We start from the raw sequence: 144,179 nt of genomic DNA, 5'->3' as shown, positions 1-144,179 counted from the left end.
GGATTTAAAGGATGAACCCTTCTTGAAAATGTTTTTATTTTTAACTCTTAAGGGTTTATTATGATTATTCTTTTCATTTTTAATTTCAAGTGAAGCTTTGGAATAATCATCCATTTCTTCTTCTAAGCAGATAATTTTCAATATCTTCTTAATCTTTCTCTTTTCTAAGATGGCATAATAATCTTTTATTTTTCTTAATTGCTTAGCCATGCTTTTGTTTTTATTTTTCAAAATGGATTTCTACTTAGATAACTTTGCTAGAAATTTATTCATTTTCAATAAAGTTTTATCTAGCTTTTCATACAAAGGCATGCTTTGATTTATCAATTCAGCACATGATTCATCATAAGATATGTCATAGTTATTATATGAATCATTGCATGCAATTTCAATAGTATTATCATAGGGAATATTAGATGATTCATCATATGACACAACATAGCATTCAACATAAGAATCATCACACACATCATCAACAAAATTATCATGGTATTCAACAAATGATTCAGCACATGTAGCAACACAACATTCAACACATGAATCCTCAAACAAGCTAGAGTGAGAATCATATACCTCATGTTCTGTTGATGCACTATCCCTATCACTTACCACTCCCTGATCATCTAAACATGACAACTCTAGAGTGATGGTTTCCTTTTCCTGCGTCTCTCCATATCTCTTTTCTAGTTCATCCCATATTTCTTGTGTACTACTACATGCCATAATCTCGTGAAGAATATCAGTATCTAAAGCACAGTACAATAAATCCATGGAATTAGAATTAATCACGTTGAAATCATTTTCATTTATTTGTGCACATCTTCCTGTAGCAGTCACAAGCCAGATCCTCCAGTCCATAGATTTTAAAAATATGGTCATTCTATTTTTCCAAGTGGTGTAATCGACACCACAAAATAATGGAGGACTAGTATGTGTCCGTCCCTCTCCAAATGGGGATACACCAATATGAGCCATTGTGATCTTTTGCAAAAATGCTTAAGTCTAGTGCAATAAGTCTCTGATACCAATTATTAGAATTGGTGTATTCCCAAGAGGGGGAGGGGGTTGATTCCAAACTTTTCTCCTAGGTTAAGCTAGAAGTCAATATGATTTCGTAACCTAGGGTCTTTCTATACTATTCCAAATGTGCCTATAAAAAAAATATGTAGAAATTTAAATCATGCACATCATTCGTACCATAACATACATGTGCGGTAAATATAAAGTGCGGAAATGTAAATAGACACACGATATGTTATTAGGGTTTGGCAAACTGTGCCTACGTCTTCGCCTCTAGCTCACAAGCCTGAGGATTCCACTAAAGGCTTACTTAATGGGTGGAGCGGCACCGATTACAATTAGGTCAATTAGCACAGGGCTGACCTCAACCTTTACAACCAGGTCAATTAGCGGGGCTGACCTCAACCTACACCTTAATAGGATGGTGCACCTAGCTTTCCTAACTGAGTCTAAGCCAATCTGAGACTATTCTAAAGGGCTAGTCTCTCTCTTCAGGCCCGTGCCTAAAAATACAGCAGTATGTTCACAATCAGTGAAATGGTGTAGTGATTATGCTTTCATGTAAAGCAGATATGTTCCCAGTTACGCGCAATCACATACACCACCAATAAGATATAATAAGTAAGCTCAGTGTAGTCTAATATTTCAACTCTTAAAAATATTTGCTATAAGTGTAATGAGTGTGTGAGAGTATCAACAAACAATCTTTGTATGTCAAGATACTCAATCAATCGTGTTCACACAAAGATGTCAAGCAAGCCTTAAGAATATCAACCAGAGGATATTTCAATCACGTGAATATTAGATAATGAATATGCTTGCTTTGGAAAAGATGTATAATCTTTGTATTTAGCAAATGATATGTAAATAAATATTGCAACAAAGATTAGTATCACATAAACAAATATCCTTTCAAAAGTATGTCAAAATAAATCACCCAAGATATTTGAAAATATTTTGAAAAAGTTTTTGCAATCCAAAAACAAATACAAACTTCCCAAGATGTTGCAACGAATATGCAATACTCAGAAATTTAATATAAGTCTTCTTAGGAGAGACTTATTAACAAAGTCCCCTAAGAACACTTAGGTTTGGCTCTTAAGAAAATCATATCAACCAACAAAACAAGGAGAGCAAACCTTCCTAATAATCACTCAAAGCAACTTACGAAGAGTTTAGGCAATAGTAGAAGGTAAGTGTGAGTGAATGGAGTGTGAAAATGAGTAGTATGAGTTTTGGGAATTTCAGAGAATTTCCCTTAATCAAGATGGCTAATCCCCTGCTAATTATTCCAAATGAGGGTGTATTTATAGACTTCACCAAAAATATAACCGTTAGGGACATATATGAAATAATTATGAAAGATTTAATGATATTTAATTATTTTAACCCTATTTAAAAATTGTTAACCACGATAAAAAATAGGTCCAACTCAAGAGCCCTGGTCGACCGAAATTCTTAGGGTTCGGTCGACCGGGCCAAAAATAAACTGCCAGTTCAGTCGATCGGACATGTATGTCTGAGGCGATTTTTTCATATTTGCGAGGTTCGGTTGACCAGGGTAATTTTGAACCAAACTGGTCGGTTGACCAGACTGCTGGGTTCGCACACGTGGGAACTTGGTCGACCAGGAGGTCAAAATGTTGACTTCCTAGGAGGTTCGGTCGACCGGGGTCAATTGAACTATAGAAGTTCGGTCGACCAAGCTGTGATCAACCGCTCAACCTAGGCCAGGTTCGGTCAACCAGAGGCAAGATATGCATGAAAGGTTGGTAAACCGAAGGCACACATTTCATGCATTTCAGTCCATTTTAAACATGCAATTGCCATACTTAAATGACCAACATATATATGTGCAATAATGAGTGTCCTAGGGTCATTTTAGGTCCTTTAAAGATACAAAAAAAATTCGGCATCGGCCAATTGAATTCCTAAGGTCTTTCGAAGGTCATTTTCATTTTGAGCTTACCTATTAAATCATGTAGGTGATGCATGCAATTATTACAAGCCATAGAACCTAATTACTATTACAGACCCTTTGCATAAGAACGAAATATAATACAATAGAAATTGGGTCTTCAACTTCAATATTCTCTTTGTGCATTATGATATGTCAATTTAAGTTCCTGCACATAACCTCAAACACCTATTAAATATAACAGGTATTTGTCATTATCAAAATCGAGTGTGACCTATAAGGTCAACAGAGTATATATCGATGGATTTCGTCACAGGATTACAGCCGGTGTTGCATGGACAGAACACTATTTGGGTAGTTTTGGATCGACTAATGAAGACTGCCCGCTTTTTACCGATCAGAGTTAACTACTTCATGGATAGTTTGGCTAAGTTATATATCCAGGAGATAGTTAGACTCCATGGCATCCTAGTGTCCATAGTTTCATATAGAGACCCATGGTTCACATCTCATTTTTGGAGGAGTTTGCAAGGGAAGGGGCCATGGGTTCTCAATTGTCATTTAGCACAACTTTTCATCCTCAGAAAGATGGGCAGACAGAGAGGATGATACAAATTCTAGAGGATATGCTGTGAGCATGTGTGCTGGAATTTGGGGGACTTTGGATGCAGTATTTGTCACTGGTCGAGTTTGCATATAACAACAGCTACTAGGCCAGCATTGGGATGACACCATATGTGACATTATATGGCAGGAGGTTCCGATCCCCATTATACTAGGAGGAGATTAGGGAAAGATAGATTTTGGGGCCAGAGCTAATATAGTAGAGTCAGGATAAAGTCAGACTCATAAGAGACAGGATCAGAATGGCACAGAGCCGGCAAAAGAGTTATACGGATACTTACCAGCAGGAGTTGGAGTTTGACGCAGGAGATCATGTATTTCTGAAAGCGCCATTGAAGGGTGTTATGAGCTTCGGGAGGAAGGGTAAGTTGAGCCCTACGTATATTGGACCATTCGAGATTCTTGAACAGATGGGTCCAGTTGCCTATAGGTTGGCATTGCCATCGGCCTTATCTAGGATCCATGATGTATTCCACATTTTTATGCTGAAGAAATACATCCTAGACCCCTCCCATATGATTAGCTATGAAGTACTGGAGATGGGTGATACCTTAGCTTATGAAGAGGTGCTAGTGCAGATTTTAGATTGGAAGGAACAAGAGTTACGCACGAAGAAGATTCCACTAGTAAAGGTACTATGGCACAATCATGTAGCAGAAGAAGTATCATGGGAATTAGAAGAATAGATGCACCAGAGGTACCCACATCTATTCAGTGGAGCTTAGTGTTGAGCCAGTCAGAATAAGAGTGAATAATAATGTTGTATTTGGATTTGTATAGTGTAACGTAGGATACATAGAGTTTTTAGTTTTGGGATGTAAATGGCTTTAAGAGAATTTTGAATAGTTGTAATCTCTCAGAACCCTCTATGTAATCATGGTGTTCCTCTGCCATAAGTGAGGGTAATTAATAAAATAGAAAATATTTTCTCTAAGGATGGGAAATAGATTAATAACAATTTTGAGGAAGAAATTTTTATAAAGAGGGGAGAATGTAATAACCCCTAAAATTAAATTTAAATTTAAATTTTATTTTTATTAAATAAATAAATAAATATTATTAATTAAATATAATAATAATAATAATATTATTATTATATTTAATTAATAATATTTATTATTATTATTATTATTATTTTTTTATATTTATATATATATGTATATATATATAAATATATATGCATATGTTATATCCTAAATGATGATTCCTTTAGGATTAAGTCTGCGAATAGAGCCTCCTTGAATCTCTCTCTCTCTCTCTCTCTCCTTCGTTCTCTCTCCTACTCTCCAAATTTCTCGACTAATATTCGCCCGATCGAAAATCAGAAAATACCGCTGAACTCTATTCTTCGCCACTAACATTTTTACAGGAGCGGATTTGTCGTAGGAGTGGCATAGACATATCCCCTCGGGTAAGGTTAATTCTCACTCTTACCTCCCTTTTTCTTAAATATTAAGTTTAATTAATGATGAAACACCACCACGATAATCTAGGGATGATTCTCTACAAGTCTAGTGGAACGTATTTCTCGTGGGGTTGTCGTAGGCATAGCCCCAAAATTAGGATAAGGAGGTTATTTAGGGATTAATTGTTATTTAATTAATGTAGATTTGGAATGTTAAAATATTGGGCATTCTGAGGTTGAACTTAGGTTATTGAATTCAGGGTTCGGGTGAGCGCTGCAGGTATAATTTTGGGATCCCCATAGGCGTAGTTCAAGAAAATCAGGGTAAGTGGAGTATTTAGAATTTTAATGTTAATTTGGAGTATACGAAATCAAGGAAGTGATAAACGGAAGTTATTTTTGGAGTTGAGTTGAATAATTTGGGATAAATGTGAATTTCAGGTTTTTGGGCTGCAAATGCCGAAGGGTGTAGGAATTAGGTATTTTTAGTGAGATCTCAGTAAGTTAGGTAAGGGGAATAAATTATTACAGTTATTTTTTAGAATTACTGATTTAGTTAATACGTAAAAATGAGACTATGTTATTTTGCCTGAAATTATTATGATATGAATATCAGATAAAATTGTGTGGCAAATGACTTATAGTGAATTGTGGTGTTTTGGTATTTGAAATATAAAAGGTGATGAAAAGTAATAAATACTAATGAGTATTTTCTGAGAAATGTTGAAATACGTGAAACATGGTCTATACTATTATGGGATGATGGAATGTGTACAGAAAATGATGAGAATATTTTTATTGAGATGAATTAAATATACTGATATGAGAATTGTTTTATTAAGAATGTTGAAACGAGGATATATCAATATATTGAAGAGTATTTTCCGAAAATGATGAAATATGCAGTATAGAAACGTTTCACTGGGAAATGTTGAATAATGTGAAATGAGATATATAAGTATTATTATGAAATGAATTTTGAAGTGTGAATATTAAAAATGGGAATATTGTAATGTAAACTCTGCAATATAAATATTGAAATGTGGAAATTGAAATGTGAACATTGTAAAGTACGAAAGCTGCAATGGGATCATTAAATACTGGGAAATGTGAACATTGCAAAGTGGGAAAGTTGCAATGGGATCATTGAAATATGATTGATAAAATTCCAATATCACATAATGATTGCGGATATGTGGTAATGATAACCTTGAGGGATGGATATGGAAACCCTAATGATGGGTTGTGATATTGAGCACGGTACCGTTGCTAGTGGTGTTTGTGCAACCACACAAACTTGTGGAGTGTGTGGCATGACAGTCGATTGAGCTTTCTAATAGAGTTGTTGTGCCCCCTGAGTCTAGATTAGGGCTATAGGCAGGCCAGTCATACTACAGATATAGGATATATGATATGATATTTTAATCTAACTAGGTTGGCCAATCGCGGTTAGATTCAGTCTTTGGGCCGCATAACCCTGATCATGGGGGGAAGCATGGCGTGGAATATTGAATAAGTCCTCAACCATGGGGTGAAGCATGGTGTAGCGAATATCCTTAGGGCAGCCATAAGTTACAAACATGGGTATATTGGTTATCAAGCACACTTATGAGCTAGATGAAAGTGGAAAGGAAATGAAAATGGAAATGAAATGAAATAAAAATGGGAATAAGAAAGAAAATGTGAAATGAAATTGTGTGAGCTATCATTATAAATAATTAAAGTGAAGTAAAACTCACCGCTTGAGGGCTTACTAAGTAAGGTAAGTGCCCTGATAAGTATCAGTTGTGACCAAACCCGAGTTATTCGGGTAAGAATACAAACGATAACAGGGTAGAGTGAAGCTGATTGTGTAGGTGGGTAAGCTTCCCTATTCTGATGAAGTTCGTTGGTAAACATGAGTTGTGTACTAATGATTTTGGAAACGAAATTAAAAGCTTTTGAAAGCTTGTGTTATATATCTATATGACTGTATGGAATGATATATTTTGTCAAAAGATACAATCACTGATATGTTTATATATTATGATATAATGAAACTCATACTGCCATGCATTGTAAATAATTTATTCCGTCTTACTGATATGTGTCTCACCCAAATTATCTAAACATTTTGGGGAACAGAGATAGGCTAGGTGATAAAGTTCCGAGACAGTAAGGAGCTGAGATCCTGATATACAGGGTGAGTTTTTGGACCAGGGAGGTGTAATTTCCTTAGGGTTGTGTTGTTTTTGGGTATGATAGAATGGGTGTATATATATATATTGATACTCTGGATATTGTATTATGGATGGTATGTACATTATGTCTTTTGTTGTTAGGTTGTGTATGTGAAATGCTAGTTAACCTGGTACCCAATGCGGGTTGGGTTATGTGTATGGTATTAGATTTGTTGATGTGCTCGATATATGATTGTTTAATATTGTTTTTTTTTTAAAAAAAAATTGGTACAAAAATCGGGGTGTCACAATTAATGTATAAAACTAGGTTAAGAGGCATTAATATATTTTGAAATTTAAAAAATTTCAAAAATCTCTTATGAAATTTAACAAAAAATACACGAACCTCTCAACTAACTTTTCAAAAATCCTATAAACTTCCCTAGACCTTTGATTTTTAACTATCCATTTTTCATTAATTTACCATCAAGCCTAATAGTAGGTTTAAGTGTTTTAGAAATCAATTATCCAAGAAGGTCTATAAAATTTTTGAAATCTTAGAGGAGGTATGTGTTGGTTTATTAAATATCAGGAAAAGTTACTCTCTTTTAATCATTAAATTATGATTTAACTTTGATGTAATTTAGAGATATATGACACCATCAAAAGATATAGATGTTATGCTCTCTTAACCTCAAAATGTCTTCTTCCCTTTTTCAAATTTTCTTTTGTAACTTTATAAAGTTATGAGAATAATACATCTCACCAAGCTCATAAATAGCTTTAATTTTGAAAGATTCCTATCTATCTCTAGGATCCATTGCATAACTAATAAAAGTAAGTAGTTCGTGTGCATCTTCATTAAATCTACTGTTGCAACGTCCTGCAAAAGGATCTGGAATGGCAAGAAATAATAATAATATTGCAAATTGAATGAAGTCACCACTAACCTGATATTTTAACAAGGTATGGTTAGAACACCTAATTACTACTCATTATTAGTTTCTAGACTATTCCTAAGCCAAGGAACCGGTTGTCTTAGTTTGCTTTCACTAGAATTGGGATCGAGAGTTCGTTTATGTTAGGGGAAGGTACTAGAACCCCCTACACACCCATTCTACAAATTGTACCTTAACTAATTATGAATTATTCCTAAATTGAATCTAATGGTATTTAATTAACTCATTTGAAATAAAAAATTAAATAAATAATAAAAAATTAATAAAATAAATAAAGAAATGAAAATAAAATTAAAAATGAATATAAAAATCAAAGTGCGATTAAGAATGTCTGATAAGACCTCCAAACGAGGGGATCTGTTAGATTTATCCCCTTAAAACTAATACAAGTGAGATTTGAAATACCTCTTTACCCTTTTTAAAATTATTGGGATAAACACACACAAAAATCAAGAAAAATCATAAAATTTAAAGAAAAAGTATCTTTAAAAACATTCCCAAATTTTTGTAAATTTTTTTTTGAAAATTTCCAACATTTTTCTAAAGTTTTATAGGATTTTTAAAGATTTTTGTTGACTCTATAAGTCAAATCCTATTTTGATAATGACAAATCACTTGGTATCTGACCTGTGTAATTGAGTTTTTGAACAAGATCATGATTTAGAATGCACGAATGGTAAGCATGATATGGAAGCCACGAGGAACCCAAAGTACAGTTCACTTGGCTCAATCCATAGAACTAGAAGAGTAAAAGGATGAAGAAGCAAGCTTCAAGTTCAAGATCTTCAATTGGAATGGGTATTTAGAATTGAATGCATTTACATATGTCATATGATATAATTTGAAACTCAAATATACCCTAGACTGACCTTAGGAATCATGCATTTCATGAAAAATACATTTACACTAGTACTAGGTTGAATGAATTTTTAGAGACAAATTTTAGAGGCCCCATTGACGAACACCATGGCCTCGTCGACGAACGCATGAAGGCCACTCGACAATGAACGACCTGTTCTCGTCGATGAAAAAATAGCTAGAGCTCAAAAATATCAGATAGTGCTTTCGTTGACGAACTTTATGTTCACGTTGATGAATGAGTGGAGCACTCATCGACGAACGCTTTTCTCTCGTCGACGAGCTCTTGGCGCAGAACAACATTTCAGTGAAAATATGGGCAGATTAACATTTAATCTCCATGATCCAACGACTAGAAATTAATTTAACGGTGAGAACATTATTTAAGCATTCCCAAAACCGTAAAAACACAAGAAGCAAGAGTTCTAGAGACCTATTTTCACATCTTGTGCTAAGTGTGCCTCCATTCAAAGATTTTGCCAATACTCTACTGCATTCATACTCTTTGGGCAAATCATCTAAGCTTTTCAAAGGGATTTCATCAACACATCTTGCAAGCAATCCTTGGTGATTAAGTTCAGTCGTCTGAATAATTTTTGGTGAAACTTAGAACTTGGCAGAAGCACCTTAGAAGACTGAACTCACACTTCAGTCATCTGAGCCCCAACCTCAATCGTCTGACCCTGTGTCTAGACTATTTTTCAAAGCTTAAAAATAACTTCAGTCGTATGGGCCGTTGACCTTAGTCGTTTGAACTTGCGGGAAAACTTAAAAATTTAATTTTTATTAAGAGAATTCGTGAGATAATTTTTGATCCAACGGTTGAGATCATTTCTATGGGTAAGACACTATATATACTGAATATTCAAACCCTAGTAAAAAAAAAAGCCAAGTTCAACAAGAAGAAAAGAGAGCACTTTTTGAAAGACGATTGAGAACTTTGAGCACTTTGATATACGATTGCCTGCACTCTAGCTCATGCTCATCAAGCTTAGGCAAATCTACTTCGGAAATCAAAGGGGATTCATTTACACAACTTTATTTCAACTTGGTATTGAGGTTTGGTTAATTCATTTAGCTTTTCCAAGAGTTTCTCATATCAACAATTGTTATTGAATATCTTTAGAGAAGTTCAATATAAAGTTTTCATATTCATATTAAGATTGTTTTTGATAAGTTTAATACTTGAGAAAGTTTTTATTTGGCCATTGTTTAAGGAGTTATCATTCAAGTGTGTTTCAAAGTTAAAGACTTGATATTTTGGATACATTGAAACTAGGTGATTAGATATCCTAAGAAGTACGTAACTATATCTACATATATTGAAGGATATTTTTCTAAAAATCTTATATTAAATTTTTGATCTTTGGTAGTCTCATCATATAGATACATATATATACACATCAAGTCAAATATTACCAAGATCACATTGGGATTGAAATCTTGAGAGAAATATTATTTTTGACAAAGTGTGTGTCATATCTTTGCAATCTTCAAAGCTGTTTTTGTATTCAAAGATTTAACCTAAGTTCTCCAAAGTATTGATTTATATGAATATTTTTTGGGAGATTTGATAAAAAGGATTTTGTGTGTGGAAGCATATCATACATAAACGATTATATCGTTTCATGCATTATGAGCTTCAAGTTTAATCATATGTTAATATATTAGGAATTTGAATTGTACTCATGAGCTTTGTTTGGAAGCAATTTTGAGTGTTTTACAGATTTGATTGTAATCACTGTTCAGGCTGTGAACCGGGTGTGAGGAGAGAGCTGCATCTCTTGTAAGCAGCGGAATAGGAGGGAGCTGTACCTCTTGTAAGCATTGGATTGTAAGGGAAGCTCTGTCCCAATTTAAGGAGTAGGGATTATAATGAAATTTTTGAGTGGTTGCTCAAGGCGAGGATGTAGGCCGAGTTGGCTGAATCTCGTAAAAATTGCGTTTGTCTTCTCTTTTCCCTTTACTCTTTACTTTCTACACTACATTTTATCATTCGTATTGCATGTGTATATTGAATAACTTTACACACACTTAATTGGGTAAAAAGAACTCATTGATAAAATAAATTTGTCTTTGTCATAAATCCCTGAAATTGATTTGCTAAATATACAAATAGGGATTAAGTGGTAAATAGATTCAAAGAATTTTAAAATACCCAATTCACCCCCCTCTTGGGATTACACCTAAATCAACATGTCTATCATATTTGTTACTGTATATTGACGATATGTGATTGCTGCTAAAGATATGACCAAGGTGAATCAGCTGAAAACTCTGATAGGAAAAGAGTTCGACATGAAAGATTTAGGTGCAGCCAAAAGGATACATGGCATGGTGATTTGTAAGGGCAAAGCTGCAGGGAGACTATGGTTATCTCAGGGCAGCTATGTGGAGAAGGTTCTGGAGAGGTTTAGCATGACTAATGCTAAGCCAGTGAGCGCACCGTTGGCGAGTCATCTAGCTTTCTACCGCTCAATGCCCAAAGATGGATGATGAGGTTCATGATATGTCAAAGGTCGCCTATGCTAGTCCAGTGGGGTGTTTGATGTATGCCATGGTGTGTACAAGGCCGAACCTGGTACATTGAATCTAGGTCAACATCATTAGGATGCTGTCAAGGGGATTCTTAAGTGCTTGAGGGGCATAATCGGATATGGCATCAGTTTAGTGTACAATAGAGTGATTCGTTAGTGGTAGGGTCTATGGATGCTGACTATGTAAGAGACTCGGATGATAGGAGGTCTACCATAGGGTACGTATTTACTCTTGTGGGAGGACCTATTTGTTAGAGGTCTATGGTGCACTCACACATAGCTTTATCTACTACTGAGTCGGAGTACATAACAGTGACTAAGGTTGCCAAGGAAGCGTTGTGACTTATGGGACTAGTCAGGAAGTTGGGTGTGCTACAGTGTGATAGTCAGAGTGCTATCTACTTGGTGAAGAATCAGGAGTACCATTAGAGGACAAATCACATTGATGTGCGATTTCATAGGGTCAGGGAACTGATTGCTTCTAGAGAACTTCTACTTAATAAGGTTCATACGTCTGACAATGTGGATGACATAATGATGAAGTCGGTTACAATAGACAAGTTCAAGCATTGCTTGGACTTGATCAATGTCTCCAGGTGCTAGACGGGAGACGGTCCCAATCTACTATCCTGGGTGGAGCAACGGTTATGCTTTCAGATTTCCTAGGTGGTCAATATTCACCAAGGTGGAAATTTTTGGGGATGTGGTTCATATTTGTGTAGCAGGCATGCACCAGGAAAATATCGTGAAGCAAGGAACAAGGGAGAGGTTTGCAGGATGGCAATCGTCACTGATTTACTCAAGGTTTGAGGGATGACCGTCAATGGTTTGAGTGTAATCATCAATGGTTTTAGGCTAAATTTAGGGAACTCCTATCGACTTCAAACAGTTAACGATTTGCCCTAAACCATCGACGGTTTTGATTGACGTACATCACGTAATTCGAATCGGGAGATCACTGGATTGGGTAGGTTGGAGGATTTTCCTCTAGGGATTGCTACAAGGTTGATTTAGGTAGGATCTAAGGTTCCTGTACACTTAGGGTTCATATATAATCATAATTTGTAACCCTAATTGTAAGTTGACATTATTGGTAGTGAAAATCAGAGTTGTTGCTTTTGTGGACGTAGGCAAATTTCCAAACCGCATAAATCTTGTGTCTTTGATTATTGCTTTCATTTTTCTCATTGTTGAGTAATTGCTTCTTTCGTATTGTTCATCATTGAGTTATTGAATTGCTTTTTTGTTAATTGATTCGTGAGTTTGTGTGAGGTCTTCCAATGAACATCCGCGAACAACACAATTCCACTCTCTTGTCTCACATTCTCTTCCTCTTGTTCTTCTTCTTCTTCGGCCTCCATCTCTCATTTTTTTTTTCTTTTCTACTTTCTTCTTCTTCTTTTCTGCTTTCTTCTCCTTTCTTTTTGCCTGTGCTTTCTTCCTCATCCTCTTGATTTCTTTTCTTGTCCTCTATTTTCTTCCTCTTAGAAGTTTAGAAAGTGGGCTCTTGAAAGTTGACTACGACTTTTGAAATCATGGTATTTTGAAAGTTAGGCCTTGGCATCTAAAGTACACTTGGGTTCAACCTTGGATTTGAACATGTCGGCTTAACCCATGTTTTTATTAAAAGAATTTGGGTTTTGGGTTTATTGAGAATAAAATTGGGCTAAGGTATTAATGGACCTAGATCCAATTTGGATCTAGGTCTTGGACCTACGGGTCCTTAACTCAAGTGGGTTAGGTCAATCCAACCGAGTGGATTGGATCATTGGATCTGGTTTGATCGGTTTAGATCCTTCAATTGGATATGGCTCTTTGGTTATTTTTCAATGCATTTTCTATACCAAATTAAATATAGCAAAAAAAATTAAAATTGTCACCTACCTTTTAATTTCAACTCCTTCAATCTCTAAGTTCCCTTTCTTGATTTTAGTTGCAGTTCTAAATCCCTAATTCTGACTTTTCCAAACTTTTGAATTCAACAATTTTCCCCTAGTAGTTCCTTTGAGTTATCAATCAGAATTTGCTCTGATTGAAAACTACTTGAAAGACCTCTTCCCACTAACTCATTGTGTGGATTACTCACCGAGTGCCTCTGTCTATCACATTGTGTATCTCTCTCTCTCTCTGAATGCTTCTATCTATATGAATTTCCCTGTACGAATATCTCTGTTAATAGGCTTTTGAGAGATGATTTAATTAAAATGTGATCTCTTTGATTAATTTTGATTGCTTAATTACCTTAACAAAAGATTAGTTTTACAACAACAATTCAATTTAAATTATCCCATTTATTTCTGAATTCCCTCACATGTTTCACCTCTTCTTTTTTCTTGGTAGGTTGCAAATTTGTTGCAGATTGAAGACTGTTGGTCCACCTCCCATTTTTTAATTTTTTAAATATTTTTTTCAATGTATAAAATTTATTTTTTTCTTTTTCTATATCTCTTTTTTTTTGTATTTTTTAATAAAATAAATTTTTATCTTGGTTATATAAGATCCCGAACAATTTGGGGTGTCTACAACTACCCCTCTTTTAGGTTTGTTTTCTTAAGATGACAAAAGAAACTTGTTCCTTGGAATTTTTTAGTAACAAGTTTATAAAGGTAAAAGACACAAATTTGGGATCAGGTTTTATATAACAAAACCCTCTGTAACTGAAAAAATATTTGGATTTACAAAGATGTATGGAATCCCTTGGCTAACTCACAGACTTTTAAGTAAGGTGTAGAGTATCCTAGTTGATGGAAAAGATTGCTACCACGAGTTTGGAAACCATGCTATGAACCACAAGAGTAGCTTATAGATTTGGATGAAAACGATTGCTCAGATTTAGGGACAAATGCCACGTGCCTCTGAAACAATCAAAACAACTTGGATGGAACCTCAGATTCGGGAACGAAAAATGCCAAAACCCTTTGAGATAGTCAAAGAAATTTTAAGTATTAGTGGTTAGTACAACTTGAAGATGACTACTTGAATTTGGGAACTCCAATTGCTGCAAACTTTTGAGATGGCCAGAGCATTTTAAATGGGACCATTCGGACTTTGGAAACTATAATTTCTGCAAACATCTAACATGGCCAGAATAACTTTGAAGATGACTACTTGCATTAATGAGATAACCAAAGTATTTTGGATGGGACCATTTAGACTTTTGGACATATAACTGATGCAAACGTCTGAAATGACGAGAACAACTTTGAAGATGTCTACTTGAATTAACGAGATAGCTAGAGCATTTTGAATGGGATCATTCATATTTTGGGAAATATAATTTCCACAAACGTATGAAATGGAGAGAAAAACTTTGACGATGATTGCTCGAATTAATGAGATAGCAAGAGCATTTTAAATAGGACCATTCAAACTTTGGGAACTATAATCGCCGCAAACATCTGAAATCACCAGAACAACTTTGAAGATGAGTACTCAAATTAACAAGATAGCCAAAACATTTTGAATGGGACCATTCAAAAACTTTGGGAACTATAATCGCCGAAAACATCTAACATAGACAAAACAACTTTGAAGATGACTACTTGAGTTAACGAGATAGGTAGAGAATTTTGAATGGGACCATTTAGAGTTTGGGAACTATAATCGTACAAACGTTTAAAATGGCCAGAATAACTTTGAAGAAGGCTAATTGAATTAATGAGATAGAAAAAGTATTTTGAATGGGACCATTTATACTTTGGGAACTGTGATCACCACAAACATCTTAAATAACTAGAACAACTTTGAAGATGACTACTCGAATTTGAGAACTCTAATCACCACAAACCTCCGAGATAGCCAAAGTATTTTGAATGGGACCATTCAGAATTTGATAACTATAGTTGCCACAAACATTTGAAATGACCAGAACAACTTCAAAGATGACTACTTGAATTAACAAGATAGATAGAGCATTTTGAATGAGAGCATTCAGACTTTGGGAACTATATCGTCGCAAACGTCTGAAATGGCTAGAACAACTTTGGAGATGACTATTCGAATAAACGAGATAGCTATAGCATTCTTAATGGGACCATTCAAACTTTGGGAACTATAGTCATTATAAATGTTTGAAATGGCTAGAAAAAAATTGAAGATGACTACTTAAATTAACAAGATAGTTAGAGCATTATGAATGGGATCATTTGGACTTTGGGAACTATAATCACCGCAAACTTCTGAAAAGGCCAGAACAACTTTGAAGATGACAACACAAATTAACGAGATAACCAGGGTAACTTGAAAATGATTACTTGGATTTGGAGACTAATTCCCCAAATATCTTGGGATGGAAAGAACAATTTGGAGGCGACTACCTAGATCTGGGATGCCCCATGCGCTAAGTAGAACATAAATTGTTCAGATTTATGAAAGAAAAATGAATTGGATGGGTGGGAATCAGAATTAACAAATTCTATACAAGAAAACATGTATGATATAATCATGATGATGCATGATATCAGGAAACCTCCTAAATCTACCCATACCATGATTTTAAAAAAATGCAAATGAATAGACGCAATGCATGTAATGCATGAACCTCTCTATTCAAATATGCCAATGCCCTATCCAATCAACAGACAAGACTCTAAACTTTAGCCTAAGCGTGTCTCTATTTCATTAATCAATTTTCAATCTGGAAAGAAACTCATGCTTTGTCAATGATGCCCCAATACTCCTAAGTAGAAAATATCAATCACACTATCTGATGTGAATGCCCATGAGTTTTACTCATAACTTGACATATCATCTGTCTTATGCTACTCATGACTGAGCTTGTTCATCTTGAGATTGTTGAAATGCTTCACCGAATCTCTTTAGCAAGGACTCTTTAGAGACTATACTCTTAATGTTTAAAGTCATTTTGAAATTTAAATTTTTAAGTATGCAATTGAATAATACACTCTTATTAAGGATGTGAATGGAATACTCAAATGTGTCTACTTTTACCTAATTTATGTGCTTGTCCAACAGGAAATAACTTAGCAAGTACCTTAAATTTTTTCCTTTTTTTTTTTCCCTCTGACTGTCATCCTATGGTAATAAACATACTTCTTCCATTGATACCTTCTTGATTTGTATTCCATGACTTATTTCAAACTTTCTCTATCGAATTATAACTAGTGTTTCACTAGGTATCCTGATCAATATTCCAATCTCAAGGTGGAATTTTAGACGTGGGACGAAACGTAGGCTAAAGATTAAGATTTCCAAAAGAATAGGGGAGCTTAAGCTAAAAAACTCTTCCCTAAAGTGACATTCATGCCCCAAGTGGAGACAAAGGTTGACCGAACTTGTTCTTTGAAAAAAATGCCTATATACCTTATTAGGATTAGGTCATAACGTAGTTCAAACAAATTAACGAGATTGACAATTCATTTGAAGCATTGGCACATACCAATCTGGTCAGGACTTTCATTTTGGACTGTAATGTAGGCTAAGGGTATTGGCTAAAGAAGAAAAGGATTTAATAAGACTTAAAAGCATCAATTTTATTAAGGAAACATTGACCAAGGATCATATATGAGGCATGTCCCCTCTTTTCTTTTTTATTTCATTTGTTTTACCACATCTTTTACTCTTCCATTTGTGAAGGGATTTTTGTTTCCTTTTTTTTTTTTTTGGATACCATCGGGGTTCTACGCTACTCCTCTCGAAATTGCCCCAGTGTGGGGGATAATCCTTGGACATGTTATTTCAAGAAATAGATATTTTAGGTTCAAAGGAACTAGTAAGGGTCCTTGTGAATCATCAATATCCCCTTCTAGATTAATTAATTTTTTTTTTAAAACTATCGATGACACATTGCCCCACTTGGCACCAATCAGGATGTTTTTTCATTTTTCCTTATATTTCCATTTTTTCCATTATTCTTATTTTCATTTTTTCATTTTTTTAAAAAATTTTTTGTTTGTTTTTTTTTTTGCCCCATTGAATGGATTCTCAAAATTATTAGCTCCAGATCTTCCATACTAGCAATACCATTTCCTGTATCCTTGCACGAAACACAAGAAAAATCATACGAAATTTGGCAAAAAGGTGATCGTGAGATGTGACTGAAATGCATTTTTATTTCATTTAAAATTCAAAATAATATGAACAAAGAGAATTTATGGGAAATTTTCCTTTTTAAGAATGAAGAATTTGGCTGATTCTATCACCACTAGGTATTCAAACATGTTTAGTTTTCAACCATCACTTTTGTATCTTATTGACTTACCCTTAAAGTTGACAACCAGCCAATCCTCCAACCTAGCATGGAGCCCTTTTTAAATGAACATCCTTTTCTTCCTAGCATTACCTCTTCCATCCTGTATTGCTTGAACCTCTTTATATTATTTTTGTTCATTTCTTTTTTCACAATTCCCTACCAAAAACTAGAATTGCTTATTCTTCCCAACTTGAATGCCCCTTCAATTTGCTCTCCAGTGATTACCAAATCTGTAAAATTTGGGGGAGCTTTTCATAATATGGCCAAAATATGGATCCTCGAGGGTGTTAACAAATAAATAAATTACTTCCCGATACTCTACTGAAGGATGAACCTATGCTACCATTTCCCTCCATCGGTAAGTATATTCTTTAAATGATTCACTCGTCCTCTTCCCCATATTCTGAAAAGTCAACCTATCTAAAGCTATATCAATCACATGCTTATATTGGGTAATGAAAGCATAAGCAAGATCCTTCCAAGTGCAGATCTTTGCTCAGTCTAGTTGGACGTATCATCTTATGGCTGCCCCAATCGAGTTTTCTTGGAAGCAATGGATAAGTAGTTGGTCATTATTAGAATATGCTGCCATTTTTTGGCAATACATCCTTAAATGAGTCAAGGGACACCTATAGCCATTTAACTTCTCAAAATTTGTGACTTTGAATTTTGGGGGTAAAATCACATTGGGCACCATGTGTAACGACCTGCCTATTTTATTGTAATCATTTTTTATAACATTTAATATAATAATCCTAATATCCTAGGCATTGAATAACAAAATCAACCTGGACCCATGGGTACCAGGGATATACCCAAAACATAACTTTGATACCTAAGTAGTAGGAAATGTAATTTACATCATGCCATACAACCAACCATAATACCAGAGTCTTACTAAAACTATTGTATACATACAATCATTCACTTAAAAGACTAAAAGTAGCCTAGGGTCACCTCCCAAAAATAAATCCAGCCCTAGCTCTACAACTCACCCTTCTGACAGGGTAGCTCGGTCAGACTCTACTACCGTGGAGCTTTATTTGCTCCTCTACCTTGATTCCCTGAAATGTTTATATATAGCTGGGGTGAGACACCTCTCAGTAAGGAAAATAAACTAATATTAGTGTGTAGCGTTATAAACATTTTTGTGTTATACATACAAATAGTATGATAAGCATATTTGGTAAAATCTATCTGTAGCAGAACTGAGTAAAATATGATTTCTCATATCATAATAAAGCATACTAGATTGCTATACATGAAAATCATCTTATGTAACTGTACAATACTGAAATAACTCCCAGGATGGATTGCTAGCTGATGTCATGTCTTACCCCCACATGATTAGGTTGTGTAGCCCAAAGGTGGGACCTAGCAATGGTTGGCTGACCATGCTAGATCAATCATAAGTCTGTAAGTACGATAAGCCTATCCCTCCAGGTCCCGAACTGCCAGGGGGACTACTCCACTCTACACTAAAGCCACATCGACTGCCATCTCTCACACTACTGGTCGTGTGGTAGCATTATCATAATTCTGAACATATAACTACAGTACCGTGCTCCTGAAACTGAACTAAACCATACCATTGGGGTTTTCATAACATATAATATGTTTCATATACTGAACGTAACTATTTCATATTTCATAAATTTTGTCTTATCACATGTGATTATGGCATCTGCACCAACATGAATCTTGGCATCTGTGTCGGAATAACATAACATGAATCACGACATCCACGTTAGTATAACATAACATGAATCACGACATCTGCACCGGCATATCTTAATATACTGAACATAGATTTTCTATACTGTTTAATATGTAAAATCATGATTCCTGCATTGTTTTATAATTGCCTTGAAAACTATCATATCATGCTTGATCTGGGAAAAACATATTATTCTGACATACATAATTATATGGAAATTTAAACTCATGCCACATAGAAATGAGTATTCTACTGAATGTAAAATCTGTTCCTAAAATCATATTTTCTGATAAAACACTTTTAAAACATATCCCTGTTCATAACAGTATTTCCCAAATATAATTATATAATATACGTATTTTCCTAAAATTTAATGCTGTAAAATAATAAATAATTTCATAAAAATTTCTGACTTAGTTTATCCCCTTGATTTACTAGGAAGCCCACAAAGCACCCAATCCTACACCTGCAGTGCTCCCAACACAACACCTTGAAATTAACATTTTTCCCAACAAAACTTCAGTATTATATTCCCTAACATATTCCCCTCAGTCTAGAAATACCAAATACCCAATAAAACTGAATTTAACTAACTTATCAAAATTTTTGGAATGGTTTCCAAGTTAGCTTGACCTACAAATCACTCTAGCAGATGTGAAGAGAATCTTCCCAGGAGTGACATGGCAGCTTCGGATCATCAAATCGGTGAAGAACTAACCCAAAATCCTAGAGAGAAGGTAGGGAGACCGAAGTGTGAGAGAGAAGAGAGATTTGCATGAGATTTTCTCGCTGAAAATCCGAGTTATAGCTATTTATACACCTGCCTTGGTCAACGAGACATGTCACTTCGTTGACGAGGCCAAGTAGAGTGTTCATCGATGAACATTTATTCATTGCCAACGAACTTTAGGCCTTGCAAAACAGCGCTCTTGGTAGTTTCTTATCGACTTCCCTCTTTTATTATTTAAATACTATAATTCTTCGGGTTTCTACATTCTCCCCTCATTGTAAAAATTTCTTCCTCAAAATTTACTATTTGAGTGATTCACCATCCCTTAATGAAAATTGGCTACTTATTTTATTACTTACCCTCACTTATGGTAGAGGAATACCGTGGTTACATTTAGGGTGTTGGGAGATTACAAATACCCATAAAATAAAATTCTCCCATAACCAAAATACTATCTACTACCAAAATGACTATTACATGCACTAACTAACCTGCAAAAGAAACATTACATATCTACATGTATCTGTTCCTGATTACTGCTATTCCCCACTTAACAGATGTGGGTATTTTTGTTGTATCTTTTCCTTAAGCTCCCAAGAAGCTTCTTCCACCACATGATTTCTCCATAGGACTTTTACTAGTGGTATGTTCTTACTGTGCAATTCTCATTCTTGTCCAGTATCTGCACTGGTATCTCTTCATAAGCCAGTGAATCTCTGAACTCTAATTCTGCATAATTGACAACGTGGGAAGGATATAGGACATACTTTTTTAACATAGCAACATAAAATGCATCATGTATTTTGAACAAAGATGGTGGTAAAGCAAGCCGATAGGCAACTAACCCAACCTTCTCAAGTATCTCAAATGGGCCAATAAACCTAGGGCTCAACTTACCCTTCCTCCCAAACCTTATGACTCCTTTCAGTGGCGCTATTTTGAAAAATACATGGTCATCCACTTCAAATTATAATTCCCAGCAGTGATTATCTGCATAACTTTTTTGCCAGCTTTGAGCTGCACTGATTCTTTCTCTAATAAGTTGAACTTTATCGTACGACTGCTACATAATTTCTGGTCCCAAAACTTGCCTCTCACCAATCTTATCCTAGTAAAGAGGAGAATGATATCTCCTACCATAGAGTGCCTTATAAGGTGTCATGCTAATGTTGGCCTGATAGCTGTTATTGTATGCGAACTCTACCAGCGGCATATACTGGGTCAAACTGCCCCCAAAATCTAGCACGTATGCTTGAAGCATATCCTCTAATATTTGAATCATCCTCTCAGTTTTCCTGTCTGTCAGAGGATGAAATGTCATACTGAAAGATAGCTAAGACCCCAAAGCCTCCTGCAAGCTCCTCAAAACCATGACGTGAAACATGGGTCTTGGTATGATATTATATACACTGGCATAGCATGTGAGCATAATTTCTCCTAAATATATAATTCAACCAGTCTATCCATGGAGCAGTTGATTTTAATAGGGATAAAGTGAGCGGTTTTCGTCAGTCGATCAATGACCACCTAAATAGTATTCTGCCCCTACCGCGTCGACGGTAAACCCATTACAAAATCCATCGAAATATGATCCCACTTCCACTCTAGGATATAAAGTGGCTGTAACTGACTTGCCGGTTTCTGGTGCTTAGCCTTAATATGCTAGCATGTTAGGCACTGCTACACAAACTCGACAATCTCCCTTTTTATGCCGCTCCGCCAAAAAGACTCCCATAGATCCCTATACATTTTAGTACTACCTGGATGAACCATGTACAAGGATCTGTGAGCCTCCTCTAAAGTCGTCCTCCTGATAAAAGCATCTGTAGGCACACATAATATGGTGCGGAACCACAGAGCTCCGTTATATGAAATACTGAACTCTTCCCTATGTCCATCCTGCACCTTCTCCATCAACTCCACCAACTCCGCATCATTCTTCTAGGCCATCTTAATCCTTTCCTGTAGAGTAGGCTACACTACCAGGCTGGCAATAACTGCCTAAGGATCACTCTCTACCAACTCTACATCGAGTCTCTCTAGATCCATCCGGATCGGATGCTGAACCTCCATAGCTGCCAGTATTAGTCTTACTAATTTCCTGCTCACAACATTAGCTACCATGTTTGCTTTCCCTAGGTGGTAACTAATAGTGCAATCCTAATCTTTAATAAGTTCTAACCACCTTCTCTGTCTCATGTTCAGCTCCTTTTGAGTGAAGAAGTACTTTAAACTTTTGTGATAGGAGAATATCTCACATCTCTCACAGTACAAGTAATACCTCCAAATCTTTAATGCATGCACCATTGTAGCCAATTCCAGATTGAGGGTAGGGTAGTTCTTTTCATACTCTTTCTACTGTTGGGTGGCATAAGCTACAACCTTACCATGCTGCATCAATACACAGCCAAGCTCATTCAAAGACGCGTCAATGTAAATGACATAACCATCACCCCTTGATGGAATAATTAGCACTAGTGCAGTGACAAGCCTTTGTTTTAGTTCTTGGAAGCTCTTCTCGCAATCATCATCCCATTCAAACTCGACAGTCTTTTGGGTCAGATGTGTGAGAGACCCTGATAAAGCTGAAAATCCCTCAACAAACTAACGATAATATCCCGCCAGTCCCAAGAACTCCTAATTTCTTAAACGTTCTTCAACCTTTCCTAATTCAACACTGTCTCAATTTTGCTGGGATCCATTGAAATACCATCCCATGAAATAACATGACCCAGAAATTCCACTTTCTCCAACCAAAAATCACATTTACCGAACTTGGCATACAATCTCTTTTCTCTGAGCATCTGAAGTACTAGCCATAAGCGTGCCTCATGCTCCTCAAAACTTATCAAATAGACTAGTATATCATCAATGAAAACCACAACAAACCGGTTTAAATACTGATGAAAGATTATATTCATCAAATCCATGAATACTATAGGAGCATTCATCAAAACAAAAGGCACAACAAGGAATTTATAATGCCCATACCTGGTTTTGAAGGCTGTCTTCGAGACATCTTTTGCTTTTACTTTCACCTGGTGGTAGCCTAATCTGAGGTCAACCTTGGAATAGACCAGCGTACCATGAAGCTGGTCAAATAGATCATTTAAACAGGGTAGAGGATACATGTTCTTGATTGTCACCTTATTAATTTCCCTATAATCTATACACATCCTCATAGACCCATACTTATTCTTTACAAATGACACTGGAGCTCCCCACGGTGATACACTTAGTCAAATAAAATCCTTATGTAGAAAGTCTTGCAATTAATCCTTTAGCTCTCCCAAATCTGCTGGAACCATTCTGTAAGGAACTTTAGAGATCGGTGCCGTACCAGGAAGTAGATCAATAGGGAAATCTACCTCGCGGCAATCCTGGAAATTCTTTTGGAAAAACATATGGAAACTTCTTAACCACTGGTGTTTTGCTAATCTTCAACCCATTTCTTGACACCTCATTTACAAAAGCCATAAATCCCTGACAACCATTCAAAAGTAGCCTTCTTGCTTGCATAGTTGATACTAATTGAGGCAAGGAACACACCTGCGACCCCACAAACCTGAATTCTTGCTTGCTTGGTGGTTTGAAGATCACCTCTGTCAAATGGTAGTCGATATTAGCATTGTTTGCTACCAGCCAATCCATACCCAGTATTACATCAAACCCATGCATGTCCAATACAATTAAATCACTAAGTAGTACTCTTCCCTGAATTTCTACGGGATAACCTCTGAGCACCCTATGACACCTTACCAATGAACCAGTCAGTGAAGCTACTGACATTTCTACATCTAATAACTGGGTCCCACCTCTAGAAAATTTAATGAAATTTGCGAACACAAAATAATGAGTAGCACTCGAATAAAATAAAACAATAGCATGGCATGACAAAATAGTAAGGGTACCTGTCACGATGTCTGCGACCATCTCAGCATCTCTTGGCGTTGGAGCATAAACTCTCGCTAGGGCTACATTCCTCTGTTGACCTCCACAAGGTGCCTGGTAACCTCCCCTGAACTGCCTAGGAGCAGAAGTAGTACCAATAGGTGTGAGACAATCTTGTGCCAGATGCCCTAATCCTCCACAGCAATAACATATACCTCTCCCTAATCGGCACTCCCCTAGATGCCTCTTCCCACAAATCTGACATACAGGGTAGGTTTGAGCACCCTGAACCTCATGGCCCCCAGTCTCCTGCCTTTGGCCCTTGTCGTAGTTTCCTCTCCTCCATTGACCATGACCAAAGCCCTGCTGAAAGCCTGAAGGTGCCTGTATTTTCAACACTATAACTTGCATGTAGATATCACGCCTCAAACCCCTTTCAAACTGTCTTGCTTTCTTTGCTTCATTAGGTATGATAAACGGGGCGAAGTAAGACAACTCAATAAACCTTGCCACATACTGTTGGACCGTTAGCTATCCCTGCTTCAAATTTAGGAACTCTTCCACTTTAACTTCCCTAACAGTAGTTGGGAAATATCTGTAAAAGAATAATTCTTTAAATCGGTCCTATGTCATAACTATCGACGTTGTCCTTTACTGCTCCAGAAGTTTCACCATAGTCCACCACCTCTCGGCCTCCCTTGTTAGTTTATAGGTGGTGAAGAGGACCCTCTTCTCCTCTTTGCACTGTAATACTGCCAAAACCTTCATGATCTCCAGCATCCAATTCTTAGCAGCTACAGGATCAACTCCTCCTAAAAATGTCGAAGGATTCATCTTGGTAAATTTCTCTATCATGCACCTATGGCCTATAGATGAGCCATCTTGCTCTCTGGAGCTCCTAGCAATCTTAACCATAACTTGTTGAGCCACACTACGTAATACTACATCAGAATTAGCCTTGCCGGGACTCAAGGGCCCTGCATCGTCATTATCGCATGCATGGGTGATCCCTCCTCGAAGGTATATCCTAAAAGGACAATAAACATGGCTTAGAGACCCTATCAATATAACTTACGCATCTAACACAAATCCCCTATCTTTACATCCTTATCTTATTTCAAGATCCAGTCCTATACTCTAGAAACACAACCCTGTAATAGTTTACTATGACTTTGCTGAAATCATCATCCCAGGAAAAAAAAAAATAGAAACCACCTCGAAAGTCCTATCTTTAAACTACAAAACAAAATCTCATATCCTCTTCCTATACTCTGGTATAGTTCTGCAGCACTCTAGAGTTTATAGAACCTAACAACCTAGGCTCCGATACCCAACTGTAATGACTTGCCTATTTTACTGCAATCATTTTTTTTATTACATTTAATATAATAATCCTGATATCCTATGCACTGAATAAGAAAATCAACCTGGACCCATTGGCACCAGGGATATACCCAAAACACAACCCTAATACCTAAGCAGTAGGAAACGTAATTTACATCGTGCCATACAACCAACCACAATACCAGAATCTTACTAAAACTATTATATACATGCAATCATCCACTAAAAAGACCAAAAGTTGCCTAGGGTCACTTCCCAAAAATAAATCCAACCGTGGCTCTACAACTCACCTTCTGACTAGGTAGCTCAATCGAAATCTATTGCCGCGGAGCTCTATCAGCTCCTCTACCTGAATTCCCTAAAATGTTTATATATAGTTAGGGTGAGACACCTCTCAGTAAGGGAAATAAACTAATATAAGTGTATGGCATTATGAGCATTTTCGTGTTATACATATAAACAATATGATAAGCATATTTGGTAAAATCTATCTGTAGCAGAACTGGGTAAAAATATGATTTCTCATATCATAATAAAGCGTAGTAGATTGCTATACATGAAAATCATCTTATATAACTATACAATACTAAAATAGAACCCAGGATGGATAGCTAGCTGATGTTATGTCTTACCCCCACACGACTAGGTTATGCAGCTCGAAGGCGGGACTTAGCAATGGCTGGCCGACCATGCTAGATCAATCATAAGTCTGTAAATACGATAGGTCTGTCCCTCCTGGTCCCGGACTGCCAGAGGGACTACTCCACTCTACACTAAAGCTACATCGACTGCCATCTCCCACACTACTGGTCATGTGGTAGCATTATTATAATTCTGAATATATAGCTGCGGTATCGTGCTCCTGAAACTAAACTAAACCATACCATCTGGGTTCTCATAACATATAATATGTTTCATATACTGAAAATAACTATTTCGTATTTCATAAATTCAGTCTTATCATACATAGCATATGATCCTATCAACCATGCGGTGCATTATTACAGACCAAAACTTGAATTTGCAATTATAATAAAGAAAGTTTGTCTTCATCCCCTTTTACTCTTTAGGTGCCAAACATATGACATGATGTTTGTGTTCCTTATGGAATCCTTGCGTTCTTACCAATCGTGTGTGCTAAGAAATGACCCTGTTCATAAGCTCAGTGCACAAGTGAGGGATAACATAATTTGTCATTATCAAACAAGATTGGACTCATAGAGTTAACAGTATACTTATAACTCTAATAACTAGTGTAAAGTTGATCGACCATTGGCACTGGTCGATTAGTCTCACTATAAGATAGATTATAATGAGCAAAAATGATTAATTTGACTCAAACACGATATATGTCCTTTAAAGACCAGCAAACAAAATTGATGTTTTCTATAATGAATTATCAAAGCTCATAAATTCTCTTCTCATTAAATCTCTTTGTGCTTGAACTTGCTTATTTTGAGAGATCTTATTAAAAATCTTGTGACATATTTTTATGTATTCTTTGAGAGTTATATTCTTTTACTTTCATTTGTATATCTTTTCTTCTAAGAAACTCTTTTTTCTTATATTCAAAATCTTGTAGTGACCTTGCCTCTATTAAATCAAAGAGTGTAAATTGGTGCCTTACCTCTGTTATTACAAAGAGATTAATGGAAGTTCAATGTAGTCTATCCTTAAGAGAGGGGACATAGACTTCAGATAATTGAATCATTATAAAAAGGAGTTTGTATTTTCCTTCCCTTACTCTCTTTATTTTAATTGCTTTAATATTTGTGTGATTTGTTGTTGCATTTTTTGATTTAGTTTCAAATTTTATTATGAGTTATCAAATTAATTAAATTATAAATACACTTTTAAGAAAATATGTATTTTTGTACAGATGTTTTGTGTCTATATAGAAGTAGCCAAACAAACCCTATCCCCCCCCCCCCCCAAAAAATCAATCCTTGCAAAAGTAGAACCATGGACCTATCAACTCAATCCAAAGGGAGGCAAAGTGATGAACACTAAGGCACAATTTGGAAAAAAGAAAAGGAAGTTTCGTGTTGACCTTATAGGTTATATCCCGTTTTGATATTGACAAATATCTTCGTATCTTATATGTGCCTTGAGTTTGTAAATCAGACTACACTTTGCACGCAAGGGTAACGATACAATGGTCTATAATAATGAAGGCCAATCTTTCATTCTTGTAATTGCAATTTTAATTTTGTTGGTCTATAATAATGGTATGTAATAATTTGCATATCATGCATAATAAGTATTTATGCTCAAGAGGCCTGACCATAGGTACCATCACCCCTCTAACTTAAATGCCATACACTTATTCACACTGGGTTGATGAAGCATAGAGGCCAAAATGGACTTAAATGCACACTTTTGAGTGGTCTCGCTCGACCAAACCCTTGGCAGTATAAATGCCTCGGTTGACCGAATAGGTTAAAAGTCAACATGTTAACTTGGCCTTAGTTGACCGAACATATTTTGAACATACTATCCATGGTCGTCCGAACCTTGGATGTGACCCTTTTCACCTTCCTCAGCTGACCGAATTGGTAGTTCAAATTGAACTCAGTCGACCGAGTTCAAGACTCAGCAAACTGAACCACTCACTGGGCGACCAAAACCACGTAGCTTTGGAAAATTGCCTAGCCTCAGCCGACCGAGTATGCCCACGGTAACCTGAACCTAAAAAGTGGCTGTGAATTTATATGAGTGTTTAGGTAAGCAACCTAGGCGTTGGGCGACCAAAACTCTCGGGTTGAAATTTTTTACCTCCGATAAATGAGGTTAGTTTTTAATTAAATATCATTAACCTCTTCCCAAAAGGACCTCTGTGTCCCCAAAGGTTAATTTTTTATGGATGTCTATATATACTCCCTCATTTGTCTTAATTAGAATAGAATTAGGAAATATCATTAGCAAAAAATCCTCTAAACTCTTTATACTCATTTTTCTCATATTCTTCCATTCTTTAAAACAGATTTCATATTCTCATTTCACTTTGATTTGAAAAATCCTTTTTAACGAGAATCATTTGTTATTACCCTTTGGTTGCAAACTAATTGCAACTTGTAAGGGAGTGTGATTTCATATTATTGTACTCATTTCCTATATTTTTTTGAGCTTATAACTCTCATTTTTCCTCATTTGAAATTGATTTTTAGAGAGTAAGCTAAAGTTTTTCCCATTCTATTTTATTAATAAATACTATTCGAAAAGAATTGTAACGACCTGCTTAATTCACCATATATTTTGTTTTTACCCAAAATAAATACTAATAGAGACTCTAACACCTACTAAATTGATATAATCGTGATCAACCTGATCCCGGGGCTACTAGGGATAAACCTGTCATATAACTTTGATACCTAAGCAGCAGGAAAAGTAATTTACAAACATGTCATCCAATCAACCATAATACTAGAGTACTACTAAATCTGTTATATATACAATCATCCAACAAAAGACCAAAAAGTAACCTAGGGTCACTTACCAGAAATAAATATAACCCTAACTCAACAACTCACCCTTCTGACAGGGTAGCTTAGTCGGACTCTACTGTTGCGGAGCTCTATCTGCTCCTCTACCCGGATTTCCAAAAATGTTTGAAATGCTGGGGTGAGACACCTCTCATTAAGGGAAGTAAACTAATATCAGTGTGTGACATCGTGAGTATTTTCATGTTATACATATAAACAGTATAATAAGCATACTTGGTAAAACCCGTCTGTAGTAAAACTGAGTAAAACATGATTTGTCATATCATAATAAAGCATACTAGATTACTATACATAAATATAATCTTATATAACTGTACAATACTGAAATAACACTCAGGATGGATAACTAACTAATGTCATGTCTTACCCCCACATGACTAGGTTGTGTAGCCCGAAGGCGGGACCTAGCAATAGCTAGCCGACCATGCTAGATCAAACATAAGTTTGTAAGTACGATGGGCTTGCCCCTCCTGGTCCCGGATTTCTAGGGGAACAACTCCACTCTACCCTCATGCCACATTGACCGCCATCTCCCACACTACTGGTCGTGTGGTAGTACTATCATAATTCTAAAGATCTGGCTATGGTACCGTGCTCCTAAAACTAAACAAAACCATACCATTTGGGTTTTGATAACATATAATATTTTTCATATACTGAATATAACTATTTTGTATTTCGTAATAATATCTGACATGATAATATTTCATGAATTCTATCTCATACGTGATTATGGCATCTGCGCAGCATTAATCACGACATCTGCGCTGGCATAATATAATATACTGAACATGATTTCTTTGTACTGTTAAACATTATATTCATAAAATCATGGTTCCTGTTTTGTTTTATAATTGCCCTGAAAACTATCATATTATGCTTGATCTGAAAAACATATTATTCTAGTATACATAATTACATGGAAATTTAACTCATGCCACACAGAAATGGGTAATATCCTGAACGTAAAATCTATTTTAAAATCATAATTTCTTATAAAACATGTTTAAATCATATACCTAATCATAGCAGTATTTCCCAAACATAATTCTATAATTTACATATTTTCCTAAATTTAATGTTGTAGAATAATAAATAATTTCATGAAAAATTCTGACTTACTTTATCTCCTTACCTGGCTTATTGAAAAGCTCACAAATTACTCCAAAATTATACCCGTGGTATTCCTAGCTCAACACGCTGAAATTTACATTTCCCCCAACAAAATTTTAGTTTAAACCCATCTAATACCTTTCCTCAGCCCAGAAATACCAAATACCTTAGTAATTATTAAAATAATCAACTTAGCCAAATTTTGGGATGGTGCCCAAGTTGGCCTAACCAATGATCTACTCTTGCAGATATGAAGAGAAACTTCCCAAGAGTAGGGTGGCAACTTTGGATAGTCGAACCGACGTGAAATGAGGCTGAATTTCTAGAGAGAAGGGGGAGGGGATGAAGTTAGAGAAAGAGAGAGAGAGAGAGAGAAAATTCTTGCATGATTCTCTTGCCAAAAATGAGTTCTAGGCCTTTTATAGAATTGCTTGTCCATGTGACCTCGTTGACAAGTCACATTTCCTCGTCGACGAGTCCAAGAGATAGTCTCGTCGGTGAACGCCTACTCTACATCAATGAGATTCAGGCCCTAAAAACTACCCTCTTAGTAACTTCTCATTCGTAAGACATTCATCCCTATCGATGAGTCTAATAGCCCTGCTCGTCGATGAGCACTTCTACACTTGTCGATGAGACCTTGCTAAAATCTCTTTTTCAAAAGTTCATTTTCTCTCATTTCTTTTATTATTTAATTACTATAATTCTTTGGATCTCTACATTCTCCCCTCCTTATAAAAATTTCATCCTCGAAATTTACTATCTACATTGACACCATCCTTTAAAAATACTAGGCTACTTATTTTATTACTTACCCTCACTTTTGGCAGAGGAATATCGTGGTTACATTCAAGGTTCTGGAAGATTACAAATACTTAAAATAAAATTCTCCCAAAACCAAAATACTACCTACCAACTAAAAATTATTACATGTACTGACAAACTTGCATAAATGAAACATTACACATCTACTTGTATCTCTTCTTGATTACTGCTATTCACTGCTTAACAGATACAGGTATTTTTGTTGTATCTGTTCCTCAAGCTCCTAAGAAGCTTCTTTTACTATGTGATTTCTCCATAGGACTTTTACTAATGGAATCCTCTAAATACGCAATTCGTGTTCCTTCCTGTCCAGAAGCTGCATTGGAGTTTCCTTATAAGCCAAAGTATCACTGAGTTCTAACTTGGCATAATTGATGACATAGGAGGGATCTGGGACGTATTTCCATAACATGGAAACATGAAATACATCATGAATTCTCAATAAATCTGGTGCTAAAGCCAGCCGGTAGGCAACTGACCCTACTCTTTCAAGAATCTCAAAAGGGCCAATAAACCTAGGGCTGAACTTACCTTTCCTCCCAAATGTCATAACCCCCTTCAACGGAACTATCTTCAAAAACACATGGTCACTTACTTCAAATTCCAATTCCCGGCGGCACATATCGGCATAACTTTTCTGATGACTCTGAACTGCACTGATTCTTTCTTTGATAAGTCAAACTTTATCGTAAGTTTGCTGCACTATTTCTAGTCCTAACACTCGCCTCTCACCTATCTCATCCTATTATAGAGGAGAATGACACCTCCTACCATAGAGCGCCTTATAAGGTGTCATGCCGATGCTGGCCTGATAATCATTATTATATGCAAACTCTATTAGCAGCATATACTGGGTCCAACTACCCCCAAAATTGAGCACACACGCCCGTAACATATCTTCTAATATCTGAATCACCCTCTCAGTCTGGCCGTCCGTCTAAGGATGAAATGTCATGCTGAAAGATAATTGAGACCCCAGAGCCTCCTACAAGCTTCTCCAAAATTGTGAAGTGAAATGTGGGTCTCGATCTGACATTATAGACATTGGCATACCATGTCATCGTACTATCTCCTAAATATATAATTTTTCCAGTCTATCTATGGTCTTGTTGACTTTAATGGGAATGAAGTAAGCGATCTTCGTCAATCTATCAACGACCAGCCAAATAGCATTCTAACCATGCAGTACCGACGGTAAACCCGTGATAAAGTCCATAAACACATGATCCCACTTCCATTATGGGATATAAAGCAGCTGCAACTGACCCGTCGGCCTCTGGTGCTCAGCCTTTACCTATTGGCACGTCAGACATTGCTACACGAACTTGGTAATTTCCCTCTTCATTCCGCACCATTAGTAAGACTCTCACTGATCCCTATACATTTTAGTACTACCTAGATAAATCGTGTACAAAGACCTATGAGCCTCCTCTAAGATCATCCTCCTAATGTCCATATCCGCAGGCACACACAACCTGGTATGTAACCTTAAGGCCCCATCATCATAAATACTAAATTCCTCCTCCTGTTCGTTCTACACCTTCTCGATCAACTCCACCAACTCCGCACCATTCTTTTGGGCCACTTTAATCTTTTCATATAGTGTAGACTGCACCACCATGTTGACAATAAAATTCTGGTGATCACTTTCCACTAATTCCAAACCGAGTCTCTCCAAGTCCATCATGGTCAGATGCCGAACCTCTATAGCTGCCAGTGCTTGTCCCACTGATTTCCTGCTCAAAGCATCAACTACCATGTTTGCTTTCCCTGGGCAGTAACTAATAGTGTAGTTATAATCTTTAATAAATTCCAACCATCTCCTCTGTCTCATGTTCAGCTCATTTTGAGTGAAAAAGTACTTCAAACTTTTGTGATCGGAGAATATCTCGCATCTTTTACTATACAAATAATGCCTCCAAGTCTTTAATGCATGTACCAATACAGCCAATTCTAGACCGTGGGTAAGGTAGTTATTTTCATACTCTTTCAACTCTAGGGAGGCATAAGCTACAACCTTACCATGTCACATCAATACACAACCGAGCCCTTTCAAAGACGCGTCAGTGTAAATTACATAACCATCATCCCCTGATGGGATGATCAACACTGGTGCAGTGATAAGCCTCTGTTTCAGTTTCTAGAAGCTCTGTTCTCAACTGTCATCCCATTCAAACTTGACATTCTTCCTGGTCAGACGCGTCAGAGACCTTGATAATGCTAAGAATCCCTCAACAAACTGACGGTAATAACCTACCAGCCCCAAGAAACTCTTGATTTCCTGAGTGTTCTTCGGCCTGGCTCAATTTACTACTGCTTCAATCTTACTAGGATCCACTGAAATTCCATCCCCTAGTATAACATGCCCCAGAAATGCCACTTTCTCCAACCAAAATTCACATTTACTAAACTTGGCATACAATCTCTTTTCCTTAAGCGTCTGAAGTACCAGTTGTAAGTGTGCCTCATGCTCCTCAAAACTCCTCGAATAGACCAGTATATCATCAATGAAAACCATAACAAACTGGTCTAAATACCAGTGAAAGATTCTATTCATCAAATTCATGAATACTGCAAAAGCATTCCTCAAACCAAAAGATATAACAAGGAATTCATAATGCATATACTTGGTTCTGAAAGATGTTTTCAAGATGTCTTTTTCTTTGACTTTCACCTAGTGATAACCTGATCTGAGGTCGATGTTAGAATAAACCTATGTACCCTTGAGCTTATCAAATAAATCATCTATATGGGGTAGAGGATATCTGTTCTTAATTATCACTTTGTTTATTTTCCTATAATCTATGCATATCCTCATAGACCCGTCTTTATTTTTCACGAATAACACAGGAGCTCCCCAAGGCGATACACTAGGTCTAATAAACCCTTTATTCAATAGATCTTCCAACTGGTCCTTTAATTCCCCCAATTATACTAGAGCCAGCTGGTAAAGAGCTTTAGGGATTGGTGTTGTCCCAGGAAATAAATCAATAGTGAAATCTACCTCGTGGTCGGGAGGCAAACCAGGTAGCTCATCTAGGAAGACAATTGAAAATTCCTTCACCACTGGTGTACTAGCAAGTTTTAATTCATTTTATGACATCTCCTTTATAAAGGCCATAAACCCCTGATAACTGTCTAGGAGCAGTCTTCTCGCCTACATGGCTGACACTAGCTGAGGTGGGGAACACACCTGCGACCCCACAAACTTGAATTCTTGCTTTCCTGGTGGTTTGAAAATCACCTCTTTCAGATGATAGTCAATATTAGCATAGTTAGTTGCCAACCAATCCATACCCAATATTACATCGAACCCATGCATGTTAAGTATAATTAAATCCGTAGGTAGTACTCTTCCCTGAATTTCTACTGGATAACCTTTGAGCACCCTACATCACTTTACCATTGAACTAGCTGGCGAAGCTACTGAGAATTCTACATCTAATGATTGGGTCTTGCCTCTAAACAATTTAATGAAATTCGCAAACAAAAAAGAATGAGTAGCACCCAAATCAAATAAAACAATAGCATGGCATGATAAAATAGTAAGGGTACCTGTCACGACGTCTGCGGAAGTTTTAGCATCTTTTGACATGAGAGCATAAATCCTTGCTGGGGCTACATTCCTCTGCTAACCTCCACGAGGCACTTGGTAACCTCCCCTGAACTACTTGGGAGCAGGAATGGTACCAATTGGTGTAGGGCAATCTTTTTTCCAGATGCCCCGATCCTCCACAATGATAACATACACCTTTCCCTGCTCGACACTCCCCCAGATGCCTCTTTCCACATTGTTAGCATTACCGTGATCCCAAGAGGGGGGGGGGTGAATTGGTATTTTGAAAATTTAATCCCTAGGTATTCCTCCTAACAACAGTATGTTCAAGACCCTATGGTCAATCTAGTGCACGTAATATAAATATATCAGAAATTAAATGAAGTGATTTAATTAACAACACATGCACCAAAAAAATAATAAAGTAAGAGTGACCCACATAAATGTTATTGAGGTTCGGCCAATTGCTTACGTCCCCGCTTTAGCTAACAAGCACAAGGATTACCACTATAGTTGCTCACTTAAACGGGTGGAGCGGCACCTATACAAACCAGGTCAATTAGTGCAGGGCTGACCTTAACCTTTACAACAATCCTTACGAGGTTGGATTACCACCCCCTTAGGCCACTCCTGGAATCACTCAGATTTACAATCAAATGGTACAATAGAAAAGTGCTTTCATGTAAAGTAGATTTGTACCCAAATGCGTTTAATCACATACACTACAAATGATTTAATATGTAAACTCAGTGTGGTCTAGTATTTCAACTCTCAGATATATTTTCTATCAGTGTAATGCGTACATGAGAGTGTCAACAACAATCTGTATATCTCAGAATGTTCAATCAAACATGTTCACACAGAATATCAAGTGAGTTTCAAGTATGTCAATCAGTAGGATGTCTCAATCACGAATATAGTGTATATGCTTGGTTTGCAAAAGCTATGCAATCTTTGTATTCAGCAAATGATATATACTTGAATAAATGTTGCCACAAAGATTAATACCACAAACACAAATGTCTTTTCACAAATATATTAATATAGATTCCACAAGATATTTGAGTAAGTTTGAAAATATTTTTGCAAGCCAAAAACAAGTACAAGCTTCCTAAGATATTGCAATATAAATGCAATACTCAGAAGTTTAGGAAAGTCTTCTTAGGATAGGCTTATGAGAAAAGCCCCCTAAGAGAACTTAAGTTTTGCTCTCGTAAAATCAAATCACTCAAACACGAATGGGAGAGCAAACCTTTTTGCACTAAACACTCAGTACACTTACAAAGGATTTGGAGAGATGTAGAAAGTAAGATTGAGTGGTTTTAGAGAAAATATGAGCAGCATGAAACTTTTGGCTTGAGAGAAAATTTTTTACTTTGATTTACTAATCATCTTTTTAATTTTCCCAAATGAAGGGGTATATATAGACACCCCAAGAATTATAACCGTTGGGGACATGGCATTATTAGAAAAGTTTAATGATCTTTTAGCAAATTTAACCCTATTTAAAACATTTTAACCACGGTAAAAAATCAGGGCAACCCAAGAGGTTCGGTCGACCAGAAACCTTTTCGGTCGATTGAAGTTTATATGGTTTGGTCGGCCGGGCCATTTTTTGAACTATTCGGTCGGTCGACCAGGGGAAGGCAAAATTTTCATTTAGCACGGTTCGGTCGACCAGGGGAAAATGAACTAAGCCTCTTGGTCGACCAGACCGTTGGGATTTCTCCCGAGGACCCTTGGTCGACCAGGTTGGTGTAATACAAAATTTACTTGGTCAACCGGGAGGTCAAAATGTTGACTCCCAGGTGGTTCGGTCGACCGGGGTCAAATGAACTGTGGTGACTCGGTCGACCGTACTGTGGTCAACCGGTTGATCCAGATCGATTTCGGTCGATCGTGAACTGCCTTGGTTGGTCGACCGAAAGTGCACAATGTCTGCATTTCGGTCCTATTTTGATTCACACAAACCCTATTCAAGTGCCTAACATTTATAAATGCAATGGTGAGTGTCCTAGGGTCGTTTGTGGGTCCTTTTGAAGACACCAAAAAAGTTTGGTGTCGGTCGACCGAAGGGTAACCCTTAAGGTCTTTCTAAGGTCATTTTAGTTATACTTGGTTTGAGCTTACGTATTATACTGACCGGTGCAAACTGCAAGTGCACAGTATCGTAATTTTATAATATAATGATGTGTAGAGTATCGTCCTCAGGGATTGATGTCTTAATTTTACCAAGTACCGAAATTTTACTAACCTTGATTTTATTTCAAAAAATTAATAATTTTAGACTGCAAAATTTAAACAAAGCTACTTTAAATAAACTATTCAGGAGAATTTAAAACTGGATACCGCGTGTCAAATTGATGATGGTGAAAACTTCTAGGAAACCGATTTCACCTAGTTTCTCACTATGATTTACTCATTTAGCTAATTTAACTTCGTTTTATCTGTTTGTTAACAAATCGCCAATTTTTCTAAAAGCCTTTTTCGATAGTCAATCAGAACCTATTCTTGTTTATTATTTAACATAAGAGTATGCAAATTAATAACGCAAGAACGCAGTAAGACCCTCGATTTTTAATGCTACGTAGGTTCATACAAGTCTTTCGATCTCTATATTTACCTACGCTGAATTATCCAAGATCTATCCTATAATCCCCCTTTCGGTAGCAAATCACAAGACTAAAATCATTCAATTAAGGGCTAGTTAATTAAAAGCATTAGGCACAGAATAACTCAAACAAACATTAATGAAAACTACTTCAGATTACCATCAAAGAGCAAGCATAGTTCAAAACTGGCTACATCGTTTTCCTAGAATTCAAAAATTTATTTTATTCCAAAAATTAAATCCAACATAACAGATTTCGCCATATTTTCTTCAATTTGGAGCATACGGGAAAGATGAACACTCGCCGCACCACCGTCGCGCGTCACGAACACCCCGAACACCGCCGTTGTTCGCCGCCTTCCGATTCTAAAAAGATATTATTTTTGCGTGCTTCCAGCTCTCCTTTGCTGGCTGTGTATCTTCGCAGCACCCCCAAAAGAAAACCACAAGAAAGCTCCTAAAAAATAATTTTTCCAAGAAACTTTCTGTCGTTTGGCCTCCCTTGTGTGTCTCACCAAAAAAAATAATTTCTTTTTTTCTCCTATGGTGTGGCCTTTCTCCCCAGCACAGCACATGCTGCCCCCCTCTTCTCCTCTTGCACACGGCTCTCTCCCAAGGAAACCCTCCTCTTTTACTTTTTCATTACTTTCCTTTTGTCTTTTCTTTCTTTGCTTTTCTTTCCTTTCTTTTTTTCTTTCCATTATTTTGTCTTTCCTTTCTACGTACCCAGTGCCTCACCCTTCTGAGATGACCCGGCTACATGGCCGGGTCACATCTCATTTTTTATTTTTTTATTTTCTTTTTTTCTTTTTTTCAAAGGTACACGAACTGCTCTCCTCTTTCAAGTCCACTTTCGAACCTCTTACAGATCATAAATCTCAAAGATTAAAAGACAAAAGATGTAGAGCTTTTTTTCAGATTTTCCCAGAATTTTGAATCGTCTCGATTGGAGCTTGGATGAGAAAGTTACGCCAAGATTACGAAGAATTGTTGAAATAATCCATAAAATGGCGTATGCTAACTTCACATCTGATTTTGATCTTGATGCATCCATTATTTCGCAAAATGAAAAACATGAAAATTGTACAAAATTTTCTTATCTTTCTATAGCATCCTGAATAATCTGAATTGAAGGTTGGATGAGAGAGTTTCACATAGATTAAAAAGTGTCGTCGGTTTTTGGCTTCCGATAGTTGCGCTACAAGAAAAAATACCAAAATTTCATAAATTACTTAATAAAACTCAAATATTATAAATAGAACATAATGTTAAAATATTGAGAGTAATTAGGCATTTAAATACAAAATAGGATTCCTAATACATGATTTAAAGCACCTAATTACGCAATTTAAGCGCATAATCACACCCCCCAACTAAAGTTTTACTAGTCCCTAGCAAATAACGTGAATGCAATTCAGGGTGGTGTCATACCAATTTCAATGAATGAATACACAGGCAACACAACCATACCCTTTCACATACAGGAATATTTCCAAATTACACACAAACTCATTCATACCCAATTCACGCAACTCCAAAGTAAGTCATTCATGCAAATTTCATCATTATATAGCCATTAAGAACAGTAAACTCACGTAAAATTAACCAGCGAGCACAATTCAGAGTTAATGTAGCCATATAAATTCAAGTATAAATAGGCAAAATCTTGAAGCACGTGTAATGTGTGTGACTCGTTACACCCAGGATATCCGTGGATACCTAAAGAACTGTCGCTTTGACTCGGCCTAACTGGTATACCCTCAAAAACACTCAAAAAGGATGGGTTCACTCATCGTATGTGAGGAGGAGTGTTATGATCAAACATCCCACAGACTGCAAGGAACAAACGCTAAATGTATGGAGTGGACTAGTTTGAAAAGGATCAAGCCTATTTAGGAGGTGTCGGGTCCTTCACCCTAACATTTTCTCACCTACTCGCCATGTCCAACCGAGATCACCCTAGATCAACTTATTCACAAACTAGGTGTGAATACATCTGAGGCAATAGGCGGGTGAAGAGTCTTCATATGTGGATAACACGCGTCTTGTCCTTAACTTTTGTTGTAGTTGTGTGGAGTAGGTATTAATCTTTCACCTCTTCTAGGGTATTTCTTTCTCTTTTTCTTTCTTCTGCTTATTTTTCAATTTCTTTCTTTTCATGGTCAATTAGGACAATCATAACACTTCTTTTATTGTTTTCATACCACCTATGTGCATTAAGCTTGAACAAGAGTCCATGAAATAAGTCTATTTCTAGGGGTGGTTCGGCCTTCACATCTTGAGTAGGCTACAAGACCTAATTTTTTATCTCCCCACTAGATGTCACTACTAGGCTAGCAATTCAAAAACCAAGACTAGTGTACAAAGAGTGTCCAGAAAAAATAGGAAACGTTGAGTTTCATGAACTCTGAGTTGACGTCAAAACTCAAAAGAGCGATAAATGGCTTAATAGTACCTTACAAGGTGTTAAAGTCTCCCGGACGCTCTCTCAGTGTTCACAAGGAACCCTAAGTGCTACAAGTCACGTGAACGTGTATTTTTTTTTTAGCCTCAAGAGATACCATGTAGATACAAGAGTTTATATAGCCAGATTAACACAATTGCACTACCAATCAACTTTCAATGAGTTACGATTCCTAGTTTAGCCATATAAATAGAAACTACACATAAATGACCTAGTGTGTACTCCTAGGTTATATGCAAGTATATAAAGGGCATTAGTAGTGTCACGCATGGCCTAATCATCCATATTCACAATTTTTTTTTTCAATTTTATTCAAAAATGAGAAAGATTGAAGAAAAGAAAGAAACTTCCCTGACTTATTGGTGAATCCATAGAGGAATTAAGTTTTCAGCTCTGTACTCGTGCCAAATAAAGTTGCATCAAAAATATAATTTATTCAAAAGTGAATAGATAAATTAATAAAGTAATAAAGATAAAAGAAATAAACCTTTGGGTTGCCTCCTATAAGCGCTTGTTTTAACGTCTCCAGCCAGACGTTTCAATCTTCATCAACCAAGATCTCTAAGAGGAATAAATGCACAGTTCCTCTCCATTTGTTCTCCATAATAGTGCTTCAATCTCTGACCATTAACTCTGAATATATTCCCTGGGAAGAGTCTTAATCTTGAGTTGAATAGTAGAACTTGTTGTCCTAGACCAAACTCACGCCTGATAATATGTTTTTCATGCCACTTCTTCATCTACTCTTTGTAGATTTTTGCATTTTCATACGCATCACCCAAGAATGCATAGCGAAGATGCTTAGGGAATTGTTTCAACTTTAGAGATATAGGTTGCTGCATCTTTTCTTTAGAGATTACAGAATCCATCTTTGCTACCATAGGTTCTAGCCTCCCCACACGCTGCTGTGTTGTAATTTGCTGCAAGGATCGTTCTAGGTGATCAGCTTGTACATCTTTTTGAAAGACTTTTTCTACACCTTGTTGAATGACATCTACTCGAAAACAAGTGCTTGGATCTTCTGAGAATCTCATGTCTTGGTAGATGTTGAACATAACCTCTTCCTTATCCACTCTCAATGTTAACTCACCCTTTTGAACATCAATTAAAGCCCTTCCAGTGGCCAAGAATTAGCGGGACTTCTTGGTCTTCCTCCATATCTAACACCACAAAATCAGTAGGAAAAATAAATTTATCCACTTTTACCAATACATCTTCTATGATTCCATGTGGATACTTGATGGATCAGTCTTCTAGTTGCAATGAAATGGTTGTTTGTTTCATCTCTCCAAGTCCCAATTTCCTGCAAATAGAAAGTGGCATAAGATTAATACTAGCACCATGATCACATAAAACTTTATCAAAAAATAAATTTCCAATAGTGCAAGGCAAAGTAAAACTCCCTGGATCTTTTATTTTTTAAGGCAATTTCTTTTGAAGAATAGCACTACACTCCTCGGTAAGCTTTGCTGTTTCGAACTCCTCCAACCTTCTTTTCTTTGAAATGATCTCCTTCAGGAATTTGACATAGTTTGGCGTTTGTTCCAAGGCATCTGCAAAAGGAATATTTATGTGAATTTTCTTAAAAATATCCAAAAATTTAGAAAATTGCTTATCTAATTTTTGCTTTTGAAAGCATTGAGGATAAGGAAGTGGAGTAGAGAGAATAGGAGGATTGTCAGGAAATGAAATTGCTAGAAGCGTGTCTATCTATCTTGGTGTGTCATCCACAATCTCCTCTTCTTCCCCTTTATTCTTGCTTCGGCCATTCCTTTCAGGTGTAGGTGTGGACATGGTTTCCTTTGCTGGTGATTTCTCAATTTCTCTTCCACTCCTAAGTGTGATGACATTGCATTGTTCCTTAGGATTCACTTCTGTGTTGCTAGGAATTCCTCTTTGTTGGGTATTTATAGTCGTGGCCAGTTGCCCAATTTGCATTTCAAGGTTCTTCATAGTGGCTCCCATATTGTTGCAATGAGTCTCAATGTCGTCTAGTCGTGCATCTGTCTTTTTAAACCTTGCTTTTGTCTCCTCAACAAAAGATATCATGGCATCCTCAAGTGACATCTTCTTCTCACCTTGATGACTCTCAAATCCTGCAGGAGGTTGCAGCACATTCCTTGTATTTCCATAAGACAAATTCTCATGATGTCGAAGCCTTGAATGGTAATATTGTGGCAAAGGATCACCATGATAATTGTAATTCCGATTATTGATGTATTGAACCTGTTCTTGACTTGCTCCAATACTCGAATCTGTCCTACTTGTAGCTGCCACATATTCTGCACCTTGTGGTATCCTCTGGGTTGTCAAAGCTGAAATCTGATGGGATAGAGAAGTGACTTGAGTTGAAAGTGCAGTAAACGGCTCCAATTCATGAATTCTAGCAACTTTCTTAGCCATAGTTCTTTCAGTTGGCCATTGATAGTTTTTTGAGGCCATTTCTTCCAAAAGAGCAGTAGCACCCTCAGGTGTCTTTGACATCAAAGTTCCCCCAGATGCAGCATCAACTAAAGTCTGTGTTTGCCCATTTAACCCATTATAGAACATTTGAATTTGCAACCAATCCGGCAATCCATGTTGTGGGCAGTGTCGAATCAAATCTTTATACCTTTCCCATGCTTCATAGAGTGATTCAAAATCATGCTTTGAATTGACCAATCTCACTCTTGAGTTGAGCTGTTTTTGCAGGTGGAAAGAATTTAGCTAGAAATTTTTCTACCATGTCCTGCCAACTAGTAATACTCCCAGGTTGTAGCGACTGTAGCCAACCTCTTGTTTTGTCCCTCAAAGAGAAAGGGAATAGTCTCAGTCTAATGGTGTCTTCAGTAACACCATTGATCTTCACAGTATCACAAATCTCCAAAAACATCGCCAGATGGATATTGGGATCATCAAGTGGCGATCCACTGAATTGGGCTTGCTGCACCATGCTGATTAATGTGGGTTTGAGCTTAAAATTGTTGGCATTAATGGGCCGGCGTCTGATACCCAAATAATTTTCATTCACAACTGGTCGCACATAATCCTTCAAGGCGCGTGGCTACGCATTATCTTGTCCATTCTCCATGGCTAATACCCTTTTTTTCCTTAGTGCTACGAGCGTTCATTCAATCTCCGGATCAAAAGGAATAATGTCACGTGTTCTAGCCCTGCGCATCCAATATAAAAAAAAACACACCAGAAATACAAAAAAATAATAATAAAATAAAATAAAGAAAATAAATAAATAAAAATATAAAAAGAGAATTCTAAATTTAAACCAAGATTACTTTGTATCGATATTGGCAAAAATAAGATAAACTCAATCCCTGGCAACGGTGCCAAAAACTTGACCGGTGCAAACTGCAAGTGCACAGTATCGTAGTTTTATAATATAATGATGTGTAGAGTATCGTCCTCAGGGATTGATGTCTTGATTTTACCAAGTATTGAATTTTTACTAACCTTGATTTTATTTAGAAAAATTAATAATTTTAGACTGCAAAATTTAAACAAAGTTACTTTAAATAAACTATTCAGGAGAATTAAAAACTGGATACCGTGTGTCAAATTGATGATGGTGAAAACTTCTAGGAAACCGATTGCACCTAGTTTCTCACTATGCTTTACTCATTTAGCTAATTTAACTTTGTTTTCTTTGTTTGTTAACAGATCACCAATTTTTCCAAAAGCCTCTTTCGATAGTCAATCAGAACCTGTTCTTGTTTATTATTTAACATAAGAGTATGCAAATTAGTAACGCAAGAACGCAGTAAGACCCTCGATTTTTAATGCTACGTAGGTTCATACAAGTCTTTCGATCTCTATATTTACCTATGCTGAATTGTCCAAGATCTATCCTATAATCCCCCATTTCGGTAGCAAATCACAAGACTAAAATCATTTAATTAATGACTAGTTAATTAAAAGCATTAGGCACAGAATAACTCAAACAAAAATTAATGAAAACTACTTCAGATTAGCATCAAAGAGCAAGCATAGTTCGAAACTGGCTATATCATTTTCCTAGAATTGAAAATTTTAGTTCATTCCGAAAATTAAATCCAACATAACAGATTTCACCATATTTTCTTCAATTTGGAGCGTACGGGAAAGATGAACACTCGCCGCATCACCGTCGCGCGTCACGAACACCCTGAACACCGCCGTTGTTTGCTGCCTTCCGATTCTAAAAAGATATTATTTTTGCGTGCTTCCAACTCTCCTTTGCTGGCTGTGTATCTTCGCAGCACCCCCAAAAGAAAACCACAAGAAAGCTCCTAAAAAATAATTTTTCCAAGAAACTTTCTGTCGTTTGGCCTCCCTTGTGTGTCTCACTAAAAAAAATAAATTCTTTTTTTCTCCTAAGGTGCCGCCTTTCTCCCCAGCACAGCACACGCTGCCCCCCTCTTCTCCTCTTGCACACGGCTCTCTCCCAAGGAAACCCTCCTCTTTTACTTTTTCATTCCTTTCCTTTTGTCTTTTCTTTCTTTGCTTTTCTTTCCTTTCTTTTTTTCTTTCCATTCTTTTGTCTTTCCTTTCTATGTACCCAGCGCCTCACCCTTCTCAGATGACCCGGCTGCATGGCCGGGTCACATCTCATTTTTTATTTTTTTATTTTCTTTTTCTCTTTTTTCAAAGGTACATGAATTGCCCTCCTATTTCAAGCCCACTTTCGACCCTCTTATAGCTCGTAACTCTCAAATATTAAAACATAAAAGATGTTGAGCTCTTTTTTATCTTTTCCTAAAATTTTGAATTGTCTCAATCAGAGCTCAGATGAGAACGTTACGCCAAGATTACGAAGAATTGTCGAAATAATCCATAAAACGGCATATGCTAACTTCACGTCTGATTTCGATCTTGATGCATCCATTATTTCGCAAAATACAAAACATGAAAATTGTAGAAAATTTTCTTATCTTTCTATGGCATCACGAATAATCTGAATCGAAGGTTGGATGAGAGAGTTATGCACAGATTAAAAAGTGTCATCGGTTTTTGGCTTCCGATAGTTGCGCTACAAGAAAAAATTCCAAAATTTCATAAATTACTTAATAAAACTCAAATATTATAAACAGAACATAATGTTAAAATATTGAGAGTAATTAGGCATTTAAATACAAAATAGGATTCCCAATGCATGATTTAAAGCACCTAATTACGCAATTTAAGCGCGTAATCACAATGCATGTGATGTGTGTGTGCTTATTACAAACCAAAGACCCTAATTACTATTACAGACCAACTACATGAATGAATTATATATTACAACACAAAGTAGTTAGGTCTTCAATCTTCACTTGCTCTATGTGCGTCTTGATCTAGACAATTTTGGTTCTTGCGCATAATCTCATATACTCATTAGATTTTATGAGTATTTGTCATAATCAAAATTGGGCGTGACCTATAAGGTCGACACACATATCTGACATACAAGGTAGGTTTGAGAACCTTGAACCTCATAGACCTCTACTGTAATTTCCTCTATTCAATTGACCTCGACCAAAGCCTAGCTGAAAGCCTGAAGGTATGGGCATCTTCTTCTGTCCCTGCTCCTCTGCACCCATCCACTCACCAACCTCAGCCAAAGCTGCTCTATCGACCAACTCAGCAAAATCCTATATTTTCAACACCATAACTTGCCTGTAGATCTCATGTCTCAAACCCCTTTCAAACTGTCTTGCCTTTTTTGATTCTTTGGGTATGATAAATGGGGCGAAGTGGGACAACTTGATATATTTCACCGCATACTTCTAGACTTACTGTTGTCCCTGTTTCATATTTAGGAACTCCTTCACTTTGGCCTCCCTAATAGTGGCTGGGAAGTATTTGTCGAAGAACAAATCCTTAAAACGACACCAAGTCCTTTCTATAGGCACCGCCCTCTGATTCTCTAGTAATTTTACCACAGTCCATCATCTCTCAGCCTCCCCTGTCAGTTTATGGGTGGTGTATAAGACCCTCTGCTCTTTAGTGCACTGTAGCATCGCCAAAACCTTCTCTATATCCTACATCCAGTTTTTGGCAACTACAGGATCAATTCCTCCTGAAAATGTCGGAGGATTCATCTTGGTGAACTTCTCTATCATGCACCTATGGACTGTAGGCGAGCCTCCCTATTCTTTAGAGCTTTGTGCAATCTCAGCCATGACCTGCTAAGCTATACTACATAATACGACATCTAGATCACCTCTGCCTACACCCGAACGTCCAGTTCCATCACTGCAACTCGCATGAGCACTACTACCTCCATGATCCATCTTGAAAAGACAAGAACATGGCTTAGAAACCCTGTCGTTAAAATTTATGTATCTAATCCAAAACTCATATTATTCCACTATCTTGACATCCCTATCTTAATTCAAGATTTAGTCCTACACTTTAGAAACACAACTCGACAATAGTTTACTATGAATTTCCTAAAAACATCACCCTAGGAAAGGCACAGAAACCATCACGAAAACCCTGCCTCCAAACTGCAGAATAAAACCTCAAATCCTTTTCCTATACTTTGGTATTGTTTCTATTGCTCTCTAAAGTTTACAAAATTTAGCAACCTAGGCTCTGATACCAAACTATAACAACCTGCCTAATTCACCATATATATATATATATATATATATATATATATATTTATATATATATATACCCAAAATAAATACTAATAGAAACTTTAACACCTACTAAATTGATATAATCATGATCAACCTGGTCCCGGGGGTACCAGGGCTAAACCTGTTATATAACTTTGATACTTAAGCTGTAGGAAACGTAATTTACAAACATGTCATCCAATCAACCACAATTCCAGAGTACTACTAAATCTATTATATATACAATCATCTATCAAAAGACCAAAAAGTAACCTAGGGTCACTTCCCAAAAATAAATCTAACCCAAACTCAACAACTCACCCTTCTGATAGGGTAGCTTGGTCGGACTCTACCGTCGTGGTACTCTATCTACTCCTCTGCTGAGATTTCCTAAAATGTTTGAAATGTTGGGGTGAGACACCTCTCAATAAGGGAAATAAACTAATATCAGTGTGTGGCATTGTAAGTATTTTCCTGTTATACATATAAATAGTATAATAAGCATATTTGGTAAAACCTTCCTATAGTAAAACTGAGTAAAACATGATTTGTCATATCATAATAAGACATATTATATTACTATACCTAAAAATCATCTTATATAACTGTACAATATTGAAATAACACTCAGGATGGATAGTTAGCTGATGTCATGTCTTACCCCCACATGACTAGGCTGTGCAGCTAGAAGGTGGGACCTAGCAATGGTTGGCCGACCATGCTAGATCCAACATAAGTCTATAAGTATGATGTGCCTGCCCCTCCTGGTCTCGGACTGCCAGGGGAAAAACTTAACTCTACATTGAAGCCACATCGACTGCCATCTCCCACACTACTGGTTGTGTGGTAGAACTATCATAATTCTGAACATATAGCTATGGTACCATGCTCCTGAAATTGAACTAAACCATACCATCCGGGATCTGATGACAAATAATATGTTTCATATGCTGAACATAACTATTTTGTATTTTATAATAATATTTGACATGATAATATTTCATGAATTCTATCTTATCATACATGATTATGGCATCTGCATCAGCATGAATTACTGCATCTGCGTCGGTATAACATAATATACTGAACATGATTTCTCTGTACTGCTAAACATTATATTCATAAAATTATGGTTCCTGTATTGTTTTATAATTGCCCTGAAAACTATTATATCATGTTTGATTTGAAAAACATATTATTCTAGTACACATAAGTACATGGAAATTTAAACTCATGCCACATAGAAATGGGTAATATCTTGAACGTAAAATATGTTCTAAAATCATAATTTCTTAAAAACATGTTTAAATCATATCCCTGTTCATAGTAGTATTTTCCAAACATAATTCTATAATATACATATTTTCCTAAAATTTAATGCTCTAGAATAATAAATAATTTCATGAAAAATTCTGATTTAGTTTATCCTCTTACTTGACTTATTGAAAATGCCACAAATTACTCCAAAATTATACTCATGGCGTTCCCAGCTCAACACCCTGAAATTTACATTTCCCCCAACAAAACTTCTGTATAGACCCATCTAATACCTTTCCTTAGCCTAGAAATACCAAATACCTTAGTAAATATTAAAATAATAAACTTACCCATATATTGGGATGGTGCCCAAGTTGGCCTAACCAACAATCTACTCCTTTATATATGAAGAGAAACTTCCCAAGAGTAGCGTGGCGACTTGGGATCGTCAAATCGACGTGAAATGTGGTCGTATTTCTAGAGAGAAGGGGGAGGGGATGAAGTTAGAGAGAGAGAGGGAGAAAATTCCTCCCTGAATCTCCTCCCTGAATCTCTCGCCAAATATGAGTTCCAGGCCTTTTATAGATTTGCTTATCCACGTGACCTCGTAGACGAGTCACATTTCCTCGTCGATGAGTCCAAGAAATAGTCTCGTTGACAAACGCCTACTCTTTGCGATGAGATTTAGGCCCTAAAAATTGCCCTCTCAGTAGCTTCTCATAAACAAGACACACATCCCTGTCGACGAGTCCAACAGCCCTGCTTGTCGACGAGCACTTCTACACTCATCGACGAGACCCTGTTGAAATCCCTTTTTCAAAAATTCATTTTCTATCCTTCCTTTTATTATTTAATTACTATAATTCTTTAGGTCTCTACAAGAACTCTTATTTAGCTTTTGAGTCTCAACATTCTTATTGCGAGATTCAAAGGCTTGTCTATGCTATTTGATAAAATATTGTTTGCAAGCTTGAAACCTTAATCTTGGTCGTGCTTAACATTGGAAATATATTTGTTGAGATATTTTCTTAAAAGTTTAAATTCTTTTGATTATTTATTTGTTCAATATATTATCTCTAATCAAAGGCATTACTCTCTCTCTCTCTCTCTCTCTCTATATATATATATATATGTATGTATGTATATTTACAATATATATACACATTGGTTAAGAGTTGACACATAGCTTGACCCTATCTCAATTGAGAATAAATTACTATTATTAGTGAGTGCATTATTTATGTGCATTGGTATATACTAGCTTAATGGAGAAGCATTGATATTGTATTGAAAAATCATTTGATTATCTATTGTATTCCAGGCATAGCCTAAGGGGGTGTTGATCTAGCCCGTAAGGATCGGTTGTAAAGGTTGGGGTCAGCCCTGTTAATCTGACCCGGGGTTTACCTCACCCAATAAAAGGAGACTCTATAATTGGTGTTGCTCCACTTGCAAGTGAGCAAAGGTTTTAGTGGAAATCCTCCTACTTGTTAGCTCGAGGCAGGGACGTAGACATTGTTGTCGAACCCCGATAACATGTGTTATCTCATATTCCATTTGATTTAATTTCTGGTATTTAGTTCTTGATATATATCTACCGAATTTGTCTTTGAATACATATTTGTAATTGATTGAAAATATCTGAAGTAAATATTTATGCACATTAATTACTAATTTATTTATCTACTTTAAATACGAGTTTTAGACAGACCTTAGGTTGTGAACATACTGATTGCGGATGATTTGACCTAGAAATTTTTAATTTTCCTATTCACCCCCCTCTTGGGATTATATAAAGTTCAACAATTGGTATCAGAGCCTAGTTTCTTAGACTTAATTGTATTTCTGCAAAAAGATCACAATAACTCATGTTAGTGTAACCCCTTTTGGTGAGGGACACTCGTCCACACGTCCTCTTGTTTTCAGTGGTGTGAACTACACTTTCTAGAAATAGAGGATGCGTATTTACCTTCAAAACATTGATTGGAAGCTGTGGAGAGTGGTATTTAGAGGAATTTATGTTCCAGTTAAAATCATAGAAGGTACTAGCGTCCCTAAAGTGGAAGAAGAATATATTGATGATGACATGAAAGGAGTAAATGTTAATGCAACTACTATGAATAATTTATATTGTGCACTTGACACTAATGAATTTGATAGGGTTATGGCATGCACAACCTCTAACGAAATATAGGATAAATTAGAGGTTACTAGTGAGTACGAGGCATTAAGGATGAATACTAGTGAATCCATATAGAGCATGTACACTCATTTCACACACATCACTAACTCATTGCATGCACTAGGGAAAACATATCCCACATACAAATGATTAAGAAAATTCTTAGGGGATTGCCAATAATTTGGGAAGCAAAGGTTGCTGCTATAGCGGAGGGTAGAGACTTAAAGGCAATGACTCTAGATGAACTAATAGGGTCACTCATCACATACGAGATGGCTATTAATGAGAGATTGATTGATTAAACTAGAGTAAATAAGGTAACTACCTTAAAAACTTCTACTAACACCTTTAGTGAATGTAGTGAACCAGAGTTAGGAGAAGATATGACTATGCTAACCCAAAAATTCAATAGGTTTTTTAGAAAGAATAGTAGACCATCTAGAAGGTTCTGAGACTCAGCATCTGAAAAGGGAGAGTCAAGAAAAAGGAAAGAAAAATCAAATGCACCCATATACTACAGCTATAACAAAGTCGGGCATATCAAAGTAGAATGCCCATTGTTGAAAAAGGAATCAAAGAAAAAGAAGAAAGCAATGAAAGTCGGCACATCATGGGACAAAAAAAACAACAGTGATTTAGACACAGACTCTAGTGACATTGAGGCTGCCAACTTATGCTTGATGGCACACAATGATGAGGTACACTCATCTTGCTTTTTATCGTCTTACTATTCTGATGATAATTCTGATTCTGACAGCATGCCTACATATAAAGAACTACAGCATGAATATATTTGTGTCTTTAAATTGCTAAATAAGATGACCAAGGAAAATGATGTTTTGAAAAGAAAATTGAAAATTGGTCAAAACTTTTTGAAATTGGAAAGAAATCCCATACTGCTTCTCTAATAAAAAAGGACTTGAAAATTGCTGAACTTGAAAGCAAATTGGTAGAAATGTCCAAAATTCTATCTAAATTCACCATGGGCCAAAACACTTTCGAAAAAATCCTTGGAGTCCAAAAAATTTTCCTTGATAAAGAAGGTATAGTCTTTAACTGTATTGAAAACAAAACACGGGATGATCTTTATTTGGGATACTTTGCTCGTGAACCAAAAGTGCACATTCTATCTAAAGTTTCATCTATGCAAATGACATTTTTTAAATGCAAAAAAAGGGGTTATATTCAATTTGACTACCCATTTAGAAATAGAAATGTGAAAGTTAAGAAAGTATGGAAAGTCAAAGGTGAACCAAGCACTAACCCCTTTGCACGCAACCTAATTTGGTTACCAGCATTAGTTATTTAAATATTTTTGCAGGTGTGTTTGAGATCATCCTCCTCTAAGGACAAGTGGTATATGGATAGCGGTTGTTCATGACATATGACTAGCGACAAGGCTACGTTTGTGTCCATTGTACCCAAGGAAGAAGGGTTTGTGACCTTTAGGGACAACACAAAGGGCAGAATCATCGGAGTAGGTAAGGTGGGTAAGGCACCTTCCGTTGTTATTGATGATTTCTTATTAGTTGATGGTTTAAAACATAACCTGCTAAGCATAAGTCAATTGTGCGATAAAGGTTATAGAGTGTCATTTGAAAACGACAAATGCATTGTTGAGAATAAATCTGATAACAAAATTTTATTCACTGCTAATCATCATAAAAATGTTTATACCACTAGATTTGATAACTTTTCTTTACAGCATGTAACATGTTTCTCTGCTATAAACGAAGCAAGTTGGTTGTGGCACAGAAGACTAGAGCATGCTAGCATGGATTTAGTATCAAAACTGGTAAAAAACGATTAAGTCAAAGGTTTGCTAAAAAATCAATTTGTAAAAGATAAAATTTGTGATGCATGTTAGTTTGGTAAGCAATCTAGATCCGGTTTTAAGAAAAAGAAAACTATTTCTACTACTAGGCCACTTCAAATGCTGCATTAAGACTTATTTGGTCATAATCAAGTTCAGAGTCTAGGACGAAAATTGTATGCATTTGTAATTGTAGATGACTATTGCAGGTTCACATGGGTATTGTTTATTACATATAAAGACGAATCTTGTGAACAATTTACTAGCCTTTGTAGAAAGATCCAAAATGAAAAGGGGTACAAAATAACACACATCAAACGTGATAGGGGAATAAAATTTAAAAATGAAGTGAAAACTAAGGTGTAGTCCAAAGAGGGAGGGGGTGAATTGGGTTATTAATTTTTTTTTTTTAAACCTTTAATGAATTCTTAACCTATTTTAATTTTTTTTAAAGATTTCCTGACTTCTTATTGATTTAGCAATCACACAAAAATTCAATGTTCTTTTATTCAATCCATAACAAAACAATCATTCAATCAATCAACCAAACCAATTAACCATTATATATTTAATCAAGACATAAGATTCAACTTTCAGCTTTTTCAGCCCTGTGTTTAATTCAAGCCCTGTAGTAATGAAATTTGTTTCTTCAATGCAAACCACAACTCAAATTCCCAACAACTCAGAATTTAAATAAACTCTTAGTTAATTTGTCTCTGGGTGTTAACCAATCAACGTACTCCCTTTGAGGTTTCCGCAAAGTATTGATCAACCAACGTACTCCCTTTCGATTTCCGCAATTCCAAAACCAAATTAAACTTAAGTTTATTTAAAATCCCAATTATGTAGCATATATGATTATGAAATTAAATCATCCGTGCAGTTTATATGTTTGCTAGATTTTTTAAGAGAGTAAGGGAAAGAGAGTGACACCAGTTTTTTTACAAGGTTCGGCCTATCCCCAGCCTACGTCCTCACCTTAGGCAAACCACCTAAGGATTCACTTAACCAGTTCTTTTCCAGGCAAAACAAAACCATTACACACTCCTTCAATAGGCTAAAGCACCGCCTCTCCAAGTAATACCCCACACTTGGTCACTCTTTCAATAGGCTAGAGCTGCACCTCTCCAAGTGATACCCCATACTTGGCTAACGATCCAACAAAGGAACAAGAAACAAGAGCTGCGTACAATAATGCTTTCACACAAAGGAGATTAGTACAATTTCAAAACTATATACTTCAAAGTAAATCAATATGAAATTGAAATTGAAGGTCAAGGGAATTTATCACTGATTAATTCTTTCAATGAATGAAAGATTCAAAGTTGAAGCACAAACGAAGTGATTAAAAGTTAGCAATACTCGGTGGAATTTGTGAGCAATATGCAAGCAAGAGAGCCTTTGAAGGATGAGAGTAATTGAGAGAGTATGAGAGCTGAAATTGATGCTTGGTGAATAAAATCAATGGCCTTGGGAGCTATTTATAGATTTAGAAAAGCATTTAACTTGATCCCCAAGTTTACTTGGAGTAGTGCCCAAATTTTAGATAAGTTTGAGCCCCAAGCAATCAAATTTTAAAAACTTTTCCGTTAGAAAAATTTGAATTTTACCTCGTGGCAGCAGCCTGTCACTTTAGGTTAGGCGCCTGTCAGCTTAAAACTCATTTTAATTTCACAGACAGAAAGGTGGCATTCGTTTGGAAAAACACAGTCAGGCTTCTCAATTTACCTCGTCAGGCTTCTTTCAAGGTTTGGTCTGTCGCCTGAAGACCTTCTGTCTATCCATCTTAAAAACCATTAAATATGTCAGCCTACTGAGGGTGTTTAGTCAGGCTTCTATCTAGTTCAAAATTCAATTTGTAAGATTTCCTTTCAAAAACTCTTTTTGCTTCTCAAATCTTGAAATTTTGTTTTGTTTACTTAAAAATATTTTCCAAGATCAAAAGTTTAGGCCTTTAGGTCTCTTATATCTAATGAGCTTCAACGAATTTCTTATCAATGTATACTTGAAATACTTACATCATATGTCCCATGAACTCTTTCAACTTTTCGTTTTTTGAACTCCTTGAAGTCTTCACGTATGAAGATGTTTGCTCTGAGTCCTTTAGGTCCTGAACTTCATCTTTCTTTGAGCATTCATTTTAGATCAATTGAATTGATGTAAGCTTTCAAACTTTGATAAATCATCCTTGAATCCATGATTTAAGCTTCATATGATCATCATTCTTTGAAATATAAGCTTTCATGAATCCTTCTAAACACTTGACCTTGTTTTCTCATAGTTGAGTCTTGAAATGTCATTGCTCAATGAAATATGTTAAGTTCCACTTGTTTGTTAGCATCAAAACAGGATATTAAGTCTTGTAAGGAAAACAATCTCCCCATTTTTTATGATGACAAGTAAGGAGCAAAAATTTGACTAAGCCTTAAAAAGGCTACCCCTTACAATAAGCATTATCTTAACAAACTTAACAATTTTAAGATCAATTTCAAAAACTCTTTTACTATCATGCTCATTACATCATTCAAGTTCAAGATCATTCATTATCAAATACTTCTCCCCCTTTTGAGATATATATATATATATATATATATATATATATATATATTCAACTTTTTCAAAAATTTTCAAATCATGCTCAATTTTTGCTCAAAACTTCTCCCCGTTTTGACATCAATAAAAAAGAGTAAGATATCAAAATGATTGAGTTCAAATAAAATCATATTTTGAGCATATGCATATCAAACATGCATATCAAGTATATGTACACACTCAATTCATTATTTTTCAATATGGCATGTGTAGTGTGCTTCAATAGTCAAATAGTCATGTATATTTCATATTTGTAATTCATATATGTGTTGTAACATCTTTACTAACAGTATTATCCCTCTTTGAAAATTTCATTAATTCATGATAACAATTGAAAATTTTATTAATTCATGATACCAATTGAACTTTTGAATTTGTGATACCAATTAAAACATTAAAGAATAATACTAATTGAACATTTCATTAATTCATGATATCAATTGAAAAATTAGGTATAAAGAAAACATAGTACAAGCAATAAGTCATATAACTCCCCCTTAATTTAATACATTCAGATTTGATACCAATTATGTTTTTAAATTTATCATCCCATGTTTCAAACATTGATTCATATCATGTATGTGCTCATGGATACTAATATCAAATACCAATATCATATCAATGTCATAACATGCTCATGGATATAATTATGCTTGTTATGCTCAAATATTAATTTATATATTCATGGATACCAATATACTTTATAGATACCAATGCTAATGTCACATACTCCTCATGGATACTAAATTATTTACATGCAAATCTTTCAATTTATCCATGTGATCCATCATTAGCATGTATGGTCAAGAATTAATTTCATATTCATATATCAAATCATATCAAAATTCATGCTTCTAAATTATGCTTAATAACTCCATGCTTAGATTTTCAATATATAGTGAGGCACAAATCATCAATCATTTTCATGTCTTTGGAGATTTGAAGATATACACATGTAGGATATAGCATATCAGCATAACATTTAAGGATGGAGCATATCATTATCATGTGCATTGTACTACAATATTGCTCAATTTGTTCTCATTCTCAAATATCTTTTCTTAATTAAAAAACTCAAGCAGTAAGCTCATATTTTCTTTGATTTCATATGACTTCCCAAGCATCATATATCTTAATACTTTCTAATTAAAGACTTGTATGAATTATAGTATGATTTTGGCCAACAAATTTATTTTTGTTTTTATTTGTTTCAATAAGCTCTTAAACTCTTCTTTGAGATTTTCCATTGATTTGAACAAGACTTTTTATCTAGGTACCCATACTTTTGTGGGTCGTGATTGTTTAACGAAGGATGTTTCTTTTATTCTCCATATACTTGTTTAGTTTTCACATCCTTTCTGTTTAATGGACATTCAAACTTTATATGTCCCTTCTTCTTACATAGGTAGCATGTGGTGTGAGTGTAAGCATTTGAAGAGGTGCTAGCATAATTTTTAGATGCTTTTGTAAAGTATCCTATGTAGAGATTCTTTTTCTTTGTATTCTTAACCCCATTAAATCATATGCCTTCTTTATTTAAGGACATTCTTTTTGAGCCAATCATTTTGTCAAAATTTTCTTTTCCTTTTGTGAAATTGTAAATGATTTTGTCTTGATCCTCAATTTCTTTCTCAAGATCATAAATTTTTGATTTTTGTATATTTTTACCATTTTCTTGTTTTTGAGACATTTTTACGATTTTATTCTCTAATTTAGAAATATATTGATCTTTCTCATTTTCCATAGAGTATTGGGATCTTAGGTCTTCTAATTCTTTCATCAACTTTTCATTCTTGCTTTCTAATTTCTTGATTTTCAAATCTTTTTCCTTTTCAACAAGATTAATGAATTCCAACTCCTTTATCATACCTTCATTCTTATTTTTCAATGAAATATATTGTTTAGTTACTTTGACTAGGATTTTATGAACTTTGAATAATTCATTTTGTAACTCATCATAACATGACATGCTCTCATCATTATAGCTAGGAACCTCTTGGTCACTTGATTCACTTTCTGAACTACTTGTACTCATGTTGTCCCAAGTAGTGGTTTTCATTGCCTCTCTTCTTTCTTTTTGGAATCCTTCTTAAGTAGTGGACATTCCGATTTCATGTGTCCATTCTTCTTGCAATTATAACATGTAGGGATTTTATTTCTTGATTTCTTTGTATTGGATTCTTCTTCATCTGATTCGGATTTTAAGTTCCTAATTTTTCATGTGAATTTGTTCTTCCTTCTAAGAATTCTTGCTAGCTTCTTGGATTTGTAGGCTAATTCATTTTCATCCATCTTTTCTTCATCTTTATCACTAGAGTTTTCTTTTGATGTTTTAAAAGCAATAGATTCTTGGGCTTTAGATTTTCAACTTCTTTCATTCATTGCCATTTCATATGTGAGGAGAAAACCTATTAATTCATCTAGGGATGTATTTTTGAGATTTCTTCCTTCCGTAATTGCTGTAGCTTTAGGTTCCCATATTGGTGGTAGCCCTCTAAGAATTTCCTAGATCATTTCATAGGTGGTGTATGTTATTCCTAAGGCATTGAGGGAGTTAATAATATAGGTGATCCTAGTGTACATACTAGTGATGGCTTTATCCGGGTTCATTTTAAAAGCTTCATACTCCCTAGTGAGCATATCGATTCAATTGTCCCTTACATCAATAGTACCTTCATAGGTTACTTCTAATTTTTTCCCAAATCTCTTTTGTTGTTTTACGTTCCATGACCCTATTAAATTTATTAATATCAAGAGCACAATATAAATTTATAGCACTTGAATTTACTTGAAGCATCTTATGGTCATTGTTGGTCAACTCTTTTTCTTCTTTGGGAATTTCCTTGCCATCTATGGTTTTAGTAGGAATTAAGTCACCATGTGTGACAACCTTACAAGCCTTCCAATCCATTGTTAGAAGATAAATTCTCATGCATTGTTTTCGAAATGTGTAGTTCAAACCACAAAAGATAGGAGGTCTAGTTTAGGATTGAACCTCTCCAAAGGGAGCTACACCTAAGTATGCCATCTAGATCTTTATGTAGCAACTAGTTAGAATTTACTACAACCACGCTTTGATAACAATTGAAAACTAAGGTGTTGTCCCAAGAGTGGGGGTGAATTGGGTTATTAATTTTTTTTTTAAAACTTATATAAATTCTTAACCTCTTTTATTTTTTTTAATGATTTCTTGACTTCTTATTAATTTAGCAATCACACAAATATTCAATGTTATTTTATTCAATCCACAACCACACAATCATTCAGTCAATCAACCAAACTAATTAACCACGATATATTTAATCAAGATATAAGATTCAGCTTTAAGCTTTTTCAACCCTTTGTATTTGATTCAAGCCCAGTAGCAATGGAATTTGATTCTTCAATTCAAACCACAACTCAAATTCTCAACAATTCAGAATTTAAATAAATTCTTAGTTAATTTGTCTTTGGATGTTAACCAATCAATGTACTCCCTTTGAAGTTTCCACAAAGTATTGATCAACCAACATACTCCCTTTCGGTTTCCGTAATCCCGAAACAAATCCAAATTATGTAGTATATATGATTATGAAATTAAATCATCCATGCAGTTTATATGTTTGCTAGATTTTTTAAGAGAGAGACACCTTCTTTTTTACAAGGTTCGGCTTATCCTCAGCCTACATCCTTGCCTTAGGCAAACCACCTAAGGATTCACTAGACCAGTTCCTTTACGGGCGGAACAAAACTATTACAAACTCCTTCAATAGGTTAGAGCACCGCCTCTCTAAGTAATACCCCACACTTGGTCACTCTTTCAATAGGCCAGAGCTATACCTCTCCAAGTGATACCCCATACTTGGCCAACGATCCAACAACCTGGGATTGTCAAAGGAATAAGAAAGAAGAGCTGCGTACAATAATGCTTTCACACAAAGGAGATTAGTACAATTTCAAAACTATATACTTCAAATTAAATCAATATGAAATTGAAATTGAAGGTCAAGGGAATTAATCACCAATTAATTCTTTCAATGAATGAAAGATTCAAAGTTGAAGCACAAACTCAGTGATTGAAAGTCAGCAATACTCAGTTGAATTCCTGAGCAATATGTGAGCAAGAGAGCCTTCGAAAGATGAGAGTAATTAAGAGAGTTTGAGGGCTGAAATTGATGTTTGGTGAATAAAATCAATGGTCTTGGGGCTATTTATAGATTTAGAAAAGCATTTTACTTGATCCCCAAGTTTACTTGGAGTAGTGTCCAAGTTTTAGATAAGTTTGAGCCCCAAGCAATAAAATTTTAATAATTTGCCCATTAGAAAATTTTGAATTTTACTGCGTGGCAGCAGCTTGTCACTTTAGGTTAGGCGCCTATCAACTTAAAACTCATTTTAATTTCACAGGTAGAAAGGTAGCAGTCGCCTAGAAAAACACAGTCAGGCTTCTCAGTTTACCTTGTCAGGCTTCTTTTAAGGTCTGGTTTGTTGCCTAACGACCTTCTATTTGTCCATCTTAAAAACCATTAAATACGTCAGCCTACTGAGTGTGTTCAGTCAGGCTTCTGTCTAGTTCAAAATGTTGTTTTTAAGATTTCTTTTCCAAAACTCTTTTTGCTTCTCAAATCTTGAAATTTTATTTTTTTTTACTTAAAAAATATTTTCCAAGATTAAAAGTTTAGGTCTCTAGGTCTCTTATATCTAATGAGCTTCAATGAATTTCATATCAATGTATACTTGAAATGCTTACATAATATGTCCTATGAACTCTTTCAACTTTTCATGTCTTGAACTCCTTGTAGTCTTCATGTATGAGCATGCTTGCTTTGAGTCCTTTAGGTCCTGAACTTCATCTTTCTTTGAGCTTTCACTCTGTATCACTTGAATTGATGTAAGCTTTCAAACTTTGATAAATCATCCTTGAATCCGTGCTTTAAGCTTCATATTATCATCCTCCTTTGAAATATAAATTTTCATGAATCCTTCTGAACACTTGACCTTACTTTCTTATAGTTGAGTCCTGAAATGTCATTGCTCAACCAAATATATTAAGTTCCACTTGTTTGTTAGCATCAAAATAGGATGTTAAGCCTTCTAAGGCCAACATGAAGGCGTCGAGAACTACTGTGACTCAAAGGGTATATCTCATAATTTCTCTGCACCTAGGACTCCTAGCAAAATGATGTTGTTGAAAGAAAGAGTAGGTCCTTGTAAGAAATGAGTAGAACAATGCTTAATGAACATAAATTACCCAAGTATTTTTGGGCCAAAGTAGTGAGCACTGCTTGCTACTCAATGAACAGAGTCTTAATTAGGCCCTATCTGAATAAAACTCCCTATGAATTATGGAATGGCCATAGACCAAACATCTCCTATTTTCATGTCTTTGGCTGTAAATGCTTTGTGCTTAGGGATAATAAGCACCTAGGAAAGTTTGACTCAAAATCTGATAAGGGAATTTGTCTAGGTTATTCACTTGACAGCAAGGCTTACAAAGTATTTAATAAAAGAACATCGATTGTTGTTGAATGCATCCATGTAGTATTTGATGTGTCAAATCCTTTCTCTAAAATAGCTAATGAAGACGATATTGACATTAGAACAGGATTAGAGAAGCTTTCCATTGAAAATAATGTAGATAAGAAATCAGAGATTAAAGATAAATCAATTGAAGATAACAAAGTGTAAAATGAGGTTCAGGAACTACCTAGAGACTAGAAATTTGTTAGGAACCATCCCATTGAACAAATTATAAGAGAACCCTCACATGGAGTTGCCACACATTCTTCCTTAAGAAACCTAGTTAGTCATTTGGCATTCTTATCCTAGGAAGAACCTAAAAATATTAATGAAATCATAGAGAATGAATTATGGGTACTATCTATGTAGGAAGAGCTAAATCAATTTGAAAGAAGTAAAGTCTGGGCCTTAGTTCCTAGACTTGACGATCACACAATTATTGGAACCAAATGGGTTTATAGAAACAAAAAGGATGAAAATGGAGTAGTGATTAGAAACAAGGCTAGGTTAGTAGACCAAGGGTATAATTAGGAGGAAGGAATAGAATTTGAGGAAACATATGCTCTCATGGCTAGGATGGAAGCCATTCGCATGTTACACGCATATACCGCTTTTAAGGACTTTAAATTATATCAAATGGGTGTTAAAAGCTCCTTCTTAATGGCTATATCAATCAAGAGGTCTATGTAGAACAACCGCCAGGATTTGAAAACCATAAATATCCTAATCATGTATATTGATTTTCTTAAGCCTTGTATGGATTGAAATAGACTCCTAGAGCTTGGTATGTGAAGCTTAGTGGTTTTCTTCTAGAAAAGGGATTTACTAGAGGCAAGGTTGACACTACACTTTTCATTAAATGTAAAAATGATCACATGCTCCTTGTACAAATATATGTTAATGATATTACCTTTGGAGCTACAAATGATGAATTATGTAATGAGTTTTCCAAATGCATGTAAAACGAATTTGAAATAAGCATGATGAGTGAACTAAGTGAAAACAAAGGTGTAGTCCCAAGAGGGGGGGGGGGGGGGGCGGTGAATTGGGTTTTAAAATTTTCTTTTAATTCCTTTAAGGAAAACTTAACCTTTTTTTGATAATGCACAACAACTTAATTCTTTTTATTCAGTCCACAACCATACAAACATTTAGTCAAACCAATTAACCAAGCCAATCAATCATAAAACATTCAATCAAGATATACGTTGCAACTTAATGGAAATTCTCAGCTTCTTCAACTTGTGTGCAGCCCTATTTACATAAATTTGAATCAAGCCCTGTATAAATGAAAATTTTCTCTTAATGCAAACCACAACTCAATTCCTAAACAACTCAGAATTTAAATAAATTCTTTAGTTAATTTGTCTTTGGGTGTTAACCAAATAACGTACTTCCTTTTGAGGTTTCCACAAAGCTTTGATCAACTAATGTACTCCCTTTTGGTTTCTGCAATCCCAAATCAAAATTAAACTTTAAGTTTATTTAACTTCCAAATTACGTAGTTTGTATAATTAAGAAAATTAAATCATCTACGCAATTTTTATGTGCTGAATGTAAAGAGAGTAAGGGAAAGAGAGAGTGAGACCACATTTTTTACGAGGTTCGGCTTAGCCCTAACCTACATCCTCACCTTTGGCAAAACACCAAAGGATTCACTAAAACTAGTTCCTTTACCGAGCAGAAAAACACCGTTTACACATTCCTTCAGTAGGCTAGAGCCCATATCTCTAAGTGATATCCCCTCACTTGGTCACTACTTCAATTAGGCTAGAGCCCGCCTCTCTAAGCGATACCCCATGCTTAGCCAATGATCCAAACAATCCTCGGAGTTGTCAATCTACAAGAAAATCAAAATGATTTTTTGTGTACAAGAAACCGCCTCTAAAAAGAGCAGGTTAGTAAAAGTTCAGCACTATATATTTCAATGTAAAAATATCAATATGAAATAGAATGAAGCTTAAGTGTATAATTCACCAAATTCTTTCTTAGATGAAGACTGGTAGTAGAAATTCAGGGTAGTAAGGATCAGTACTTCAGAAACTTTCAGCAAATCAAAATTGCAAAGAGTTGAGCAAGAGAGAGTTTGAGAGAACAACAATGCTTTCAGTAGATTTTTCAATTTCCTTGGTTCTTAGTTGTAATTTGATTTGAAAAACCATGTATTTATAGGCTTTAAAAAAATATTGTCATGTTGCCCAAGATTACTTGGAGTATCTTCCAAGTTTTTACAAATTTTGGAGCACAAGCAACCTTTGTTTCGAATTTAAAACATTTTAAAAAATTTCTCGTTGACAGTGTTCATATGTCTGAGGTATTGGGTTCAGACGACTAAAGTTCTTTAATGCTTTGAAGATAGTGAACTAGACACAGGGTCAGACGTCTCATCTTGGGGTTCAGACTTCTGAAGTTGCAGGTTTAGACGTCTGAAGTCAGGGTTCAGTCTTCTGATGTGCTTCTGCTTGTTTTTGTGTTTCACCAATAAATCTTCAAACAATTGAACTTAATCTTTAGACTTCTGAAGTAATTATTTAGATGACTAAGCTCAAACCTCAGTCTTCCAAAGTTAAATCTTCAGACTTTGAAACAATAATTTCAGTCTTTTGAGTAGTACACTTTCTGGTTTTTTCATTTTAGTTTCAAAAATATGTTTTACTCTCTTTCTTTACTCTTTTATAAAACATTTTTGGGGGTTTTAAAATAGGTCTCTAAGTCCATGTATTTCTATTAAAAAAGCTTCAAAATATTTCAAATGATATTTAAACATTAAAGTACTTACACAAAGACTTCTAAGACTTTTCACATTCTAGGTACTTGAGTCTTCATGCTTTGTCTTTCTTTGAGCTCTTTGCTTTGAAGCTTCAATGTTCTTTGAGCTTTCTCTTTAACATGATGCTCTCATATTCTTCAAGCTTTATTTGATCATTTTAAAACCATGCTTTTGATTCTTTAAGCTTCAATTGATCCTTGTGAGCACTTTAACCTTGCTTTCATCATTGAATCCTGAATTACATTACTAATACAAATATGTTAAATTTCACTTGTTTGTTAGCATCAAAACAGGATTTTAAACCTTCTAAGGCCAACAATCTCTCCTTTTTTGATGGTGACAAATGAGGAGCAAAAAATTGAGTAAGCCTTAAAAAGACTCCCCCTTTCAATAAGCATCATCTTAACAATATTTGTAATCTCTAGGTCATTTGCAAAAATATTTTCACGTATCATGCTCATATATCAAAATCACATTATTCAATATCAATATCAATTAATATCAAGTACTCTCCTCCTTTTGATATATCATTTCAATAAGCTTTCAAATTTTAATATCATGCTCAATTTTCGCCCAAAACTTCTCCCCTTTTGACATCAATCAAAAAGAGTAAGATATCATGTAAAACATTAAATACTATAATTATAGAACTTAAAAATTCATCATGCATATGAATTCATGATATTAATTGATTATTTCATGATACCAATTGATGGTATAAAATGTGACACCAATTAATAATTATGAAAAAAAATCATAGTATAGGTAATAAGTCATAATACTCCCCCTAAATTTAGTACATTCAGATTTGATACCAATTATGCTTTTAAGTTTATTATCCATGCTTCAAATATTGAGTCATATCCTATATGTTCTCATGGATACTATTATCAAATACCAATATCATGTTAATCATCATTAATGTCATATCATGCATATGCATATAATTATGTTTGCCAATTGACCTTTTTAAATGTTGATACCAATTACAATATTCATGGATACCAAAATTAGTTTATAGATACCAAAGCATCACATTATGCATAGCTTATGGATACCAATATGAAGAACAGCACAAGACAAACAATTTTATCCACTTGATTCATCATTAGCATACATGGTTTAACTTCGTATCAAAATTCATGCATATGCTCAAAATTCGTACTTCTTACGATCTAGCTTCAAAATCATGCTCAAATTTACAATATAGTGAACCATACATTATCAATATGAGTCAAGTCATGATCATACACATGTAGTATATAGCAAGTTAGCACATGTATTTCATTTTCATTTGCTTTGTAATATTGCTCAAGTTGTCTTCAAGTATCTCTTATTCTTAAATGTTTCTTATTTTGTTCAAGAACTTTTCCTTAATCAGAATGTTCATGTAATAAGCTTTGATTTTGCTATCTTTTAATTCCTTATGAATTTCAATACATATATTTTTTAATTTAAGCTTGTATGAATCATCTTATGATTTTGGCTAACAATGTTATTTATTTGTCTCATACAAGGCTTTTTATCTAAGTACTTATATCTTTTTAGGTCTGGTAGGTTTCATAAGTAATGTTTCTTTTATTCTCCATACTTGTTTAATTCTTACATCCTTTCTTTTTAATGGACATTCAAACTTTATATGACCCTTTTTCTTGTATAGGTAGCATATGGTGTTAGTGTAGGCGTTAGAAGATGTGTTAGCATAATCTTGGGATGCTTTTGAAAAATATCCTATGTAAAAATTCTTTTTCTTTTTATTTTCAACCCCATTAAATCCAATGCCTTCTTTGTTTAAGGACATCCTTTGTGAGCCTATTATTTTGTCAAAATTTTCCTTTCCTTTTGTGAAGTTGTAAATGATCTTTTCTTTATCTTTAATTTGATTTTTGAGATCATTTATTTCAATATCTTTCTTGTCGTCAACCTTCTTTTTCTGATTTTATCCTCTAATTCAGAAATATATATGTCTTTCTCATATTCCACAGAGGATAGGGATAGAAGATCTTCTATCATCTTTTCATTCTTGCTTTCTAATTTTTTTATTACTACTTTATACTTATTTTCTATTTTCTTGAGTTTTGAATCTTTATCACTTTCAGTAATCTTAATTGAATCTAGCTCTTTCATCACTCCATCATTCTTGTTTTTCAATGGTGTGTATTGTTTAGTTACTTTGATTAGCATCTTATGTACTTTGAATAAATCATTTTGAAGTTCTTCATAAGATGGCATGCTCTCATCATTGAATTCATCGCTACTATAACCGTTAACCAATTTGGATGAGGAGCTTCGCTCATCGTCCCATGCCATGAAGCAAGTATAAGCAATCTCTCGGTCACTTTATTCACATTCTGAACTACTTGTACTCATGTTATCCCAAGTAGTGGCTTTCATGGCCTTTTTCTTTTTCTTCTTAGAATCTTTTTTAAGTACTAGACATTCTGGTTTTATATGTCCAGTTGTGTAACAATTATAACATGTGGGGATTTTATTTCTTGATTTCTTTGTATTAGTATCTTCTTCATCTGATTTAGAGTTTGGATTCTTCTTTTGAATTTATTCTTCCTTCTTAGTATCTTTTCAAGTTTCTTAGATATGAAGGCTAGTTCATCTTTATCCATCTCTTCTTCACTACTAAAGTTTTCTTTTGAAGTTTTGAAGGCTATAGATTCTTGGGCTTTGGTTTTTCCATTCCTTTCATTGATTGTCATTTTGTATGCTAGTAGAGAACCTATAAGTTCATATAAGGAGGTGTTTTTCAAATTTCTTCCTTCCGTTATGGCAGTGACTTTTTGTTCCCATATAAGTGGCAGTCCTCTAAGAATTTTTCTTATCATCTCATAAGTAGAGTAGATTTTTCCTAAGGCGTTTAGGGAATTTATTATATGAGTGAACCTAATGTATATATTAGTTATGGATTCATCCAAGTTCAACCTAAAAGCTTCATATTCGCTTGTAAGCATATCAATCCTATTATCCCTAACATCTATAGTGCCTTTGTAGGTTACTTATAGCTTGTCCCATATTTCCTTGGCCGATTTGCAAGCCATTACTCTATTAATTTCATTCATATCAAGGGCACAATATAAAGCATTCATAGCACTAGAATTAACTTGCAACATTTTATGATCTAAGTCGGTCATATCCTTTTTCTCCTTAGGAAGTTGTTTTCCATCTACTAGTTTAAGGGGAATGAGGTCACCATCCGTGACAATCTCCCAAGCTTTCCAATCAATGGTTTGAAGGTAAATTGTCATATACTATTTCCAAAAAGTATAGTTCAAACCACAAAAAATGGGTGGCCGGGTTGAGGATTGACCCTCTCCAAAGGGAGCTACTCCTATGTGTGCCATATAGATCTTTATATAACTACTTGTTAGGATTTGTTATAACCCTACTCTGATACGAATTGAAAACAAAGGTGTTGTCCCAAGAGGGGTTAAATTGAGTTTTAAAATTTTCTTTTAATTCCTTTAGTGAAAACTTAACCTTTTGTTGATAATGCACAATAGCTTAATTCCTTTTATTCAGTCCACAACCATACAAAATTCAATCAAGTGGATTAACCAAGTCAATCAATCATAAAACATTCAATCAAGATATACTTTGCAACTTAATGGAAATTCTTAGCCTTTTCAACTTGTGTGCAGCCCTGTTTATATAAATTTGAATCAAGCTCTGTATATATGAAAATTTTCTCTTAATGCAAACCACAACTAAATTACCAAACAACTTAGAATTTAAATAAACTCTTTAGTTAATTTGTCTTTGGGTGTTAACCAAATAACGTACTTCCTTTTGAGGTTTTCGTAAAGCTTTGATCAACCAACGTACTCCCTTTCGGTTTCCTCAATCCCAAATCAAAGTTAAACTTTAAGTTTATTTAACTTCCAAATTACGTAATTTGTATAATTAAGAAAATTAAATCATCCGCGCAGTTTATATGTGCTGAATGTAAAGAGAGTAAGGGAAAGAAAGAGTAAGACCACAATTTTTAGGAGGTTTAACTTATCCCTAGCCTATGTCCTTACCTTTGGCAAACCACCAAATGATTCACTAAAACCAATTCCTTTGTCAGGTAGAACAACACTGTTTACACACTCCTTCAGTAGGCTAGAGCCCGCCTCTCCAAGTGATATCCCCTCACTTGGTTACTCCTTCAATTAGGCTAGATCCCGGCTCTCCAAGTGATACCCCACGCTTAGCCAACGATCCAAACAACCCTTGGAGTCGTCAATCTACAAGAAAATCAAAAATAATTTCTATGTACAAGAAACACTTTGTAAAAAGAGCAAGTTTGTACAAGTTCAACACTATATACTTCGACATAAAGATATCAATATGAAATAGAATGAAGCTCAAGTGTAGAATTCACCAAATTCTTTCTTAGACGAAGATTGGCAGTAGAAATTCAAAGTAGTAACGATCAGTACTTCAAAAACATTCAACAAATCAGAGTTGCAAAGAGTTGAGCAAGAGAGAGCTTGGGAGAATAGTAATGTTGTTAGTAGATTTTTTAATTTCTTTGGCTTTTAGTTGTAATTTGATTTGAAAAAACCATGTATTTATAGGCTTTAAAAAAATATTTTCATGTTGCCTAAGATTACTTGGAGTATCTTCCAAGTTTTTAGAAATTTTGGAGCACAAGCAACCTTTATTTTGAATTTAAAACATTTAAAAAATTTTCCCGTTAATAGTGTTCAGATGTCTAAGGTATTGGGTTCAGACGACTGAAGTTTCTTAATGCTTTGAAAATATCGAACTGGACACAGGGTCAGATGTCTTATCTTGGGGTTCAGACTTCTAAAGTTGTGGGTTCAAGCGACTAAAGTCAGGGTTTAGTCTTTTGATGCGCTTTTGCCTGTTTCTGTGTTTCACCAATAAATCTTTAGACGACTGAAATTAATCTTTAGACTTCTGAAGTAATTCTTTAGACGACTGAGCTCAAACCTCAGTCTTCTAAAGTTAAATCTTTGGACTTCTGAGTAATAATTTTAGTCTTCTAATCAGTACACTTTTTGGTTTTTTCAGTTTAGTTTCAAAAATCTATTTTGCTCTCTTTCTTTGCTCTTTTATAAAATATTTTCTGGGGTTTTAAAATAGGTCACTAACTCCATGCATTTCTCCTAAAGAAGCTTCAAAATATTTCAAATGATATTTAAACATTAAAGTACTTACATAAAGACTTCTAAGACTTTTCACATTCTAGGTACTTGAGTCTTCATGCTTTGTCTTTCTTTGAGCTCTCTTTTGCTTTGCTTTCAAGCTTCAATGTTCTTTGACCTTTCTCTTTAACATCATGCTCTCATATTCTTCAAGCTTTCTTTGATTCATCTTTAAACTATGCTTTTGATTCTTTAAGCTTCATTTAATCCTTGTGAGCACTTTGACCTTGCTTTCATCATTGAATCCTGAAATGACATTACTCATCCAAATATGTTAAGTTCCACTTGTTTGTTAGCATCAAAACAGTATTTTAAGCCTTGTAAGGCCATCCCTAAGCTTCTTCCTAGGACCCTAGATAGAACAAGCCAAGCATGGAACTTTCATATGCCAATCAAAATATGTTAGGGACCTGCTCAAGAAATTTAACATGGAAGATGGAAAAGTTTTAGGTACTCCTATGAGCTCTTGCACTAAACTTGGCAAAGATGAGCAAGGTATTCCTGTCGATGTCAAACTTTATCATGGTATGATTTGTAGTCTCTTGTATCTTATAGCTAGCATACCTAATATTATGTTTAGCATTTGTATGTGTGCTAGATTTCAAGCTGCACCTAAAGAGTCTCACTTGTTAGCAATTAAGAGGATACTTAGGTACCTTATAGGGACTATTGAATTAGGATTGTTGTACCCTAAGCATACTTCATATGAGATTGTTAATTATAGCGATGCTGACTTTTCTGCTAGTAAAGTAGATTGAAAGAGCACTAGCGGCACTTCTCATTACTTAGGACAATCTCTGGTTTCTTGGTTCTCCAAGAAACATAACTTAGTTGTACTATCCACAGCCAAAGATGAATATATTGTGGCTGAAGGTTTTTGTGCTCAAACATTTTATATGAAGCAACAACTTATGGATTTTGGATTGCACTATGACACGATTCCAATCAAATGTGATAATATTAGTGCAATTAATATTTCAAAGAACCCCATATCACATTCATGAACTAAGCACATTGAAATTAGACATCATTTTATTTGTGATCATGTGCAAAAGGTGGATGTAGTACTTGAGTTCGTGTGAACTAATGAACAGTGGGCTAACATATTCACAAAACTTCTTCAGGAGGATAGATTTATATAGATTAGACGTGAATTAGGCCTAATGTATAATAGAGATGCCACCTAGAAGTATGATTGAGTGCATAAACTGAGGGGGAGCTACTTAACTTAGAAACTACGACTCTAAAAATTTAAACATTCTCTCACATCTATTATTAATATACTTCATACTTTGTGAGATCACTTTTGTTATCAATTTTGCACTGCATGACTGCACTATCTTTTGGATGTTGAAAGTAATGTACTTATTATATGAATTGCTTTGATCCATACTAGACTGTTTGAGTTGATTAATGTGGAATATTGTAAACTATTTGTTGAAATCAATGAGGTCTTCGATATACAATTTTTTTGGGAAATGCTCTACTTTCAAACGGCATGCTACCAAAATTCTAAAATCTTCCCAAAACTAAATCTTGTATTTGAATGACTATTATTCACTGCATGCTTATAAGCCTCTATCTAAGGTTTTTTTTTTTTTTCAAGACTTATCTACCTTAGCCCTTTTTTTTATGCCAAAAGGGGGAGAAGTATGAAAAACTGGGTAAATCAAATTGGGAGTGATATATTTTACATAATAATATTTATTATCCTATATATTTGAGCTATACTACCAACAATTTGATTGTATGCATGATTTATTTTTTGGTGTCTTTCTTCCACATATGATTGAGCTTTATTTTACATTCCTATTATTGCACATTCTTAGGGGAAGCCTTTTAAGATTATACCCATTTTTGCTTAAAGTATTTGTCATCATCAAAAAGGGGGAGAATGTTGACTTTATAGGTCAAATCTCGTGTTGATAATGACAAATATCTTGGTATCTTACCCGTGCCTTGAGTTCGTAAACAAGACCACACTTTGCACGCAAGAGTAAGGATACAATGGAAGCTGTAAAAATCTTAATGTTTATATCACAAGATGGCAATTGAAAGAAGAAAGGAAATGAAGACCAATCTTTCATTCTTGTAATTGCAATTTAAATTTGTTGGTTTGTAACAAAGGTCGGTAATAATTTGCATATCATGCTTAATAAGTATTTATGCTCAAGAAGCCTTAGAATTACCATAGGAATCATCACCCCTCTAACTTAATTGCCATATGCTTATTCACACTAGGTTGATGAAGCACAAAGGCCAAAATGGACTTAAATGCACACTTTTGAGTGGCCTCGGTTGACCGAGCCCTTGGTAGTATAAATGCCTTGGTCGACCGAACAAGTTAGAAGTCAACATGTTAACTTGGCCTCAACCGACCGAACATATTTTGAACATACTGCCCACTGTCGCCCAAACCTTGGATGTGACCACTTTCACCTTCCTTAGCCAACCGAATTGTTAGTTCAAATTGAATTCAGCCGATCGAGTTCAAGACTCAGCAAATCGAACCACTCACCGGGCGACCGAAACCACGTAGCTTTGGAAAATTGCCTAGGCTCAGCCGACCAAGTATGCCCACTATCAACTGAACCTAAAAAGTGGCTGTGAATTTATGTGAGTGTTCAGGCGACCTACCCTAGGCATCGGGTGACCGAAACTCTAGGGTTGAAATTTTTTACCTCCAATAAATGAGGTTAACGTTTAATTAAACATCATTAACCTTTTTCCAAAAGGACCTCCATGTCCCCAAAGGTTAATTTTTTATAGATGTCTATATATACTCCCTCATTTGTCTTAATTATAATAGAATTAACAAAAATCATTAGCAAAAAATCCTCTAAACTCTTTATACTCTTATTCTTCCAATCTTCAAAATAGATTTCATATTCTCCTTTCACTTTGATTTGAAAAATCCCTTTTAAGGAGAATCATTTGTTATATCCCTTTGGTTGCAAACTAATTGTAGCTTGTAAGGGAGTGTTATTCGTATTATTGTGCTCATTTCCTATATTTGTTTGAAGCTTACAACTCTCTCATCTTGCCTCATCTAAAATTGATTTGTAGAGAGTAAGCTAAAGTTTTTCTCATTCTATTTTATTGATAAATACTATTCAGGAAGAACTCTTATAGCTTTTGAGTCTCAGCATACTTATTTCCAGATTCCAGGGCTTGCTTTTGCTATTTGATAAAATATTGTTTGCAAGCTTGAAGCCCTAATCTTAGTTGTGCTTAACATTCGAAATATATTTGTTGAGATATTTGCTTAAAAGTTTAAAGTCTTTTGACTATTTACTTGTTGAATATATTATCCCTAATCAAAGGCATTACTCTCACGTATATACAATATATATACACATTGGTTGAGAGTTGACATATAGCTTGACCCTATCTCACTTGAGCATAAATTACTATTATCTATAATTGCATTGATTCTGCGATTTGGTACATAGTGTGTGGAGACCTGAAGAATTATAGTAATTAAATAATAAAAGAAAGGAGAGAAAAGGAAAATTCCAAGGGGGACTCAGCAGGGTCTCACCGACGAGCGCAAAGTGTTCGTCGATGAGGAGCCTTCTTGGGCATGTCGACATGGACGCGTGTCTCGTGGACGAGAATCTACACAGAGGGTTATTCTCAGGGCCTGAATTTCGTCGACAAAGCTGAAATGTTCATTGACGAACTCCCTTCTTAGACTCATCAACAAGGTGACGTGTCTTATCAACGAGGCTGCACTTTATAAATATTCTAAAATCGGGATTTAGCGAGAAATTTTCATGCAACTTCACTTTCTCTCTCTAAAATCACCCCTCTGACTTCTCTTTAGATTTCCAGCTTCATTATTCGTCGGTTCGACGATTGGAAGCCGCCACGCTACTCTTGGGAAGATTCTTTACAAGTCTGCTAAAGTAGATTATTGGTTAGGCCAACTTGTGTACCATCCCAAAATTTGGGTAAGTTGGTTATTTTAAGTTTTATAAAGTATTTGGTATTTATGGACCGAGGAAAATGTATTAGATGAGATAATACTGGAGTTTTGTGGGGAAAATGTGAATTTTAGGGTGTTGAGGTGGGAACACACATAGTAGCAAGTTTGGTTAATTTTGTGGGCTTCTCAGTAAGTCAGGTAAGGGGATAAATTAAGTCATCATTTTCATGAAATTATTTATTATTATACAACATTTATTTTAAGAAATTATGTATGATATTATACAGTGTTTAGGAATACTGTTGTTGAACAGGGAAACGAAGTTTATACATTTTAGCAGAAAACATGGTTTTAGTTCAAATTTTATATTTATAATAATATTCACATTTGTGTGGCATGAGTATGATTTTCTATGAAAATTATATTATACTAGAATATTATTATTTTTCCAAATTTAGTATGCTATAGTAGTTTTTCAGAAAAATCATAAAAATAGTATAGGAACTATGGTTTTTAAATAATACGTTAACAGAGCAGAAATATCATGGTTCGGTATGTTATGTTTTATGCCGACGCTGATGCTGTGATTTATATGATATGATATGCCAGTGCAGATGTCGTGATTTATACAATATGAAAGATGCTGTGATTTATATATTATGATATGCCGGTGCAGATGTTGTGATTTATGTTGGCGTAGATGCCGTAAATATGCATGTTATGTCAAGATTTAAGAAAATATGATCATATCAGATATTTCTATGAAATATGACACAATTATGTATCAGTATTATGAAATGTATTATATGTTATCAGAACCCAGATGACTTAATTTAGTTTCATGAAGCACAGTACCGTAGCTATATGTTCAAGATTATGTTTATGTTAGTGCTATCACACATCTCTGGTAGAGTGTGGGAGATGGCAGTTAACGTGGCTTTATGGTAGTGCAAGTATCCCACTGGGAGTTCGGACCAGGTGGGGCAAGCCCAACGTACTTGTAGACTTATGTGTTTGACTTAGCGTTGTCGGCCAGCCATTACTAGGTCTCGCCTATGTGCCGCATAACCCAGTCATGTGGAGGTAAGACATGAGATATGTTAACTATCCATCCTAGGTATTATTTCAGTATTGTATAGTTATATAAGATGATTTACATGTACAAAAATTTAGTATGTTATATTATGTTATGCAAATCATGTTTTATTCAAAAACTATACAAACAGTTTTACATGTTATACAATTAAGTACACTCCAAGTTTATGTAAAAATTTTAAAATAAAATAAAGGAATAAAGCAATGTCTATATCTTCACTGAATCATTGGGAAAAATCTCAATTATGCTGTAGGTGAAATTATTAGGATTCCCTCGAACAACTATATATATGTGAAAACTTGAAAATAAAATATCGAAATATTTTTTGCAATAATAACTTGTTATTTATAACATAGAATTATTTACATAAGAATTACCCAGTCAAACTTAATTAATGGAGGCTAAAAGCTATCCAACATATTCGGGATCTCAGGTCTTGATTTCATATTTCAAGGGAGATGACTTTCTATCTATCAACTCATGATCAAAATTGATCACAAATAGTTTGACATTGACGTTGCCTGTGATGCATGATTGGTCTCTAAGTATCTCCTTGAGAACAAGTTTGATATATTATTTGAACTATTGAATTTAGAGTCAAATTATTATAAAAATTTTAATTTTTTTTACGTTGTTATAATATTTCCTAGTCTTGCAGTTGGCACCCCAAGTTGACTGTATGTACTTATTATTATTATTTTTAAAAAATATAAAATAAAAAAGTCTTCAAACATTTGTACTCGAATTAATGTTTAGATTATGTTGCCACTATAGTCCACACTTTCCTAGTAGGTTTCTTTGAAGCAGCAATTATACCAACCAAAGCTTAACTATTTTATCTGTGAGATAAAATATAAAATGGATGATCCACCAAAACAAACACACACACACACACACACACACATTTTTTGATAAATATGCCTGTAAAACTTGAAAAATTATATATATGCCTGTAATAGTGCGTATGTATTCTTTTAAATTTTTTTTTCAAGTTTCACGGGCATATTTATCAAAAAATGTGTGTGTGTGTGTGTGTATACATTGATAAAGAATCTTTTCACTTTTTTTTTTTTCGTGAAACTTTAAAAACATTGAATAAAGGAAAGAAAATTTTAAAGGACTTCATGTGTAATTTTATATTTGGTTACAAAAAAAAATTGAATTAAATCAATTAAAAAAAATTTGATTTCATACATCATTAAAATTTATTTTTGTTAAATTTTAATTATACTAAAATAAATTTTTATTTTTATTAGTATTTGATATCAAGAGAAATCTAGCTAAAATGAGCTTATTTTCTATGTTCCTTTGCTCTTTATTTTTTTTTTCCCCAAACAGTCCCTTGATTCAAGCATACACTGAACATCTTTCTTTTTTAATTTTTCTCATCTAAAATTCCAACAACTTTGACATAATTAGGAGAGTCTTGCCTCCATGTCCCTTGATCATAGACAGTAGTGAAAATAGAAATTTCTTTTTTCAATGAAGAGAAATTTAGAGACGTATATTATTAACACATTTCAACGGTTCACCTATACTAGAGTGAATCTTTCTATATCCTTAGCACGAATGGCAAACTCGAAATGAGAAATTAGTATTTGCGAAATGAAATATAGGTCAACAATTTATCAGCGGAGTCACCACTAGCCTAGTCTGTTATATGTGAGGTTAAAATACCTATTTACTACCAATTCATTTGATCGACTATCTCTAGGATCCAAATAACTGATGGCCAAAGATCTACGAACTAAAGTTTCAACTTTGGGAGTACATTTGTGTGAGAGGAAGATACTATCACCTATATGCACATGTTCTAAGAATGGTACCTACAAAGCTTTATATGATCATTAATCCATCATTATTATCCTTTATTTTATTAGGATTACATCACCATTAGATATTATTCCATCTTGTCGTACTCCCACAGTATTCCGATTTAGAATGTATGACTTACCTCATCTTAAGAAAATCGATAGAGAGTGCTATAATATTTCCCTATGATATCCATCGTTGAATTCAATAATTAGTATCCTCAGGGAGTTGTCGTCGGCTCTCTACACAAAGGTCAACTTTTTTCGGGGAGACGCACAAAGGGTCATAGAATGACGATAACAATTCAGTTCCAAGCTTGGTAACAAATGCTGAGCTCTCTGCACGGGGAATCATGTCGTTACCACACGGGGAGCTACCATAGGCTCTCTACACAAAGGTTCATATCAGTTCCAAGCCTAGTAACAAACGCTGAGTTCTTTGCATAGGCAATCACGTTGTTGTCACAGGGGAGCCTCCATCGGCTCTCTACACAAAGTTCATATCTTTTCCGGGGAGACACATGAGGGATTGCACAGAACGAAGGTCAAACCATCATAGACAAAGCTATCATATTCTCTTTTCACAAAAGGTTGGTTATTTATTTTTAGGTTTTCAATATGAAAAATAGTCTAATCAAAGGAAATGAAAAGGTAAGGGTTTTGAAAGCTTATTGAAACTCATAGTGGGGGTCTACTAAGGTTTGGCCATGGAGGCCACCCCTCCTTTGGCATCGCCTTTGGTGGGGGTTTCCGATGCCTATTTTGTTAAAAAATCCTTTTGTTCAGGCTGTGTCTTCCACACCTAATACATCTTCGAGATTAAACTCCCTTAGAGACATCCAGTTGAAATTCATGGTGAACAAAGCTTTGCTTTTTTTTTTTTTGAATTCGAGATGGTTAAGGTTGCTAATGATTTTAATAATGCATTGGTGATTGAATTTACAAGATCAAGAACTTCCATTGATGTTGTACGTCGAAACGTGGTGAAAACTTGTGGCTTGTTGGAGGTGCCAATTGTGAGTGTGATGGATGAATTACACGTGCTGTTGAAGTTGAGAAATGAATGTGATTTTTTGCATGCATGGTCTCAAGAAGGAAGAATTTCGGTAGGGGCAGTGTTTCATTTATTTCGCTGGACAAAGGATTTTGATTTGCAAAAGGAACGTCCTTTTACATCCTAATGGATTTTTCTTCTAGGTTTGCCTCTTCATCTGTACTGTTCCGGCTGCTTGCAAATCTTTGTGACTAGGTTTGGAAGGTATTTGGGCACCGATCATGCAACCTTGAACAAGACCAGGGTGTTAGGGGCTCAGATGTGCGTGGGGGTGGATTTATCTGTGGAACCGGTGCAATGATTTCCTATTGTTGTTTTAGCTAATAGAATTATTTGGAAAAAAGTCAGGAATGAAAAACTTGGGTTCTATTGTACTAAATGCCATAGGAAGGGACATACTTCACCAATTTGTGGGGTGGGAGTGCGTTATTCTGATGGGAAGATGGAGGAGAAAATGGATAAATCTGTATTGGTTCCCAAAAAAAAATATGGCAGGAGAAACAAAGCATCAAAGGGAAATAAGTGAGTCTTTCGGAACCGGTTCTGCATACTAAACAACTTATAGCGAATACAAAGTTTGAATAAGGAGGGGCTTCAAGTTTAGGTGGAGTTAAATAAAGGCTCGCAAATCCTGTTGTTGAGGAGTTATGGGAGACAGGGAATTAGGAACTTGGCTCTAATGTTCCGAAATGTGAGGAAATATGTGGGGATCGATTAAAGCTGATTCACGGTTTTCTATCACTACTATTCAAACTATCTTTTTAGAGATAGTTTCTTGTGATACAGCGAATGATTATCTTGCCAAAAATACGGTTGCTGATATGGTAAGTAATGGCACGTTTATGGAAGTGGACGATGGTTAGTGTGATATTGTGTCAGAAGTTTTGGCTCTTGAAGGTGAGAGAGTAAAGGTTGATAAAGGAAATTTAAAGTTGAGTGAATGTAATTATTCATTGGATAGAGAAGAAACAAGAGAAGAAAATTTGATGAAAACCAAAAATTATGAGATGGATCGAGGAGTTTTAAGGTCTTCAAGGAGAAAGAATCTTGGGATCATGGGTAGTTGTGCTTATTGGGACACACGGGTTGTAACCCATTCATTAAAATATTCTTTATGATTGACACCATTTTAGTGTGGAGCATACGAGGGTTGGGTCATTCTTGAAGTCATGTGAAAGCTATTATTCGAAAGTCCCATGTTGGAGTGGTAGCTATTCTTGAACCTTTTCATAATTCAGCTGCTATGCCAAGGTTAGCTTCTTTTTTGGGTTTTCAATATTTTTGTTGCAATAAAGATTCGGGGGGGGGGGGGAGTATAGATTTTGTGGAAGGAAAATTATTGTGTGGATATTATTCACTCTTCGGAACAAGCCTTGTCGGGTTGGGTCCATTTTAATGCTAGGAAAATTTTGGTTTCTTTGTCTATGCTAAGTAATCTCATTTGGTGACGTTTTCTTTGGGAGGATCTTCATAATTTATGTGATAGGGAGTCTCCATGATTAGTGGTAGGAGATTTTAATTCCATTCGTAGTGATACAGAATGTATTGGGGGTAATCAATGTCCGTTGGTGGTGATGTCGAAATTTAATATTTTTTCTGAATCATTGTGGTCTTCTTGAGATTAGATTTCAGGGTCGCAACATGTCCTAGTTCAATGGGCATATAGGGAGGTCTCGTAGTTGGGCGAGACTTGATCGTGCTTTGGTTAATATTGCCGTTGAAAGTCTATTTCATTCAGCATATATGGAATATTTGCCTAGGAAGTCTTCTCATCATTGTCCGATGGTGGTTCATTTGTGGACTACTTGGGTAACATATGGTCCGTCTCCTTTTAAATTCCAAAATATGTGGGTTTCTCACAATTCTTTTTTGGGTTGTGTGGAGGAGGTGTGGAAGCTGTTGGAAACTTCGAGTGGTTTATTTAAACTAGCGGCAAAGCTTAAAAAATTGAAAAATGTGTTAAGGACTTGGAATAAACAGACTTTCGATTAGGTAAATCTATTGTTGGCCTAACAAGGCTTAAGAGCCTTATTTTTATGATAACAAATCAAGGGAACTTAACATATGTGGTTAAGTGATGATGTTTCAGGATTCAAGTTGTTTCAATAAAAGGTTCAAGATCTCAAGTGCTTGATGAAGTTCATTAAAATCTTGGACTCAAAGATAAAAGATCAAATTATGCTTAAAGTCATTTGAAGAAAGAAGTCAAGATAGACTCAAAGAATGGAAGCAAAAGCATGAAGACTTAGTGTTATAGAAAGTTAGAATATCAAGAAGTCTCATGTAAGTACTTCATTAAATTTCAAAATAAATGGTAGAAGCTATTAGGAATTATTATGGACTTAGAGACCGGCTTTTTGAAAACCTTGGAAAATGTTTTTAATAAGTCTAATTTAAATTTTACAAAATCAAAGGTTTAAAGTGTTGAAAAACAAAGTTTTTGGAATATTGTAACTTCAGACGACTGACATTGTTTGATTAGTTGACTGATATTTTTATGCTAATAAATTGAGCAATTAGAATAGCATCAAGCGACTGACCTTAAAGGCTCACGTGACTAACCCCATTCTATATTTGAATTTTTTTTTAATTATAAAGGATCGGGTGACTGACCTTCTAAATCACAGTCGACTGACCTTTGGTTTTTTAAATTTAAAATAGTGAGGGAATGTTTTCAAAACTGATTGCTTGGTCCCTAAACTTTGTAAAACTTGGGGAATACTGCAAGTAAACTTGGGGAACACGAAATATTACTTTTTATATCTATAAATGCATACTAAACCCAAGGATTACATGCACCAACAATTACCAACAAGGAGCTATTAATCAAATTCTCATACTTTCAAAGCATTTTTGTTGAATACTTTGCTGAAAGCTATTACTGAGTACTTGCTGAATTAAAGCTTATGGTTATTGTGCTTTAACTGAGTTTTACAATCTAAGAAAGAACCCCAGTGATATTTATTTTGAGCTTCATCTCTTTATACTGCTTATTTACTGAAGTATATTGTGCTTTTAACATGTACAAATCTGGCCTAACTGAGAGTGTTCTTTGTACGACAACAAAGTTTGTTTTTCTTGTTGTTTTTGACGATTCATGGTTGTTTAATCATTGGCTTAAGAGAAGGGGTATTCTTGTTAGGGATCTCCACATGAGAAGGAGAGAGGTTGTCACTTGGCCTAATAAAAAGTATGGATCCTCACAACGGTTGCTTGGGGCAAGGACGTAGGCTGCAGGCTAAACCTTGTAAAAAATCTGGTTCTAAACTCTTCTCTCTAATCTCTTTATTGTCTACAAGTATATTACTTGCGTGGAAGATTTTTATATCTTGCTAAACTTTGGGGAGTGCTGGAATCTTGTTTTGAAAGCATATTTAAATTCAACATATATTAGTTAGTTGGTTGGTTTGACAAATTCATCAAAATCTTGATTTTGAATATTAAAATAGCTGCAAGGTATTTTAAATTAAAAGTTTTCCAAAATCAAATATTTTAAAATTATATATATTGGAGTAAAGGAATAAAATATGAGTTATTTAAAATGTGAGTTTTATTTTTAAAATATCCTAATCTAATTTTTTGAATTTAATCAGTTGAGTGTCAATATTAAAGATTTGAATTTGAGATTGAATATTGGTTAAACTTAATTGATTATCAAAAGTATTGTGTTTATTGGTAAATTGCTTAAAGTATATATTGTTGAGATTAAAATTCAACTAAGGAATTTCTAAATACAAAGTAAGTAAAGAAATTTTAAAAACCCAATTAAGCCCCCCTCTTGGGAGTTCACCTTAATTTTCAATTGGTATCAGAGCGAGGTTGTAGTAAATCTTAAACTAGAAGTTATATAAAAATCCTTATGGCACACCTAGGTGTATTTCCTTTTACTGAGGGTCAATCCTCTTCTAGACCACCCATCTTCTGCGGTGTTAACTACACTTTTTGGAAGCAACGAATGAGGATATACCTGCAAACCATGAATTGGAAAGCTTGAAAAGATATGACACATGGTGACCTTGTCTTTACCAAAACTGTAGAAAATAAAGAAATTCCAAAAGAAGAAAAAGAGATGACAGATAATGACTTAAAGATGTTACAATTTCATAGGGTCATGGCATGCAAATAAACCAAAGCAATTTGGGATAAACATGAAGTAACTTATGAAGGAACAGATGATGTAAGAGATAGTAGAATCGATATGCTCACTAGTGAGTATGAAGCATTCAGGATGAACCCTAATAAGACCATTACTAATATGTACACTAGATTCACCTATATTATAAGCTCCCTCAATGCCTTGGGGAAAAATTACTCAACTTATGAGATGATCTGGAAAATCCTTGGAGGACTTCAACCAATTTGGGAACCTAAGGCCATAGCAATTACGAAAGGAAGAAACTTGAAAAACACTTCTCTTGATGAATTTTTTGGATCACTTCTTACATATGAGATGGCCATAAATGAAAGAAATTCATAACGTAATAAACCTAAGAAATCAATAGCTCTTAAAGCTGCTAAAGAAAGCTCTAGTGAAAAAGAAGAAGAAAATGAATTAAATGATGAATATATAGCCTTAATTACTAGGAGACTTGGAAAATTCTTCAAGAAAAATAAGAAATTTACTCAAAAATTCAGAGGCTCAAAATCTGATAAAGGAGAAACAAGCAAAAAGGAAACCAAGAATAAGCCTCCTATATGTTATAAATGCAAAAAGGTTGGGCATATAAAATCTGATTGTCCACAGCTCAAGAAAGACAAGAAGAAGAAAAAGAAGGCAATGATAGCTACTACTTGGGATGACACAAGTTCAAGTGAATCAGAAATTGAATGAAGTGATTGAGATATGGCAAACCTCTATTTCATGGCTAAAGATGCTGAGGTAAATTCCTATACTAGTTCATCAAAAGAATCCAGTGATGAATCATGTAGTGACTTATGTGAAAGCATGCCTTCATATATAAAAATTCAGGCTAAACTATTTACTTTTTATAAAAGGTTCATAAGAGTAACCAAAAGAAACTTAGCTTTGAAATAAAAAAAATGAAATACTCAAAAATAAACTTGAAACTTCAAAATCAGCTGGAAAAGAAAAGGACTCACACATTGATGATCTCATGGGTAAAATAAATCAGATGTCTCAAGACCTAGTAAATTTGCAAGTAAATGATGAAAGTAAGAAGGATTTAGAATTAAGTGAACTTCAAAGTAAAATTGAGGATAAAGACAAAATCATCTACAATTTCACAAAAGGAAAAAAAAAATTTTAAAAACTGGTTGGAACACAAAGAATGTCATTAAATAAAGGAATTGGATTCAATGGAGTTGAAAACAATAAGAAATAGAATCTCTATATAGGATACTTTGTAAAAGAATCAAAATATTATGCCAGCACATCTTCCACAAATGCTTACGAATATACTACTTGCTTCTTGTGTAAGAAAAAGGGACATATAAATATTTAATGTGCACTTAAAATGAAAAATGTTAAAATCAATAAAGTATGGAAAGTCAAAACTAAAAAAAAAAAAACCTGAAATGAAAAGACCTAAGAAGGTTTGGGTACAAAAAGGTAACACCTTTAACCCTTCTTGAAGGTATGCTTTAGGACCACTCCATCAAAAGACAAATGGTACTTGGACAACGGGTGTTCAAGGTGCATGACTAGAGAAAAATCAAAATTTATTACACTGATGCAAAAAGATGGTGGATATGTCACCTTCGGCGACAATGCCAAAGGTAAAATTATTTGTATCGGGAAAATAGGTAAAGAACCTTCCTTAACCATTGATGATGTTTTACTAGTAAATGGGCTAAAACATAATCTACTTAGTATAAGTCAATTAATCGATAAATGCTTTGACATAATCTTTAAACAAGACAAATGCATAGTTGAAAATCAAGAAAAACATGATGTTTTGTTCACTGCAAAAAGGTTTGATAAAGTGTATTGTATAGACTTTGAAAATCTAAAATCTCAAGAAATCACATGCTTAACAACCATGAATGAAGCTAGTTGGTTGTGGCATAGAAGACTAGGATACGCTAGTATGGACTTATTATCTAAATTAGGTAAAAAGAAATTAGTCAAAGGTCTACCTAGCATAAATTTCATAAAATACAAAATTTGTGACGCTTGTCAGCTTGGAAAGCAAACTAAGACTAGTTTTAAAAAGACGAAACACATCTCCACTAGTAGGCCATTAGAACTTATCCACTTCGATTTATTTGGCCCTACAAGAACACAAAATCTAGGAGGAAAGTAATATGCTTTCGTCATTGTTGATGACTACTCTAGCTTTAGTTGGGTACTCTTCTTAGCCTCCAAAGATGAAGCTTGCAAGACATTAATTAACTTGTGCAAGAGACTCCAAAATGAAAAAGGGTATGGAGTTCTAAATATCATAAGTGATCAAGGAAGAGAATTTAAAAATAAAGAATTTGAAAAATTTTGTAATGAACATAGAATAAATCACAATTTTTTAGCACCTTGAGCTCCACAACAAAATGGAGTTGTTGAAAGGAAGAATAGATCTTTTCCAGAAATGGCTAGGACCATAGTTAATGAGCATAAATTACCAATATTTTTGGGTTGAAGCGGTAAATACTACATGTTATGTGATAAATAGAGTTTCCATAAGATCAAGCCTAGATAAGACTTCCTATGAACAATGGAAAGGAAGACAGCTTAACATATCTTATTTTCATGTATTTGGATGTAAGTGTTTTGTATTGAATGATAAAGAAGACTTAGTAAAATTTGATGCAAAATCAGGCGAAGGAATCTTCCTAGGGTATGCATGAAATATTAAAGTATTCATAATCTACGGAAAAAGAACACTCACAATCGTAGAATCGATACATGTATCCTTTGATGAAGCAAATCCTTTTACTAAAGCAATTGATAGTGAGGAAGCTGAAATAATACAAATACTAGAAGACTTAGAAATTAAAGAAGTTAAAGATGAGAGCAATGAAACAATCTCAAATGATGAACCTATAGAAAATTCTGAACTACCAAAAGAATGGAAGTTTGTAAGAAATCACCCAAAATATTAAATCATTGGTGAACCTTCATGTGGTGTGTCCACTAGATCCTCATTGAAAAATCTACATAATCATTTTGCATTTCTATCTCAATAAAAACCGCAGAATATAGAAGAAGCCTTAAGTGATGATTCTTGGATAGTAGCTATGCAAGAACAATTAAATCAATTTGAAAGAAATAAAGTATGGAATTTAGTTGTAACGATCCAAAGAATAATGGAATTTAAATAATAAAGAGGGAGAGAAAAGGAAACAGTAATAGAAGGAGGCAATCGACTTCGTCGATGAATGCTCCGTGTTCGTTGATGACATTGCATTTTGAATATAATAACCCAGGGGATTTTCTCATGGCCTCGTCAATGAACACAACTCAAGGGATTTTCTCATGGCCTCATCGACGAACACAAGTGTTCGTCGACGAGGGTACAAGAGGGTCTCGTCGACGAGGGCAAGTTTCGTCGATGAGAAGATACCGAGAGAGAATTTTTGGAAGTCTGAAATTCGTCGACAAGGGTGTAGGTTCATCGAAGAACTTTCTACAGGACTCGTCGATGAGGTGATGTGGCTCGTCGATGAATCCCGCAGTATAAATAGTGTTTAACTTGGTTTTCTCACAGAAAAGTCCTCCGAATTCACTCTCTCTCTCTCTCTCTCTCACTCACTCTCTCTCCTACGGCTCCATCTTCTTCTCTCTTCGATTTTGGCCCCGTCAGTCACCGAATCAACAATATGAGGCCACCACGATGCTCCTGGTGGAGTTCTCGTGAAGTCAGTTGGGACAGATCATTGGTGGAATTGAGTTGAATTTCTTCCCAGAATCAGGGTAAGGCCTTTTAGTCAAATTTTGGCCTTTTGGCAGTTGTAGGAAATGATGTAGACAAAGAAATATTGATATTATGTTCTAGAAAATGTTGTTTTCAGGGTGTTGAGTGGAGAACCCTGCTGGTGTAGGACCCATTACAATAGGGAGATTTTAGCATAAATCAGGTAAGGGAAATATGCTATGCTAGATAAATTTAGTATGATTTTCAGTATAGTATATATATATTTATACCAGATTATCATTCACAGCAAGAATTAATATAGTTTCATAGTTTATTCATTATGTATAATATGCTTTAAATTACTGTGTGACTTGAGAATATAAATATAGTACAGAAACATGTTTTATAGTATTTTTCAGAGCTATGTTTTACAGAAAATACAGATAGAGGAAATATTTTATAGTAATTACAGAATACCATGATTATATAGTTGATACAGATACAGTTTACAGTACCATGACATACAGTTTTACAGTTTAGTTCAGAAAATACAATTGATACAGATACAGTTTATCACAGCATCATGGTTTATACAGTTATTACAGAATCATGGTAAAACAAATAGTTATATATAGAGATGTATTATATAGTATCAGACCCTGTTGGACCGTTATAGTTTACAGAGCACGGTACCGTTGCTACATACAGTATATAGAGTGCAACCACCCATTCAGATAATACGTGGTATAAAGGTTGATCGTATAGAGCCCACGAGTGGACAAGCTTACCATCAGATATGGGTTGAGGAGGGTTAATTAGAATGATGGAGTATAGTGATTTATTCCTAGTTGGCCAGTCAGGGTAAATCATGCTTACGGGCTGCACAACCCTGTCATGAGGGGTTAAATCATGACAGACAGTTATCCACAGGGAAGTTTTCAATTATTACTATGTTTATACATATTTACAAAGACAGAAAATATATACATATATATATATATATATTAAAAGTATTTTGAATAGAAACCTAAAGTACAGATATGATAAGCAACAGGGAAAAGGCGATGGTTTATATTACTGGTACTGTATTTACAGATTCAGTGATACATGATTATATAATAATATATTTTTACAGTATTGTAACTCAATTGCCACACACTAGTAATAGCATATTTCGTCTTATTGAGCGTTGGCTCATCCCATTACTTTAACATTTTTCAAGTGATCCAAGTAGGCGAGCAGACCAAGCTCGCAGATAGAGGGGCCTTAGTATTGCCCTGACAATAGAGTGAGTATTTTGGGAGTATTTTTGTATAGCCTTAGCTAGTTGAGGGTATTTTTGGAAAACAGTCATATATGTATATTTTGGGAAACATTTTAGCACTCTAGTATTGTATATAATTATATATGGTTGTGTTCATCTGATTTTCGCTTCTCGCTGCTTAGGTTGATGCTTGGGTTTAATTCAATTGGGTATCAGAGCATTATAAATGTTATAATTTAAAAAAACAAAAAAAAAAACAAAACCCAAGTTAAATAGCAGGTCGTTACATTAGTTCCTAGACCCGCTGATCATTCAGTAATTGGAACCAAATGGGTATTTAGGAATAAAAATGATGAAAACGATATAGTAGCATGTAATAAAGTTAGACTTGTAGCTTAAGGATATGATCAATAACAAGGAATAGAGTACGATGAGACCTTTGCTCCTGTGGATAGAATGGAAACCATAAGAATGTTACTAGCCCATGTATCTCACAAAGAATTCAAACTCTATCAAATGGATGTGAAGAGTGCATTCTTAAATGGATTTATAAATGAAGACGTATATGCAGTTCAACCTTCAGCTTTTGAGGATATTCATAACCTTAATCATGTGCTAAAATTAACAAAAGCATTGTACGGAATAAATAAAGCCCCTATAGTTTGGTATGAGAGTCGAGTGGATTTCTATTGGATAAAGGCTTTTCTAGAGGTAAAGTGGACAATACATTGTTTATCAAATCTAAAAATAAAGATATGCTTGTCATTCAAATCTATGTGGATGATATCATTTTCGGTGCTACAAACGAAGATCTATGTCAAGACTTTGCACAATGTATGCAAAATGAATTCAAAATGAGTATGATGGGAGAGTTGACTTACTTCCTAGGACTTCAAAATAAGCAAGCTAAAAATGGAACCTTCATAAATCAATCAAAATATATAAAAGATATGCTTAAGAAGTTTGATATGGAAAGTAGCAAACCTATAGGAACCCTAATGAGTACTTCTATAAGTCATGATAAAGATGAAGAAAATCAGTTGATATGAAATATTAATGAGGCATGATAGGAAGTCTACTATATTTGACAACCAATAGACCAGACATTATGTTTAGTGTATGCATGTGTGCTCATTTTCAGGCAGCCCCTAAGGAATCTAACCAAATAATTGTCAAAAGAATCTTAAGATATTTATTAGGTACTATTGACTTGGGTCTATGGTATCCTAAGGACACTGGTTTTGAGATGATTAGCTATTCAGATGCTTATTATGCTGGATGTAAAATTGATAAAAAAAAAAAGCACAAGTGGTACTTGCCCCTTTCTAGGAAAATCTCTTGTACCTTGGTTCTCCAACAAACCAAATTTCATCATCCTATCTACTGTTGAAGCTGAATATGTGGTAGTAGGTAGTTGTTGTGCACAAACTCTCTATATGAAGCAACAATTAAAAGATTACAAGTTTGAATATTCAGCTATAACTATGAAGTGTGATAATACCAATGCTATAAATATCTCCCAAAATCCTATATCACACTCGCAAACCAAGCATATAGACATAAGACATCACTTCTTAAGAGATCATGTGAAAAAAGAAGACATCTTATTTGAATTTGTGAATTCAAGTGACCAATGGGCAAATTTTTTTACCAAACCTCTTCCATAAGATAGATTTATATCTATAAGAAGAGAACTAGGATTGTTACCTAACAAAGAAATTGTTTAAAGATGATATTGAATGAATAGTAAGGAAGAATTTGAAAGGCAAGTGAGGTTAGACGACTAAACCATAAGGCACGGTCGACTGATCTGTTTCTAACTTTGTTAGTATTTTAGGATCAGTATAGTCTGAAAATTGACCCTCTAAGTCACAGTCAACTGAGTTACTTTTGTTTGGGGAAAAATTCAAATATGCTAACTATCAGGCGACTGAGCTTGATTTCAGTCGACTGACTCACAGTGATTTAAATACCTAAAGTGCGCAAAACCCTAATCTTTTAACTTTCCTGGCACTTGAATCTGTTTTTTTTTCCTCTCACACACTCATTCTCCTTCAACCCAAGTGCTTCTACGCTCAAAATCCTTGGATTAATTCTCAAAGAACATCACTTACACCTTTCCCTCACGATTTTATAGGGTTTTACTGTTCGAATCATCTTGCCACGAACAAAAACCGCTGGATACGAAGGATCCTCTTCTGGAAAAGATGATAACAAGAACATCAAGAAATGGCTTATAAGTCCTCACACAAAGAAACTTTACAAAGAAAATATTTGTTCCACTGACCCCAGTTTCGGTAAATTCTTAGATACTAAGTTCTTTAAAGAAAATTTTCCAAAAATTTTATCTATGTTTAGAGCATTAGGATGGAAGAAATTTGTCACCTATCAGGCTAAGGGTATTTTTCCAAATCTAGTTAAAATTTTTTATGCAAACTTGGTTAAAGGAGACACGGTAACTACTACCAAAGTAACTACTCCACAAACTTTGGCAACTATTTTCAACATTCGACGAGGTGAATTTGAATGTCCAACATTTGGACAATCATGGATAATGAAACAAGGTTTTACCTCTGAAGAATTTCTGCCACTGATTATGGATGAGGAACCAGTTTATTTTGGATATCCTCCACTCTATAAACAATTAAACCTTCAAGCACAAATCCTCCAATAGATTATTGCATACAATATTTTGCCTCAAGTAGGATCACATGACTGCATGTCTTATTTGGATTGTTTCATTACGTGGTGCTTACTTAAAGAGAAGCAACTTGATTTGTGAAGTTTGATTCTAAAGTGGATGATCTCAAGAACCCAAGCACGCAGAGTAATTTAACTATATGGAGGAACTATGAATCTAATTTTTGCCCATCTCAACTTAGCCTCTCCAAATGACTTGTTCATCATGTGGACCCATTATGACATTTTCTCCTCTACTACTTTTAAGCAAATGGGTTATAAAAAACATGAGCAAGGTTGGTTTCCTAAATTGGGAAGAAGACAATGGTAAGATCTTATTCCTTAACCATCGGCTCAACAGCTTGCTCCTTAAGTAGATGATGCACCTTTTTGGTTTCTTCCTTTTTATAAAAAATTCTCTGTCTTTAGTAGTGAAATGAGATCCGTATTTCAAAATCTTCAAGAAAATTTTGCATCTCTTCAAATCAACTATTCTTCACTAAATCAACAGCTTGTTCATATTGAAAAGCACATAGCTGGGTCTTCACAAGGAAAAAATCCTATGGAGATAAGTGCAGTAGGCACTTAAGAAGAAGGAAATGAAGAAGAAGATGAAGATGATGAAGAAGCAGAAGAAGGAACTAAAGATGATGATACAACTGTAGATGCTTAGATTTTTTTTAAAAAAATTTTGTATTATAAATAGTTGCTTTGTATTTCTTGGATGTTTCTCATGTTGTTTTTGGACTCCTTGATTACAACATGATAACTATTATTCTCTGTTTTTGTGCTAATACTGCTCTATGCTTTAGCATGTTTGTGTTTATTTCTTTTTGATTGATGTCAAATGTGGGAGAACTTTTGAGTAAAACTAAAATAACATTGCTGATACACACTGTTGATAATATTATGATTATGAATTGACAAATATTAAGTTAACATTGATGATCTTGAAATATAAACTTAAGTTGAATTTGATGAACTAAAACTATAATATGCCATTATAAATGACTTATTTTAAAAGTTATGTTAAGACTATGTTTATTGTAATGGGGAGCCTTTTAAAGGCTTACTCATTTTTGCTCCTTATTTGGCATCATCAAGAAGGGGGAGATTGTTGGCCTAACAAGACTTAAGAATCTTATTTTTGATGATAACAAATCAAGGGAACTTAACATATGTGGTTAAGTGATGATGTTTTAGGATTCAAGTTGTTTTAATAAAAGGGTCAAGATCTCAAGTGCTTGATGAAGTTCATTAAAAGCTTGGACTCAAAGATAGAAGATCAAATGAAGCTTAAAGTCATTTGAAGAAAGAAGTCAAGATAGAATTAAAGAATGGAAGCAAAAACATGAATACTTAGTGTTATAGAAAGTTAGAATATTAAGAAGTCTCATGTGACATTAAATTTCAATGTAAATGGTTGAAGCTCTTAAAAATTATTATGGACTTGGAGACCTGTTTTTTAAAAACCCCAAAAAATATTTTTAATAAGTCTCATTTAAATTTTACAAAATCAAAGGCTTAAAGTATTGAAAAACAAAGTTTTTGGAATGCTTTTACTTCAGGCGACTTGTTAGCCCTGTCAGTTACACTATTTTGGCTGATATGTTTTGATGATATTAACCTAGTTGTTGTTTCTAGCCTTTTCCATCCTTGCAGATCTTATCTAGTATAGGCACATAGTGTCAGATACACAGAAGTACCAAATCAAAAGTAAAGATCGGACCTAGTAGACATCAAATAGAAAAGATCAGAAGGACACTAACTTAGAAGCACCAAAGCACATCCCAGAGTTTTTATTGTGTATAAATTAATTGTAATAAGGGTTGTGTGAGTGAGTGCGTATTATAACTCTTGCGATGTGTATCTTGCATGATTTCTGAGTAAGAGTTGAGCCAAAGCACATGCATACTAGGACACATGAGTTTATAGGATCGCACTAAAGACATAAACACAAACTCACATTTCATGGCTTTCTACGTTAAAACAAGAGTTTGTCAAATGAATCCTAAAACTCAAATATGTTTTCAAAGGGACAAGTTTTTAACATCCTAATTTTAAGAACATTGTTATACTTAGTCCCGATTGTGTTAAAACAAGCTTAATGTCCTAAAGGTTCAAAGAAAGTCAAGTATATTCAATAAAGGACATACTAAGCATATAAGATATCGAAACAAGTTTTCAAATATGTTTTCATAAAACAAGATATCTTATATTTATGGGGAAACTCACTTGGACAAGTTTCAACCTTCATTAGACTCAATATATTTCATATACTTTTGTCCAAGAATGTTTTAAGTCATTAAAATGCTTTTTGACAAGGAAAAACAAAGCAATCGTCACTACCGTAGTACAATCTTGAGTCCTGAACACCTTACGGTATTTTGGACATAACTTTTTCTAAAAAGGTCTAAATGGGACTATCTTGGTGTGCTTGGAAAACTAAGTCAAAATTACACAACTTTTATATTGGTGACTTTTTCTAATTCAGGGACCTCGTCAATAAATTCAGATTTCGTTGATGAATTCTGGGCAGAAGCGCCCCAACGGGCGGAAAACGGCTAGTTTGCCAAATAAAGTATGTTTTCTTCCCTCCAACGGCTAGTTAACGGCTCTTAAGGTTCTTGGGCTATAAATACAAGCTTTTAGACTTGTATTAAGATGGTTTTGAGCATTTTTGATCATATTTGTGAAAAATATCATTTTATCCAAAACCTAAGCACTTTGCACTTTGCATTTTAGTTATTCTTCACAAGTGCTCAATCCTCTCTTGCTCACTTATCTTGTAAGATTCATTCCTTGAGAGAATAGAGTTAGGATTTTGTTATGTTTCATACTGGCTCATTTAAAGAGCATTAAATTGTATGTCCAATCTCTTGTAAGGTTCTTTGTGGACCGAAGTGAAGGCTCTTGGTGAGCGCGGTAGGGGTTTGTTCCCAAGTGTAGGGATTTGTTCTCGAGTTGTAAAGCTTCTCCGCTGGTGAAGGAGTAACTTTAGCGGATTGTGGAATCCTTGGCTTGGTGCTAAGGCGTGGACGTAGGCTTAGTGCCGAACCACGTAAAAATACCGGTGTTGTTCTTTCTCTCCCTTACACTCTTTATTTTATATCTTGTGCATGAATTATATTTATATTGCGATATATTTCTTGTATCTTGCCAAGAGTTTTTATTTTGTAGAAAAATACGTATTCCGCGAAAAGAGTCTATTCACCCCACCTCTAGACTATATACTCCGGGTTGGGACTTCTAACAAGTGGTATCAGAGGCAGACACTTGCATTTAACGGTGTAAAATCTAGAGCGTAAAGATCAAATGGAGTATTTAGCGGATATGTCCTAACAAGGACAGTCCATGGCAAGACCACCATTGTTCAACAGTTCAAACTACCCGACTTGGAAAAATGGAATGACCATCTTCATCCAAGCACACAATCTCAAAATGTGGCGTGTCATCTCAGAGGGAAATTACGAATTCAAAAATACTAAGGCTGAACCAAAAAAACTAGAGGAGATGTCGGACATCGAAATAAGGTTAGTTGAGCTTAACTTTCAAACCAAAAATTTTATTTATTGTGCTTTAAGTGATAATGAATACAATCGTGTTTGTGGTTGTGATACCGGTAAAGAAATATGGGAAAAACTTGAAGTCACATATGAAGGTACTTCACAAGTTAAGAAGTCCAAAATTTACATGTTAGTCAATGAATATGAAATGTATAAAATGGATGAGGGAGAATCTATCACATCCATGTTCACTCGGTTCACACACATCATAAATGAATTAAAAGCACTAGGTAGAACTTATTCTATGGAGGATAATGTTCAAAAAGTTTTACGATCTTTACCCAAGTCATGGCATGCTAAATCCACTGCCATTGAGGAGGCAAAGGATTTAACCAAAGTCACACTTGTTGAGCTTATTGGATCACTTATGACTTATGAACTTAAGAAAAATACGACTTTGGATCCTCAAAAGCCTAGGAAGGATAAGTGTGTTGCTCTTAAATCATCTAGTCCAAAATTCAAAGAAATGTTAGAAAATGATGAGGATAGTAAGGATGATATGGAATCACTCATAAAAGACTTTAGAAAATTCCTTGAAGAAAAACAACACTTTAGGAAAGAAGAAATAAGCAAAAATGAGGAAAAAGCGCATCCATGCTTAATGGCTAACGAACAAGAAGATGAAGTAAGTTCGGATGAGGAATATTATGCACCTTCTTATGATGAAGTAATAGAAAATTGTGCTAAATTATATGATGAATTAGTTTTAGTAAAAAGAATGAACAAAAATATGGAGAAAAAACTTGCTTTGTCAAAACATAGGGAATCCTCATTGATAGAAGAAAATAATTCTTTTAAAAAGAAGAATGAGGAGATTGTTTTAAATTCTCAAAAGGAGCAAGTAAAGATAGAAAACTTGGAGGAAAAATTGTCAAAATACAAAGGAAAAGAACCTTGTCTTTGTTCCTCCTTGAAAGATGAAAATGCTTCCCTTAGAAAAGAAAATGAGGAGCTTAATGAAAAAGCACAAAAAGACCATAAATTTTTCAAGAGCAAGTTGAAAATTTGAAAAATCAAATTGAAAATATTATGAAAGAAAAGACTCTCTTGAAAAAGATAAAGGAAGATCATAGCAAAACCATTAAAGGAAAAGAAAACTCTAAAGCATTTTTGGGAGTTAAGAAAAATAATTTTTACAAAAATAATTTTAAACCACACGGTCATGCCTTAACAAGCAAAAATAATACAAATAAGTCAAGACCCTCACATGAAAATAAAATTTGTTTATATTGTGAAAGAAAGGGTCACATAAGATATTTTTGCCCTTATAGAGGAAATAGAGGCAAACAAAAGAAGTTAGAATAGGTAGTGAAGAAAAACTCATTGGCATCCAAGGAAGAATGGGTACCCAAAGGAAACACGTGACCTTTGAATTCTTGTTTCCTTAGAACCTAGGATTAGGAATTAGTTTTAGGTAGACTTTACTTTACCTAGGTAAAAAGAATCTGATGACTAAGATGTGCTTAAAAAATAAAATCCCAATTAATGCATTCTAAATTATTAAATTACTTTATTGGGAATTCTTGATGATCATGCCAATGTTGATGAATGAAAATACTAAAACCAATATGATTTGTTGAATTGTATTCATCTTGAAAATTGCTTTGTTTCCTTTTATTGGCTATTATTTATGGGATGAAATAGCATGCAAAGCTTGTTAGTTAAAAATAAATTTTATGGGTGATAAATGGAAAAACCTTATTTTTCTCATGTGAATTGTTTTGATGATATATGCTTTAGTTTAGATATCTAAAACATAACATCCTTAAAAATAGAATTTTAGTAAAAATAATCATAACAACAAGTGGTATTCTAAAATGAAGCATTTATTTGTGATATCATATGTTTAAGGAATACCTTCCCATTAGTGGCAAATTAGGAGAACATGTCTCCTATTTTCTAAGAGCATTGTCAAATAAAGCCAAGTTAATTGGAAAGGTTTATTTTCCTCCTTCTACTTTATCTCATGCCATGATTCATGATTTACATCTTGTGTTAAATTCATTAACAAATCATGGGTTATATTTGCATGTTATCTTATGAGATATCTTAAAAGAAATTTTTTTTTACTCATAAGATTCTTGTTAGGTTATAAGGGGTAGTAATGTTTTAAAAGCTTAAATAGTGTTTTGTGCTTAAAATTTTAAATTTTAGTATACATTATTGTTATACTAAGAACCTTAGGAAAATAAAGCCAATATGAGAACTTTAGTCAAACATCCAATCTATTTCGCTTAATATATATATCATTATCATTGGTTATTATATGATAGTATTGGTTATTGCATATTTAAGTAAACCCCCTAAATGGACAAAGGATCTTAACTAGTTAAATAATTTTTTAAATGCTATATGCATATGTTTTTGTATGAATATCTTAAAATATAGCATATTTTGTCCATCATACAAAATTGAGCTTTTGCGAATTAATTATAGACTTTGCACATATAGCCCTAAACTCATCTTGAAGCTTAAATGATTAATATATTCAAAAGATCATAAAATTTTTGTGCTTGGGTTGTATAATTGAAGGGAAGCAGCAAATTTAAAATTCATCCAATAAATACTTCAGTGTATTGTGCTTATTTTGGATATATATATATATATATATATATATATATATATATATTTATTTGGATGCTTCATGTGAACTGAACGCTTACTATCCATTACTTTCTAAATATTACATTATTTAATAGTTTATATTGTTTGAATATACTGAACTGCATGCTTAATTTGAACATAATCTACTTGGTCGATGTAGATTTGTACGTTGCATGCTAATAGTTGACTAGGGTCTAGCATGTTGAATTTATTGATATATTTTAGACATACATACTAGTTAGTCAACTGAAATTATGACTTCATAAGACTTATTTTTTTAAATTCTAAATACTTTTGAAAGTCTTATGCAGTATTAGAATGGTGACCAAGTTGAACTTAGTGTTTTAACCTTATTGATTCATGTACATTGTCATTAATGAATATTATAAATGATGCATGATAAAAAAGATCATTTGCATGAAGATTCATTGGTAATTATAAGTCTTTGCATGTTAAATAATCATGGCTTGAAATCCATTGCATGTGGATTGAACTTTATGAATTTTTTATAATGCATGCTGAATAATTGAATGCTCTAAAATATACACATGCTTTTTACCAAGTTGTTTGGACACATATACCATGCTTAAATTATAAGCATGAATATTTTGTGCTTATTTTGAAAAAGTCCATTCTTGAATGATCATTGAATGATTAATCTACAACAAATGGTTTAACTTCTGAATCATCATTCATGAGTTTGGAAGGAAACCAATCCAGGCTTTTCTAATATTATGGTTTAGCACCCAAAATTTTGGTATTTGTGTTTAGCACGCACACACCTCACCACCATGGAAACTAGTCTTAATAGGCTCTTAGAGTATTTTTAAGATAAATGACCTCTCTTTTTGATGATGATCAAAGGGGGAGAAGATATTTGAAGTTATCCATGGGGATAAGATTTATGGTGTTATATATGTGAAGGAAAACATGATGTATGTGTGGGGGAAAATGTGGAATGCATGTTAAAAGCTCAAATGAACATGAATTATTTTTATGCCTCATATGCATATAGTAAGGGGGAGCAAATTATAAATATCATTTAACAATATGCATAAATTAAGGGGGAGCACAAAAATTAAGGGGGACCTTTAAAACATACTCCATATAGAACACCAATGGTTTGCCATCATAAAAAAGGGGGAGAATGTTAGCCTTAGAGGCTACGTAAACTTAATTATCTTGTTTTGATGATAACAACCCATTAGTGGTTCTAAGTAGGATTGTCTTTGCACAATAAGCCTTAGTAACAAAAAACACAAATGCAAAGATTAAGTAGATTCTTAATAGGTTAGACATCATCAAAAAGGGGGAGAATGTTAGCCCTGTCAGCTACACTATCTTGACTTATATGTTTTGATGATATTAACCTAGTTGTTGTTCCTAGTATCTTCCATCCTTGCAGATCTTATCTAGTATAGGTACATAGTGTCAGATACATAGAGGTACCAAATCAGAAGCAAAATCGGACCTAGTAGACATCAAATAGAAAAGATCGGAAGGACACTGACTCAGAAGCACCAAAGCACATCCCAGAGTTTTTATTGTGTATAAATTAATTGTAATAAGGGTTGTGTGAGTGAGTGCGTATTATAACTCTTGCGATGTGTATCTTGCATGATTTCTGAGTAAGAGTTGAGCCAAAGCACATGCATACTAGGACACATAAGTTTATAGGATCGCACTAAAGACATAAACACAAACTCACCTTTCATGGCTTTCTACGTTAAAACAAGAGTTTGTCAAATGAATCCTAAAACTCAAATATGTTTTCAAAGGGACAAGTTTTTAACATCCTAATTTTAAGAACATTTTTATACTTAGTCCTGATTGTGTTAAAACAAGCTTAATGTCCTAAAGGTTCAAAGAAAGTCAAGTATATTCAATAAAGGACATACTAAGCATATAAGATATCGAAACAAGTTTTCAAATATGTTTTCATAAAACAAGATATCTTATATTTATGGGGAAACTCATTTGGACAAGTTTCAATCTTCATTAGACTCAATATATTTCATATACTTTTGTCCAAGAATGTTTTAAGTCATTAAAATGCTTTTTGACAAGGAAAAATAAAGCAATCGTCACTACCGTAGTGCAATCCTGAGTCCTGAACACCTTACGGTATTTTGGACATAACGTTTTCTAAAAAGGTCCAAATGGGACGATCTTGGTGTCCCTAGAAAGCTAAGACAAAATTCCACAACTTTCATTTTGGTTACTTTTTCTAACTCAGGGACCTCGTCAACGAAATTCAGATTTCATCGACGAATTCTGGGCAGAAGCGCCACAACGAGCGGAAAACGGCTAGTTTTCCAAATAAAGTATTTTTTCTTCCCCCCAACGGCTAGTTAACGGCTCTTAAGGTTATTGGACTATAAATACAAGCTTTTAGACTTGTATTAAGATGCTTTTGAGCATTGTTGATCATATTTGTGAAAAATATCATTTTATCCAAAACCTAAGCACTTTGCACTTTGCATTTTAGTTATTCTTCACAAGTGCTCAATCCTCTATTACTCACTTATCTTGTAAGATTCATTCCTTGAGAGAATAGAGTGAGGATTTGGTAATGTTTCATATTGGCTCATTTAAAGAGCATTAAATTATATTTCCAATCTCTTGTAAGGTTCTTTGTGAACCGAAGCGAAGGCTCTTGGTGAGCGCGGTAGGGGTTTGTTCCTAAGTGTAGGGATTTGTTCTCGAGTTGTAAAGCTTCTCCACTGGTAAAGGAGTATCTTTAGTGGATTTTGGAATCCTTGGCTTGGTTCTAAGGTGTGGACGTAGGCTTGGTGCCGAACCACGTAAAAATACCGATGTTGTTCTTTCTCTCCCTTACACTCTTTATTTTATATCTTGTGCATGATTTATATTTATATTGCGATATATTTCTTATATCTTGCCAAGAGTTTTATTTTGTAGAAAAATACGTATTCTGCGAAAAGAGTCTATTCACCCCCCCTCTAGACTATATACTCCGGGTTGGGACTTCCAACACGACTAACATTGTTTGATTAGTTGACTAATATTTTTATGCTAAATAAATTGAGCAAACAGAATAGCATCCAACGACTGACCTTTTAGGCTCAGGCAACTAACCCCATTCTATGTTTGAATTTTCATTGAATTATAAAGGATCATGCGACTGACCCTTTCAATCGCAGTCGACTGACCTTCGATTTTTTAAATTTAAAATAGTGAGGGGAATTTTCCAAAACTGATTGCTTGGTCCCCAAACTTTAAAAAAACATGGGAAATACTGCAAGTAAACTTGGGGAACACGAATGATTACTCTTTCTATCTATAAATACATACTAAAACCAAGGATTACATATACCAGCAATCACCAACAAGTAGTTATTGATTGAATTCTCATACTTTCAAAGAGTTTTTGCTGAATACTTCGCCGAAAGCTATTACTGAGTAATTGGTGAATTAAAGCTTACAGTTCTTGTGCTCTATTTGAGTTTTACAATATAAGAAAGAACCCTGTGATATTTACTTTCAGTTTCATCTCTTTGTATTGTTTATTTATTGAAGTACATTGTGCTTTTAACTTGTTCAAATATGCTCTAACTGAGAGTGTCGTTTGTACGGTAACAAATTTAGTTTTTCTTGTTGTTTTTGACGATTCAGGGTTCTTGAATCATTGGCTAACGAGAAGGGATATTCTTGTTAGAGAGCAATCTCCACCTGAGAAGGAGAGAGGTTGTAACTTGGCCTAATAAAAAGTTGTAATCTTTGCAGTGGTTGCTTGGGGTAAGGATATAGGCTGCAAACCAAACCTTGTAAAAAATATGGTTCTATGCTCTTCTCCTTAAATCTCTTTATTTTATGCAAGTATATATTTGTGTGGATGATTTTTATATCTTGCTAAACTTTGGAGAGTGCTGGAATCTTGTTTTGAAAGCATATTTAAATTTAGCATACATTAGTTAGTTTGTTGGTTTGAAAATTTCATCAAAGTCCTGATTTTGAATATTAAAATTGCTACAAGGTATTTTAAATTAAAAGTTTTCAAAAATCAAATATTTGAAAATTATATTGATTGGAGTAAAGGAATAAAATATGAGTTTTTAAATTTAAAATCTGAGTTTTATTTTTAAAATGTCCTAATCTAATTTTCAAAATTTAATCAACTGAGTGTCAATATCAAAGATTTGAATTTGAGATTGAATATTGGTTAAACTTAATTTTTTATCAGGAGTTTTGTGGTTATTGGTAAATTGTTGAAAGTATATATTGTTGAGATTAAAATTCAACTACGGAATTTTTAAATACAAAGTAAGAAAATAAATTTTAAAAACCCAATTCATCCCCCCTCTTGGGAGTTCACCTTAATTTTCATCTTAATATTCAGGTTTTTGAAGAAAAATTGGAGATACTTGAGTTTCAACTTCAAGTTCAGTTTGATCCACTAGTTGAGGCTGAATTTTTGAGTGCCAAAATGGAGTTGGTGGAGTGGGAGGCTAGAGAAGGAGCTTGTTGGGCTCAGAAAGCTAAGAAGAAGTGGCCTATTGAAGGAGATCAAAATTTGAGGTTTTTTCTTGCTTTTGTTAAACAGAGATGGAAGAAATCTATGGTAACTAGTATGCACTTGGCAAATGGCTCTATTTTGTCTTGGAGAAAATTCATCAAGGAGCTATTAATTACTTCCATAACTTTTTGACTGAGGAGCAAGAGGTTGTTTATGCAGATTTGGATCCTTTTATTCATCCAGTTTTAACTATTGAGGAAAATTCCATGCTCAGTAAGGATCCTATGGTTGAGGAAGTTCATGCTGCAATGTTCTTTATTTTGAAGTATAGTTCCCCTAGTCTTGATGGATTTGGGTTCGATTTCTATATGGCTTGTTGGGTTATTATAAAAGATGATGTTGCTAAAGCAGCTGCGAAAGTTTTTAGGGGAACAGAGCTTCCCAAGTTCTATTTCTCTTCTTTCATTGTTTCTATTCCTAAAGTGTTGGATCGAAAGAGTTTTGATAAGTTTAGACCAATAAGTATGTGTTTTATGGTGTATAAATTTTTTTTGAAGATTTTAGTGGCTTGGTTGATAAGGGTTTTTCTTAAGATAATATCTAAGGAACAAGGAGCTTTTATTCCGGGGCTTAGTATTTTTGAAAATATTACTTTTGCCTAGGAGATGGTGCATTCGATCCACAAGAAGAATCAGGGTTGCAATGTAATGCTCATAAAGATATGGCCAAGGCTTTTGACTGAGTTAACTGCCATTTTTTCTTAGACGTCCTGGTGGCTTTTGGTTTTGGTGATAATTTTTATAGGATTATAGCAAATTGTATTCAGTCTCGTTGATTCTCTATTTTTTTCAATGGATCCTTCAAAGGTTTTTTTTGAACCAATAAGGGGATTTCATCAAGGGGATCTTTATTTTGATGGAAGAAATCTTGTCCGGTTTGCTGCAACATTTAAACTAAGGTGTAGTCCCAAGAAAGGGGGGGTGAATTGGATTTAAAAATTTTCTTTTAATTATTTTCAAGAATCCTTAACTTCTTTTTGATTTATTAAATACACAACAAATACTTTCAATCCACAACCCCAACATAAGTATTTAAACAAAATATTTACTAATCAATCAATCAAACCAATCAACTTTCTAATCAACCACAGTATTCAAACTAAGATAGAAGATTCAACTTGTGTTTGTTTGCAGCTTTATAGTTAATGAATTTTCTTTCTTAAAATGAGGTGCAATCCAATACTCTTTCCAAAAGCTTAGACGTTAAATAAACTTTTAGTTTAAAGAGTCTTTGAGTGTTTCACCAATCAACGTACTCCTTTATAGTTTCCACAAAGAATGGATCAACCAATGTACTCCCTTTAAGTTTCCACAATCCCAAAAACAAATTAAGCTTATGTTTACTTAAAATCAAATCCACGTAGTGTTTATGATTAGGGAATTTAAAACTTCCATGCAGTTCGTATATGCGGTAAGTAAAGAGAGCAAGGGAAAGAGAAAGTGGGACCAAATTTTTAAGAGGTTCGGCTTATACCCAGCCTACATTATCGCCTTTGGAAAACCACCAAAGGATTTAGTAAAACCAGTTCCTTTGCAGGGAAAAACAACACTATTTACACACTCCTTTGATTAGGCTAGAGTCCGCCTCTCCAAACGATATACCCTCGTTCAGTCACTCCTTCAATTAGGCTAGAGCAACACCTCTCTAAACCATATCCCCTCGCTTAGCCAATGATCCAACAATCCTAGAATTGTCACAATCTACAAGAGATACAAAAAATGGATGTGTACAAAGAGTGCTCTCACAAAGAGCTGATTAATACAAGTTAAATGTATATACTTCAATCAAATTCACAATATGAAATAAAATTGAAGCTCAAAAGAGATTTCACCAAGTTTTCCTTCTAGATGAGAATCAACAATTCAAAAACACAGAGAAAGATTGATCAGTTGTTTCCAAAAAAATCTCAGCAATTCAAATGTGCAAAGATGAGAGCATGAGAGCTTTTAAGAGTATGAGAGTTTCAGCTTTGAGAATTGATTTTCAATTGCTTGGTTTCATTTTATTTGCAAAACCATGTATTTATAGAGTGAGTTTCCTTGTCTCCCAAGTTTCTTGGAGTGTCCCCCAAGTTTTTATAACTTTTAGATTTAAAAAACTAATTTTTTGAATTTTCCCGTTAAAGTTCAAAATTTAAATTTTCGTAGGGTCATTTGGCTAACCAGGCGACTGAGTGGGTCTTTATATAGGGTCAGCTGGCTAGATAGGTAACTGAGAGCTTTTTGTCTCCCAAAAATTAATTCTATTAACTAGTCAATCGACTGATTGAAAACATGTCATTCTAGTCAGTTGGCTAACCAGACAATTTGCTGAGGTGCTGATAGCTTCAACGTTGTTTCAGTATTTTGGTCATAATGTTTTCTATATAACTCTAATATTGACATTCTTGGTGTCAAATGAGAGTTGAGAGAAAATCCTACAACTTTCATGTTGAACATTGTTTAAAATAATGAGCTTTTGATGGATAAAAATGCTCATCAATACGGATGTAGAAAAATTAGCAAAATTTGGAAAATTTCCATTTTAGTACTTTTCATTCCAAAAATAATTTTAACCTTTTTGAAATATCTTTTGACCTTATAAAAATATTTTCCAAGTATTTTAAAAAGTATCTAGGTCCAAGTAATTATCCTAAGAGCTTCTAGTATCCATATTGAAATCGAATGAAGTACTTACATAAAGACTTCTTAGATTTTTTGACATTCTTAAACACTTAAGTCTTGATGCTTTGTCTTGGCCCTTTCTTCGAGCTTTGATATCAAGTTCATCCTCTCATAGTCGTTAAGCTTTAATATATCATCCATGCCTTTATGTATTCTTTAAGCTTCATTTGATCATGTTCCTTTGGAATATAAGTTTCAATTGATCCTTGTGAGTACTTGACCTTGCTTTCACATATGTGAGATCTGAAATATCATTACTCAACCAAATATGTTAAGTTCCTTTTTTTTGTTAGTATCAAAATAGGATATTAAGCCTTGTAAGGACAACAAACATAATTTTATGTCAAGCAAGATTGGTAGATTTTTCCATCCTGCCTGGGCTCCTATTGTCTCACATCTTCTTTATGTAGATGATTTATTGATTTTTCCTAATGGAGATGCAAGGTCATTTTGGAATTTGTTGAAGGCTCTTGAGGTGTATGAAAATTGGTCAGGCCAACGTATTAGCAAGGAGAAATCTTTTGTGTATTTTTATAAGCTCCTCAACATATCAAGGCATCGGGATATTATGAGGACCTCGTATTTTCTTTAAGGATCTTTTCCTACAACATACTTCGGCATTCCTTTTGTGTCTAGTCAGCTTAAAGCAAGAGTCTTGGAACCTTTGGTCAATAAAATTCAATCTAAGGTGGCGGGTTGGAAGCTTAAGCTTTTGTCGCAAGGTGATCGGTTAATTATGTTTAAACATGTCCTATCATCTATGCCATCTCAATTGTTGGCTGTGCTTGACGTACCTCATTCTAACTTGAAGAAGGTAAACTCTATTTTATCCTCATTCTTTTGGGGAAAGTAAAATGGAAAGTTTAAGCATAAATAGCGGGCTTGGAAGAAATTATGCGTTCCCTTGTTGGAAGGAGGTTTGGGAATTAGAGATTTTGTGAAGGTGCAGAGATCTCTTTATATGAAGTTTGTTTGGTTTTTGTTGAAAATGGATAATTTATGGACAAGATTTTTTTAGGCTAAATATGTTTAAAAAGGTCATCTTGCTTTTTCTAGAAATTATTAGGTTGTTCAAGGTTTTGGAAAGCCTTAATGCAGGTTTTGCCAGATGTTTATGAGAACACCATTTGGAGAGTTCATAATGGACGAGTCTCCTTTTGGTTCGATTGCTAGCTGAATTTTGAGCCTCTTTGTTTATGGATGGAGGACATCTCCTGTTCTCTTATCCAGGTGAGGGATTGTAGGGATGATAATAGGTGGAATTATGAACGGATGCAAGAACTTATTGGTCTAGATTTATTGGGCTACATTTTGCTCTCATTGCCTATTAAGAAATAGGGTCTAGATGTACTAATATGGAAGCCGACTTTGGATGGAAGTTTTTTGTCATCCAATGCTTGAGAAATTATTAGATTAAAGCAAGAAAAATACTCGGGTATGGAGTGGATATGACATAATTTTCTCCCAAAAACAATCTCAGTGTGCATGTGGAAGGCACAGTTCAATTGTATGCTAGTGGATATGTGCGTTCAACATTGTGGTATTTACCAGGCTTCAAGATGTGATTGTTGTCTTAACTGGAAGATTGAAACACTTGATCATATGTTTAGGGGAGGAGGTTTCGTTTGTTTGGGATAAAGCTGCTTATATATTGGGCTTGTCAACATTCATTGTAGGAACCTAGTGGGGGCATGTCTTTCATTGGTTTTCTTTAGCAAAAAAGTTTTCTCAATGTGCAATTATTATTCAGCTAATTCCCTCTATAATCGCTTGCCGGCTTTGGCAATTTTGGTGCAAAGTGAGGATGGAAAATATGGTGGAGTCTAAGAAGGGGGTTTAGAGATCCATTTTTTTTTTTTTGGATTAGGTGCATTTTGATAGAGCACTCTGTCTTGCAATCGAGATTCAGGGGGTTTGATTTATTTGATATACCTTGAATAGTACCTTATAAACTTAGAAGACAACATACGGTTATTTGGGAGAAACCATCAATGGGTTTTGTGAAGTTGAATGTTGATGGAAGCTACAGAGGTAATCCTAGTTCGTGTGGGGGTGGAGGCACTATTCGGGATTTCTCTGGCAAACTTAAAGGTGTTTTTTCTTATTATTTTGGATAAGGTACGAATAATGAAGTTGAGCTTCATGCCTTGCACATAGGGGTGCTATTATGTAAGGATCTGGGCTTTTATAATATTATTATTGAATGTTACTCTAAACTGATTGTTGATTGGATCAATAATGAGAAATGCATGATATGGTATTTATGGGATTTTTGGGAGGAGATTATTTTGGCACTTCAAGGTCTTCAGTTCTCTATTCGACACATTTATAAAGAGGCTAATCAAGCGGCACATTATCTTGCTCGTCAAGGTGAAGAAGGTTGGTTTTATAGCTTTGAGGAGGATGAGCTTTCGAGGAAGCTTATAGAAATATTGAGACTTGATAGTCTCGACTTCCCCAACATTAGACGTTAGGTTTGTGTAGTTTTGCTTGGTTGTGTGATTTAGGGTGGTTTTAGGCCATTTGGTTAGACTTATTTAGTTTTGCTTTTTTGTTTTTGGTTTAGGTTTGTGGTTAGTTTTTAGGAGGGTTTTATTGTTCATTTGTTTTCTCCCAAAGGCTTTGCTTGTAACCACGTTTTTCTCCACCATAAGTGAGGATTATTAATAAATTTGGGACAAGGCCACTATGTGGGTGGCTACCGGCTCTTTCTAAAAAAAAAAAAAAATTACTTCACAATATGTATTAGTTGCATCATAGCAAAACAACAGCACGTATTATTGAGAGCATATAAGCAATTCATGCCAACATGAATTTCTTTAAAAAAATCCTCCTAAGAGTGTTAGTCAGCTGAATTTTGACACAAGTCAATCATTCTAGCATTCAAAAATAAATAATAGCATACAAAATAAGGTATCGGGTGCTATCGAGGCTCGATTTTTTACATGCTTTGACCCTTATATTCAAATTAGGATTCAAATCAATTTAGGACACTTAAAAAAATTATAAAAAATAGAATAATAGCTCCTTTGAAATTTTTTAGTATCTTTCAGGAATGTTTTGCAATTTTATGAATTTTTAACAATTTATAAGGTTTGAAAATAAAAAAAATACAATAAAACTTATTAAAAAATATTTAAAAATATAAAAAATTTATCTAAAAATACCTAAACATTGCAGAAAAGTTTTCTAAAATTACTAAATAGAATGTGAGGTGAAAATCTAAATAATAATTTTTAAATTAGAAAAAAGCAAACTAAAGAAAAATAAAAAAATTAATAAAATAAATTACGAAAATGCCTTTAAAATGATAAATAATTTTTTTCTGTCTACCCAATATTTTTTAATATTTTCTACTATTTAAAAATATTTTTATTGATTTTCAAAACTGAATCAATCTTACCATTTCATAGTCATTCAACACACACTGTAATGCGAAAATCGATTTCAATTATGCACTTCGTTTATTTTTGAAAATGATCAATCAATTTTCCATCCCTAAGATACTGTAATTCCAAATCATGTATAACTAGACCTCATTTGACCATGTAATTGGCCAAAAAATCACAAAAATATATTAAATAATCATGCAATAGGTATTTGTTTCAAATCATTCTACTGTATTCAGCCAATCACCCAACCAACAATTCAAATTACCCTTGTTGAATTGGATTAAAAAGGTGATAACATAATTTCAGAACTCAACTCCTCACATCAAACTAGGATTACCAACCAATACACATAAGATAGATACATCGAAAGAGTAAGGACACCTTGTTGAATTTTTGAGTCTAATCCCTATTTTGTTGCTAACAAAGCACATGTTTTTTATGTGTGTATTTAGCATATGAACAAGTCCATTAATTTAACACTCACATAAGGAAACAATGATGGAATCTTTGCATGACTTAAAGCCTATACGATCAAGCGCATTCCATGAAGTCAACAGAGAAAAAAGATGAAGAAGATATTTATTTCTTATTGTAATTGCATTTATTTTTATTATTTGGTCTATAATAATGCACGCATATGCATGATATGGTTAATTGCTCTTACAGGACCATATATTGACCATGGGGAATCATAGGACCGTAGATTAGGGATGGTCGACCGACTTCAGATTTTTGGGGTTAACTCTCACTGACCATATATTGACTTTAGGTCCCTAAACATCACATGAAAAGTCCCCTATAACTTAGAAATTATACTTATGTGAACAAGGGTGACTTCAAATCAAGACTTAAATGTGCACATTAAGTGTGTTCGGTCAACTGAATCCGAACCTACATAGAAGCCTCGGTCGACCAAACATACTATAGTCAACAGGTTGACTATTTGGTCAACCAATTTAAAATTAACTTGGACTGCTCAGTCGACCAAACTGACACGTTCTCAACAACTTGGTCGGCCGAACAACTAGTTAAAATCTGACTTGATCAACTAAACCTCAAATTTTGGTAAACTGAACCTGTCTTGGTCGATTGAACCTCGGAGGGTTCAAAATCGCCTTAATACGGTCGACCAAAACCTCAGTTCAAAAATGCCACGGTCAATCAAACTTAGTGATATGGTCGACCAAACCTCAAATATGGTCAATCGAACCTCTCGGATTGTGATTTTTTAAAAGCGCTAAAACGTCATTAACTTTTAAATAAACTTTTTCAAAATACCGAGTGTGTGCCCAACGGTCATAATTTTTGGAAAATCTATATATACCCCCTCATAACTTCATATTAGCAACTTTAATTAACTTTAAAATTCTCTCTAAACCTCTGTTAATCAAAGTTGCCCTAAACCAATTTTTATTGATAAAATCATTTCTTTGGGGCATTTTTGTTATCAAAACTCTTCCACTCTCTTTTCAATTATTTATTTCAAAATCATTTTGAAAGAGAGCATATTTATTTTGGGCATTTATTTTACATTCATATGCACTTGCTCTCATTTGCATCTTCACTTACTAAAATCATGTTTGAGAGTAGCCTTAATATTTCTTTCGGCTATTTTTCTTAATAAACATTTTTGGAAGAAATCTTTTATTGCACAAATATTTTCTTGAGCTTAAATTTCTAGATTCTCCAAATATTCTTTATTTGCAAAAATATTTATATAGGAACAACAATACTCATTTTTCATATATATTTTATGTGTGCAAATTATGTGATAGCACCTTTACTCTACTAAGCATAATGCATATCATATTAGAGTGCATGTATTTAGAGCTAAAACGTCGTATATCTCTACTTGTATTTAGAAGCATTTTATCATGTACAAAAATGGTTTTTATTGTACCGATTGAGTTCATCCCATTAATTGAACTGTGGAGTCTTAGCCCTGTAAGTGAGACCAGTTCAGTAAAGTTCAAAATTTGAACTGGAGAGTCTCAGCCCCGTAAGTGAGACAAGTTGGGCTCAACATTATAATTAAGTTTGTATTTACCTCACCCCATAAGGAGAGGTTGTAATGGCTATTGCTCCGCCCGTTTAAGTGATTAGGGATAGTGTAATCCTTAGGAGGTATGTCCAAGGCAAGGACGTAGGCTGGTTTGGTCGAACCTCGATAACAAATATTGTGTGGTGTTCTCTCTCTATCTCATTTATTTTATTACATTTAAATTTCCGTATGTGTATGCTTTCATTTATTGTTATAATTATTCACAATAAGAGGAGTAAGGACTAGGGAATTAGTAAACAGTGGAAGCAAAAAGACGTTGAACTCGTAACCTGCGTGTTTGGAAAATTGTTTTAGTTAATCTGTTTAGTCTTGGCTGCATTATTAGATTTATATTTTTAGAAATTTAATAAAAGTTCAGTCTCATTTTAGCATTTTTCTCAAGCTCTTCCCACTTTGTTTACTTTTTTCAAAAACATAAAAGTCCAAAAAGATTTTCATGCCACATTTTATAGAAATAGGATTTCACTAAACTTTCACAAATACTTTGATACTCAGTGGTCCCTGTGGGATACGATCCTGGACTCATCCTTTATACAACTTGACACTTCTACATTTGGAAGCAAAACTCAGAACGAGTCAAGTTTTTGGAGCCGTTGCTGGGGACCAATTGGTGTCATCGAATTGTTTCTCGTATTTCAAAGAGGTTATTTATAGAGCTGTGAACGTCTTCATAGCCTGGGTGATATCTACTTCCTCTCGTTTGACCTGTTTTATTTCATTTATACTAAGTTTGTATGTCTGGTTGGGCAAGAGATAACACATTTAGACGGGTTAGGACATACTCATCCATCTCATCATCGAGTGCACCTGTTTTACTTGAATCACTTGAATCATCATTTGACACTCATAGCATCATGGCTGAGAATAAACATCATGATAGGGAGAACCCTAATAGGAGCCTTAGAGAATACTTGCAGTCTGTTAGGACCAACACCCCATCTTGCATTATTCTACCTTTGAGTACAAATGCTTTTAATTTTAAACCTGAGATGATTCCATTGTTACCTCATTTTCATGGCATTGAATCTGAAAACCCATATTTGCATATCAAAGAGTTTGAAGAAGTGTGTTCCACATTCAAGGATAGAACATGCACTGAAGAGGTAATAAGATTGAAATTGTTTCCATTTTCCTTAAAAGACTAGGAAAAGACATGGTTGAATTCCTTAAGACCAAGATCCATTGGGACTTGGCAAGAAATGCAAACTGAGTTTTTAAAGAATTTTTTTCCTATGCAAAGAACTAATGCTTTGAAAAGACAAATCATGATTTTTTTTCCAAAAGGAGGTGGAAGCATTTTATCAATGTTGGGAACATTTCAAAGACCTCTTAAATGCATGTCCTCACCATGGGTATGAGAATTGGAGGGTCATCAATTTTTTTCTATGAGGGGTTGCAACAAAAGATGAGGCAATTTGTAGAAACAATGTGCAATGGTGAGTTTTTCAATAAATGGCCCGAAGAAGCTTTGGATTATTTTGATTATTTGACTAAAAACGCTCAATCTTGTGATGTCTCTAATGTGTATGATAGATCTGAAAAGCAAAAATGTATTAGTGGAGGTGGTAAATATCAACTGAAAGAAGATGATGATTTGAATGCTAGGCTCGCATTAATGTCCAAAAGGTTAGATTCCATAAAGCTTAAGAAGGTAAATGAAATGAATGTTTTACCACCATTTTCTGAGAAATGCAACATATGTGAGGATCCAGGGCATGTGATTGATGCATGTCCAACTATTCTTGCTTTTAAAGAATTTTTTCTTGATCAATCTAACCTAGTGCATATGGTTTCTAAGAATTCTTCTGGACCTTATTCTAGTACTTACAATTTAGGTTGGAAAAATCATCCAAATTTTAGCTTGAGAAATGACCAAGTGGGGCCATCTATGCAGGGACCAAGTCAATATACTCCTTATGCAGCAGTTGGCCAAGGCTTGGGACCACCTCACTTTCCAAATCAGCCACCCCCAATGCAAAGAAGAGGAGTGGAAGACTCGATACAATAGCTAGCTATTAGCTCAAAGTAGTTTATGCAGAGTTAGAGCACAATCAACTACCAGAACTCCCATGCCATCAATGACATCAGAGGGACTCTCACTAGAGTAACCATCACCTTGAGTAACTAGGAGAAAGGAAAATTTCTAGCTCAACCCCAACCCAATCCACAAGGGCATAGTCAATCATCTCAGAATTCGGGTGAAGGGAGCATTGTGAAATCAGTGAAAGCTATTACAACTTTGAGGAAATGTAAGGTTTTGAGTGACCCTGCCCATAGTACCGGAAGTTCAGGTAAAAATGTCAACCCTACTGTTGATAGTGGTGAGTCAAGCACTTTAAATTCAAATAATGATGCATGTCTCGTACCTGTGTTGTTTGCACAACATTTGCTTTCTTTGCACAAGGATAAACAACATGTTGAAATCCTAGAAATTTTTAAGCAAGTTAGGATTAACATTCCACTTCTTGATGCTATAAAACAAATTCCTGCTTATGCTAAATTTCTAAAGGTTTTATGCACTGTGAAATGAAAACTGAATGTGTAGAAAAAGGCTTTCCTCACTGAGCAAGTTAGTGCCATTATTCAAAATCACACACCCACTAAGTACAAGGATCCTGGGCCACCTACTATTTCATGTGTCGTTGGAAATTCTAAGACTAGGCAGGCCTTGCTAGACTTAGGTGTGGGGGTTAATTTGCTACTATATAGTGTGTATGAATAATTAGGGCTAGGGTAATTGAAAACCACATCTATTATTTTGCATCTTGATGATAGATCCATAAAAATTCCTAAGGGTTTTGTTGAGGATGTCTTGGTCCAAGTGGACAAATTTTATTATCCTGTGGATTTTGTGGTCTTGGATATGAAAGTGTCATCCCACAAAAATTCTTCACCACCTGTGATTTTGGGAAGACCATTCTTAGCAACTTCTAATGTCATAATCAATTGTAGGAGTGGTGTTTTAAAATTGAGTTTTGGAAATATGACTTTACAACTGAATATCTTTAATTTGTGCAGGCAACCTTAAGAACATGGAGACATTCAAGAAGTCAATTCATTGGAATCCTTAATTATAGACACTCCTTAGTTAAATTATGATTGTGATGAGTAGTGGGAGGATTTAGAAGTTTCCTTGATTTAACTGAGTCCATTGATCATTTTTCCTCTCTTTGTGCTACAGGTGATTCAACTGAGATGCAATGGAAGCTCAAATTTGAGCCACTACTAGTAATACAAGCCCCAGCACAACCATCCAATGAGAAGACACTAGTGATAGAATTGAAGCCACTACCATCGAAGCTGAAATATGCCTACCTTGGACTAGAGAACTCATTTCTAGTGGTGATTTCTGCATTGTTGACCCCTGACCAAGAGAGTAAGTTGTTGAGAATTTTAACATAACACAAATCAACCAATGGGTGGCCCATTGCTGACATAAAAGGTACAGGTCCTCTCATTTGTACCCATAGGATATATTTGGAAGAGGATTCAAAACCCTCTAGAGAAACGCAAAGGAGACTAAACCCCACAAAGAAGGAAGTGGTAAAAAAAGAAGTCTTGAGATAGACATAGGCATTATATATCCAATTGCTAACAGCAAATGGGTTAGTCCAATACAAGTTATCCAAAAAAATATGGTTTAATTGTTGTATAAAATGATAAGGGAGAATTCGTGCCTACTAGAGAGACCATGGGCTGAAGGATGTGTGTAGATTATAGGAAATTGAATGCCGCCTCTAGGAAGGATCATTTTCCTTTGCTTTTCATTGATCGGGTTTTAGAAAAAGTGGCAGGGCATGAATATTACTATTTTTTAGATGGATTCTCCAATTGTTATCAAATAGAAATAGCTCCAGAGGACCAAGAGAAGACTACCTTCACTTTTCCTTTTGGAACTTTTGCCTTCCAGAGAATCCTATTTGGGCTATGCAATGCCTCGGCTACTTTTCAAAGATGCATGTTAAGTATTTTCAGCAACTTGATTAAGGACAATATAGAGGTTTTCATGGATGACTTTTCAGTTTATGGGAAAATATTTAATGCATGTTTGTCTAATTTGCAGGTTGTTTTGAAAATATGTGAAGAAAAGCAATTGGTGTTAAATTGGGGAAAATACCACTTCATGAATCGATAAGGAATAGTTTTGGGGCACATTGTATCTTCTTGAGGCATAAAGGTAGATAAAGCTAAAATAGACTTGATTTCAAATTTGCCTGCACCTAAAAATGTGAAAGATGTTAGATCATTTTTAGGGCATGCTAGTTTTTATAGAAGATTCATAAGGAATTTTAGATTTATCTCTAAACCTCTTTGCAAACTTTTGATGCATGATGTTAAATTTGAATAGACCCAAGAGTGTCAAAATGGTTTTGATGAACTGAAAACATGTCTTACAATTGCACCTATCATTCAATCTCCTGGCTAGTCACTTCCTTTTGAGTAAATGTGTGATGCAAGTGACTTTGCTGTAGGGGCTATTCTTGGACAACAAAGAGATAAACTACCATATATTATATAGTATGCTAGTAAGACTTTAAATGTCGCACAAAAGAATTATTCCACCACATAAAAAGAAATACTAGCTATAGTATTTGCATTAGATAAGTTTAGACCATATTTTCTTGGTTCTCCTATCATAATATTCACTAACCATGAAGCTCTTAAATTTCTACTATAAAAAAAGGACACTAAGCCAAGACTGGTAAGGTGGATACTTCTGCTGCAGTTATTAGCAGTTGAATCTTTACCATGGTATGCTGATATTGTGAATTTCTTGGTCACAGGAAAAACTCCACCCCGTTGGAATGCTCAGGACGTTAGAAGGTTGAAGGCTGAAGCTAAGAATTTCTTTTACGATGATCCATATCTCTTTAAATATTGTTCAGATCAAATCATTAGGAAGTGTGTGCCTAACAATGAAATTTATGGTTTCTTAAATTTTTTCGCTCACAAAACAATGGCCAAAGTTCTTCAAAGTGGATTTTATTGGCCAACTATGTTCAAGGATGCTTTGAGTTTCCGTAAAGCTTGTGAATTTTGTCAAAAATTAAGGGGAATCACTAGGAGAAACATGAGGCCTTTGCAACCTATACTAGTGATTGAAATTTTTGATTGTTAGGGTATAGATTTTATGGGACCATTTCCTTCTTCTTATGGAAATTTATACATTTTTCTTGCCATTGATTATGTTTCTAAGTGGGTTGAGGTAGTCCCTTACAGAACTAATGACCATTAAGTGGTTATAACATTTTTGAAAGAAAATTTCTTTGCAAAGTTTGGCATGCCTAAAGCCATAATCAGTGATCATGGCACACACTTTTGCAACAAACATGTTTCATATTTATTGAAGAAGTATGGTATCTAGCACAAAATCTCTACTGCTTACCACCCTCAAACCAATGGACAAGCTGAATTAGCAAATAGGGAAATTCAAAACATCTTGAGAAAACTGTTAACCCAAACAAGAAGGATTGGTCCTTGAGATTGTCTGATAGCTTGTGGGCCTATAGAACAGCTTTTAAAACCATTCCGGCATGTCTCCATATATATTAGTGTATGGTAAGACTTGCCATTTGCCTATAGAGCTAGAACATAGGGCTTATTGGGCTACTAAGCAATGTAATTTTAATATTGATGATGCTAGTTGTGTGAGAAAATTACAGTTATCTGAATTGGATGAGTTGAGGCTGGATGCCTACAACAATTCTAAATTGTTGAAGGAAAGAATGAAGAACTTCCATGATAAGCACATTCAACTTATGACTTTTGAGCCCGACCAACAGGTGTTATTGTACAAATCTTGATTGGACTTGTTTCCTAGTAAGTTAAGGTCTCGGTGGAGTGGGCCTTCTATGGTAAAGACTATTTTTCCTCATGGTGCTGTAGAGATTCTGAATCCTCCCAATGGCAATGTTTTTAAGGTTAATGGTCAAAGGCTCGAGCCTTTTATCTCCAACTTTGCACCTAAGGAATCTACTCAATATCTGCTTGATCCCACTTAGTATAGTTCTTTATTTGTATTTTTATTTTTCTCACTGTTTTCTTTCGTTCTTTGGTTGTTATTTCTTATTTCCTAGGATTGCCTTCTTTTTAAAGTTGTTCAGATACTCTTTTTTCCTTTGTCTTGTATTTTCCTTTACTTCTCTGTTCGTCTACAGTTGTTTTGCTTTACGTTTAACTGCTCTCTTGGGTAAATCCTTTCATTTCTTTTGTATCATTGAGGACAATGCTACATTCTAGTTGGGGAGTGGAAGAGAATTTACCTTGTTATTTGCATGCTTTAAACATATTATGGTTTACCTTGGAAAAATACTATTATGGAGCTCAAAGCATGCTAATTTCCTCATTTGTGAACGTTACATGCCAATTTTATTTTTATTGTTATTTTTTTTTAGGATATGGAACATGTAGGATGTAGTGCAATCAAAGTTTAAATCAAAAGAGATTTTTATCCATTTCACTTATTTTCATCCAAGGAAAGGAGGTTGAAAGTCTTGCTACGAACACTACATAGGTTAGAAAACTTAGAATGACTACCTTAAACCATTTTTGGTTGATATATACTTCAATTGTTTGGGACTCTAATGAACCATATCCTAATGGTTTAGAAAAGAAAGAAAAAAAAAAACAAAAAAAAAAGTTTGAAGCAAATGAAAATAAGAAATAAGCCAGGGATTATTTGCAAGAAGGGAAAAAAGTCAAAAAAAAAAAGAAAAAGTGAAGCAATTGTGTATTGGAAAGAGCTACCTATTACCGAGGTCCTAACTAAACAAAAAGTGGGTACCTTGTAGTAGTGTGACCTACTACCGGGTTCCTAACTAATCAAGAAAGTGGGTGCCTTTTAAAGTGTAATAGTGTGAAAGTCGTCAATACAATGGTTTTGAATTAGACTTAGACCGTGCGGTTGTCTTAGACTTAGACCGTGCGGTTGTCTTAGACTAATTGATTTTGATTGAAACCGTTAATGTCCATTGATAGTCAATCTTGAAATTCTAATCCTCTCTTGTACACGTGAAATTTGTTACTTTTCAGTATCTTGGTTGTTTTACTAAATGGTGTATAAATCTCTCAGTTGATACGTAACTTGGGTTAATCTGTGTCATATGTTCCTAAACTCATTAAGCATATTTTCATGGCATGTGATTTTCATAAGAGTTGGAATTTTAGTTTCTACTCCCTTGGTCTGATTGAATTCATGTTATTTTCTTGAGACTAGCAAAACGTTAGTTGGGGGGTGTGATTACGCATCAAAAATAGGGTAATTCGACATTTAAATTCATGCATTAAAGGTCATAATTTTAATTAAATGCTCGATTATATCCATCATTTTAATCAATGAGTTCATTCAATAATTATCCTATTTTGTCAAGGAATTTACGGTCATTCATGTTTTAATATTGTAGGACAGTTTTTGGATATCAAGAATGAAATTAAAAACATACATGAAGCCATGCACGTACTTGTACGTTGCTGTGTTCGGAAAGAATTGCGTACGTAAGCCGAGAATCAAGTAAAGATCCATGAGAATTAACTGAAAAAGCCATGCAATCAGTGCGCATCGATTGAGAATTTAAGCGCATAAGGTTCCCTTGGACATTTAATGAAGAAATCAAGAGGAAAAAAATATATGTGAATATATATATATATATATATATATATATATATATATATTTTGTGCGTGTGGGCTTGTGAAGGGCAGCCCGTGAGTCTTCTTCCATGAAGTCGAGCCTTGTGTGAGAGTTGATTTGAAGCAAAAAAAAAAAGGTCGTGTGTGTGTGCAAAAGGAGGGCTGGCAATGTGAAGACCAAGATGGGCGCTGAAGTGAGGCATGAAGGGCAGAAGATGAAAGAAAGGAAAGATAAAAAGAAAGAAGAAAGAAGGTGGGTCGGGTCCATTGATGTAACCTGGCCATGCACCAACAAAGAAGGGGCTGAGAGCTTTAGAGAACTCATGGGTGGCCAGTAGCACTCTGGTGGGTGTGTGCTTTATTGTTTAAAGAAAAGCTAAAAAGAAAAGAGGAAAGGAGGAGGGCTAGAGTGTGGGGTTTTTAGCTAGGGTTTGGGGGAGCTCTTTGTGGGGCGATGCGCAGCTGCAAAGAGAATACACAGAAGTTGTAGCAGCTATGTGAGAGGTCCCCTATAGCCACTCCGCTCCTCTCTCTCTCTCTCTCTCTCTCTCTCTCTCTCTCTCTCTCTCTCTCTCTCTCTCTCTCTCTCTCTCTCTCTCTCTTTCTCTCTCTCTCTTCTTGTTTAGTTTTTTAAAAATTTTTATTTTAATGGATTGTGGGAAGAAGTTCATGTATTTTAATGGTAGTTTTTAATACTTTATTAAAGTGTTTTAATACTAAGTTTCTTTATTTTTTTGTCTGAGTATGGTCATTAGATTAATTAATTTCTTATCTTTTACTTTGTAATTTTGAATGCATTCATGGTTGAATTAATTTGTTGTTTTAATTTAGTATGAATTTAGTCTACTGTTTGGAATGGTTTTAGTCTTCGTATACATCTAGACTATTGTTCTTTTAATTTTTATTTTATTTTATTGTTGCAATGATTCATTGTGGAAGCAAATTGATCCGGAAACTTCGAATTGCAAGCATGAGGGGCTAAGTTCGGTAACTCGGGTTGTGGGTCAATGTCATTTGCTCTCCATAGTTTATTAGTTCTTCTAAGAAATTATTCTTAAACTTTAATTTGGTTAAAACTGAAAATTGAAGACATCATTGATAAATCGCTGGCTCTTATCTCTTGTTATGTTTTTGACGTTTGGCACATCAAAACCTCGACTTAATCTTGGATTTTCATCAATTAATTTTTTCATGAAATTCAGTTGATGCTTAATGAGAGTTTATATTTTCTTCCGTTTGCATGTGGAAAATCACTCGAGCTTTAGTCTAAAAATTTCATCTTATTAATGCCTTGATTGGATTAATAAGAAGAGGAGTAAGGCCTAGGGAATTAGTAAACGGTGGAAGCAAAAAGATGTTGAACTCGTAACTCGAGTGTTTGGAAAATTGTTTCAGTTAATCTGTTTAGTTTTGGCTGCATTATTAGATTTATATTTTTTGAAATTTGACAAAAGTTTAGTCTCATTTTAGCATTTTTCTCAAGCTCTTCCAACTTTGTTTACAGTTTTCAAAAACATAAAAATTCAAAATGATTTTCACACCACATTTTACAGCACTTGGATTTCAATCTTGGAATACAATCCTGGACTCATCCTCAATACAATTTGACACTTCTGCACTTGGAAGCAAAACTCAGAATGAGTCAAGTGTTTCTCAGATTTTAGAGAGGGTGTTTATAGAACTATGAACGTCTTTATAGCCTGGGTGATATCTACTTCCTCTCCTTTGACTTGTTTGCTTTTATTTTTGTTTTATTTCATTTATACTGAGTTTGTATGTCTGGTTGGGCTAGAGATAACACATTTAGACTAGTTAAGAAAGACTCAATCATCTCATCATTGAGTGTACCTGTTTCACTTGGATCACTTGAATCATCATCTGACACTTGTAGCATCATGGCTGAGAATGAACATCATGATAGGGAGAACCCTAACAGGAGCCTCAGAGAATACTTGCAGCCTGTTAGGACCAGCACCCCATCTTACATTATTCTATCTTTGAATGCAAATTCTTTTAATTTTAATCCTGGGATGATTTCATTGTTACCTCATTTTCATGGCATTAAATCTGAAAACCCATATTTGCATATCAAAGAGTTTGAATAAGTGTGTTCCACATTCAAGGATAGAACATGCACTCAAAAGGTAATAAGATTGAAATTGTTTCCATTTTCCTTAAAAGACAAGGCAAACACATGGTTGAATTCCTTAAGACCAAGATCCATTGGGACTTGGCAAGAAATGCAAATCGAGTTTTTAAAGAATTTTTTTCCCATGCAAAGAACTAATGCTTTGAAAAGACAAATCAAGAATTTTTTTCCAAAAGGATGTGGAAACATTTTATCAATGTTGGGAACGTTTCAAAGACCTCTTAAATGCATGTCCTCGCCATGGGTATGAAAATTGGAGGGTCATCAATTTTTTGTATGAGGGGTTGCAACCAAAGATGGGGCAATTTGTAGAAATAATGTGCAACAGTGAGTTTTTAAATAAAGGGCCCGAAGAAGCTTTTGACTATTTTGATTATTTGGCGGAAAACACCCAATCTTGGGATGTCTCTGATATGTATGATAGATCTGAAAAGCAACAATGTATTAGTGGGGGTGGTAGATATCAACTAAAAGGATCTAATGATTTGAATGCTAGGCTTGCATTGATGTCCAAAAAGTTAGATTCCATTGATCTTAAGAAGGTAAATGAAATGCATGTTTTACCACCATCTTCTGAATAATGCAGCATATGTGAGGATCCAGGGCATGTGACTAATGTATGTCCAACTATTCTCGCTTTTAAGGAAGTTTTGCTTGATCAATATAACCCAGTGCATATGGTTTTTAAGAATTCTTTTGGACCTTATTCTAATACTTACAATGCAGATTGGAGAAATCTTCCAAATTTTAGCTGGAGAAATGACCAAGTGGGGCCATCTACGCAAGAACCAAGTCAATGTACTCCTTATGCAGCAGCTGGCCAAGGCTTGGGACCACCTCATTTTCTAAATTAGCTGACCCCAATGCAGAGAAGATGAGTGGAAGACTCCATACAGCAACTAATTGTTAGCTTGCAACAGTTTATGCAGAGTTAGAGCACGATCAACAACCAGAACTCCCAGGCCATCAATGACATCAGAGGGACTCTCACTATAATAACCACCACCTTGAGTAACCAGGAGAAAGGAAAATTTCTAGCTCAACCCCAACCCAGTCCAGAATGGCATAGTCAATCATCTCAGAATTCGGGTGAAGGGAGCAATGTGAAATCAGTCAAAGCTATCACAACTTTGAGGAATGGTAAGGTTTTGGGTGACCCTGCCTATTGTGTAGGAAGTTAAAGTAAAAATGCTAACCCTCCTCTTGATGGTGGTGAGTCAATCACTTTAAATTCAAATAATGATGCATGTTCCATACCTATACCGTTTCCACAACATTTGCTTTCTTTGCACAACGATAAATAGCATGCTAAAATTCTAGATTGACCATAGGACCCACAAAATTGCATGAAAATTGCCCCATAATCTTAGTGTTGATTATCGTATGAGTAGAGGTAACTTTATAAGAAAAAAGGACCGAAATGCACAAGAAGAGCATGTTCAATCGACCAAACTTCTACATGCAGAACTCTTCAATTGACCGAACCTCCACCGGGTCAACATGTTGACCGCTCGGTCAACCGACCAGAAATGTTCTCCAATACTCTGGTCGACCAAACCTCCCTACGGTCAACAATTGACTCTTCGGTCAACCAACCAGAAAATGAACTCCAATGCTCTGGTCAATCGAACATCCTCGGGAAAAGCCCCAACCGCCCGGTCGACCAAACTTCGTAGTTCAAATTGACCTGGTCGACCGAGCTACGCAAAATTGGAAAATTGCCCTTGAACCTTGCAAGTTCGGTTGACTGAACTCTTAGTTCATTTTTTGCACAATCAACCAAACTTTGTCATTCGATCAACCGAACCTTAAGTTCGGTTGACTGGTGCTCTTGGGTTGGACAATTTTTTTTTACCAAGGTGAAAAGCTTTAAACAGGGTTAACTTTGCTAAAATGTGTATAAGCAATCCTAATATTACCCTAGATGTCTTGAACGATTATAATTTTGGGGAACTCTATATGTATCCCCTCATTTGAAAATTAGGGTGTGATTAGCAATTATAATTAGCAAATATCCTCTTATTTTCAAAAGCCCAAAATCTCATATTCAAGCCGTATACTACTCCTTTTGCTCATTCATGTTGCGAATACTTCTTTGTAAAAGTTTTCTTGTATTAATCTCACTAAGCTTATGCTCTCTCTTATTCTTGATTGATTGAGATTATTTTATTAGAGAGCAAAGCTTCAAATTTCCTTAGGAGACTTTGTTAATAAGTCTTCCTTAGGAATACTTCATTGAACCTTTGAGTTTTGCATTGTCATTGCAATACTCAAGGAGTTCACATTGGATTTTGATTGCTAAAATATTTTACAAATCATTTTCAAAATATCTCTTGTGCTTATATTTGAGAAATATATATTTTGAGATATTTGCTTGAGTGCTAAAAAATCTTTGTTGCTATACCTTTTGATTGAAATTATCATGTTAATACAAAGATCAAATAAATTTTTACAAACCATTTTTGAATATTTCTTGTGGTTTATTTTGAGAAAAATATTAGTTGAGATATTTGAAGCGTGCTTGTGATCTTTGTTGTTGCATTGTGATTGAGACTATTATTTTGACACAAAGATCCTATCACTTACACTCTCACGTACTAATTTTATATTTGCATTAATCTTTGAGAGTAGACATTAAGACTACACTGAGTTTATCAAATCCTATCTTTTGGTAGTGCATTGATTATACTGTGCGTATTATAGTACATACCTGCTAAGTGTAAAAAGCATTTCCTTGTATGTAAAATTTTTATATTCATTATATTCCAAGCATGGGCCTGAAGAGGGAGACTAGCCCTGTTGAATAGTCTCAGATTGGCTTAGACCTGGTAAGGAAAGTTAGGTGCACCATCCTGGTAAGGTGTAGGTTGAGGTTAGCCCTGTTAATTGACCTAGTTGTAAATCGTGCCACTCCAGCCGTTAAGTGGGCTTATAGTGTAATCCTTGTCCAGGTGTGCCAAGGCGGGGACATAGGCAGTATTGGCCGAACCCTAATATCATATCTAGTGTTGATTTTATTTTCTGAAATTTACATTTTGCACCTGTATGTTTATGTTTATTATATGAATATTTGTTTAGGATTGTGAATATGAAGAAAGACCCTAGGTTTGTGAAATACTCCCTGATGGATTAGCTAAACCTAGGAAAAAATTTTAAATACCTATTCACTCCCCTCTTGGGATTGCACCAAAGCTAACACGCATGAACACCATGCATGGCTAAATGTTTGTTTTTGAGTGCATGTGTGTTTTGGGACATTTTACTAGTAAGATAAATTGGTTTAACACATAGCCAATAAAATTTGTTTTAAAATGAAAAATGGTACTTATATTGTTTGAACTCTTAATAAATTTTCATACTTTGTATCAGTATAAGTAACTAATAGTATCTAAGCACATATTCAAATTGATAGGGGGAGTATCTTTCCTTTAAATCTCTATCTTGTATGCTCACCAAAACTTCTGGCTTTGTTCTGTTTGGAATTCATCTTTTAGTACATGATTTAATGTAATGATGCTATTGAAAAACTTAATTTGAAAAATATTGTTTTGCCAAAAGTTCGTTGGATTTTCCATATGATCCTCGCTTTAAATTTACTTAATTTCTTTGGATTTATATGAATGTGTTTATTTTTTGGGTCATACTTTGCCATATTGTTGTGCTTAAATGCTTAACTAGGAAAATGATATGTTGACCTTATAGGTCATATCCCGTATTGATTATGACAAATACCTTGGTATTTAATCTTTGCCAAGTTTGTGTGCAGGATTAGTCTTGTATGAATTGGCAAAGGCATATGGTAACTTGAAGAATTTGAAGACAAATTGTTTATATTTGTATTTTATATTTAATTCATTTGGGTCTATAATTTTAATCAAAAGGTCTGTAATAATTGATGCATGTCATGAATGGTAGGAACTACAAGCTCAAAGGCCTTAGAATGACCCTAGGTCCCTATGCATCACTTGGAAATCAAGAGACCTTAGACTTCGGTCAACCGATGCCAAGTTTTTTAGGCTAAGTTAAAATACCTAAACCTTAGAAAAGACCCTAGGTCCTTGCACAAGTACTTAGGTAAGTCCCCATTATCATATATGCTATTAAGGGAAATCAATTTTCAAAAACAGGACTTAAATGTTAAAATACTAAGGATTCGGATGACCAAACCATGGCATTGAAAATGCCTTGCTTGACCGAACATAGGAAAAGTCAGAATGTCGACTTGACTTCGGGCGACTGAACCAAAATGAACTTAGTGTTCACGGTCGACCGAACACCTATTAAGGACTTTTCCAACAACTCGGGCACCCAAACATCACATTCAAAATACCCTTGGGTGACCGAACATGCAAGTTTGGAAAACTGAACTTTAGACCAAGCGATTGAACCTCAGATATTTTGAAAATCTCCTTGACTAGAAAACCGAACATATTTTTAGGCACCCAGACATGAAAATTTCACTTTTTCTCATATGTCTATTCGGGTGACCAAACCTATGGCTTGGTCGATCAAAACTCTCTGGGTGGCATAATTTTACTGAGGGTTAATTGAGGTAAAATAGGGCTAATTTTATTAAACACATTTAAAACAAATTTAATAATTCCCCTAGTGTCTCCAACGGTCATAATTTGTAGCATGTCTATATATATGACCTCATTTGCTCAGATTAACCATTGATTAGCTTTTTTTATTAAGAGAAAATTCTCTGAAATTTTTCATAGCTCATTCTTCCAAGAACAAGGCCTGTACACTCACCCTAGTTATTCCTTTGGTAAATCTAGTTTGGTGAGAGTGCCTTGAGTGGTTTTACATTGATTCTACTTACTCAAACTCTCATTGGTTTTGTTGATACATTGATTTTTATTGAGAGATTTAGCCTAAGTTTTTCCCCCTGTTTATTTAAGAACTTCATTGTGTGGGGAAAATTTTGAAGCTTGTGAGTCTTGACATTTGTATTGCAAGACTCCGAGGCTTGTATGTTGATTGTGTAAAAATTATTATTTTTTAACAAGTCTATACTTCAAATATCTCTTGAGCTAATATTTTGAGATAATCATTTTTGAGATATTTTTAATACACTTGTTGGAACTCTTTGAAACCCTAGTTGTGATTGATTAATTCTGATATATAGTTTCAAAGATAGATTGATTATACACTCTTGAACATGATTGGATATTGACATTAGATTGAGTGACAACACATATTGCACCAAATTTATAGTTTCTATCTTATTGATGTGCATTGATTGATATTGGTACAAATCTGCTTGTTGGAGAAACACTAATTTTGTACACACTTTGTATTCTAAATTTGTTGTATTCTAGGCGTGGCCTGAGGGGGCGTTGATCTAGCCTGAAATGATCAGTAGGTTCTTCTCTGCCCCACAAGGAGAGTGTGTAAAGGTTGAGGTCAGCCTTGTGAATTTAACCTGATTGTAACCGGTTCTACTCCACCCATTAAGTGAACATTAGTGGAATCCTTGGGCTTGCTAGCTAAGGCGGGGATGTAGGTAGTATTGGCCGAACCCAAGCAATATATCGTGTGTGCAATTTATATTTCTGCAATTTATTTACTGCACATGTATGTTACTTTGAATAGTTTGTGAATGCTACGCATGACTTAATTTCCACACTTTATATTTATCCATGCATTTGGGATTGCATAGATAGACCCTAGGTTGGGAAATACTGTTTGTGGAATTGAAATCAACCTAGGAAGTTTTAAATACCCAATTCACCCCCCTCTTGGGAATACACCAATTCCAACATGATGCTTGCTTGAGTTTGAATTAAAGTTTCTTTTTCAGCAAGCACAAGCCCCTAGTATTTATCGAAAATTTTAAAGGGATATATTTTTATACATACATATACTTATATATATTTATATATATACATTTATAAAAGCATGAATTGAACTTATATAGAATATTTCTATATCTTGCTTGTGTGCTTTATGCTTCATAACTTGTGCTATCTTGTTTTAAAATTATTTGTCATGAAATTTCCTTTAAGGGTGTTGCCTAACTGGTTAATGGATTATTCACGAATTTCATGTGAACTAGTTAGACCATGCTTATGCACAAACCTACTTTTTCATTTGCTGCATGCTTTTACATTCCAATCTTTTGTGGGTCTTATGTTATACTGTCTTAATTGCAATTGTTTGAGGATACCTCTGGTCTAGCCATGTTTATCATGTTTTCCTTATATTAAATGACCAGTTATTGTTTTATGAAAAATAAATGCCAAAGACAAAAAGGTAGAGTATTTTCTGAGCAAATTGAAATTATTTTTCAAAAAGGGGGAGTTCTCTTTGCTAAGTCAATTTTAAATACTCAAAATTATTTTATTTAGCTTAGCCCTTTTTGTTGATTGCAAAAGGGGGAGAATTTTTATAAGCAAAATGTTTATGACCAAATGAGATATTTTTTTAAGGGTAAAATATCTGAGCTTGCGTTTTAATGCAAAAATTTAAATGCATGATTAAATTCTAATGTCTTCTTTATTGAATATGCCTTAACTGTATTATTTATTTTTGCATTATGCATATTGTTAGGGGAGCCTTTTCAAGTTGTACCCATTTTGCTATGGTGCGTTTGTTATCATCAAAAAAGGGGAGATTGTTGACTTTTTGAATCCGATCCTTATTTTGATGCTGACAAAGCACATGTTTATTATGTGTGTATTTAGCATGTGAATAGGTCCATTAATTTAACACACACATAAGGAAACGCCGATGGAAGCTTGCATAACTTAAAGCCTATATGATCAATCGCATTCCATGAAGTCAGAAGAGCAAAAAGATGATGAAGAAATTTATTTCTTATTGTAATTGCAATTATTTTAATTATTTGGTCTGTAATAATGCATGCATTTGCATGATATGGTTATTTGCTCATACAAGACCATAGATTGAAAGTGCACTGCTCGGTCAACCGAACTAACACGTGGGTGATTCCCAACAACCTGGTCGACCGAATCACTAATTAAAATCTAACCTAGTTGACTGAACCTCAGAATTTGGTCAATTGAACCTACCCTGGTCGACCAAACCTCAGATGGTTCAAAATCGCCTTAATACGGTCGACCAAAATCTTAGTTAAAAAATGCCACTAGGGTCGACTAAACCTCAAATATGGTTGATCAAAACTCTTGGGTAGAATTTTTTAAAAATGCTAAAACATCATTAACTTTTAATTAAACTTTTTCAAAATACTGAGCGTGTCCCCAACGGTCATAATTTTTGGAAAATCTATAAATACCCCCTCATAACTTCAGATTTGCAACTTTGATTAACCCTAAAATTCTCTCTAAACATTTGTTAATGAAAATTCCCCAAAACCAATTTTTATTGATAAAATCATTTCTTATGGGGCATATTTGTTATCAAAACTCTTCCACTCTCTTTCCACTTATTTATTTCAAAATCATTTTGAAAAAGAGCATATTTATTTTGTGCATTTATTTTACATTTATATGCACTTACTCTCATTTGCATCTTCACTTCTTAAAATCATGTTTGAGAGTAGCCTTAACATTTCTTTGGTTATTTTTCTTAATTAACATTTTTGGAAGAAATCTTTTATTGCACAAATATTTTCTTGGGCTTGAATACCTAGATTCTCCAAATATTCTTTATTTGAAAAAGTATTTATAGCATAACAATAATACTCATTTTTCATATATATTTAATTTGTGCAAAATTATTTGATAGCACCCTTACTTTATTGAGCATAATGCATATCATATTAGAGTGCATGTATTTAGAGCTTAAACATTGTACATATGTACTTGCATTTAGAAGCATTTTATTATGTACAAAAATGATTTTTATTGTACCGGTTAGGTTCATCCCATTAAATGAACTGGGGAGTCTCAACCCCGTAAATGAGACTGGTTCGGTTCAGCTTGGAAGTTGAACTGGGGAGTCTCAGCCCCGTATGTGACACAAGTTGGGCCCAGCGTTGTAATTGAGTTAGGGTTTACCTCACCCCATAAGGAGAAGTTGTAACGGCTTCTATTCCACCCATATAGTGCAATCCTTGGGGGGTATGTTCAAGGCGGGGACGTAGGTTGGTTTGGCCGAACCTCGATAACAAATATTGTGTGTCACTCTCTCTCTATCTCATTTATTTTACTGCACTTAAATTTCTATGTGTGTATGCTTTCATTTATTATTATAAATATTTGCATGCACACCTATATTTTAAATGAGATATGCCGCACGTACATGTTTAAATGTATAACTTCATTATTTTTCATACATGCTATAATACTGAATGAGATATGAACTGTGGTGAATTATTGTAAATATTTTAATTTAGCTCAAAATTTATAAAACCCAACTCACCCCACTCTTGGGATCACACCAATTCCAACAGACCTTGATGTAATTGGAATGATCCCAAGAGGAGGGGGTGAATTGGAGATTTTAAAATTTTCCTCCTAGGTTATGTTCAAATCTGCAATCAATATTTCCTCCGATTGATAACATATGCAAATATTCAAAACATATATGACATTATTAACAAATTAAATGTTTGCATACATCCATCACTTCATATCCTATTCAAAATATTAGCGCGTATAAAAAGCGATTAAGCTATTAATGCGAACATACATGAGTGCAGCATGTCTCATTTAATTTAATGTGTGCATGCAAATGATTATAACAATAATGGACAAGCATACACATGTGGAAATTAATGTGCAGAAATATAAATGAGATAGAGAGAGAAAGAGACACATGATTTGTTATTGAGGTTCGGCCAAACCAGCCTACGTCTCCGCCTTAGGCATACTCCCAAAGGATTCCACTGTCCCTGCTCACTTAAACGGGCAGTGCAGAAGCTATTTACAACCTTTCCTTATGAGGCAAAATAAACCCTAGCTACACTTATTGGGCAAAGCTATAACCTAGCCACACTTTACGGGCAGTGCGAAAACCTAACTCAATTACCAGGCTGAGTTCAACTGGTCACCATTACAAGGTGGAGACTCCGCAGTTCAATTTACCAGGCTAAACCGAATCGGTCACTTTTATTGGGTAAAGACTCTCAAGTTCAATTTACGAACTGAAACCAACCGGTACATAAATAAAATATTTTTCTTATATATAATGCTTTTGAAAATACAAGCATATATGTACATGTTTAAGCTTTAAAAATGCACTCTTTAATGATATGAAGTATGCTCAGAGAGTGAGTGTGTTTTTCTCAAAATAATATTTTCAATCTTTTAAAAGATGTATATGAGAAACGCTTAAAGATTTAAACCCTAATAAAAAATATCTCCAAAAATATAAAATGTAAGAGAACCTAGGGTTTTGCTTTTAAGATAAGCTTTGCAAAAATGAAAATGTATGATCTTTGATGTTGAGCGAAGTATGCAATGAGAGCTTCAAAGATCTAAATATCATAAATATTTTCTCCAATAAAGATTTGCAATAAAAGATGTTTGAAGGAGATAGGATTTATGCTCAAAACATTTGCTTTTGCAATAAACACAATAAAAAATAAATGCCCGATAAAAATTCTCTCTTCCAAAAATATTTCAAAGAATGAGTGAAAGAGAGTCGGAGAGAATAAAAATTTTGCCCCAACAAAAGAATTTTACAATAAAAATGTATTTGGTGGAACTTTGATTAAGAAAAGTTTTGTGAGAATTTTAAAGCTAATCAAAGTTGCTAATTGGAGTTATGAAAGGGGTATTTATAGAGCTTTAGAAAATATGATTATTAAGGGACATGCTCGGTACTTTGAAAATGTTTAATTAAAAAATTAATGGTATTTAAGCAATTAAAAAATTTCCAACCTGAGAGGTTCGGTCGACCGGTCCAAGCGTCGGTAAGATATCCTCACATAGTGTATTTGAAATTTTAAATGGGGTTGGGCGGCTAAACAAGGTGGGCGTCAACCAGTCGAAGGCGATTCCAAACCCTTCATAGGTTTGGTTGACCTAGGCTCATGGTTGGCCTACTGGTCCAAGTGGCCTATTGGTCGAGGTGATTTTGAACTGAAGGATCAGTCATCCGAGGATAGTAGAAAAGTCAAAATCTTTGGTCGGTCGACTATAGAAGCTACGTTCATTTTATGGTTAGTCGGTTGAGGCATGGTCAACTATTTGACTTTTGGCCTTAAGTGTGGTCGGTCAAGCGAGGCAATTTATAACTTGAATGTTTGATCAACCGGGGCTAGTTAAAATTTCAAGTTTGGCCCTATTTTTGACCCTAAAGCATTTCTAACCCTTTTGTATGATTTTAATTTTTATGAAAAAGATTTTTTATGGAAGGTCGTGCTGACTTTTTGAGTCTGATCCCTCTTTTGATGCTGACAAAGCACATGTTTCTTATGTGTGTATTGAGCATGTGAATTGGTCCATTAATTTGTCACACACATAAGGAAACAACATTGGAAGCTTGCAGGACTTAAAGCCTATACGATTAAGCGCATTCCATGAAGTCAGATGAGCAAAAATACGAAGAAGACATTTATTTCTTATTGTAATTGCATTTATTTTATTATTTGGTTTGTAATAATGCATGCATTTGCATGATATGATTATTTACTCAGACAGGACCATAAATTGACCATAGGGAGCCACAGGACTGCAAACGTTGGATTTTTGGGACTAATTAAAAAGCTCAAATGACTTTAGATAGACCCTAGGTCCCCACTTATAACTTTAAACTCAAAAAGGACCTAAAATGTTAAGTTTGAAAGGGATTCAAGCGATTGAACCAGGCAAGTTAAAAATGTCTCGGTCGACCAAACTGTTGACTGGTCAAAAGTTTGACTTGGCTCGGGTGAAGTAACCAAAATGAGTTGAACTTCCTCGGTCAACCGAACCCTAGCCATAACTTTTTCCACCTTCGCTGGGCACCCGAACTTCATGTTCATTTTCACCTCGGGCAACCAAACTGAGCAGTTTGGTAGACCGAACTTAAGTCCAACCAACAGAAACTCAGACATTTTGTAAAATTGCCTAGTTCAACCACCCGAACCTGTCCTCAAGAATCCAAACATGAAAAATACACTTTTCTTCATGTGTGTGTTTGGGCAACCAAACCTCTTGGGTTGCCAATTTTTAACTGGGGTAATTAAGGTTAAAACTTAATTAAAACATTTTCAAAATTCCTAACAGGTCCCCAACGGTTATATTTTTTTGAAAAATTTTAATACCCCCTCATTTGCTTTGATTAGCAACTTGGATTAACTCCCAAATCCTCTCAAATTATTTTGTTAATCAAAGTTCCCCTAAACAATTTTTATTGCAAAATTCATTCCTTTGGGGCAAATGTTTTAAACAAAAACTCTCCAAATCTATTTCCATTCCCTTATTTCAAAATCACTTTAGAATAGAAAATATTTATTTTAGGCATTTCATTTGTATTTATATGCACATACTATCACTTGTTATTTATTTTCAGAAAATCATTTTGAGAGTATTGGTCTGGTTTCTTTCAGTTATTTCTTTCATAAATATTTTTTTGGGAGAAAGCTATTTATTACACCAATATTTTCTTGATCTTAAATTCCTAGATTCTCCAAATATTCTTTATTTGCAAAAATATTTATAGGAGAACAATAATATTTATTTTCACATATATTTCATTTGTGCATAAATTGTTAGATAAGCTCCCTTACTCTACTGAGCATATTGCATATCATATTAGAGTGCAAGTATTTAGAGCTTAAACGTTGTACATCTCTACTTGTATTTAGAAGCATTTTATCATGTACAAAAATGTTTTTGTTGTACCGGTTGGGTTCATCTCATTAATTGAACTAGAAAGTCTCAGCCCTGTAAGTGAGACCGGTTGGGTTCAACATGGAATTTGAACTTAGGAGTCTCAGTCCCGTAAGTGAGACAAGTTGGGCTCAACCTTGCAATTGAGTTGGGGTTTACCACGCTCTGTAAGGAGAGGTCGTAACGGATTTTTTTTTCGCCTATTTAAGTGAGCAGGTTTAGTGTAATCTTAGGGGGGTATTCCCAAGGTGCGAACGTAGGCTGGTTTGGCCGAACCTCAATGACAAATATCGTGTGTCTCTCTCTCCTTATCTCTTTTATTTTATGCACTTTAAATCAGCATGTGTATGTTTATTCATTTATGGTTATATCAAAGTGCATGCACACATTTACATTAAATGAGAGACACGTGTACGTCTACGCATATTGCTTATTCAATTTTACATACACGACCATAATTATAACGGGATATGATCGGCGTAAATGTTTAATTTAACTCAAATGCTTTTAAAACCTAATTCACCCCCCTCTCAGGATCACACCAATTCCAACAGGTTGGGTCCCCTGAGGTTAGTTTATGGTCTTGTCTGGACATTCAACCATATCATGTAGATGCATGCATTATTGCAGACCAAATAATAAAATTTAAATGCAATTACAAATGAGAATATTTGTCTTCTTCTTCTTCTTTTGCTCTTCTGTTCTTTATGGAATGCGTCATATGATGTATTCTTTACGTCTTCTGGCATCCATCATCAGTCCCTTTATGTGTGTGTTGGATTATAACTTGTTTAAGCACTTTAAAACACATATAAGAAACATGTGCTTTGTCAGTATCAAAACAGGGTTCAGACTCAAAAAGTCAACAATCTCCCCCTTTCTGATGATGTCAAACACATCAGAGGAAAATGGGCATAGCTTGAAAAGGCTCTCCCTAAGAATATGCATAATGAAAAATATAAATAGTAAAGCTTAAGCATATTCACGAAAGAAGATATTACAAATAATCATGCATTTAAATTTTTGTGTTAAAGTACAAGCTCATATATTTTCCCCTATATTTTTGCCCTAAAAAATTGCCCGCTTTTGGTCATTAACATTTTGCTGACAAAATTCTCCCCCTTTTGTCATCAACAAAAGGACTAAACTAGGTATAAAACACTTTGATCATTTAAAACAAAGTTAGCTTAAGAGAACTCCCTCTTTTTAAAATAATGTTAATTTTTCTTAGAAAACTGTCCCCCTTTTGGTATAGGATTGGGCATAGAAAATTATATAATTCTTTGAAAGATATAGCAATTAGACACACAAAAATAGTATAATTGGTCATTTAAGATAAAAATAACATGATAAATAAGACCAAACCAGAAGCATCCTCAAATAATTTCATTTTAAGCATTACATAAGACCCGCAAAAGATTAAAGTTCAAAACATGCAGCATATGATAGCAAGTGTAGGTTTGAGCATAGGATTGGTCTAACTAGTTCGCATGGATTTTCATATAAAATCAATGAACTAGTCATGCAATACCCTTAAAAAAATTGATATATATGAGAAGTAAGGTGTAATCCCAATTGGGGGAGTGGGTGAATTGGGTTTATTAAAATTTCTATAAAACTTTTGTTCTAAAAATTCCTTGATTTAGGAATTAACCCAACGAATTAATATTCAGGAATCATACAATCACAATGATATTGATTTGCAGCCCTACAAGCACGACTAACAATCCTTTTAAGTTAAGTAGACAAAGATTAGTTTGAATAAAATCTTAGAATATTCAAAATTTGAATCTTTTTTCAATCAATGAACAATTAGAATAAATAATTTCAGAGATTTGATTTTACAAGACCTGAAAGTTTCCTTTAATTGATAGAGCAAGATTAACTCCAGTAGTGAAGTAAAATCAATATTCAAGATTACTTCTTAATTTGTCAAACCACTTAACAATGAAATAATGATAATCAATATGTTTCTTGGTTTTAAATATGAAACGAATTCAGTAATTCAGCGAGCTTCAAAATTTGATAATCTGATTTTTTAATCAATCAATCAATATAGTATGTTGATTTCAAATATGGATCAAAGTAAGAAACTTAAGCAACTCTCAATATTTAGCAAGTATTAAATAATCATACATACAGGTTATATGTTTGTAGAAAGAGGTGAAGATTGTATTTTCTACAAGGTTAGGCCAGCGGCCTACGTCCTTCCCCCAAGCAACCGCTATGAGGATTTTCCTTTCCAACTTTTTTATAGGCCAAGTTACAACCTCTCCATATTAGGTGGATATCCCTCTCTAACAAGAATACCCCTTCTCTTTAGCTAACAATTCATCAAACCTTAATCGCAAAAAAACAACAAAACAAGAAACAATTTTGTGTACAAGTAGAACTCTATCAATAGGAGCAAATTAGTACAATAGAAAATCAACATACTTCAATCAATAATCAATATAAAAGAGTGAAGCTCAGATTGTTATCACCGGGGTTCTGATTTGATTTGAAAATCTCAGTAGAGAATGATAAAAAACCGTGAGTTATATCAACACAAGCACATCAAGACTTCAGAAAATATTTGAACAAGAAAGCTTTGAACTTTGTAATTCGTATAAGCTTGATTATTGCTGGTTGTTGTTGGTGTTTGTAATTCATGAAATTAACTTGTATTTATAGATTTAAAAAGTGTATAAACATATTCCCTAAGTTACTTGAAGTATTTCCCAAGTTTTTTCAAAGATTGGGAGTCAAGCAAACAATTTTGGAAACTTCTCTCGCTGTTTTAAAATTTTAAAACACGAAGGTCAGTCACCTGTGCCTAGAAATTACAGCGTATTTAGAAAATCAGTATTGGGTCAGTCGCCTAAGCCTTAATGGTCAGTCACCTGAGGTAGTTCTGTTTGCATACTTAAAAACACATAAAAATGTAAGTCGCCTGAGGAAACTTCCTTAGTCGCCTGTCTTGCCTTAAGCTTAAGTGTTTTTTTTTTTTTTTTTTAAACAAAAATTTTTGATTTCAAAACTTTACTTGGGTCTTGGAAAGATATAATTAAGACTTTAAAACATTGTCCATGATTTTTAAATAAGGTCTCTAAGTCATTTAACTTTTCATAATACCTTCAAGCAATTATATTGAAATTTTGAAGTACTTACATGAGACTTCTTATAAAGTATTACTTTCTAAGCGCTAAGTCTTCATGCATTGGCTTCCATTCTTTGTGTCTATCTTGAGCTCTTCCTTCATTTTACTTTAGCTTCATCATGAGCCATGTCTCTAAGCATAATCGTCTTTTAATCTTCTTTAAAAACTTGAGCTTGATCTTTTATGAAAGCCTTTTGAGTCCTAAAACTTTTCTTAACCAAACAAATTAAGTTCCTTTGATTTGTTATCATCAAAAAAAGATTCTAAGCCCTTATTAGACCAACAATATCTTCATTTTTTATGATGACAAATAAGGAGCAAAATGGAGTAAGCCTTATTAAGGCTTCCCCTCACAATAGGCATAATCTTAGCAAGTCAAGTAAAGTATATCATAATTCATATGCCATGAATGCATGAATCTCAATTTCAAAGTCAATGTCGTGCTCAAATATCATATCATATCAGATTTCAAGATTAGTACCAATTTATACATATGTTGTCAATATCATGCTTAGTTTTGCAAGTCAAGTTTTCATGCTAATTTGTGAAAAGTAAGGTGAACTCCCAAGAGGGAGGGTGCATTGGGTTTTTAAAATTTCTTTGCTTACTTTGTATTTAAAAATTCCTTAGTTGAATTTTAATCTCAACAATATATTCTTTTAGCAATTTTACCAATAACCACAATAGTATTCATAATCAATTAAGTTTACCCAATATTCAATCTCAAATTCAAATATTTGATATTGACACTCTATTGATCAAATTCAAAAAATCAGATATAGTTTAAAAAATAAAACTCAGATTTCAATTTTTAAAAACTTATATTTTATTCCTTTACACCAATCAATATAATTTTCAAATATTTGATTTTTTTAAAACTTTTAATTTAAAATACCTTGCAACTGTTTTGATGTTCAAAATCAGCACTTTGATAAATTTGTCAAACCAGCCAACTAATTAATGTATGCTGAATTTAAATATGCTTTCAAAAACAAGATTTCAGCCAGCACTCCCCAAAGTTAAGCAAGATATAAAAATCATCCACGCAGATAATATACTTACAAAAAATAAAGAGAGTAGGGAGAAGAGCTTAGAACTGGATTTTTCTCAAGGTTCGGCTAGCAGCCTACATCCTTGCCCCAAGCAACCGCTGTGAGGATTCCAACTTTTTATTAGGCCAAGTTACAACCACTCTCCTTCTCAGGTGGAGATCCCTCTCCAATAAGAATACCCCTTCTCGTTAGCCAACGATTCAAAGACCCTAAATTGTCAAAAACAACAAGAAAAACAAACTTTGTTGTCATACAAAGAACACTCTTAATTAGAGCAGATTTGTACAAGTTAAAAGAACAATATACTTTAGTAAATTAACAATGTAAAGAGATGAAGCTCAAAGTAAATATCACCGGGGTTCTTTCTTAGATAGTAAAACTTAGTTAGAGCACAAGAATCGTAAGATTTAATGCAGCAAGTATTTAGTAATAGCTTTCATCAAAGTATTCAGCAAGAACTCTTTGAAAGTATGAGAATTTAATCAATAGCTGCTTGTTGGTAATTGTTGGTGTTTGTAATCCTTGGGTTTAGTATGTATTTATAGATAGGAAAAGTAATATTTCGTGTTCCCCAAGTTTACTTGCAGTATTCTCCAAGTTTTTACAAAGTTTAGGGACCAAACAATTAGTTTTGAAAACTTTCCCTCACTGTTTTAAATTTAAAAAGGCAAAGATTTGTCGACTGTAATTCATAGGGTGAGTCACCTAATCCTTTATAATTCAGTAAAAATTCAAATACAAAATGGGATCAGTCGCCTAAGCCTATAAGGTCAGTTGCCTAATGTTATTATGTTTACTTAAATATATTTAGCATAAAAATATCAGTCAACTGACAATGTCAGTCGTCTAACATTACAATATTCTAAAAACATTGTTTTTCAACACTTTAAACCTTTGATTTTGTAAAACTTAAATGATACTTATTAAATACAATTTCCGGGGCTTTCAAAAAATAGGTCTCTAAGTCCATAATAATTCCTAAGAGCTTTAACCATTTATATTGAAATATGATGAAGTACTTACATGAGATTCTTAAGCCTTGTTAGGCCAACAGTCTGCAATGCTCATTTGCATACTCATTGCATGCTCAATTTTGCACTCAAATTTTTTTCCTATTTGACATCAATCAAAAAGAGAAGGGTAGCAAGAATAGCATACAAAGAAAAATTATGGAGTCATTGAAAGCACAAAACAGAACGTGTCATTCATCATGCAATAAAAGATAGATAATAAGTCCCAAAATAGCATGAAAAAATAAAAAAAAGAACAAAAGCATAGTGTATCAAAAGCATATATTACAAAAAAATAATAATAATAATAATAATCTAAGCATCAACTGCATCTTCATTGGCTTCTTCTTCAGCATCACCAGAACTAGTCTCATAGGAGCTTTTCCACGTGAGGAAGATGATTCGGCTACTTGCTGTTCAATATGACTAAGCCTTTGATCAATAGATGTATAATTAGCTTAAAGAGATGCATAATTGTCTTGAAGAGAGCTTAATCCAGATCTCATTTCACCACAAAAGGCCTTGAATTGCTTATGGTAAGCAAGGAACCATGAAGGTATATCATCAAGAGTAGGAGCAGGTTGTTGATCTTGTTACTGGGTAGGTTCAAGAGCTTGGCATTTGTGCCTTCAAAATTTTGGAGACCAACCTTGATCATGCTTTTCATAACCCATTCTTTTTAGAGTGGTCGAAGAGAAAGGTCATAGTGGGTTTGCTTAATGAACAAGGTGGAAGGGGTGACTACACTCAGGTGTGCAAAGATAAGATTTAAAAAGACACCATATGGAATAATCACTCGTCAAGCTTCCTCTCTTTAAATCATCCACTTGAGAATTAAACTTGGTAAATCAAGCCTCTTACCTTTGAGCAAGCACCACATGACAAAATAATCTAAGTATGAAACATGATCGTGTGATCCGACTTAAGGCAAAATGTTGTTTATGATGCGTTTTTGGAGGATCTGAGCAAATTCAGTTGATTATAAAGTGGAGGATTGCCAAAATAAACAAGGCCTTCAAACATGACAAATGGGAGAAATTCTTTAGGAGAGAAGTTTTGTGCCATGATCCAAGATTGTCCAAAAGTTGGACACTCAATCCCTCCTCCCCCCCCCCCTTGGGTGATATTAAACATTTGTGCCAATGTTTGTGGAGTGAGAGTAAGTGATTTGCCCATTACTTCCATTGAGGTTACCGTGTTTCCTTTAACCATGTTTGCATAAAATATTTTGACCTAGTTTGGATACACTCCTTTGGCTTGATAGGTAATGAATCTTTTCCATCCTAAATTTATGAACATGGGTAGAATGTCTAGAAAATTAGTTTTAAAGAAGGTAATGTCTAGAACTTTACCAAAGATACGGTCAGCTGCTCAAAGATGATCTTTGTAGAGTTCTTTTACATAGTTCTTCATTTGTAGCACCAAAGATGAAATCATCCACATATATTTGTATAATAAGTATATCTTCATTTATAGCCTAAATAAATAGTGTGTTGTCCATTTTACCTTTAGAAAATCTGTTTTCTAACAAAAATCCACTTAAACGCTCATACAAAGCTCTAGAAGCTTGTTTTAGTCCGTATAATGCTTTTGTTAATCTAAACACATGATCAGGATAATGATACTCCTCAAATCTTGGAGGTTGTTCTACATATACATCTTTATTTATAAATCCATTTAAGAACACACTTTTCACATCCATTTGATAAAGCTTAAAATCTCTGTGAGATATATAGGCTAGTAGCATTCTTATGGCTTCCATTCTGGCTACGGGAGCAAAGGTCTCATCATAGTCTATTCCTTCTTCTTGATTTTATCCTTAAGCTACGAGTTTAGCCTTGTTACGCACTAGAATTTCATTTTCATCCTTCTTATTCCTAAACACCCATTTCGTTCCAATTATTGAATGATCATTGGTTCTAGGGACTAGCTTCCAAACTTTCTTTCTTTCGAATTAATTTAATTCTTCTTGCATGGCTACTATCCAAGAGTAATCACTTAATACTTCATCTATGTTCTTGGGTTCCTCCTGAGATAGGAATGCGCAATGACTACACATATTCTTCAAAGATGATCTAGTAGATACTCCACGCAAGGGTTCACTAATTATTTGATCCTCTGGGTGATTTCTTACAAACTCCCGTTCTTTAGGTAGTTCAGTTTGATCTATAGGTATATCATCAGAATTTGAGCTTATTTCCTTATTCTCTTCTTTTATTTAATGAATTTTTAAGTCTTCTAAACATTGTTTTATTTCCGCTTCTTCAATATCAGATGCTTTAGTTAATGGATTTGCTTCATCAAAGGTTACATGTATTGATTCTATGATTGCTAAGGTAATTTTGTTGTAGATTCTGAATGCTTTACTATTTAATACATATCCTAAGAATATTCCTTCATCTGATTTTGCATCAAAATTTTCTAAGTCATCTTTATCATTCAATACAAAACACTTACATCCAAATACATGGAAATAAGATATGTTTTGTCTTATTCCTTTCCAAAGTTCATAGGGGGTCTTTTCTAGGCTTGATTTAAGAGATACTCTATTCATCACATAAGAAGCGGTATTTACAACTTCAGCCCAAAAGTACTTAGGTAAATTGTGTTCATTTAACATAGTTCTAGCCATTTCTTGCAGTGACCTATTCTTTCTTTCCATAACTCCATTTTGTTGAGGAGTTCGAGGAGCCAAAAAGTTGAGAGCTATTCCATATTCATCACATAAATTTTCAATGTATTTATTTTTTATTTTTCTTCCTTGATCACTTGTAATATTTAGAACTCCATACCCTTTTTCGTTTTGGAGTTTCTTGCACAAGTTGATTAGCATTTTGTAGGCTTCATCTTTGGGGGCTAAGAAGAGTACCCAGATAAACTTGGAGCAGTCATCAACAATGACGAAAGCATATTGATTTTCTCCTAGACTATGTGTTCTAGTAGGGCCAAATAAATCTAGGTGAATGAGTTTCAAGGGCCTACTAGTAGAAACGTGTTTCTTCTTTCTAAGACTTGTCTTAGTTTTCTTTCCAAATTGACAAGCATCACAAATTTTGTATTTTACGAACTTTGTGCTAGGTAGACCTTTGACTAAGTTCTTTTTAGCTAATTTGGATAACAAGTCCATACTGGCGTGTACTAGTATTCTATGCCACAGCTAGCGAACTTCATTCGTAACTGTTAAACATGTGACTTCTTGAGATATTAGGTTTTCAAAATTTATGCAATACACATTATCAACCCTATTTGTAGTGAATAAGGTATCATGTTTTTCTCGATTTTCAACTACACACTTATTTTGTTTAAAGAATACATCAAAGCCTTTATCACTTAATTGACTAATGCTAAGTAGATCATGTTTCAACCCATCTACCAATAAAATATCATCAATAGTTAAGGAGGGTTCTTTACCTACTATTCTGATACTGATTATTTTACCTTTAGTGCTATCTCCAAAGGTGACATGTCCACTATCTTTTTGCATTAATGTGGCAAATTTGTACTTGTCTCCGGTCACATGTCTTGAACATCCACTATCCAAGTACCATTTGTCTTTTGATGGAGTTGTCCTAAAACTCACCTACAAGAAGGGTTTCAAGGTGTTACTTTTGGTGCCCAAACCTTCTTAGGTCTTTTTATTTCAGGTTTATTTTTAGTTTTGACTCTCCATACTTTCTTGATTTTAACATTTTTCCTTTTAAATGGACATTCAAACTTTATATGTCCTTTTTTCTTACACAAGAAGCAAGTAGTGTGCTTATAAGCATTTGTAGAAGATGTGCTAGCATAATGTCTTGATTCCTTTACGAAGTATCCCATATAGAGATTCTTTTTCTTCTTTTTTTCAACTCCATTGTATCCAATTCCTTTTTTATCTAATGACATTTTTTTGTAATCCAATCAGTTTTTCAAAATTTTCCTTCCCTTTTGTAAAATTGTAGATGATTTTGTTTTTATCTTCAATTTTTCTTTTAAGGTTACTTATTTCTAAATCCTTTTTTACTTTCACCATTTACTTGCAACTATACTAAGTCTTGAGAAATCTCATTTATTTTGTCCATGAGATCATCAATGTGTGTTCTTTTATTTTTCAGCTGATTTTGAAATGTCAAGTTGGTTCTTGAGTATTTCATTCTATTCTTTCAAAGCTATGTTTCTTTTGGTTGCTCTTAGGATTCTTTTATGCAATGTAAATAGTTTAGCTTGAATTTTTCTATATGAAGGCATGCTTTCACATGAGTTTCATCACTAGATTCTTTAGATGAGCTAGTATAGGAATTTACCTTAGCATCTCTTGCCATAAAGCAAAGGTTTGCAGCCTGTTGATCACTTGATTCGCTTTCTGATTCACTTGAGCTCAAGCCATCCCATGTAGTTGCTTTCATTGCCTTCTTATTCTTCTTCTTGACTTCTTTCTTTAGCTGTGGACAATCAGGTCTTATATATCCAGCTTTCTTGCAGTTATAGCATATAGGAGGTTCATTCTTTGTTTCTTTCTTACTAGTTTCTCCTTTATCAGTTATTTGAGCCTCAAAATTTTATAGTAAATTTATTGTTCTTCTTGAAGAATTTTCCAAGTCTTCTTGTAATTTAGGCTACATCATCGTCATCTAGTTCGTTGTCTTCCTCTTCACTAGAACTTTCTTTTGCAGCCTTAAGGGCTATTGATTTCTTGTTTTTGTTATCTTCATAATTTCTTTCATTGATTGCCATCTCATATGTGAGGAGTGATCCTACTAATTCATCTAGGGAGGTATTTTTCAAGTTCCTTCCTTTCGTTATTGCAGTGGATTTAGGTTCCCAAATAGGTGGAAGTCCTCTATGAATTTTTTGAATCATTTCATAGAGTAGTTTTTCCCTAATGCATTAAGAGAGTTTATAATATGGGTAAACCTAGTTTACATGCTAGTGATGGTTTCTTTAGGGTTCATTCTAAATGGTTCATACTCTCTAGTGAGCATATTAATTCTACTATCCCTTACGTCAACCGTTCCTTCATAAGTTACTTCAAGTTTATCCCAGATTTCTTTAGCTAATTTACATGTCATGACCCTATTGAATTCATTTACAACAAGGGCGCAATATAGTGCATTCATTGCACTAGAATTTATTTGCAGCATCTTTAGGTCATTATCAGTCATCTCTTTTTCTTTCTTAGGTATGTCTTCGTTGTCTACGTTTTTAGTAGGGATGAGGTCACCATGTGTAAATAATTTTCACGCTTTCCAATCTATAGTTTGTAAGTAGATTCTCATTCGCTGTTTCCAGAAGGTGTAATTAACACCGTAGAAGATAGGTGGTCTAGAAGAGGATTGGCCTTGGGCAAAGGTAGATGCACCTAGGTGTGCCATAGGGATCTTTATGTAGCTTCTAGATTAAAATTTACTACAACCTAGGGCTTTGATACCAATTGAGAAGTAAGGTGTAATCCTAAGAGGGGGGGTGAATAGTGTTTATTAAAATTTCTTTAAAACTTTTGTTTTACAAATTGCTTGATTTAAGAATTAACCCAATGAATTAATATTCACCAATCACACAATCACAATGATATTGATTTGCAACCCTACAAGAATAGCCAAAAATCCTTTTAAGTTAAGTCAACAAAGATCAGTTTGAAAAAAATCTTAGAATATTCAAAATCTAAATTTTCTTTCAATCAATGAACAGTTAGAATAAATAATTTCAAAGATTTGATTTTTCAAGACCTGAAACTTTCCTTTAATTGATAGAGCAAGATTAACTTCAACAGTGTAGTAAAATTAATATTCAAGATTACTTCTGAATTTGTCAAGCCACTTAACAACAAAATAATGATAAGTAATATGTTTCTTAGTTTTAAATATGAAACAAATTCAGTAATTTAGTTAGCTTCAAAATTTGATAATTTGATTTTTTAATCAATTAATCAATATAGTATGTTGATATCAAATATGGATCAAAGTAAGAAACTTCAGCAACTCTCAATATTTAGCAAGTGTTAAATAATCATACATGTAGGTTATATGTTTTGATAGAATTAAAGCGACTTGGGAGAAGATCTAAAGACCGTATTTTTTACAAGGTTCAGCCAGCGGCCTATTTCCTTGCCCCAAGGAACCACTATGAGGATTTTCCTTTCTAACTTATTATTGGTCAAGTTACGTCCTCTCCGTATCAGGTGGAGATCCCTCTCTAACAAGAATACCCCGTCTCGTTAGTGAACGATTCAATAACCCTAAATCATTAAACAACAACAAAACAAGAAATTTTATGTACAAGTAGAACTTTCTCAACAAGAGCAGATTAGTACAATAGAAAATGAATATAGTTCAATCAATAATCAATATAAAAGAGTGAAGCTCAAATTATCATCACTAGGGTTCTAATTTGATTTGAAAATCTCGATAGAGAACGATTAGAAACCATGATTTATATCAGTACAAACATAGCAAGACTTCAAAAAATATTTGAGCAAGAAATCTTTGAACTTTGTAATTTGTATGAGTTTGATTATTGTTGATTGTTGTTGGTGTTTGTAATTCATGAAATTAACTTGTAATTATTGATTTAAAAAGTGTATAAATGTATTCCCTATGTTACTTGAAGTATTTCCCAAGTTTTCTCAGAGATTGGGAGTCAAGCAAACAATTTTTGAAACGTCCCTTGCTATTTTAAAATTTAAAACCATGAAGGTCAGTTGCCTGATCCCAAAGGATCAGTCGCATGTGCCTTGAAATTACAACGTATTCTGAAAGTCAGTATTAGGTCAGTCACCTATGCCTTAAAATTATAGCGTATTCTGAAAGTCAGTACTAGTCAATCGCCTGAGCCTTAATGGTCAGTCACCCGAGGCTGCTCTTGTTGCATACTTTAAAACACATAAAAATGTCAGTCGCCTGTCTTACCTTCAGCTTAAGTGGTCTTTTTTAAAAAAAAAAAAAAAAAACTTTTTGATTTCAAAACATTACTTGGGTTTTGGAAAGATATAAGTAATACTTTAAAACATTTTCCATGATTTTGAAAAAAGGTCTTTGAGTCATTTAACTTTTCCTAAGAGCTTCAAACAATTATATTGAAAATTTTGAAGTACTTGCATGAGACTTCTTATAAACTATTACTTTCTAAGTGCTAATTATTCATGCATTAGCTTCCATTCTTTGTGTCTATCTTGAGCTCTTCGTTCAATAACTTTAGCTTCTCCATGAGCCAAGTCTCTAAGCATAATCATCATTTAATCTTCTTTGAACACTTGAGCTTGATCTTTTATGAAAGCCTTTGAGCCCTAAAATTTATCTTAACCAAACATGTTAAGTTCCTTTGATTTTTTATCATCAAAATAAGATTCTAAACCTTATTAGGCCAACAATATATAAACATTTCATGACACAAAATTTGTATAACATTTTTAATAGCACATGTCATAAAAACATTTAAGCACACAAGCAAGAAACAATATATATTCTATGTTGACTCTATGAGTCAAATCCGGTTTTGATAATGAAAAATCACTTGGTATTTGATCTATGCATTGAGATTGTGAATAGGACTTATGTTTAGCATTCATGGAAACAAGTCATGGAGGCCATAAAGAATAAAGCATACATATCTGGGCAAGATTCATAGAACTCAAAGAGTGTAAGAACGAAGATGCAAGTGACAAGTTCAAGAACGTCATGAGAATGTGTACTTAGAACTCATGTATTTACATTTTCATATGATTTAATTTAAGGCTCAACTTATATTCTTGAATGACTTTAGGACTCATGCATTTCATAAACATCATTAGGGGACTTTCATGGACTTAGAAATATTTTTAAAACTCTAGAAAGTATTTTTATAAAAGACCCAAGAAAGGAAGCAAAGCAGATTTTTAAACTAGATAAGAAAAATTTAGAAAATAGGGACTTCAGTAGCCTGAAGTTAATCTCAGTTGCCAGAAGAATTTCCTCAAGAGAGCGAAGATTAAGTTTAATCTCTTGAAGAATTAAAGGTGAAACACTGAACCTGGCCGAGGCACTTCGATTGCCTAAACATGGCACTTTAGTTGTCTGAACTCATCACTTCAGGAGCCTAAACCCAACTTTAGTTGCTTGACCCTGTATCCAGGTTGGTTTTTTGAAGCATTAAGGAATTTTAGTCACCTAGGACTTCAACCTCAATCGCCTGACCTTGCGGAAAAACTTAAAAATTTAATTTTTATTAAGAGAACTTGCGAGATATTCTTTTAATCCAACGGTCAATATTGATTCTAAGGGCAAGACACCTATATATTGAACATCTAAACCCTAGTACATAAGATAAGATCAACGAGAAGAGAAGAGAACATCTTTTTGAAAGAGAGTTGAGAACTTTGAACACATTGCTATACAATTGCATGCACTCTAGCACATAGTCATCAAGTTTGGGCAAATCAACTCAGAAAATCAAAGGGGATTCATTTACACATCTTGATTTCAACTTGGTATTGAGGTTTGGTTAATCCATTTAGTGTTTTCAAGAGTTTTTCATATCATCATCTGCTACTGAATATCATTAGAGAAGATTGATATTAAATTTTCATATACCTATAGAGATTGTTTTTGACAAGTTCAATACTTGAGAAAGTTTTTATTTTGCCATTGATATATATTTTTCAAAGAACTTCTTCTTTCAAAATCTATTGTTGAAATAATATGAGTGATAGATAGTGAGTATACTTTGATATAGATTATTTAGATAATCTCATTACTTGATAAAGGCTTTCATCATTGGTTAAATAGATTTGAATTAAATGTGTGTTCAATTAAAGGATCTATATTTTAGATATATTAAAACACTTGATTAAATATCCTTGGTGTTCATAAACATACATTTTATTGAGGGATATTTTGTGAAAGATATTACATTGGGTTTTTTATCTTTGGAATACATATCGTATAAATATTATATATATATATATATATATATATATATATATATATACAATATGATATATTTGCATATTACAAAGATCGTGGTGTAATTGAATATTTGAAAGAAATATTTTTTATTTAGATCTTTACAATATTCAAGACAAACTTTTTTATAAGATCATATTTGATATTTGTGGATCTTGTCTTCGAGGCTAATACTCATACAAATATTTTGGAAGATTTGATAAAAGAGAATTTTCATGTTGAAGCATATCATTCATAAACAATTGTATCGTTTCATACATTATGAGCTTCAAGTTTCATCATATGATTATGTATTAGGAATTTGAATTGTACTCACGAGCTTTGTTGGAAGCAACTTTGAGTGTTTTTACAAATTTCATTGTATTCACGGTTCGGGTTGTGAACCGGGTTTGAAGAGAGAGTTGTATCTCTTGTAAGCAGAGGATTGTAAGGGAAGCTCAGTCCCAATTTAAGGAGCAGGGATTATAGTGGAATCCTTGAGTGGGCCGCTCAAGGCAAGGACATAGGCCAGGTTGGCTGAACCTCGTAAAAACTATGTTTGCATTCTCTCTTTCCTTATCTCTTTACTTTCTGCACTACATTTCATTGCTTACATTGCATGTATGTTTGTTGAATAATCTCACACAAACTTGATGAGTAATTGGTTACATTTAGACATAGGGACTTGGTGAATAAGTTTCAAAGAATTTTTAAAATACCCAATTCACCCCCCTTTTGGGATTACACCTAAATCAACATTCTATATAAGTTCATTTCTTGCATTTAAAATAAATAAATAAATACATATGTATATATATATCCTATTATAATTTTTGATAAAGCTAGGGATGATACTAATGCTTGATGAAACAAAAAATGTAATTAAAAGATCAAGCAAACAATGTTTTTCTGGTTTAGCATTTAAGCATAGAATATTTCAATGAATACCCAGAAAAACCAACCATATAGATCCTAAAAATATCAAAACAAATTAAAATTAAGGATCATATGGCAAAACCTAAGACATTGTGGCCAAGCAAACTATTTTCAATTAAAAGTTTTCAATAAAATTATCATCATTAAGCACAAGCCACAATAACTTCGGAACAAATCTAAGCCTATGATGTTGGTGAGCAAAACAAGATAGGAATTTATTTTTGGATGCTCCCCCTTAGATATTGTCAACTAATTATACTGATACTAACTATGAAAGTTCATTGAGAATTTAACCAGTATAAGTAATATTTTTCATTCTTAACAAATTTTACTAGATATGTGTTAAATAATTTGAATATCACCAGTAAATCAATTCATAGAACACACATGCACCAGAAGTCTAATATTATGTCATGTGCAAGGTGTTCATGCATATTAGTAACATTCCATATCAAAGATGATTCAATAGAGACGAGATATGATGTTCATGGTACCTACAAAGGCTTCGGACTCAAAAAGTAGAAACAATAATAATGTGAGTCCATGGGGCAGGTGCTTTTAATCCTATTCTCAAGGATGGGGTTTAAACTCCCCGATATATTCTCAAGCACACATAAGTGCTGTAATGACAAGATATTCCATACCATTTTTTTTTCGTAAAATACTGTAAAATCATACTACTCTGAAAATCTACTATAACATCTCCGTCCCAAAGTGGGCACCAAGGAATGCCTATTTATAAAATAACACACCTATGCAGCGGAAAACATACAACTGTTTCTGAACTTTATATTTAATCATACTTCTAGTATCTATAGATATATCAGTTGTTTTCTATAAATCTATATATATATATATATATATATATATATATATATACATAAATGTGAAAACTTCCCTAGATGGATAACTATAAGTCATGATTTAACCCCTCATGATAGGGTCGTGTACCCCGTAGGCGGGACTTAACACTGATTGGACTACAAGGATAAGTTAATTGAAACCTCTGTCGTTAGATCAGCTGCCTCAGCTTAGATTACTAGGGAGCTTACAATCACTCCCAAGGCACAATCGACTACTTATGAAATCCACGCACTATCTGAGATATGTGGTTGCACTCTAAACTAAAATAGCTACGGTACCGTGCTCTATAATCTGATATGGTCCATCAAGGTCTAATACTATATAATACTGTTATATATCTTACTGGTTTACCATGATTTTGTTCAACTGTAATAACCATGATTCTGTAAAACTATGTTAACCATAACGCTGTAATAAACTGATTTGTATAACTGTAACATCTGTATGTTATGGTTCTGTAATCTTTACATCATGGTTCTATAATCTGTATATCATGATACTATGAAAACTGTATATCTGAATAAACTATAATATCTGAGTAAACTATGTAAATCATAGTTCTGTAAAACACTGAATAGCCATAGCCCTGTACATAAAACTGTATAATTTGTGTATCATAATTCTATAAAGCTATATAATCATATTTATGTAAAAGTTGTGTAGAATTCTGTACTAAACTAATATTTCTCATGCCACACAAATAAATAAAACTCGTTTACTATAATCTGTAAAACTGTATAATTTCTTACTCTGGAAACCCATAAACATATACTACACTTTACTGGTAAAATTTTTTTATTTAATCGACATCCCATATTTTCATTACCTCACTAACTAGGAGGCCTGACTCCAAATTTATTCTAAAGCCTGCAACGTACTAAACTCCAAAACCATGAAATAACATACATTTCCTAATTCAATCTATACTCGCCTTTTCCCCAGGCTCACATATCTCCTTTATCCATAAAATTCTAAACTACTAATTATTTATCAATG

General features: G+C 34.4%; 1 non-coding gene across 1 annotated transcript; it reads left to right on the top strand.

The window, feature by feature from the left end:
• The first annotated feature begins 42,017 nt into the window (after positions 1–42,017).
• On the top strand, positions 42,018–42,122 carry LOC131146986 (small nucleolar RNA R71). Its single transcript, XR_009134521.1, has one exon. It is a non-coding gene; the product is annotated as a small nucleolar RNA R71 (small nucleolar RNA).
• Positions 42,123–144,179: the final 102,057 nt, after the last annotated feature.

This window comes from Malania oleifera, chromosome 13 (assembly GCF_029873635.1).
Source record: "Malania oleifera isolate guangnan ecotype guangnan chromosome 13, ASM2987363v1, whole genome shotgun sequence".
Lineage (NCBI taxonomy): Eukaryota > Viridiplantae > Streptophyta > Magnoliopsida > Santalales > Ximeniaceae > Malania > Malania oleifera.
This window is presented reverse-complemented; position numbering and strand designations above follow the sequence as displayed.